General features: G+C 40.2%; 12 protein-coding genes across 17 annotated transcripts; 4 read left to right on the top strand and 8 right to left on the bottom strand.

Moving 5' to 3' along the window:
- Positions 1–16,809: 16,809 nt before the first annotated feature.
- Positions 16,810–18,983, top strand: msx1a (muscle segment homeobox 1a). Its single transcript, XM_044023209.1, has 2 exons — positions 16,810–17,468; positions 17,797–18,983. The coding sequence occupies exons 1-2, from the start codon at positions 17,027–17,029 to the stop codon at positions 18,213–18,215; spliced, it is 861 nt and encodes a 286-aa protein (XP_043879144.1). The 5' UTR covers positions 16,810–17,026; the 3' UTR covers positions 18,216–18,983.
- Positions 18,984–27,881: 8,898 nt separating this feature from the next.
- LOC122768396 (cytokine-like protein 1) lies at positions 27,882–30,980 on the bottom strand. The gene is made up of 4 exons (XM_044024377.1): positions 30,789–30,980; positions 30,664–30,708; positions 29,125–29,271; positions 27,882–29,027 (listed from the first exon to the last, which is right to left on the bottom strand). Exons 1-4 carry the CDS (start codon positions 30,933–30,935, stop codon positions 28,926–28,928), a joined length of 441 nt encoding a protein of 146 aa, XP_043880312.1. The 5' UTR covers positions 30,936–30,980; the 3' UTR covers positions 27,882–28,925.
- A 1,798-nt stretch (positions 30,981–32,778) lies between these two features.
- Positions 32,779–51,308, bottom strand: LOC122768626 (limbin-like). The gene is made up of 23 exons (XM_044024737.1): positions 50,816–51,308; positions 50,619–50,679; positions 49,668–49,870; positions 49,524–49,580; positions 49,226–49,412; positions 48,133–48,233; positions 47,938–48,003; positions 47,723–47,857; positions 47,189–47,328; positions 46,466–46,790; positions 45,407–45,646; positions 45,125–45,300; positions 43,802–43,961; positions 43,536–43,712; positions 42,448–42,765; positions 40,764–40,934; positions 39,734–39,877; positions 38,752–38,979; positions 37,023–37,252; positions 36,836–36,923; positions 36,502–36,677; positions 33,928–34,029; positions 32,779–33,730 (listed from the first exon to the last, which is right to left on the bottom strand). The coding sequence occupies exons 1-23, from the start codon at positions 51,041–51,043 to the stop codon at positions 33,319–33,321; spliced, it is 4,125 nt and encodes a 1,374-aa protein (XP_043880672.1). The 5' UTR covers positions 51,044–51,308; the 3' UTR covers positions 32,779–33,318.
- Positions 51,309–51,622: 314 nt separating this feature from the next.
- LOC122767986 (ellis-van Creveld syndrome protein) lies at positions 51,623–60,676 on the top strand. Its single transcript, XM_044023582.1, has 21 exons — positions 51,623–52,065; positions 52,796–52,909; positions 54,017–54,103; positions 54,646–54,869; positions 54,972–55,056; positions 55,170–55,268; positions 55,430–55,558; positions 55,647–55,808; positions 55,912–56,128; positions 56,266–56,414; positions 56,596–56,694; positions 57,024–57,236; positions 57,356–57,465; positions 57,588–57,789; positions 58,773–58,997; positions 59,078–59,213; positions 59,528–59,630; positions 59,715–59,841; positions 59,934–60,031; positions 60,229–60,336; positions 60,556–60,676. Exons 1-19 carry the CDS (start codon positions 51,886–51,888, stop codon positions 60,006–60,008), a joined length of 2,736 nt encoding a protein of 911 aa, XP_043879517.1. The 5' UTR covers positions 51,623–51,885; the 3' UTR covers positions 60,009–60,031; positions 60,229–60,336; positions 60,556–60,676.
- A 774-nt stretch (positions 60,677–61,450) lies between these two features.
- Positions 61,451–62,140, bottom strand: LOC122767988 (charged multivesicular body protein 3-like). The gene has a single exon (XM_044023585.1). The coding sequence runs from the start codon at positions 62,108–62,110 to the stop codon at positions 61,451–61,453; it is 660 nt and encodes a 219-aa protein (XP_043879520.1). The 5' UTR covers positions 62,111–62,140.
- Positions 62,141–64,188: 2,048 nt separating this feature from the next.
- Positions 64,189–78,012, top strand: grm6b (glutamate receptor, metabotropic 6b). Its single transcript, XM_044023581.1, has 11 exons — positions 64,189–64,502; positions 66,178–66,767; positions 70,642–70,858; positions 71,592–71,727; positions 71,842–71,996; positions 72,118–72,258; positions 72,328–72,528; positions 73,109–73,248; positions 73,689–74,312; positions 74,381–74,692; positions 76,782–78,012. The coding sequence occupies exons 1-11, from the start codon at positions 64,493–64,495 to the stop codon at positions 77,019–77,021; spliced, it is 2,766 nt and encodes a 921-aa protein (XP_043879516.1). The 5' UTR covers positions 64,189–64,492; the 3' UTR covers positions 77,022–78,012.
- Positions 78,013–78,133: 121 nt separating this feature from the next.
- LOC122767987 (TRAF-interacting protein) lies at positions 78,134–86,250 on the bottom strand. The gene is made up of 16 exons (XM_044023584.1): positions 86,078–86,250; positions 85,777–85,895; positions 85,642–85,699; positions 85,467–85,550; positions 85,299–85,338; positions 84,710–84,837; positions 84,522–84,616; positions 83,933–84,046; positions 81,584–81,671; positions 81,410–81,499; positions 81,239–81,327; positions 79,797–79,952; positions 79,588–79,633; positions 79,396–79,500; positions 79,259–79,309; positions 78,134–78,640 (listed from the first exon to the last, which is right to left on the bottom strand). The coding sequence occupies exons 2-16, from the start codon at positions 85,872–85,874 to the stop codon at positions 78,533–78,535; spliced, it is 1,350 nt and encodes a 449-aa protein (XP_043879519.1). The 5' UTR covers positions 85,875–85,895; positions 86,078–86,250; the 3' UTR covers positions 78,134–78,532.
- A 4,669-nt stretch (positions 86,251–90,919) lies between these two features.
- Positions 90,920–106,849, bottom strand: ccdc120b (coiled-coil domain containing 120b). The gene is made up of 11 exons (XM_044023081.1): positions 106,588–106,849; positions 99,869–99,974; positions 99,688–99,787; positions 97,554–97,684; positions 96,063–96,164; positions 95,854–95,974; positions 95,683–95,742; positions 95,221–95,374; positions 95,009–95,110; positions 92,019–93,047; positions 90,920–91,832 (listed from the first exon to the last, which is right to left on the bottom strand). Exons 3-11 carry the CDS (start codon positions 99,734–99,736, stop codon positions 91,736–91,738), a joined length of 1,845 nt encoding a protein of 614 aa, XP_043879016.1. The 5' UTR covers positions 99,737–99,787; positions 99,869–99,974; positions 106,588–106,849; the 3' UTR covers positions 90,920–91,735.
- Positions 106,850–107,244: 395 nt separating this feature from the next.
- On the bottom strand, positions 107,245–119,883 carry mbd1b (methyl-CpG binding domain protein 1b). 5 transcript variants are annotated; one of them, XM_044024618.1, is made up of 17 exons: positions 119,775–119,883; positions 118,999–119,411; positions 118,439–118,579; positions 117,112–117,253; positions 115,968–116,269; positions 115,791–115,873; positions 115,467–115,510; positions 114,761–114,901; positions 114,580–114,663; positions 114,293–114,313; positions 114,110–114,202; positions 112,669–112,830; positions 112,395–112,574; positions 112,220–112,297; positions 112,062–112,145; positions 110,173–110,256; positions 107,245–108,530 (listed from the first exon to the last, which is right to left on the bottom strand). In XM_044024618.1, the coding sequence occupies exons 2-17, from the start codon at positions 119,310–119,312 to the stop codon at positions 108,057–108,059; spliced, it is 2,427 nt and encodes an 808-aa protein (XP_043880553.1). In that variant the 5' UTR covers positions 119,313–119,411; positions 119,775–119,883; the 3' UTR covers positions 107,245–108,056. The 5 variants fall into 5 exon arrangements, with proteins under 5 accessions (XP_043880553.1, XP_043880554.1, XP_043880552.1 ...); XM_044024619.1 differs by having other exon boundaries at positions 118,999–119,393; XM_044024617.1 differs by having other exon boundaries at positions 118,999–119,883.
- A 1,743-nt stretch (positions 119,884–121,626) lies between these two features.
- cxxc1b (CXXC finger protein 1b) lies at positions 121,627–128,348 on the bottom strand. The gene is made up of 14 exons (XM_044024886.1): positions 128,187–128,348; positions 127,226–127,341; positions 127,021–127,121; positions 126,772–126,908; positions 126,493–126,648; positions 125,176–125,319; positions 124,955–125,062; positions 124,667–124,845; positions 124,015–124,222; positions 123,723–123,833; positions 123,584–123,633; positions 123,405–123,501; positions 122,768–122,920; positions 121,627–122,503 (listed from the first exon to the last, which is right to left on the bottom strand). The coding sequence occupies exons 1-14, from the start codon at positions 128,187–128,189 to the stop codon at positions 122,357–122,359; spliced, it is 1,710 nt and encodes a 569-aa protein (XP_043880821.1). The 5' UTR covers positions 128,190–128,348; the 3' UTR covers positions 121,627–122,356.
- Positions 128,349–128,904: 556 nt separating this feature from the next.
- On the top strand, positions 128,905–131,583 carry si:dkey-245f22.3 (uncharacterized protein LOC492819 homolog). The gene is made up of 4 exons (XM_044024472.1): positions 128,905–128,971; positions 129,543–129,677; positions 130,249–130,482; positions 130,576–131,583. Exons 1-4 carry the CDS (start codon positions 128,932–128,934, stop codon positions 130,860–130,862), a joined length of 696 nt encoding a protein of 231 aa, XP_043880407.1. The 5' UTR covers positions 128,905–128,931; the 3' UTR covers positions 130,863–131,583.
- A 97-nt stretch (positions 131,584–131,680) lies between these two features.
- tfe3b (transcription factor binding to IGHM enhancer 3b) lies at positions 131,681–141,055 on the bottom strand. Of its 2 annotated transcripts, none has more exons than XM_044024915.1 (9): positions 140,856–141,055; positions 136,925–137,150; positions 136,358–136,597; positions 135,359–135,454; positions 134,590–134,701; positions 134,446–134,502; positions 134,260–134,335; positions 133,987–134,134; positions 131,681–132,611 (listed from the first exon to the last, which is right to left on the bottom strand). In XM_044024915.1, exons 1-9 carry the CDS (start codon positions 140,882–140,884, stop codon positions 132,171–132,173), a joined length of 1,425 nt encoding a protein of 474 aa, XP_043880850.1. In that variant the 5' UTR covers positions 140,885–141,055; the 3' UTR covers positions 131,681–132,170. The 2 variants fall into 2 exon arrangements, with proteins under 2 accessions (XP_043880850.1, XP_043880851.1); XM_044024916.1 differs by having other exon boundaries at positions 136,373–136,597; positions 140,856–141,054.
- Between the last annotated feature and the right edge of the window lie 1,565 nt (positions 141,056–142,620).

Raw genomic sequence — 142,620 nt, 5'->3', positions numbered from 1 at the left:
TTCAGAGAACGGGCCGTGCTTCTTCGCCTGGAAGGGGAGAGCCCGAGTCTTCAGACTGCAAAGTGAAACTGACACCACCCACAATCATGTCACTTCGCATGGTGTCCCCTTTAATCCTGTTACGCTAGAATTAAGACATGACTGCGTCTCCCACTCTGTGGCCTTACATTACTTATTTACAGGCCTTGTTTTGCTTTTGTTTACGTTTAGTTTATTCATCGTTGTTGAAAGAGCACGAAAATAAAAGCAGGCAGTTTTTCACCCCTACATTATATGCATCAACCATGTCTGAACTGTGATGCCACAGACATGCTGAAAAGAAAATAAGCTGGGAGAAGAAAACAATAAAACAATATGGCAAGAATATGATAACATTATGGTGGTTACAATGTTGCATCTTTCACTTCAGTCCTTCTTTAAATCAATCAGTGAGACGATCAAAGTAATGAAATAAATGATATTGAGTGCTGTCTTGAAATGAGCATGTTCACCCAGGTCACCCAGTGATGTCGATTGGATAAGATAAAAACTGAGCCTTGCAGAGTCATTTGATAAATGAACTCATTGCTGAGGAAAAAACAAAGATCACATGGGATTAAACCGTTTTTGTTTTTTTAATTGTGGGAATGACATAGATTTGAATGCACATCATGTAAAAGACCACCGTGGGTGCCAGTCCTGCCACTTCATCTGTACCTAATAAAGTGGCCAGTGAGTGTATGTGCCACTATGTTTATTTTGTGTTTTATTTATTTAAACAAAGCTAATTGGGGCTGCAAAATACATCATATCATGTTGTATCATATTTTTTGTGCTCAGCATTATTTATTCTTTATTGTAAGTGCAAATACGGTGCATTCAAGGTTAATCATCTCAGGTATGTGGAAGTCTGGCTGACAAAGAGAAGGATCTTTACTCTGGCAGACAATAACCCAGTTGCTAAATCACCTTCAAAGCATTGCTCTGAAGGTGTACTGCTGTCTTGTCTATTCCCCTGACTCTTGCTCTCTCTGTTCACTAACATATATGATATCTAACACAATGCACCATTGAAGATTCTGACAAATGAAGACTCAATCCCTTCTTGTCAGGTGACTGGAATACCTATGCCAGGAAAATGAGTGAATCCGTGAAAAAGTCCTCAATCACATCCTCAGTCATGTGGAAAGTGCCGCAGAGGCGCCTCGGTAGAGACAATCAAGTCTGTGGCTGCAGTGTGAGCAGAGACACAGAAGGATGTCCACAGGTTCCTGCAAACATGTTCTACTGTACATCACCAAGTCAAAAACATTATGGTACCAGGTACTATGCTAGTGGAGACGCAGCTTAACCGTGCTGTGCTGAGGCGAGGCGAGTATAGCCGGTGGAAACACGCCATAAATGATGTCTCATAAACCATCCATCCATCCAACATGGTCCACATGCACATGCTTCCTGTGGGTCAACACTGCCCAGTCCAGTTAATGGCATGCCCTGTTATAGGTCAATAAAGACAACAGAGAAGATAGCAACCATGGAAAGTGGACAAAAGTGTACGCATTGGTGTCACTCGGCTAAAAAGGGTGAAGTCACCTTGACCAAATCACATAGATCAAAATGCCTCTGCACGCAATTGGACAGACCTACAACCAGTGTACACCATAGTTACTCCTTGAGTCTGTAAAATGCTAGACTGGCACAGACCCTCATTTAGTATGAAGGCACAAAACGGGGAAAGTATGACCGGGCTCTTACTTTACATGGGTCCAGACTCACAACCAAGTGTGCCTTTGTAATCTAGTATATCCAGTCCATGACACCAATCCTGGTGTACCCAACAAATTGCTGCAATTAAAAGTAGATTGCTACACCCATAATGAGGCCAGTGGGCTCTCTGAGACCCATCAAGCCTCACGCAAACACAATCAGAACAAAAACAAACATCTGAAGCAGCAAACTCTCATTACACCATCATCCCCCCCTCAGACCCACACTTCAGTTTGTAACACTTGATGACTGAACAAACAAATCCCAACATTTTTAGTGTTTAGCTTTTGGGGGCAGATTAGTAATCATATCTCTGTCCTGTTATTCTATGTCTGAGCAGGGAAGGGGGGGGTGTGTGGAGATGAGGGAGGGAGAGGGGTTTGTGGGCTTTTGCTGAAAGCATAATTGGCATGACCCCGGTGACACTGTCCATCAGATTGTGCCGTGCCTCTCTCTGTGTGTACTTGCAGGCAGGGCCCCTGCAATGTTTCATTATACAAGGAGCTGGGGCCTCTGAGGAGATGTTTGTGCAGCCTCTGTGGCTCCACCACACAGTGAGGAGCGCGCTTCGCCATCCGAGCTTGACACAACAGTAATTAGCTATGCAACCCCTCATATACCTTTGCTCCAGTCTGGGTGTGTTTTTGATGGAATCCTACTACGTCCAAGCGATTTATGATCATATTTATTTCAGTAATACTCATTCATTGTATTTATATTTTATATATTTCACTTTTTGGTTTGTTTTATATATTTTTACTTTGCTTGGTGTTTATAATGTTTATAATTGCTGTACAAATTGTTCCAAATTGTTTCCAAAGTGTTCCATTCCCATGCTGGATTGTTGCTTTTACATGGACTATAAGATTCATAGGAAACATGCATGTAATCCAGTATTACTGTTTGTAAATGAATCACACTGAGACCTGTACCACATTTATGTGATATTTATGATAAATTAGGGTTTAAACATCCTCATCCACACGAAAACACCAAAGGTAAAGTCTCTTTAGCCAAGGTGAACAGCGTAACCCCAAACCCTCCCTTAGTTCTTAACCCTACCAAAATGTGATTTTATGTCACGCAAAAGGATTAAAAAACACACAAAATGTCCTGAAAGTGGCATCACGACTATGAAATCATGCCATTGGAACCCGTTCAACTGCATTATCTGCGTGTGATATTCAGACTTCATAGAAATAGAGAAATTCTATTTAGTACAATATCGGTCGTTTGCATGTATTTTAAACGACAGATTTTAGTCAGACTTTATCCAAACGGAAAGAGAAATTTCCTAATATGATCTTTTACTTTGTTGTTTTGAAAAACTTTTCCATAAACAGGGCATAATGCTGCTATAGAAAAAACAGGAGAGGAAGATGTTGAGCATGCGCATATGAAACGTGTGCTATGTATAAACTTATTTTTTTTAATATTACAATGTATGTACTCACAGAAACAGAGGCAGAATGACAGCATAAGGAAATAAAATAAAAGTTAGCATGAACATACTGTGTCAGAGGTCGTAAGAGTTCACAATAAGAGTGGACAACCACCTGCTGGAAACCAAACCAATGACACAACTGTTACACTGTGACACAGAAATCCATTTGTGCATAAAAGGACAGAGGCTGGTGGTTATGGCTCGCAACTTCAACAAAGATATTCATCTGAGATACTGAATAAGGGGGATGTGAAGATAATTCCATGCATGCAGGCCAGAGGAATCCACACTGCCTTATAAGGTCTGATGTGGTGAAATGAGGGCAAGGGAGTTTGTGAGGGCACAAAATGGTGGACGGAGCCAAGCAGCTCACCCACGGGGCAAACTCTCATTCATAGATGTGCACAGAACAAAAAAAACAATAGAGATTCCGCTGTGAGTAGATCACTGATATCCTGTTGTCTGGAATTAACATTCCGAGGCAAAGCCAAGGTTTTTTTTTTTGGTTTTTTTTTTAAATTCCACCTTTAAAAGAGTAGATTTCCTTTGCTCAGTTACCATTCATTCGTATTTTCCACAAAACCGTCCGCTGCAGTCAAACGGCCAGATCCAACACTAAATGGCACACTTGTACTCCTCACTATGCTCATATGTCCATCACGTGGAATTTAATAATCATATTTGTGTAACTCACCCACATGGAGCTAAATATAGGCCACTTCAGCTGGCTCCACACATCCAGTTGTGTCTGCTAACCATTAGTATATAAGGTTTGTGCGAGTCCATTGTTTGGACTGCCGGCCTCTCAAACAGATAATGAGACATAATCATTGAGTGACGCCGTAATTGCTGAGGTGTATGGTGACACGACCGTCGACATAATAACCCTACTTTGGACATTAATGCTCTCATTAAATGATGTCATGGAAACACGATGCGATATATTTATATATACGTATATGTATATATATATATATATATATATATATATATATATATATATATATATATATATATATATATATATATATATATATATATATATATATATATATACATATATATATATATATATATATATATATACATATATACACATATATACCCGGCCTGGCTTTGTTTTTTTTAAATCACATTCAGAGGAAAACAAACAAATTGTTTCTAGTTTATGAAAAAAATACGTTAATCATTTCTTCTTAGGTTATTAATATAGAGTGTGTTTAGATTATTAATATTAAAGGAACTGTGGCAAAACGTCCACTTATCTATGTGACGATTAAAAGTTGTTGGCATTCTTATTTGTTTTAAAATTAGGATTTTTGTGATCATAGAAACATTGTCATGCTTTCTTCATCTTCTTCTCAGGTATTTTGGGGCAGTTATCACCTGAAATGTCATATTTCATCCCCTTTGGTCACAGGACGTGCTATGCTCAAGCAGTTAATGGATTGGGCCTGTGCTCCAACAATCTGCCTCACTTCTTAATTCAACTCCGTGAACCTTCGGCCCATTTAATACTCTGCAATTTCTGTTTTCACTTAAACCTGGCTTAGAACTACATTTACAAGGTGCCCGTGCAAAGCATACAGACGTATGACTTTATTAAGTGTTAGAGGCTACCAGGGCTTTAGTCACCACTTCAAAAACATTTGCTGTAAAAATGTGTCAAGCAAATGACTTGTTATGGTTTTATTGTCACACCTCACACAAATCATCAGTCACTTTTTTCCTCCACTGAAACGAATGTGAGAGGCAGAACATAGAATGTAGACAATTTCTCATATGGTTTATTAACACACTACATTATTCCTATTGCACACACACACACACACACTCATAGCGCTCTCATTCACTCCCCTTCTTGAAATAGACTTGACTTTAACCTCTGTTTCTTCCACACACACACACACACAGCACTGACCATGGACCACTGACAAACACAACACAAGCAAAAGGCCATGGCCATAAATAAACACGAGAATTTGTAAGGCCGACTTTTGCAATTAGGACTGCAAGGGAAAATATATCTCTGAGAAACATTTTAATGAGCTTCAGCTAAGCCGCCCCGCTTTCTAAAAAGAGCACCCCAATAACGGTTCATCACTCAAAAACTGATGTCGGGGAAATTCTTAAGGGTGTGAGATATTTCACTGTGGCCAGTGATGGCTCACTAAAGCGCCCCAGGCGTCATAAAACCTGAAGGCAATTAAAAGTGGCTATTTTTCACCGTAGTATCTAAATTCTGTAGCAATTAATCTGCCCAATTTGATTATGAGCGGCACAAATTAAACAATAAAGACCTGTCTAATGAGGGATTAATTATGGGTAGCAGGAGGGGAGAGGGAGCGAGGCAGCAGCCATATGTCAGGCTCTCTCGCAGACACCAGAGAGCCATAAGGAAGACAAAGAGGCTCCTCATCCATGTGGTGCCTCACTGATAGGGCCACCCTCATCACAGATCAGTAGATCCACAGCCCATGGAGCCCATAAACGGCTCGGCCATAATTGAAAGTGCCAAAATCAATAGCGTTGACAGGCCTTAATTAAATTAAATATGTCTCCCACAGGAGAGGGAGGTGGGCACCAGTCAGTGCTGCTGCCCCAGTGAGCTCATTCACTCTGTGAGGACCTGTGATTACAGTAGCATCTCTGGTGTCAGTGCATTGTGGGTATTTGATGTAAGTGAGTTTGTTGGAAAAAGACAAGCTCATTTTAACGTTTCCTTAGATTCACCGGCTCTTTCCTTTGGGTCTGTTCTTACTGTGATGTTGTTTTTTCAGACGCTATATCCAGATTTAAATGTCATTTCAATTCTTGTTTATAAAATTGGTTGAAAACTAAATGAACAGGGCGCTTCAACTCATAATACTGTACATTACAACTGTATACATTTACAGCGCTGTGCTCATTCATTCATTCATTTACAGTACAGGTTGCACTTTATTACCCAAGACATTATACAGAAAGTGTACACATCCCCTGTATTCATTTATACCAAGGTTCTAGGGCAACATTCCTGGCACTCCCGGCAGCCCCCGGTACTGGGGGCAAAAAAACTCACTGCAACACACACAAAGCCACGTTTACCTTTGATCAACATTGACATGCTGCATACCTACAGAAAGCTCAGAAACTCGGCTAAAAAACATTCTTATGTTCATCAAACACAGACTAAACACCAAGTAATCTAACCAACATGAGCCGAAAACTCCATAACAGCGTAAACATTTAAAAGCAGCACTGGAGAATCAGCGTTGTCATGTTGAAAAACCAATAACGTCTGCTCGATAGCAGAGACTTCACAGATTGCAACGGTACCATTTATATCACTCTACGACCAAAAGTCACGGACCCAGCCGCAAAATAAGAGCAAAACAACAACTCACTTTCAAGAAATACAACCAGAAATGTTGTCTTACCTTTGTTGTTCAGCAAAACAAGTTGTTTTTACCGCAACAAAACCGCTTCTAACTGAGAACTAAACTTCCCAGCATGCTTTGGGGCCTCTTCCTGGTCTGATTGGTCATTCCAGGCGGCCATTAGATTGTTTTGATTGGAGAAGGGCGAATGTCCGTCAAACTAGTCATATGCAGGGAGTTGTGTCATTAAAACGAGCTGTCAATCACCCAGATTGGCCAATCACAGCCGGAGCTATGGTCCTGAACAGGCTGACGCTCCAGAGTAAAATGACCCGAATATATTGATTTTTTTTTTTTATTCAAAACTATTTTTATTAGAACAATAGTGACATGTAAATAACATTAAATGGGTTTAATACATTTTTACCCATAGTTATCTTAAATGACATAGATAGTGTTATAGATAGAGTCGCCTAGGCATCTCTTTACTAAAACCTCTGTAATTTTACTCTGCTTCACTTCAGCATCATCATACTTTGCACAGCTAATGTCCACATGTTGTTACATGACTTCCATGAGATTTTAAGCTCCTAATGCACATTTTTAAAGATGATATTTATTTTAAAATGCAATATTTCTCTGGACTTCATTTATTGTTGGTCCCATCTGCATTTACTCTGGCACAGTGGTATCTGCAGTGAAACTTACACTCTAGTGGAATCTCACAAGTGTTAACTTTATTTTGATAATTCACATAGAGCTTGTAATTGCAGCGATATACTCTATTTAGTTTGGGCATGTCATTTTGGAGGAGGGTTAGGGGGGAAGAGGAAGCAAAGAAAAATGGATTTAATCATTCAAAAATATTGTATTTTAGTGTTTGAAAATGCAGTTTTTTTGTTTGTGGGCGGGTCTTAGGAAGCTGCCTGCTGATTGGCTATTGTGTTTTGGGGTGACAGCTCAATGGACCGGAAGTTGCCACAGGCTTGGAGTCTCTCTCACCTCACCTTTCCATTTCAAGTGTGTTGGAGAATTTGTGCAGCTTCCATGTTTACATTGTCTATTGTTGTCTGTTGTCGAAACATGGTGGAGACACACATTTGGAGAGGCTGCCATTTTGGCTAACTTCAGAATCTCCTAGAACAAATTAGAGGCGGGGCTTAACGTAATGACGACAGAGAAGTGACATCGAGCAGCTTTTGTACACATCCAACATGGAGGCCAGCGAAGAGCAACTGTCTTTGGATTCGGCCGCTGCTTCCATTTTAAGTGACTTGATCCAAAAAATTTGCTATACCAGAAAACTACAACAAGCAAGTTTGTTTGTACGTTTTCTATCGCAGAGCGACTGGTCTGATTGGTCGTAGGTCTATCCAGTTGCATGCAAAGGTATTTTGATCTACGCCTTTTGGTCAAACCTCTTGAAGGTGGGAAGTGACTCCACTCTTTCCAGACTGAAAGAGTCCAATGAATATAATTTCAGCCACATTTTACACCCTGGACCTTTAATGACTATTCCCAAACATGTTTATTGACTCGTCAAATGTCTCTGTGGCCTCTTTGATCGCAGGGTTTCTCACAGTTTCTTACAGTTGTGACCTGCGTGGATGAATCTCACACAAATCCTCCTGCATTCCTGCTGCAAACATGCTCAGAGTGGTGTTTTCTGCCTGTGCCCATTACAACCAGAGGATCTGTGGCGTCTTAATGCTGATCCTGCTGGAAACACAGGAACACGGAGAGGTAAAAGGACATCACCTGCATAGAAAACACAGCTCCTCATCATTTCAGGCTTTACCCAAATTTAAAGGATTAGGCAGCCCGAGTCAGCAAAGGGTCACAAAGAGAGTGTTCCGCTGCATGGGCGGAGGCAGGGGGTTAGATTGAGTGGTGATGGGGGCTACGAGAGGCTGAACCCCCTCTGGATAAACTTGAGTTGCAGACTTGTGAGATTAGGATGGAGCCAAGTCTGCTTCAGAGTGATCTGAGGGACAGGGACACGCAACAGCTTCACTGTCCACACACAGGATGTTTTTAAAATGGCTAACCCACACATGCTACTTTTAAAATGTCATATTTCCTCAAAATGTGATTTAATATTATTGTTGCAATAATAATAGATTAATAACAACATGAAGAACTCACTTTTTTGTTACAGTGCTTAACCTTTTGTCTTCCGTTCTGCAAACGTTTATGTTTTTAAATAAATTCATTAGAATGAATTAATGATTGTACAGCAATTTGTAGCAGTGTTTTGAAAAGTGGTATAAAAGCAGTAGTAATAAGAAGAAGAAGAAGAGTAATGATGATAATAATAAATTGTATCAATTATTCCCAGAAGCAAAATAAAACAGAGCACATTTTGAGTTTTTTTATTCCTGCAATTTGCTGTAACTAAGCCCTGGTAAATATGATGCTCATCATCATCATCATCATCATCATTTACTCTACATCATCATTTTTTAATCATTCTTACACACGCGATAATAGAAATGATTTGTTGTTGGAAACTATTGCTTGTTGAGCGCTTATTACACAATTTAAATCAATTTAGGAAATCTATTTAGAGTCTAATCAGCGCGCGCGCAGTGTTTGAATATGACACACAACCCAAATGATCGACTTATCGACAATAAATAAATTCCGTGATTTGTCACGACGTAATCAGTCCGTGTGAATGCTCTGTATCATATTATACACACCAGTGATTTGCAGATGTGTGTTTTTTCCCTGTTTAATGGCGCGAAAGAAATAAAGGGGCGATAATTCAATTTCACACCAATATACCCGCGGGTAATTGAGATGTCTTTGATTGAACGATGGAATGTAGTCCATTTAAAAAGCCGCAGTTTTATCTAAGTTCCGCAGCGGAGTGAGACGCTGATAACCGTGCACGTGATGCCGGAATTATTTTGATTTTAAAGTCACGCAGAGGTCACGACGGTGTGGGACTGATGCTATCTGTGCGCGCGCGTGTAAATCACAGGGGAGAGAGGGGTTCCGTGCATAAGGTATTATTATTATTATTATCATTATTATTATTATTATTATTGTTATTATTATTATTATTATTATTATTATCATTATTATTATTATTATTATTGTTATTATTATTATTATTATTATTATTATTATTATTATTATTATTATTATTATTATCATTATTATTATTATTATTATTACCATTGTTATTATTGCCATTGTTGTCATTATTATTAGTAGTAGTATTATTGTTGTTATTATTATTATTATTATTATTATATAAACGTAGTATGTCTTATATAAATGTACATTTATTTCAGAACCAGAGTAGGACAAATAATGAAGATTAGCTTTGTTTCAAAAAATTTAATTTCTTGTTTAATTCAAATACTGATAATTCATGACATAACATCTCATAAGTCATTCTTTCATGTTCAACTAAATTAAACGAATAAGTTATAGTGACGTATTGCTCAATGTATATAAATTTTATTGAACAAGAACCAGTAAAACCCTTAATTTAAGCCATTTCTCACCAATGCATTGTGTGTGAGTGTGTGTGTAAATACATTGTTTATTGGTTTATTGATAAACCAATAAATAAATATACATATAAATATAAAAATATATAATATGTGTATATATATATATAGTTATCTTTCTATGATAATAATATTCATCAGCACCATTATTAATGATATATTAATTATAAGGTATATTCGTTGAAAGTATTTCATTTCAAATACCAAGTATAGGTCACGAGGAGGTTCACCGCAGAGACCGGAAGTGCTGCTGCAGTCACAGGTGAGTGTGTGCTTTGAAGGTAACACAGCCAATCAGGAAACAGCTATGTTAAAAAAGAGAAGAGGCATTGAAAATTGTTTTCTTTTTCTTTTTTCTTCTTCTTTTTTTCTTTTTTACACACTCAGGCGTCTGCGTTAGATCCGAGGCAGGACATGGAGTTCATGATGCATCATCATTCCAGTCATGTGGTGATAAACACATGGTTTCTTCTTTACAATTTACGGATCTCCCGTTGAGTTGGCGACAAATGAGCTGAGGAGCTTCTTCTTCTGAATCATCACCGTGAGACACATTCATCCTCGTGTGTCAGCGCGCGCGGGAGAGATGAAGGGGAGGAAGAAAGTCCACAAAGCAAGTGCTGCAGTCTGAAAAACATCCATGTCTTCTTTTTCTCCTCCTCCTCCTCCTCCTCCTCCTCCTCTTTTTCAGTCCGAGCAGCGAGTCGTTTAAGTCCTGAAGTGTCTATGTATTTATCGTCGTCAGACGCGGCGCGTGCACGTGCACGTGCTGCTGCTGCGTCTGCGTCTGTCTGAATCTGGAGAGGTTTCATTTACTAAACTTGTTCTGAAACCCATCGTTAAAATGTGACTTTATCAGTGATGTGTATTTTTGAATTCGGCCCTTTTACATTGACTCGTGTTGCAAATCAGCTGCTAAATTATGGCAAGTTGACCAAATGTGAGAAAATGTCCAGGGATGCATTACAATAATTTAAAAAAAAAAAAAATGGTACAGAATACGGGATGTACGGTTAATCCAGAGTTAGAGATCCAGTGTGTTCAATTTTGGGAATATTTTGTATTTGGCAGAATTTGTCCTTTTTTAAGGATACAATCACCTGATTTAATTAGCCTTTAATATGGGTCAGCTCTACCAAGGTGGCCATGTTGGACCACCATGGATGAACTACACATCTTTTGAGATGTGATGATAAGAGAAGGCTCCATGGGTTCTTCAGCACACGAGGAAGAGAGGCGTGAGGTGAGGGAAACTTCACACACTACACCTTTAACTTAAGACTGACATTTTACTGTTGCTTTGCTAGACTTTTACTGTGTGTGTGTGTGTGTTACATGTATCGCATCATATTGGAACAGTGCAACGCAATGTGTCTGTGTTTCCTAAACAATAATAATAATAATAATAATAATAATACGATTAAACGTGTTAATTTAACACTGTGTTAATGTTCATCTTGAAACATTTCCTCCACATTTTGATTACTAAAAGTATCTTTTAAAATGGGCCTTTATCTGGTCAGAGGGCAAAGGGACAGGGGGTTGAGCATCATCTGTGCACATCCATGATCATGTCACAGTCTATGAATGATGTTATCTTGAGTAAAAAAGAAAAAAGGAAAAAAGCGCGGTGATCGTGGTACAGCCGCATAATAATTGTGAATGGACAAAATCTTTCATGTGCGCTGCCACGAGGGGGACAAAAGGGGAGCGCGCATCTCTCCACTCATTCTAGGAACTCTAGCTTTATAATAATCTTGTGTTTCAGAATGTTGTTTTTCCAGACCTTTTAAAACACTTTTTAAATCATTACCGTCATTAGTGTTTTTGTAACATTAATAAAGAAGAACAAACATGAAACTGAGGACACGTCCACCTGTGAGCTGCGTCCGCTGCAGGCGGTGTCAGGGCCTAGAGAGTGAAAGGCATGTTGAAGCTTAAATAACCCACGAGCCATTGTTGTGAGTGAGTGGCAGCAAAGTGATCCCTATCCGCCCGATTGCGCTAATTGCGCTGAAACTGGATACATTATGTGTAATTAAGCAGAGCCGCCGTTGGACGGTGTTTGTCATCGCGATCATAAACAAAAAACAACTAAAACGCTGCTGCTCCGTCTTAACTTCACTCGATGTTGTGACCCGTAATGCAAATATTGGAGTGTCTTTATGTTGTCCGCGCTGCCTCTTTCATGTCTTTACACTCTATAATGGACAGAGCTCGCATGAACGGGGTTAAGACAACTCTGAGAAGAGGTAACAATGAACCTTTGTGTGGAGTCCCTGCCTCCTGACTGCGAATCAAAGGGAGTTTATAAAGTTAAATAAAGCCTTACAGTTGTTTTGTATCTCATTTGTTGGCCCTCGGGGATTTAAATAAAACGCTCTGATAATCGTCTTCTCCACGGCATAGTGGTGTTTACTAAAGGGACAGTGTTTGGGATGCTAATTGTGTCCCTGTGTTTTCACCAGGCAAACAGACGTGGAGCCAAACCGAGGCTCACATTCAGGTTTAAATGCAGTCTCACGTGTGCTCCAGTCCACGGTCATGGTATATGAGAGGCGCGAGGCAATGCAGAGCATCATTCATTTTTCACTCACAGTCATTTAAAAGATGGACTTTTTATCACCAAGTTCAACTTTCAGGTGAACATTCATTTCTACAGTGTCTTACAGAGCTGCACACATGTGATTTAAAGAGAATTTGAGCGTGCTATGAGTGTTGGTGTTAGTATTTCACGCAACAACTCTGCGGTTTACAGAGAGTGGAGACATTTATGTCTTTATTCGAATGTCTTGTTGATGTCATGAGGTCGGATGAAAGTGGTTTGACGTGATTAAAGAAAGGCAACAGTAACGAGCTTCTTATAAGCAGGCCGTTTCTGAAACAGATGGTCTGCTTGATAAACAACTATTAAATGTTCCTTTTCTTATAGGCAATATTTAACAGATTATGCTCTAATTAATTAATATTATATATATATATATATATATACAGTATGTATATATATATATATACAGTATATATATATATATATATATATATATATATATATATATATATATATATATATATATATATATACATATACATTTAGAGAGAGAGAGAGAGAGACATTAAAATAAACCTCTGGTGTGTACAGACGCAATGACAGTAATCACAGCGCTGCAGTGTTTGAGTTAAACCTCAGTCTGATTTATGACTTTGTCACAAAACGAGCTGCTCTGCTGAGAGTGGAGCTGCTCCGCTCTGTCGTCTGCTCTCCGCCGCAGAGAGAGCGCCACGCACCCTGCGCACTGGCTGCCGAATGCGTGTTGTCTCGTGTGTGTCCGCGCTCGTGTTTACGCATGCGAGCACGCACGCTCGTTAAACGATCGGTGTTGGAGAGACGGGTTAAGTGTTTGAGCCCCCGGGCGGAGACGGACTTCAGACGGACGTGGGAGCCCCGGAGACTCCCGGTGACTTCAAAGCTTGCGGAGCAATGCCACTGGTTCCAGGTTAGAGACTTTAAGTGTTTCCAAACTCGCTGCAGCTGCGCGCATACATGCAGGGAGAATGATTTACCTGCACACACACACACACACACACACACACACGCACGCACACTTCTCGTCTCAGGACACTGCATTGACTTCCATTCATTTGGATCATCCCTTAACTTAACATCACCACAATTCAAATATAAGCCCTCCATTTTAACAGCTCCACGAGGACTATACTGCTCCTGACAAGGCCAGTGTTTATGCCAGAGCATTTCCTAAAGAGGCAACAAATACACCAACACGCACAAACGCACGCGCGCGCGCGCACACACATACTCAGTTTCAGAGGAAATGATAAATTAAGGCTTGCGTTAGAGAGCGTTGTGGATTAACCAGGTTTTCTGGTTATCTGGTTATGTGGGTGACTGGCTCACATTTGAATACGAGTGTCAACCGGAAATCACAAGTTTGTTCAAACCTATGTTTAATGAAGTGGTTCATATTGAGTTCCATGCTCAATAATACTAATTATGGAGTTCATTTATTTTAATTATACACTGACCTCTTCATTGTTTCAGTGCCTTCCCTATAGAAATATATATTTAAATAACAATAGATAAATAAATGAATACAGTTTAGCCTGTGAATTTACTCATGCATGTAATACAGTCATGTCCTTGTCACCTTGAATATTAATCACAGTACTAACATTTCAATCAATCAACTATCAATCAAATCAATTCACAAGCACATGGCTCTAAATGAACACTGTGACAACACTGTGGTCCCTGCGTGGAATATCTTTAATATGACTTTTATCAGCCAAAAGCCCCTTTATTATTGGATTATTTGAGTAGTGTAAAAAGTAAAAGTAGTTTATAATGTAATGGTAAATTTGATTATTATGTCATTTTATATAGATTTTTTTTTCTTTGTCTAGATTTTCTAGGAGGACTTGATTTTAACCTCTGTTGAATAAAGTTCATACATGTGGTCCAAAATGTGTGGTGTGTTGGAATGAATCATAAACATAAACACCATTGTATTGATGTAAGAATTCAAAAAAGACAGTAATCTACAAACTCTTTACCCTAACCCAATTAAGATTGTGTATGATTATAATTTACTATATGGAGGCAATTTGCAGTGTTATATATACTAGTGAGAATGCATTTGAAGCACTGGGGAACACAAAATATAGAGACATTTTACTATGATTAAAAAACAACATTGTACACAGCATGTTTTCAGAGTATATACAACATGGGTGTGTGTTTGTCTTTAGCTATCATGAGAGATAGATGTGGTCCATGTACACTATACTGTGATCATTTCAATGGAAGATTGTGGACACTTGCAGTCACATGTACAACACACATGTTTGTGCAGCATTCTTTGTGAGGCAACAAATGATATATATATAAATACAGTATATATACTATAGCCCCTTACCCTATAACCTTAACCATCACAAGTAAAAGCCTAACCCTAAACTTTAACCTAACCCTAAGAGCAGCCGTTTTACGCAGTGACGGAAACTGTCCTCACTTTCATTAAATGTCCTCTTTTTTTTTTTGTTTATGTTTGGTCATCACAAATATGTATACACACACACACACACACTGATCACGTGTCTCGTGTGTATCTGGGGGAATCACTTGCACCAAAGGAGACGTATTCTCAGTGCAGGACTCTCTGAAGGTAAAGTAGCGGGCGCTGACCTTTTCCTCTGACTATAGCGCTCATTTGAATAGATGGAAATGCCGTGCGATCGTCGGAGAAAAGGCTAATTTTTCAGGCTGAATGGCTCAGTGTCCCTGGGCTAGGGCGGGTATTGAGGAGGAGGAGGCGGCGCTGCTGCTGCTGCTGCTGCTGCTTCAATAGTCTCCCCGAAAAAAAGTGGAGCGCTTTGATCGGGCCGCGGCTGGCGCCTAAAAACAACATCACTTGTCTGGCCATTAAAGAGGGACTGACAAATCTTGACAGATTGTTTACGCTTGACAATTAGCGACGCGGACTCTTGTCTGTGAGAACTGACTGCACCGCGAGAGAAGAGAAGAGAACAGAGAAATACAAGGGCGACCTCATTTCACGTACTTTTAAGAATCCTTAAGTCATCTCTGAAATCTAAAGATTTATGACCGTGTGCTTTTTGTCCGATATGTCTGTCTTTTAGCGGCATAACTCAAAACGTTAATGATACATGTAGATGACGTTTCTGGGGATACACTTTTCAGGATTCAGGATTTGTTTTTTGTTTTTTTTTGTTTTTTTTTCTATTTCAGGGATTTCAAAGATTTGGTGGATGTTTGCACTTCTTATTTATTTAACCTTGATATCACTCGGAGGTCACATTAAGCAACAGTCTGCATGTGTTGTGGGAGGAAGCTGGAGAACCAGGAGACAATCCCCAACTCCAAACAGATAGAAAACTTCGATTTAGTGGTTAATGTAATAATGACACTGACAGTCCCGGGTTAAACCCCTCCCTGACTCCACGCTGTCTCCTCCCACTTTGCCATCACTGGCTGCACATAATTGTGACATTAATGGATGTCAGTCAAAGAGGGCTGTAAAGGGGAAAAAAAATCCTTGTGCGCCCCTAAGCCCAATAATTACCCTCTAAATGACTCCTGAGGCCTGAGTGTTTCAATCTGATTCGAGCCCTGCAGCCACCAATAAACATGTGTTCATCTCACGTCGTTAACTGTTGTGCAATGTTCACAGCTTCACTGCACAGGAGTCATCAGGTGCGCGGTGCGGCTAAAGAAGGCTTAGTCCAGGTGTTTGGCACAGAAAAGTGATCAGGTTTATTTGTGTTTATTTGAAGTTTATTTGTGTCATAGAATCAGTGCGTGTCATCCACATCACTGAAAGGTTACAAATGCTTTTCGCTATAGTTGGTGCAGGACGTGGACCAAGGGCAAGGAATTGTGTACCTTATCACAACATTTATATCACAGCAGAGATCTGTGTCTCAAAGATTATAAGTGCACTAGTATTCCCCAAATGTTCCTGTTTTTGAGTGTGTAAAGCAATCCAATCACATCAACACCTGACATATAAATGATATATAGAGAAAACAATAACTAGTTAGTCTGGTTTTATGGCTCTTAGTCACATAGCAATAATTAATGCGAGTAAAAGATTATTCCATATGTACTTCGTTGTGTTGATGGTCTTCTGAAGTTGCTTGTGTTTAGACGGAGTTAGAATTGTTAACTTTCCCACTTTGTTTTTCTTTTTTCTTTTTTTTACTTGCGTCTCACATGGACACGCCCCCTCGCTCCCGATTGGCTGCCTCCGCCTCCACGCCTGCCTTATTACAGCCCTTCGCTCCAATTTGGTCACATAAACATGAGGATACCGTCATCTTAGGACATTACGCCGCACTTAGGTTTTTCCAAACTCTTCGCACGATACCCGCCCGCGAAAGAGTCCGCTTCACCACCCACCAGTGCCAGTGGGACCTGTATGGCCCCATCGACCGCCATGTCAGCTTTGACCGCTGCTTTAAAAACTGAAGAGCTTCCGTCCCGCTCCTCGGCTCTCCTCAGCAGAGGCGAGATGCAGACCAGCCTGAGTCCCGCGGAGGAGACCGGGAAGCCCAAAGTGGCGATCCTGCCCTTCAGCGTCGAGGCGCTGATGGCTGACAGGAAGCCCAGCAGGGAGGTGCCATCCCCGGACTCACTGCAGTCCCTGGCCGGGACGTCCCATGTGCTGCACGGGAAGAGCGCACGGATGAGCTCGTTCGGGAGTCTGGATACTTCACTTCCTGCTTTACCCATGAGCTCCTCGTATTCAATGGGTGAGATCATGAACATGCCCGAAGACGTGATGATTAAACCCGAGAGTCCGGACAGTAAAGAGAGAAGTGCGTGGATACAGAATCCTCGGTTTTCTCCCACACCTACAAGTAAGTTGAACAGTGATGTCAGTGCATGCGTTTAGGATTAACCCATAAAATCCAAATAGTTCCTTAATTATGTGCTAGAATTGATGGAGAAATGATTCAGCTATATTTATTATGTGTTATAAAACAATGTTTTGAATAAAAGCGTTGCGTCTTCTCACAGAAAGATCTATTTCTCTGTGGAGAATTGGTTTAGTTTTTACACTCACTCAGGTTTAAACAGGATTATTTCTATTGCATGGATTTGTCATGACGCGCCACATTACGCGCTGTAGTCCATGTTTTTTTTTTTCTTTCACATACTGAGCGGAATCGTTTTGTCTTCCCTCAGGAAGAATGAGTCCTCCCGCGTGCCCTCTGCGAAAACACAAGACCAACAGAAAACCCCGGACCCCGTTCACTACGTCCCAGCTGCTGGCGCTGGAGAGGAAGTTCCGTCAGAAGCAGTACCTCTCCATCGCAGAGCGCGCAGAGTTCTCCAGCTCCCTAAACCTGACGGAGACCCAGGTTAAGATCTGGTTTCAGAACAGACGAGCCAAAGCCAAGCGGCTGCAGGAGGCAGAGCTTGAGAAACTGAAAATGGCAGCAAAGCCGATGCTGCCGCCAGCTTTCGGGATTTCCTTTCCCCTCGGTGCGCACGTCCCCGCGTCCTACGCAGGGTCGCACCCGTTCCAGAGGCACTCGCTGCCGGTTTCCCCAGTAGGACTGTACGCCGCGCACGTCGGATACAGCATGTACCACCTGGCCTGATATGGACGCAGGACACGAAGACTGTACGCTCTGGTTGGACAGGTGAGATGACACACGCGTGGCCGTGGACTCAGTGTGGTCACCAGGAAACCTCCACGCCCTTCTGAGGACCTTGAAGTTTTATCCACTTCTTGTGACCTCGCCAGTAAGTTCACACTCTGCATTTAAAAAAAAATAATAATAATAATTTAAAAAAATCCAGCTTTAGCAGTCATTTATTCTTACATTTAAAGAGATGTTTTTGTAAAAAGAGGAGTTTTGGAATACATTTTAGTGAAAAAGACGAGAATAAATGACTTTAAGGTGGATATTTTTGCGGTGCAGAGGTGGAAAAACAAACTTATATGATGTGATGTGTCATGGACAGTGAAGTATGGATAGCGGGCTGTGAGCTGTCAAAAAAGGCCACTCCTCGCCTCTGTTGCTGCTTACAGTCAGGTAAAGGGCTATTTCACCAACTGTTTGCACCAACACCAAACAGCAAGTGCAAAAAGCATACTTTTCTACATGATTCGGTGCATTCATATCAGCGCGTGTCTGAATCCATTGTCTCATGAATGCTCTTTGTGAATCTGGAGAACCACAGCATTTGTTTTATTTGTTTTTTTGTTTTGTTTTTTAAATAACAGCACTGTCTGTTGTCATAATGATTCCCTTTGGAAGGGATATGTGTACTGTAAAATAATGTATATTTGAAGAATATCCTCATTTATATTATGAATATATTTGTGACATAACTTAATAAATTGTTTATTCTTTTTTCATGAAGCAGTTGTTCTCCGTGACTATTTCATACATAAGTCTACAACAATATATTTTCTATTTTTTTATTACAACAAAAATAGAACATTATTCAGCCTTTCATGATTTATGGAGTTTATGTCCATTGTCATAAAAAAAACATCAGGTCTGTAAAAAAATGAATGAGTTATTCAGCTTTATTATATATTATTGTTATTTGTATTATTATTATTATCATTATTATTATTATTATTATTATTATTATTATTATTATTATTATCATTATTATTATTATTACAACAAGGGGCTCACGTCACTCACCATCACAACTCTGCGTCACTTTGTCGCAGCATTTTTTTTTTAATCTGCACCTTTCGCAACAATTTTCACTCTTGCAAAATGTTAAGTCACACTCGTGACATGTCGTGATTGCGGTGGAATGTGTTGCCACAGCTGTTGCCCATTGCTGTCAAACAACTAACCTAGATTTTGTTGGCGCCAGAAGACTTTTCTTCTTCTTCTTCTTCTTCTTTTTGTTTTTGGGTGAGGAGGGAGGAAGGGAGGGAGAGAAGGGGGGTTGATTGTGACAACCAGTTGTGCTGACTTGGAGAACATATACTGATAAATAGTGGTGATTTCTTCTCAGGACTAAAATGGCTTGTAAACAATCCAAACAAGTATCATTATGGGGGCGTGTTTTTTTTTAGAGCCAGGTGACACCCTGCCATCACAGGGTGCTGGGACCCACGTGTCCAATCCACATTTAAACATAGTGTATACATTATTGGAGCACATATATGGATAAATGACAAAGCAGGGGTCAGGTACGTAAGGTGGTTGGATTATACAGGCCGGTTTAAAAAAAAACAAAAAAAAAAAAACAAAGGCGTTCTCTTAACTTCGCTGACATTCAGGCAGGGGTTAAATTGGAGTAAAATAATTGCTGTAATGAGCGAAGGCAATCTGCCGCAGACTGAAGTCGGCTCCAGCGAGGCTATAGCTCCAGGCAAGGCGGAACTTTTATCATTCCTAAAATGTCAACGGGGGACTGGGACGGGCAACATCTCCTCTCTCTCTCTCTCTCTCTCTCTCTCTCTCCGCGCTGAGATTTCCTCCTCGCTCCACACACACACACACACACACATTGCACACACACACACACACACAACAAGATTTATGCAGTCATTTTATTTTTCCCCCTACACACACACACACATATATACATATATATATATATATATATATATATATATATATATACACGTGTGTGTATGATGGGTGTATGACAATTCGTTGAAATCACACGGATGAACGCTTCATCTGAAGAGAAAGAAAGAAATAGAAACCTGACACAAAAGAGCCAAAGGGGATCCCGTCCTTTCTTTAAAAAAAAAAAAAAAACTGTCATTGTTCTTCACCCCACACCCATCTATCCCTGTGCGCGCTCTATCTTTCTTGCCTGAGTTGCCAGGAGTCAGGCAGAAAACAAAAGTCACTTGTTTATATCATCCAAAAAAAGATCACAGGAGGCCAGTTTGACTCTTTGGCTTCAAACGGCCTTTGATCTTCAGGACAAAGCTTACTTGAGACGTTTGCTTTATAGAGAAATAATTATTGACAACGATTTGAACAATTTAACAATCAATCTGGGGGTTTTCTTGCGTTATTGGACTTTATATATAATTAAGAATTCATTTAAAAAAATAGTGAATGAGTAAAGTTGAGAACGTGACATTAATCACATTAAAAGTGTGTTTGGTGAATGAACAGAATTGATTTATTTTCTGTTTTATAAGCGCAGGAGAAAAGTTCCCCCAAAAAACATCAATTATTTTTGAATGGATTATTCCATCCATCCATGGGTCTACCGTTTTATCTTCTAAATTAATTTGACGCACTGATTTTAAAAATGAAAAAAAAAAAAGTTCTATAAAGACTCTATAAACGCCTGCTCATCTTGTTTTTATTAGACTTTTATTGTACATTTTATTGTAAAGGCACTAAATGAATAAGCTGATATATAAGTGATATAAAATAATGTTAGACACTAAATATAATCCATTTGAAAGGAAAACACATACATTTTGGTTTATGTAACCGACGGAGAGCTCATCAAACACCACACCACCACCTTCTGTTCACAGTCGGTGTAACAGTGACTAAAGTCAGCACTTGAGGTCAAATCAGTGAGTTTTTGTCTCATCTTATCTTAAACTATAATAATTGTTAAATCATTTGTGTAAAAGAACGCATTTTTTTCAGCGCTATACTCGGGGGAAAGTTTCCATTGAAATATACTTGTGTCATCTGATTTCCAGGGCATGATCACTTTTGAGTTCACGAGCCTCGATACAAGAGCGAAATGTGCGCTGCTGTGAATGAAGTTCACGTCAAACCTGAACGCACCACCGTGTCCTCGCTGTGAGTCCAGCCAGCCACGAGCATGTGGTGTGAATATTATGAATAACGCAGCGTGGACGTAGTCGCAGCAGTGATAGACATCAACACCAATTTACCGCGGCCGCCTTTGGCAAAACTAAAAACTATAACGCTGCAGGAAAGCGTGTGTTCATATCTGCGTGATTTAAACAAAGGCCACGTGTGAGGAAATTAAATGCAATAAACACACGAGGGAAAAGAGTACAAGTGTCGGTGTTGTGTTGTAATAAAGTACAAATACAAACACTTTGTTACTGTACTTATGTACACCATTTTTTACTTTGTTATTTATATTTGCAGTAACTTTTACTTTTACTCCACTCGTTATAAAATCTGAAGAAGGGCTGGTATTATGGTCTGTATTTATGGAGAGCTTTTCTAGGCTTGATGAGCTGCTTTACGCTACAGTTTTCACCCATTCACGCACTCACGCAACAAGGGGTTAGAGCCAGGAATTGAACCGATAACCTTCTAGTTGAAAGACAACTCGCCCTACCACTGAGCAACCATTGTAACTCATCACTTTACTTTTAATTCTAAAACTTAAGTACATTATATATCAGAAAATGGCTTTTGATACTTAAGTACAGTAAAGGTCATAAACTTAAAGACTTTAACTTAAGTAATTTTATAAAAAAGTGACTTCAACTTCTACCAAAGTCATTTTCCGGTAAGATACTTGTACTTTTACTCAAGTATCCCTTTTAGGTATACTTTATAGAAGACTGCACAGTGTACATTTTATTGTTACTAAAGTTTTTTTTCCCAAAAAAAGAACAATAATAATAAAGATTAAACACAAAGAGGGAGAAAGGGTTTAGTGATGTATTACTGACAGCAGGGGTGTCCAGATTTGATAATGTGAAGATCTCCAGGGGCCAATTTTCACTTCCGACCTTTGACATTTACATACAAATGCACTGTTTTATAAAAAATGTAATTATCATTGTCACAATTATCAATTTTAAATGGAAATGTAACCAAATATACGCTACGTACGGAGAGAAAAAAATGCCTTTCTTTCACATCTGGAGTCAAATAACATAATATGAGTGCATATAGCTGTCTGTCACAGGTGGCTTTCAAACCCGAGACTCCTCTGGTGTCAAGTCGGTGTCCAAGTCTCTATCTGGCAATGCTTATACATTATAAAACCTCAGCGAGGGCCGCGATTGGCCGGTGGGCCGGACTTTGGACATGCCTGATTTACAGTATAGACTACAATGAAAAGACTTCACAGCCAGGTTCACTCTGTGCCAACGGTCTATTGTAAAATTAGGAGGAAAACGTTTTCTCATGTGAACTAATGAGGCAACGTTTCTTTTAAAGGTGCAATAAAAGTGATGGGAAATGGCCTGAAACCATCGTAAAACAAAACAAACATAAAATACATCAGGGAAAATTGTATTAAAAATAGGTCTCTGATAAGTCTTTTACAAGCAGAGCAGAGACTGATTACTATCACCCTCAGGCTTAATCGTTGCAGCATTTCGAGTTTTCACTGTGATGTCACAGATCATAAAAAGTGCCTATAGTTGCCCGCCGGCGTATGCAGCTACAATGATCTGTTGTGGTTTTTAGCTTAATGATGATGATAGGGAGGATTCTGCAGCTCTTTAATGACGATCAATACATCTTACAAGAAGTGCACTGTGGGTTCAACCTCTTAACAAGACACAACGCACATTAACTCACATGTTTCTGTAGCCTGAGTTTTAATCATGGCAGTGAAGCATACAACAAAGTGGATTCTAAATTCCTGTTGCAACAGATACATTGTGTGTTAAGTTTCTCAAAGTATGGATTAGGACACAATGAAAGGGCCATCAAAGATTAACTTGGGGGTCCACCATACGATTTATGTGTTTATGTTTTAAGTAGCATGCATATTTACCAAACATCTTGTAGAAATGATTCAAAATGATATGAAGTGTTATGCAAATGGCTTTAATTGGTCGCTACATTAATTACATTATTCATATTGTGCTTTAGGTCACAATAGTTTGCTATCTTTAGAAGAAATATAGAAAGTATGGGAAACACTTAAGGTGTAGTACAGGAGCCTGGGGGCCAATGAGTGTCTAGTCGGGTCAAGAGGGGGCCGGTCTACAGGAAAGTTCAGGAACTTAAAATAATAACATAATATTCCATCAGGATGTCACAATTAAAAATATTCATGGTGATATTTCACAGAATTTCAAATTAAAAGCACTTGTTTGGATATGGAATGATGTATACGTCTCAATAAAACCAAAATAAACCCTATTTTTAAATAAATCTCAAATTAAGTTAATAGTAACATGGACAACTTTAATTAAAACACTAAACAAGCTTATGTATGTAATTTAATGTTGACTGTAATACATTTAATAATTGGATAATTACAACCCAAAAGTATTATTATTATTACTATTATAAAAATTGCTAGCAAACCTACTTGTATATAATATTTAGCCACACGCGCTGTGTTTAAAGGTAGAGGACCATGTTTTCATAACAACATGATATTAAGTGGTGGGCCACATGTCATCAATTGGGGGGCCACAGGTGGCCCACGGGCCGCCAGTTTGACACCTCTGGTATAGTGCATACAATTAAGCGACATATCCCTCAACTCACTTGTCTCTTACAATTGTGCTGGCATGTGTAGCATTAACTTTACCTCAAAACTCTAAACAAAATAATTTCACCTAAAATTTTACACACTGGACCATCAAATCCTAAATGTATGAAGTCAGACAAGTGTCTACAAAACAACTGTCAGCTGTGTCACAGAGGTCACAGCTCACATGCAATTTTTTTCACAATGCTCCTCGAGAGTCGATGTAAGGGGCCACTTAACAAATAACTAATATCTAAACATAAAAAAACTAAAAAATGACCTATTTAATGGGCAAAGAGGGATTGGTTAAGCACCACCTGCAGGAGTCTTTGTGTGCATAGCCATGATGGATACGTAACTGTAGATATAGCACAGTGGTTTTTGGTTGTTGTTTTGTTTTTATTTATAACGTAAATGCGACTTTGCCCAACTACACTGACTCTTGTCTCTTGACATGTTTCTTCAATTTTCTTCCACATCAAAATAAAACAGGTTCAGTATGTAGCGACATACGATTAAATGTCTCTCTGTTTAAAAAAAGTTTAAAAAACCACAATGGATTGGTTTCTTCAAACTTCACAAACTAAATCTTTCATTTTATCCCAAATAATTATCAATATCAATTGATTTATCATAACAACATTATTGGCTACAGAGAGTGAGACAATATGACGTGTTTGACATCAATATGTCGCTGCTTAAATATGAATCAGACCTACAAAGAATATGACTGTGGTTTTCCATTCCTCTGTGTACGTCGGCATCAAGAAATAACAACATTTACAACAGGGACAACTAAACTGAACAAACACATTTAACAATAGCACACAGAGAGGTCATTGCATAGTGGAGTGGGAGTATAGGTGAGGTAGGACAGTTGAAACCTGTGGGGTCACACACTCTATAACGTGTTGAGTAAAAGAAGCCAGGGCCGGAACACATGCTCGTTATGGAAGCTTTTAATCTGTGCCAGAAAGTTGCAGGAAACAAGAGAAACACCATGTGGAACCTGTAAACAAATGAAATAATATAAATGAGTTTACACATGACAGGAGAATGTAATAAAATACATAAACAAGCAAAGCTGCAGTGCAAAACCTGAGGGATGAAAAGGACGAGGTAACGCAGCAGACACAGGGACAGTAGAAAGAGTCTGATGTCACCATTAGATTTGTTGTTTGAGCAATGCTATCATGACCATACAGTATAATTATCTTTCAATCACTTCTTTAGAACACATCCAAAAAAATACAGGAAACCTATATGGCGTTTTAAAATAATACATTTAAGGAAAAAACTGCTTGTACAGGTTAAAGGTTAAGAACCCTAATAATGTGACTGGTAAAAACCTGTGTTTGTCCCACTGTTTTATTTTATTACACCAGGTTTATTCATGACATGCTTGAGCGTTACCACACACACTGTATGAGTTCAACTCAGCGACTTTAAGTCACATCATTCCAATCCAAATGCCAAGGATCACAGAATTTGACAGACATAAAAAAAACAAAGCTGGTGCTGCCCTAAGACACAGTAGTGTAGTTTATGGTGTTTCATGGTATGTATGATAATAATGTATTTCAAACATTCAGTGATGATTTGAAATCAATAAAAGACTGAACATTTTTTATTTTATTTTACTAAAAGTAGAAATAAAATATTCCTTATTAGTCATTTGCAAAACAAATATCATGTGACGATGGGAACACTATCTTTATCTGATGTGGTGATGAGGAGCAACGAGAACCAGCACCACCCTGTGGTGGATCAAGGTTCGTGCTCTTCATGCTGCACATTTAAAGTGCTGCCACAAAAACACTTAAAAGGTGAGTGAAAGCACTTCAGAGGAGGACAGCGATGCAGTCTGCAGACGCCTGCACAGCAGAGACTGGACACACCTGGACCTAGAGATCCGTCCTGCAGCGCAGGAGGACCAGAGACAGACTAAGGAGGAGAAAAGCTGACAATGTGGAAACATGGTAGAGCAGAGGTGTCACATGTGGCCCACCACTTAATATCATGTTACAATGAAAACATATTTGGTTGTAATGATCACATCATTAAATGTATTACGTTCAAAGTTAAATTAAATGTATAGAAACTTGTTTGTTGTTTTAATTACCGTTGTCCACATTATTATTCACAAAATCTAAGGTTTATGTCTGTCCGTTTTTGATGTTAATAAATTTATTCTGCATCATAAATACATATTTATTGTGAAGTATACAAATCGTTCCATATGAAAACAAGCACTTTTACTTTGAAATTCTATGAAATATCATCATAAACGGTCTTTATTGCAATCTCATGATGGAATATTAGTACATATATATACATATATATATATACACACATATATATGTTATAATACTACTGAAGTTGTTTTCTACTTTTTTCCCTCTACACCGGCCCCCTCTTGACCAGACTAGATACTCATTGGCCCCCCAGGTCATGGTAGAGCAATCATTCATATTTCCAGTTGATATAACAGTCACAAAAAAAAATACAATATATTTTTTTGTTGAGGTAAAAGTGTCCTCTATTACTTTAAGTGTCTTGCCCAGGGACACATTGACATGTAGACTTGCTGAGCCAGGAATCAAACTCTCAACCTTAAAGTTGACGGACAACGCACTCTACCGTTGATCCACTGTCCCCCCCAAACTATTCTATCCAATCCAACTTTTTTTATAAAGCACTTTAAAAAACAACAACAGCTGAAACAAAGTGCTGTACATCAGAGATAAATAGGCCAAATAAAATATAACAATGACATCATAGACCTAACAACAAACAATAAAACATACAATAAAATACTGTACATCAGAGATAAATAGGCCAAATAAAATATAACAATGACATCATAGACCTAACAACAAACAATAAAACATACAATAAAATACTGTAGAAAGTATAAATACAACACAAATGAACAAGTCATACAATAAAACTATATAAAAAAGATAAAAACCAATGTCTCTTACTGGGTCGAAAGCCAAAGAGTAAAAATGGGTTTTAAGATGTGTTTTAAAAGTGGACAGTGAAGGGGCGTGTCTAACATGCTGTGGAAGTTAGTTCCATAATCTCAGTGCAGTGTATCTGCAGGAGACCAGGCAGGAGTGGATGAAGCAGCATTAGTAGCTTATACATCTCCACTTCAAAATAATAAGAATAAAAAAACTACTGTGGAATTGGATGTGCAAGTTACTTGTGTAGACACAAAAACCCGGTACGGAGGGGGAGTAAAACTCACTGCAACACACACTTATCAAAGGCACGTTTACCTTTTTTACCAATATTGACATGGTGCATACCGACAGAAAGCTCAGAAACTCGGCTAAAAGCTCATAAAAAACCATTCTTATGTTCACCAAACACAGACTAAACGCCAAGTGAGCGAACCAACACAAGCTGAAAACAGTGTAAACATTTAAAAGGCACCGGAGAATCAGCGCCGTCATGTTGAAAAAAACCCAACATGTCTGCTCGACAGTAGAGACTTCACAGATTACAACGGTACCATTTGTATCACTCTACGACCAAAACTCACGGACCCAGCAGCAAAATAAGAGCAAAACAACAACTCACTTTCAATTAATACAACCAGAAATGTTGTCTTACCTTTGTTGTTGAGCTAAACAAGCTGTTTTCACCGCAACATAAGCACTTGACTTCCCAGCATGCTTTGGGGCCTGTTCCTGGTCTGATTGGTCATTCCATATATAATGTCCATAACTACTTCTGTACATAATGCACATAGACTATACCTTTTCTTTAATCCCTTGTTTGTTTAGTGTTGACATGTCACATGAAATGTTTCAGTACGAGTAAAAACTGTATCCACCAGCAGAAATCAGAAGAAAATAAAACAGATAAATCAGTTATTCTCTGACATGATTAAGGTTTATTAAGCAACTGTTATTCCCCAGCGTGCAGGTTACACCGTCTGACCACAAGAGAGCAGCAGAGGCCATGATCAACAAGGAGGCAATTATGGACTGTATTTGGCCTCCATTGGGTCAGTGGAAAAGAACATGGACAACATGATTGATGTAAAATCACATTGTTCATCATAGTTATAACCACCAGTTTATTTTTCATTTGTTGAGAGAAAATGTTTTTTTTTTTAAATAACTGATAACTCTGCATTCATGTCCAGGACTGAGAAATAAAGAGACAATGTAAACATAACTTCAGAGATAAAACAAAAAAATGTATATCAATGAGTTTTATTGAGTGATACTGTATGGAGATGTACAAAGAACAGCCCTAACTTTCTAATGTGTCCATGACACTGAGTTTATTCTCCTCAAAAACCATTAGTCGTTCAGGATTCAGTTACTTCATTCTTTAAGAAGAACAGAGTTTCAAGACACTAGTGACATTCTGTGGCAAATTCAAGTTAGTAATTGTCGTACATGATTGAATAGTTTAGATAATAAGAAAAAAGGTTAGTTTTGCCTGATGGAGAAGTGATGTTTTGTCCTGGTATTCAGTTGCTTAGAAACATATAACGTAAGGGTGCCTATTTCCTCATGTAAGACTTAAAAACATGATGTTCAACTCCACTAAATGTCAGGCCAAGGGTAAATGCAACACAACACATTTCTCTTAATGACGCATGGACCTTTGCTCAGCTCTGCTGAGTAAGCAGTGGTTAAAGGACCCACAAGCGTCTCTTATTAGTTTATTATTTCAAGGTTTTCATAGGTACGGTTGGCATTCGGCAAGTTTCCTGTGGAAAGTTCAGCACTCCTTGCTGGAATGTAATCACACATGTCCTCTAACATGAGCTCCAGCGCAGCGTGTCCTGCCAAAGTCAAAGACACTTTAAATCAGGGCAGCGGTGTGTGTAGGAGCATTGTACGTATTGTTGTTGTTGTTGATATGTGTTTTATATGAGTGTAACAGAGTGGTGTCTGTGCTGCTCATCTCTCCTCTTGCAAAAGCTGAAGCCTGTCCTCTGCGTAGTAAGGGCTGCTGTGGCCAGTGTCGATGGCTTCGCAGTCATCTGTGAAAAACACCAGGTCCTGCCAACGAGAAACAAAGACACGCGGTCACATTCTCTCAGGCTAGAAAAGAACAACAGTTGTGTCGAGAGCAGGAACACAGACGGTTACTTCTCACCCGATAACACATTCTGGTGATGATGGTGTGCAGGTTCTGGACTTTACGCTTGAGCAGCACCATCCTGGGACGCTCCCTGCAGTACTGGCTGGGATGGTTCAGCAGCACGTAGAGAAGGTCACGCAGCTTCGTGGTGACGCACGAGTTCTACAAAACCATAATAGTGTTTTTTAAACAGAACGTCTGTGCACCACTTACATTGTTCGTAAATCTTTTGAAATATCATCGTCGTCGTCGTCCTAGAATCATCATCACAAACATCAGAGAAGAGTTTGTCATGAGGGGGAAAAAACCAAACCAAACAAAGCGCTGGTCTGATTCAATTACAAAGGAATTGGTTTCATGTGTGTTGTGAAATGAAAAGCTACAGCCCCTCTCTCACTGGGACCATTGTCTTTGTCGACTGTGTCACAACTTCAACTCTTCATACTTCTATACATAACTGGACATGAGACAGTGCTTATGAATGACTACGTTAACATGGACACCAATAATCTGACTACTGAACTTATTCAGAATGATGATGTTTACACGTGTTGCTGATGAATTATCCCATTAACACATAACAGAACATGGCCTGACTATGGCTCACATCTTAATCTGATTATTGTATTTTTGGGGGGATTATGGAAATCATATTGTTTTGGGTCTTATCAACATGAAACTATGCAATCAGTAAATTGCAAAGGCTGCAACCAAATGTAAAATGTAGCACACGCAGAACACGTTATAAAAAATGTCCTTGAGTCGTTGCTTGAGAGTTCATATTTTGATAGCATCTCATGTGCTAATGCTCCCTCACACTGGGATTTAACCAATCATACATGTTACAAATCAAACTGATGTAAACAAACAAACTTGTTCAGATCACACACAGGATTTTTCCAATGCTATATGTACACATATATAAATATACACGTTATTTAAAACATGCACAGGTTGCAGCATGGGCAAAGCAAGTGACAAAAGTCCAGTATCGTGAAGCCAATAAAGCTATACCTAAATATTAGAAATGTGCATAGGTAAATTGATGTTTACAAAATAAGTTGTTGTTTTTTTTTCTTTTATAATACACAGTGATATATGAATGTAAAAGCTGGATTTTCTATGTGAAAAGATCAATAAAAAATACTTTGGCACCTGAGGAAATGATTTCCATACAAATACTGTATGTGTGTAGGGAAGAGTTGTAGAAAGATTGAAACAGGAAACTGCTTTTAATGTTATCCCTGTGTGTGGGCCCGTGTATATGGAGGAGGATTGAGGCCACGTGTGAATTTATTTTGAGAAAAACTTTTTAAAAACGTTCTTGCGTGGAGGATAACGCGGTAAAAAAAAAAATGGATGGATGATTCTAAATTAGCATGGATTCTGAGATTAAAGTCAGAATTCTGAGAATTTTGTATACTTTTTTTTCAGAATTCACGCTGACTTATTTTTATACTTCCTTTAAAAAAACAAAAACAAATACATGTAGCCCTAATCCTCTTCCGTAGAATTAGGTCTTCCAAAAAAAATCATCAATGTCTCCAAACTTACATGCACATCAATGAAGATCGCGGGCAGGACTTCAGCGCATGTTTTCTGCAAAAACAAACAGCATCTTTAGAACACAGTTGAACTGAACCGCCGCTGTTGAAGTGGACGGATTGTCAGCGTCTCACCGTGCGCTGGTAGGTGTGGATCTTCTCCAGCAGAGCCATGACTTCTTTGCTCAGACTGAGCGCCCTGGAGTAGCAGGTCGGAGGCGCGCACTCCGTCATCCACACGGCGGCGAGCAGACACAGCGGAGCGGCCACTCTCAGCGTCATGGTCGCGGTCTGGCTCCAGCTGCACAGGACTATCAAAACTATTAATCAGCAGGAGGGTTTTTAAAAAACCATGGAGGGGATGGACGATGACGTGGAAGCGCCGCAGCAACAGTTGGGGGGGGGTTGGGGGTCTGCTGTGTTTTGGACTAAACCAGACCGATGATGAGAAATGGTCCCGAGCATTTTACCTCTGACAAATCCGTGCTAGATTTGAGGTGAATACATAATATAACATAATATAATAAACACTATATACACAATATAATATTCCGAAGTAAGTAAATGCATGAAATGCTTCTGTTTAACAAGCATTTGTTGTTTCCGGTCTATAAAAAACTATTAAAACCTCAATGGGCCCTTTAATAACAGCAGCCAAGTCACAGGTCAGGTCACCATAGGAAACGAAGAGGTGTAAATAATTACATTCATTCAGGATTCAAGATGTTTATTTGCCATTTGTGCATGCAAAGACTGGACACAGGAATTCCTGTACAACATTTCCAGAGTAAGAAATTAGAAAGGCAGAGAAAAGAAGAACATTCCATTTAGCTTGCTCACTTTCAGGGTGAATGCTGGTTTATGGTGTATTCTAACGGTGATAACAACACACTACACAAACAACAAAGCACCACATCTATGGTTACTAATTCAACTATTGTCACTTTTCCACTACACGGTCCCAGCACGGCGCGATTATTTTTGCTTTTCCATCAGCGATAGTACCTGGTACCTGGAGTGGGTTCCAAGCGAGCTGAGCTGACACTATATGTGACATCGTCACGCTGCCGGCCACTGATTGCTGTTGCAGGAAGAGTCATGAGCTCGATGTACCAACACAAGAATCAACCGAACAATGCCGAGCTGTAGATCAGTTAAAAAAGACTTAATCACAAAGACATTTAGCAAAGGAAATGTGTAAAATCTCAGTATTTAACAGAGGAGTCTGGTGTATTTAGCGACAGCACTGCTGAAGTCAACATCTTGGAATCCTGAGATTGCGCCAACTAATTGAAATCCTTATTTTACACAATGGTCGGCGAGCCTAGTTGCTAAGCTGCTTTGACTGGTATTGTTTACAATGGCTAACACGTTTGCACTGGCTGTCGTCACATCATAAGTGTCACACTGTCTTGATTTATAGGAAGTGTAAGAAAGCCATAGCGAATGTGGCTATAATTATCTACATGGACTGATTTGAAACCTTTTATTATCTTAACTCCCCCCAGCTCTATTTAAAGTATGTCAATCCCAAACCTGAGATATATAACATATATAACCTGTTAATTTTACTACTCTTTTATTACTCTATTTTCCCATGTTTTCACTTCTGACCAATAACTCAAGTGATCACCACTCACCTTGCTCTGAGCTTCCTTTTGTGCATGTGTATATAAAACATGTTATGTAATATGTATTTCCATGTTGCAGCAATGACTTTGCACACAGTGAAATGTGTGTCAGAATTCTCCCCTAATCCCAAGGGCTTAAACAAGGACAAACAATGGAGGGTTAAGGCTAAACAAAAAAAGGCAGGCAGAATTCTCTAACTAGAACTAGAGTCACTCCAAAATAAACTGTCAGCATCATTTCCAACACTTGTACACATACCTTCAGAGGCCGAAGATATACATATATATATATATATATATATATACACATTTATACATATATATATATACTGTATGTGGAATTTTTGTTATATTACAGTTGAAAAATGACAACTTGACAAACCTCCACCAGTCTGCTTTTGCAGGATTAACAATTGTTTTAAAATAATCCCGTATCCAGATTCGTAACTGGATGACATTTTTCGTCCTTGGCCATGACTTACATCACCAGTAAATCTCATCAAAATCCGTCTTTTATTTTGTTCATGCTGCATGCAACAGTCAAACAAAACTTGATTTTAATCACACAGCACTAGATTCAAGGATTCAAAATAACTTAACCACTGTACACTGCAGCGGGGTGAGATTACACATCATACATGTGTGCATCTGAAGTTTGGAAAGGGACCAAATTGGCATTCACCTTTAAAGGGTTAAATGGTTTTTTTCGAGGTCTTACTCCAATAAATTGAGAGGCAGCCTTGTGAGCCCAAGGCTCTGTGCACTTTTCCAAAATATCACAGATGAAGAAATAATAACCCGAGAATCATCTGCAAATCATCTGCATCTGCAAATCAACCTGTTTATAAACAACAGTAATGAGAAAAAGCAAATGACTGGAAACAGTGAAGTCAGCTGTCTTTACTTAAAAAAGAGGCTACAGAGCAAAATTACAGAATGATTTTGTATGTAAGCATCAACATAAAATACAATTGTGATATACACATATATATTGTGTATAAACATATATATATGTAAAACCACAACTGTACATCTCATCCTACATTTGTCGGGGCCACTGAGCCTTTCTTCAGATTGAGAAAGTTTCTTCTTTTCCCCTTTCTCTTGGGGACGTCCACACAGTCATGTGATTCAGGAGGAGCCCGAAACACAAACAGCCTTTCTCCTGCAGAGGAGCTGCTCGGTGCAGAGCTGGCAGAGGCTGAATTCACGTATTCACCTGCTGAGCCGTGTAATGTTTCGCTCACACTGGGTCCAGCTCTCTCTTTGGCTGGCTCACTCTGCTGCTGTGTAACTGTATTTTCAGTCAGGTTTGATCTATTAACAGGCCGTCGTGCTCCGGGGCAACCGTCCTCCTTCTCCCTCTCTGCCTCAGCATCTCTTGGAAGCAGAGGACATGACTTGGGGAGCAGTTTTTCCATGAGGCTTTGCCTCTTTTCCTGGAGTCTGTGAGATTTGGAGGACAAAGAGGCTGTTGTTAGTGTTCAAGTGCTTACCTCATGTATGTGGTCAGCGCAGCTCAGCCATGAAACTCCTCTGATGAAAAGCCCATTTCACTCCAATAAAAGGATTAGTATGTGGTGTTACTGACCACTGAACTACAAATGAGTCTTAAAATGACAGCAGAACTATGTCACACTCACCTCCCTCTCTCCTCAGTGCAGCTCTGCATAGTTAGCATATTTCTATTCACCACATCTTTTCTCAGTTTGGCGGAGAGAAGTCGATCGGAATCCCCAACACACCTGGTCAGAAAGGCATCAACGTTATGATTGTGATACAGTAACAAAGTGCAGAACACTAGCTTTGATTTAGAAAGAGTCGGTGAAAACCATCACGGCATAAGGAAAATAAAGACATTTTAATATGTTACTATCGTGTGTTAGTAGATTACTGCAAGTTAAGGCAGTCAATTCATTCAAGTTATTACTTTTCAGTACCTGTAAGAAACTGAATCAATCTATATAAATCTACGTTTATGCAAAAGTTATGCATTAGATTTACATGCAATTAATATGCTACTTCTGGGCACATGTTCCTACACATTTAAGAACATGCTTTAACCATAAATGGATCAAAGAAACATGTGATATACAGGATATTCTTTGAGAAAGTTCTTTAAAAGTGTCTTAAAGATAAATGCCGTTATTGAAAAGCACAAACAAACAGCAGTTAAAAATAACATGAACATGTGAATACATGAAATACAATATGAATATTGTTCCAAACTGAGCTCTTTCATTCCCCTGTCATTTGTCCAGACGGCACAGGACTTAACACGCGAGACATTATTCACCTCTAAACTCAGCAGGAGCCCAACACGACAAGGGGAATGAAGTGTTGAGTCCAATCCTTTATCCCTCCATCTCTGGCTGAGGGGAAATGGCCCGTGTGGAACCGCATGCAGCCAGTGTTTGTTACTTCAAATGAAGACAATGCTGCATTTCAGCCAGCTGTTGTGCAAACACTGTCTTTATTTAATCAGTGGCTATATCACATACACAATTCATTTGTTTAAAAAAAACCAATAATTTGTTTTTTTTACACAATATTAATATAATTTATTTTCAATAAAAGAGGGGGGAGGGGATATGCATGAAGTAGAGGGCTGTATGATAATATTAAATAATCTCTCTCTCTCTCAACAGAGACAGAATGGACCGAGCCAGAGGAAAGAAAGGGAAATAATGTCTGTTTGTTCACACGTGTGTTTTATGCCATTTCTGTGTACATATTTAGCAACTTTACAGACTTTTCTTCATCAAAAAAAGCAACTAGAGACAAATCTAGAGACTTTCTCTCATAAACCTAAATCATGTCTGAGAAGGAAAAGCACAATTCAGCTGCACGAGTGAGATCCATCTAACTGTACTTACTGCAGGTAGAGAGTCGGACGGACACACACACACGTTTATATAGCACTCATAGTGAGGACATTCATTGACATAATGCATTCCCTATCCCCTTACCCTAACCTTAACCATCACAACTTAGTGCCTAACGCTAACCTGAACCTAATTATAATCCTAATATCAGGTCTTAACCCTGAAAATTTAATTTTTAGGGGTGTCAGAAAGTGAGGACCAGCCAAAATGTCCTCACTTCCTTAGGTATACAAGTTTTTCGGTATGTACAACAGCACACATTGCCCTGATAGCCTTTAGTTTCAGGGGGCTCAAACTCAAATGACCTGGGGGCCAGCGAGCATCTAGTCTGGTCAAGTGAAAGGAAAAAACAAAAGTAATTGTTTAGTTAAACAAAATCTGTATTCACAGAATTTCAAAATCAAACTGTTTTCACAATAGTTCACAATAAGAACGTAATGATGATGTAAAACAAATCCATTATATAAAAAAATACAGAGATTTCCATAGATTATTTTTGGGGTTTTTAAATACAGACTACTGCCATCTGCTGGTAAGAAAAGTACTTTCTACTCCCCTACCAATGATTGACGCTATAACGCATGTCTACACAAAGTGAAGTAACAAGGACCAGGATTACAGACAAGCTAGTCCTGATATGGCTGGACTGAGTCTGTCAACAACTGGCCAAAATTAGTCTTTTTTCACCTTTTCCTCGTGTGATGTTTATTAAACACTGTTATTATCGACATTTCATGCAAAAATCCCATCTGTTAGTTATTACTCAGCATGTTGAGGTTTAGGGCCCACAGGAGGAGTGAGGTTAGGGTTAAGGGCCAGGAAGTAAGTTACATACAATGACATAAACATTTTTAGCATGGTATTGTGTGTAACAGTCTAACCACAACAAAGTACAAAGCTAACCACTAAGCGAACTGCCAGTGGAAACCTCATGAAAAGCTACTTGATGACGACATACCCAAGGTACCAGATTGCTGTAATTTATACGACCACCTGGGGGCGCCTATTTTAACAAACTTACCTATGGGTTGTAATTCCTGCATAGTTAGGTTTAGTGGAAGAAGACTGTCTCAAAAACTCTTGCAGTCATAATACATGCACCACAAATTAGTAAGTAATTGAAGAACAGAAACATTTTTTTTATCAATTCAATCATTGATAAAACTGTTTATTTTATATATTTTTAAGATAGTCACTTATCGACTTCTTCTCAACCAAAGACTGTATTTGTGTAGTGCTTTTCTACACACACACACACACACACACTACCAGCACAGCGTGCCGATCCCTAATGAGACATTTACAAGAATGCTGACTTGCGTTGGTTCTTACCCTATGTGTTCTGGCTCTGTCGACACTGAACCCGGGTGTTGTTTAGGGCAGAGGGCGTAGGTGATGGAAAGGAGTTCACTTTCAGGCAGGGTGGGGAGGAGGAGACGCAGCGTTTCGAGGAGAACCTCAACAGACAGCTGACTCTGCTTCACCAGTTGAGACGCAAACTCCAGATCCTGAAAAGAAAAGCGAAGGGCCACAGTAATTGTACATTTCCTTTTCTCCCACTGGCACACACACACACACACACACAAGTGAGGATTATCAATTCATATTTCTATGGCCATCAACATGTTTTCATATTACTGGGAAACTTTCTTCACTAAAGCCCCACCTGGTCGCAGTTACCATAAAGTCTCTTGAGCTCCATTTGTTCTTTTAAATCCTCCATGGCTTGATTGTTGGCAGTTCTTTCCTGTGAGCTGAAAACAACAGTCTTTCAACACTGGAGAATTTAATGGCCTGTGTCAACCCACAGAATTCCTCATTACTTCTGAGATAATGCTGACAAGGCAGCTCACCTCTCAGCCAACAGAGCGATGACCTGACCACACTTGAAGAGCGCCTCCTGGAGGATGGATGACATCCTGCAGTCCTGCTGCAGCTGAAACATTCCTTCTTTGTCCTCCTCCGACGACTCATCGAAGTCTTCAGTGTGTGTTCTATTCAGCTCAATTCTGCCCTGAGAAATCTCCAGGCCGCACAACTCTGTCTTATCCTTCTGAAGCTGTTGCTCTGCTTCCTCTAGGCCCTGTAGGAGAACACAAATCATCCCTTTTAATATAAGAAAGAAGGTGAATGTCTCAAAGAAAAGGGTGGTTTACTTTTTTAAAACCTAAATCTGAACCTTATTGCATGGTATGTCTCAGAGAGCACCCCCTATTTTTCAAAAAGTAGTCAAAGAGAATTCATGGAGTGTCAAGCTGAAGTAGGTCAGCGAGGTGGGAGCACGTCCATTAAGACACTTACAATAATCCAGTCGAGTAGTCATGATGGCATGCAGAAGTTTTTCAAGGTGGCATAATTGATTTAACCATGACTATTTGCCTCAATTGAAAAATAAACACAGTTGATCTGCTTGTTAGGGATGCACCGAAATGAAAATTGTTGGCCAAAACCGAAAATCAGGAAACACTTTCCCAATTTTCAATGTTTTCACTCCGTGGTCTGTCTCAACCTCTTTGTGTAGAAGACACTTTAGTGTTGCAGTTAAGGGAATATGTGGCTACCACAGATGCAACAATGTCGCGGGGCGTTCATAATCTGCGCTGTATTGAGCCAAGTTCCGCTTTTGCACAAAGAGACTTTCCAGCATTTAGTTTGAACTGTTTTATCTGTGTTCCAAACTGATCTTGGACAGACTCTAAGCGGTGCTGCGAAAATGTGGCCATTTTCAGCCGATATGTTTCAGTGCATCTCTATTGCTTATCAAACGTAAAGTCAGAGTCCAATATCACCCCCAGGTTTTTAACCATGGGTTTGTTGTAAAGAGTCAAAGGACCAAGATCTACAGGGGGTCGTCGTAGACTTGCCGCCAGTGCCAAATAGTATAACTTCAAGTTTTTTTTTGTTTTTTTTTTAATTAAAACTTTTAAATTTTAAGCCATCAATGCTGTGGTGTCTTTGAGGCAAGTCAACAGAGAATGCACTGTTACCCTTCAGGGGTAAATACATTTGAAAATTGTCTGCATAAAAATGGAACGGCATGCCATTTTTCCAAAAATAGAGCCCAGGGGAAGCAGATACAAAGAGAACAGGAGGGGCCCAAGGATTGAACCCTGCTGCACTCCACAGGGGAGTGGCGCCATAGAGGACTTAGAGTCACCAATCTTACCGCAGAAGCCTCGATCAGCCAAATAAGAATGAAACCATTCCAAGGTGGCCCCTTTAATGCTCACCCAAAGGTCCAGACGAGAGAGGAGGATAGAAGGACTGACTGTATAAGACACAGCAGTCAGGTCTAAGAGCACTAAAATGACAACATGACCAGAGTCAGTGGCCAGGAGAATACCATTAAACACCTTTAAAAGAGCAGATTCAGATTCTAATTACCACCTGGGTTTTCATCACCATCCATTTTGTATTTATTTCTCCTTAGCACACACTTTCTCATATGTTCTGTGCTGCACTCACTCACAGTGCTGCTGTCTCTTTTGTAGAAAATACTTCCATATCATATTTCAGTCTAGAAAACATTTTCTTGGAGCCCTATTCAACATAGGGATTAATACTGAGCAAAGCATTACCTACCAAGCAGTGGCACTGTATACTCTGAGCCATGTCTTGCCTGTCCAGGCTCTTTCTCTCTCTGAGCTGCTGAATGAGCAGACTGTGAAGGGTGAGCATGGATCTAGACGTCTCCAAGACTTTGGTCCTCCTCTCAGCCTTCTGGTAGTGGATGGTCGCCATCTGAATCGCCAGGTTGTCCGCGTGCGAGTGCAGAGCATCTTCCCTCTCCCTTTGCATCTCCTCTAACACCTGCCAATATTACAACAGTATCAGTGTCAAACTGAAACACTGACAGCGTTAAAATCACTAAATTAATCTGCTATTTTGATAATCGATTAATCGGTTCAAAACTTTTTTCATGAATAAAAAAGCTTCTTAAATGTGAGTATTTTCTTCATTTCTTTGCCATGGATAACAAGGAAATCATTAAAAGTGAATCATTTTGGTTTGTGGACAAAACAAGACATTTGAGAACATCATCATTTCCATTTTTCCATGTTTAGTTCTTTATTTACTGGAGCACTTTTCTGCACTTTTCTGTCAAGCAATGATGTTAATTCTTCAATGTTCTGTGCATGCCAAGTTGTGAAATGTTGTTCTTTTTATTTGAGCACACACCAATTGGTGACCTCTGCATTCAAACTATTTATTTTTTTTTTTTTTAAAAACAAACCAGTAGTGAACACACACAAAGCAGGTCCAGGAGCAGAACTTATTTGCAGCCCTTGACCTGTGCTGGGATTTAATCCGGCGGTTACAATTCCCTCTCACTCCCGATAAAGCTTTGCTACTAATACTCATGACAGAGGCTGCGACCTTGCATCGCCAAGCAGCCTGAACGGACATGCAAAGGCCAGTGTCGTTCCCTGACTCGCTTGCAAAAAGGGGGTGATTAACCCAGTTCTGTGTTTGTTTTGATCTGCAGTCTCACCGTAAGATGTCACTTATTCTTACACAATTAAACCGATGGTAACAAAAACAGCCCAAGTGTCCTCTCTTTCACCTTGTTCATGATACCGCTCTCCATCTCCTTCTCCTTCTCAAACAGCTGGATCCTATCCTCGAGCCTTTTCTGGAAAAGCAGCAGGTTGGACGTGTCTGTGTTTTGTCTGGCTTTGCTGGTTTTCCCCTTGGACTGCACATTTATCTGCAAGGAAACACCACAATATCCATAAGGTGGTTGTGAAGTGACTCCAACCACACTGCTCTGATGTGATTAGAAATGAAACTACTCTGAGGAGCCATTTATTATTTCATAATAACAATGCATTCTCGTCCAGCAACCACACAACTGAGGCTGAGCACAGTGTGGGTTGGAGCGGTGGCCATTTTCCATCTCTTATTCTTAGGAGAAAACATTAAATGCACCATTACTATTGCTGTGTTTTAAATCACACAGGTTCCTCTGGTTAGATTACCTCCAGAATCCTATCATGAGGAGATCTAAATCAAAAATATCTTGATGCTAACTAAGTAGAAGGATGAACAATGTTTTGAGAGGAGATTCAAAGAAGAAAAAAAAGATTCGGACTCTAATGAAAAATTTCAGTGCAAAGTACAGAGACATTTTCCTCTACCATGCTCAATGTGAATGACGTATGATTTGATAAACGCCTCCCATTCCAAACACTGCGTACAAGTTGAACAGCAAAAAATAAGAAGCTTAACTTCTTAACACTCTGAAACAGGAATCTTGAATATTTTACCCAAACAAGTGTGGACCAGTTGGCTTTTATATTTGTTTTTGATTTATACGTAAAAAAAGATGTCTAGAAATTCTAAAATATTGGAAGCTGGATGCTTAATGCTCATATTCCTTTCAATAAATTGGGAAAATTTCCAATACATTTTAATTTAAATCTAGCTAAAATATGAAATAATGTGTCTTTATAAATGACTGAGTGGATCCAGCTTTTACATTTTTATTCTAGATCATTTATTTAGTGTTTTGGGCAGTTTTACCCTACTGGTTTGCTTGTGTTAAACACAATATATTTAAATTTAAAATAACTGAATAAAAAGAATGTGTTCACCATCTGTTTCTCACTGTCCTTTCTCCACGCTGCCAGGTATGCGTGGAGTTTGCTTCTGGAGACGGCGTGAGGCAGCACCAGGCAGCGGTCCATCACAGACAGACACTTCTGGAACTCCAGCTTCATCCTCAGCCGGTCGTCTTCAGACAACGCCAGCTGGGACGAACACACCTAAGGGATAAAAGGGAAAAAGACAAATGACATATTATAGACACGGCAGAGTTAGCTCTTGAAAAGTCAGTAATAATTTTTAAAGGACTTTGAAAGTTCAATTAGTAAGACCTGTGTATAATCATGAAATTCATTTCATATATATTTGTACAATTTCACTGCAGTTTGTTAAAAGACCGGCACTGACGCCTAAATGTCCTCAGCAAGAGGTCACAGTGTCAAACTGCAAAAAAAATGCATAAATATCCATATGAAATGAATCTAATGGTTTCATAAAATAACATCTAATTCATAAGGAGAACTTTACATTAAATTGCATTAACACTTTATGTCAACTCCGTCCAATTTTTTTCCAATAACTCCAATAACCGGCAAATAATAGTCAGCTATAAATTTGTATAAGTGCGGTCACAGCTTTAATGTGTCAACACCGTCTTCCAATTATGATCCATCTTTGTTAAGAACTGTTGAATAAATGTTGGTATTTTTAGTGAAGGTTATACTGACGAATAGTTTCTGAGGAAAATCTAAATGGACATTGGAAAAGCACTTAATTTTTGTCAACTCCATCAGGTTTTATGTCTAATGGTGTTGACGTTTAGCTGAAGGAGTTGAAAAGTGCTGCCAAAATCTGAAATCTGGAAAGGAAATGACAAAGGTGAAAGGACAAGTTCTAAATAAAAAAATAAAAGTCAGCAAGGGAACAGAGACGTCGGAGAAAGTAGTGGAGAAATGCTCAGGAAAGATCCAGAAAGTCCAGGCATATGCAGAATCAAGTCATCAATGGATGTTAGCTTTATGTGGCACAGTTCTAAAGAAATATCGGCTTATTCATCAAATCCTTCAGTTTGGTGTGAGTTACTGCACCAAAGAAAACAAACAACACAGAAAAAGCTAACATTTTTACATGGTACCCGCCAGACTGTTCAGAAGATCTGTCTTAACAACTGATTAAACCCACTGGTCACTACTGTGCACTTTTAGTCTGATGGCCCCAAGCAGTATATTTGATGCCAGTTGTCTTCTTTTCATAAAGATCCGATGACCGGGCGCCTCACCCACTGCCCTTGAGGGTTCTAAGCCTTAAATAAGTTAAAGGTTTAAAATATTTGTAATCAGTTTCCTTTTTTAATATTTCTAAAATAAGATAACTAGTATTTCTCACTCTCACCATAGGCATGATTAGACACAAGCATATCCATGGGATAGCTCTGAGCTCAGGTTAAAAGGTCTGCAGGTAAAGTAAGAGAGGCAAGGTTGAGATGGTTTAGTCACAAGCAGAGGAGGGAGAGTGATTATAATGGACAAAGGATGTTGGAAATGGAGTTGCTGGGCAGGAGGAAAAGGGGAAAACCACAGAGACGCGTCACCGGTATTGTTAAGGAGGACATGAGGACAGCTGGTGTAACAGTAGAGGACACAAGGAATAGGGCAAGATGGAGGCAGATGATCCGCTGTGGTGACCCCTACAGGGAGAGGCCAAAGAAGAAGAAGAAGAATTTCTTGCTACCACTGACCTGAAGAAAGCTCTGCAGTTTTCTCTTATCTTCTTCTGCTCCTGCAGCTCTCTGTCCATGGCTTCCTGCAGAGCCTCCCTGGTGCAGCTCAGTGTGCGTAAGGCTGCCTTGCCCTCCTGGTGCAGCCTTTCCTGACCCTGCAGGAGACCACTCACTCCCTGCCCTGGGGCCTGCCCTGCTGCTCCTTGCTCTGATTCCACCTGCTGCAGGGACAGATGTGTCCCTGACGGCAAGGAAGTTAGCAGTGCTTGGGCTGTTGACGGCAGGATGGACTTGACCTCTGCTATGGCTCCTTGAATCACACGCATGATCACCTATAGTATAAGTAGAGGATCAAGACTGGGAGTTAAAGTCAATTAAGTGCTATATTCGTGCTGATTTTAAAGGTTTTAAGATTTTGAAGGGTGCATTCACAACTACGTCTGTTTTGAGTTTTTTAATTTTTCTGCTTGTTCGGTTCAAGTCTCAAAGGTAGATGTCAAATGCATTATGAATTGTAAATAAAAGTCATGTGATCAGAAAACATACTCAGTTATTGGTCAGACATGTTCAATAACTTTATATGAACTCTTGTTGGTTTTGAACAGGTATTTATTTTCTTTAATTTTTCAGGAAAACTGTAGAACCTGCCTCGGTTGTGTGTGGTGTGAGTGGTAATCCTCACTTTCCCAGAGAGTAAATTCTACAATTAACGTTAGTAGTTACTGGTTCCATGTTTGTTCTGTTTTACGTAATTCAAAACATTTAAATTAATGGATTTTAGAGTTTTTAAGACCTGTGGATGCCGTGCTGCTCTGGTGATGAGCAGCTCTCATTAGGCTGGCATGTGGCTGGTGGCGTAGCTACGGCATCTATGGTGAGCTGAGAGAACCGGGAGGAGAACCACTGATGGTCGGAACACAGTTAGAGGACTTAGAGGCCCCAACTCTTCCTCCTAGCTTCCTTTCCTAGTAAGAAAGTGAATTTAACTGAGCTTCATGTCTCATCTATCTCTCACTGTACTATGAGGGTAAATGAACCAGGGTTTGATTCAACTGTACTAAACAAGACTGGAGCAAACGCAAACTACATCATTAATGAGCACCTTGCGTATGTCAGCAGTAGCTTCCTCATCCAGATTGTTGATGAGCTCAGCTAGCTCTAGGTTGTGAGCAGTTAGTAAGTTCTGCCAGCAGTGCAGGTTCTGAGCGACCACCATCCTTCCCTCCAGACCTCCAGACAGGCACGAGAGATCCTTCTGTCTCTGTTTGTGGACCCTCAGCTGGAGACAGTAGGGACAGGATCATGGTGGTGAAATACATTCATGTGTTTTGTTCTGTCATAAAACTTTAAAACTATAAATCCTGTCACCATGTCAGAGATGAGCTCCCTTCTTTTCTTAATCAGGCCGCAGCGCATGGCTCTTTTCTCTTGGCTCAGTGCCTCATCCAGTCTCTGCCGAACCATCACCAGCTCATTTTGGGCCTTCTCCTGCAGCTGGTCTACCTGCTCTACAGGCAGAGTGCTCTCTCTAGTGGAGAAGAAAAGCATGCCAGGTTAAAACATGTCTCTAAATTACCAGTGAGAATAAATCAAACTGTTATCAGTGTTGGTATCTTTACACTGTAAAATACAGCACCTTTATTTCAGTCTATTTTTTATTAACAAATATTAGAATTTATTTTATTATTTGCACACACACTAATTAGGGATGGTGAATTTGACCTGTGCTATCTTTTATCACACACCAGGAGTAGAAGCAGGAGCAGTGGGCAGCACTTATGGGGAATGTGGTGCATTGCTTCGGGCACCCCCAGCCCTTGACCTGTCCAGGGATTTAAACCGGCGATCCTCTAGTTACAAGCCCAATTCCTCTCTTCCTGACCCCATATAAATATTGTCATTCAACTAGAAGGTTGTGGGTTTGATTCCCTGCTCCACTAGTCCACATGCTAAGGCACTTAATCCCACATTGGTCCTGACAGCTGGGCCGGCAACATGTGAATGAAAGACGTATGACAGAAAAAGGCGCTGTATGAAAGTGTGAGTGAATGGGTGTCAAATGGGTGAAAGGCAAAACTGTAGTGTAAAGCAGCTCTGAGTGGTCATCAAGACTAGAAAGCACTATATAAAAGCAGACCATTAACCATTTATGTTTTCAGTAACATTAGGTGACAAAGAATATGCGTGTGTTACGCTAAAAATGAACGCACTCAATTTTGCGCGTCAGAGTCAATACCGTGCCCATTTCCTTGCTGTAACGTGTTGCGTTCGTGGCTACTGATCTAATCATGCCACTGTGAATTTCTCTGTGAGATGAATAAAGTATCTATCTATCAAACCGAGCGAGGAACGACAACAAACGCACGCAACGAAGTATCACATCGTATTTACCGCCACACATGACATTTCTCACGCTGAAAAGTGATAAAACTTGCTGTACCTTCCATGAATGCTGAATCACTTCAATGATATAACCTAATTTAAGATAATAGCTGCTTATTAAAGTGTAAGTTTGAAGTTTAAAGAGTATACATTCACCGTTTTGAATATTATCTTCAAACCCTAACACCCCCCCTCCCCAAGAGCAGTGTGTTATGCTAAAATAAAATAAAATAAAATAAAATCCTGGTTAGAAGCCTGTGGTTTATCAGCTTTAGAAAGTAAAAGGTTGGGGAAAAACTATGCCCCTACCTCCTGATGTTAGTGAACCATTGGTGCAAGTTGCTGGAGGAGCTGGAGAAGGTGTCAGAAATCAGGCTGTTGAGGCTGTGGAGACTGTGAAGCAGGAACTTCCTCTGTGCATGGCGTTCGGCCAGAACATATCGCTGATTGGCAAGGACCACATCCAGAACCTCTTCGAGCTGATCCTAGACCAAAAAAAAGTTTGTACATGTTCATTTGTTTTACCACAAATGAAAACTACTGAGAAGTACAACAGTATCAACAGACTGCATGTCAATTTTGGTTGCTCACCTGACAGGTAAAATAATCGTGTTGAAGACTCTTGGCTGTGCCCTTCTCCAACTCGCCCATCCTGGTGGCCTCGTCCAGCTCCTCCGAGAAGATCTTGTGCAGCTCCACCCGGCGCCACTCAATGATCTGCCTCTGCACCTTCGCTGAGGCTTCTTCATGTCGGACCAACAGGATGCGCTGGAGCTGACTCTGGCTCAGTTTGTGCAGCTTCTCCAGCACTGCACTGCACTGGAGGAGTTCCTACAAACAACATGTACACAAGATGTAGACTTTAATGGAAGCAATAAACACAAATTACTAGGGCTGCAACTAATGGTTTTTTCTTCATGGATTAATCTGTCGATTACTTCCTCCATTAGTACTTTATTGGTCCAAAAAATGTCAGATCAGCGTTTCTCAAACCTGGAAATGATGATGTAATCAAATGTCTTGTTTTGTCCATAAACCAAAATGATTCAGTTTGAATGATTTCTTTTTATATGGAGCATAGAAACCAGAAAATATTTCCATTTAGGAAGCTGAAAAATCACAAAGCTTGTTTTAATTATTGAAAAAAACACTAAAACTGGTTCATCAATTATCAAAATAGCAGAGGTTTCATTTAGTCATCGATAAATAATCAAATAATCGTTGCAGCCCTGCACATCACTCAGTACCACCGGAAAGACTGTAAGGACATTTCACTTAAATTCATAAAAACAATGTCAATGTTCTTCTTTCAACTTCTCCCTTTAGGGGTCGCCACAGCGGATCACCTGCCTCCATCTTGCCCCATCCCTTACATCCTCTCTGTTACACCAGCTGTCCTCCTTCACAACATCCTTGAACCTTACCTGTGGTCTTCCGCTTTACCTCCTGCCCGGTTGTTCCATCTTCAACATCCTTTGTCCAATATAGTCACTCTCCCTCCTCTGCACGTGACCAAACCATCTCAACATTGACTCTCTCACTTTATTTCTAAAGAGACCTTCCCTTTCACTGCTATTCTTCTGTCACTCACCATCCCTGTCTCCATCAACGCCACCACAAACATGTCAACAAATGACTCTTTACTGTTACCTGTTGATCTGCATGTTGACACAACAGCTCAGCCTGAGCTTTTTCAGCCGCTTCCCTGCGGTGCTCCGCTTCCATTTCTTCCCGAGTCTCCAGGTTACACTGACCAGCCAGGGCAGCCATGCGAGACCCACGCACCTCCTTCAGCCGCCCCTCCATGCCCAGCAGCTGTCCATGAAGCACACTGAGAAGCCTCTGCTGAGCCTGGACTGTGGTCTGGCCCCGGGACCTCAGGTCGTCCAGCAGCGACGATATCACATCCTTGTAGATCTGAATGCGGGTTGCCTCCAGGTTGTTGGTGGCACGCAGCAGCGTAGACATTTCAAGGCTTATGTGGACGGAATGTGGAGAGAAAAATGCAGAATTCTAAATGTTTTCTCAATTAAAGGACATCATTTAAAAGATAATAACCTTATTTCTTACTGACTTAATCTTGATTGTTTTAAGCATTATAATTTAAGTTCACAAGAAACTGTATTATTGGTAGTAGAAACAGTATACAACGTATGTCTTAATCATTGTATTTAAAAGGTTATGGATAGTGTAACATATAAAGAAAACCTCTATTGGTGTTTTGTATCTGGGCAGATTTAGTCATAGAAGGCTCTAATGCTGATTTTTTACCTCTCTCTCTTTTGCTGACTAAATTTTTCCAGGACCACTTACAAAAGGGATAGAGCGTCAACCTCAGGCTTCATTCAGTGGAAATCTACAGCATTTACTCACTTTTCCAAAGCCTGATACATGTTCTGTGGATCCTCCAACACCATGATGTCCACCATCTTGTCTTCAAATGTTGCCTCGTCTTTTATTGTCTCACTCATGTTGCAGTTTGCATACTCCGGGTCTGAGTCCCCTCTTTTTCTCTGAGACATAGAAAATATAGCATGTCAACCAATACCAACATGAAGTTAGCAAAATAATAGTTTGACAAAGCACATAGCTCTGTCAAGGCTGAACAATACTACACATGATTTGATCTTATGTAGAAATAATCATGAATCTTATCCCAATTAATGTTTTTCTTCAAGATCTGTGCATTACTGAATGAAAATAAACTTAATAAAAGGCCTTGATCTGCCCCCTCAATTCTCATCCGCACCAACATTTACTGGGTCTTTCCAGGGCCCAGACCTCATCTCTCCACCAAGTCCATTATGAATTGATTTAGCAGTTTTTGCATAATCCTACACAGGAATAAGTCAAGAACCAAAATCAAACAAAAACATAAACTCAGTTGAGGAAAGCAGTGTGTTATACCTTTTGTTGCAGAAGGTGCAGTCTGGTTCTAAGGCCTATCAGGTTCATGACCAGAAATCCCAGCGACAGCAGCACCAACGTGACAAAGAACCCAGCAACAAATCCAGCAAAATGGACACTGTGGTTGGGATGGATCTAAAATGGTGAGCAGAAACATCAGACTTCTGTGAACATGAAGTCTCAAACAGAGAAAAAAGTGAGTGCCCCCAACTCACCCTGTCAGTGGAGTTCACCCTCAGTGTTAGATTAGCTGTTAATGGACCAAACATACTGACATCGTTCTGTGGTGGCAAGAACACAACAGGAACAAACAGAGAATTATGCTAATAATCAAATCAAAAGAATAAATGTTATTTCATTTTCAAAAAGTTGTAAATCTGGGAAGGTCTGGTGGCGGGAGGTGTCTATACCTGTGAGGCATTAGAAAAGGTGAGAAAAGCTGGAAGGTCCAGGACCTCACTCTTGTGACTCAGTATTAGAGCAGTGTAATTGACAACGATCTGAGAGCCAGCTGAGGAAGGGAAACAAAAGCAATGAAATAGTTCAATCCAGACTAACAAGTGAATTAACGAATGTTTCGGGTAAAATTACGGCTGCAATGATTGATTAACAAATTGTCTGTGAAATATTTAGATATTTCATCAGTTTCCATGTTTGATAGATAAATACAAGTTCTATGATTACAGATTCCTAAAAGTGAATTGTTTTTTCCAACTCCTCAATCAACTCATGTTTTGAAATCTGAATCGCAATTTGAAACATTCCAATTGGGAAATTACAAAGGCTCCAATTTAGGACATGATATGGAGGATATGTAACCCACTGGTTATTCATATCTCTATTAGGGATGGGCATGAGTATTTGATTAGTCTATTATCCACTTGATTTTAAAAAGTTGATTAGTTACTGTGACTATTCATAATATATTAAAAAACATGATTGCATCAAACAAATCTTTCTTCTCCATTGACTACCTAATATGCAACAACAGCAAGCATCTCATTTGTGGGATTCATGTGTTTGCAGAAGTGATACAATTTACCAGGGTCTTTGGATGCATCTCGTTAGTTGCTCCCATTAGCTGAACACACTGTGAACCCTGCACTACGTTCACTAGCTCTCATGCGCTGGAGTTCAGAATGTTTAAAGAATTCAGGAATAATACCGTTGAATATTCAAATAGCATTTTTGCTAGAAATGCCAATCCCGAATTTCTATTGACGTGATGGGAGTAGTAGTTAATATTTTGATAGTAAATCATGTGGTAATGCTCCATCACATTTCAAAAATCCTACTCAGTGAATACTGAACTGGAGCTTGACTTACTTGGCAAATAAAAATGCAATATCTGAAATAATTCACCATTACTCGAGATATTTTCCCCAAATTGTTCCGGCCTACCTCTACGACAGTCGACCTGAATATCTTTCCTTTATGAAAATAAGTGTTGGTTGCAGCCTCAGTTAAAATCATACATTACAAGATTCTGATATTCAGCCATACCAGAGAGTGAATCGATGGCAAATGTCTGGTAGCCTCTTTCAACCACCCTGCCTTCAGTTTTCAGGGGAACTATTCCAGAGAGAGAGTCCCGCACAGCCACCTGAGACAGATTGGTACCACCGGCTGGGCCCATGTTGTGAATCAGCAGGAAGAATGTCAGCTGAGGAGGATCAGTGTCACGCATCACCTGGGGACCATGTGATAAAGGAGAAGAGTTTAAATCTTGATGTTCATTTACAGATTAAAATGTGGTTGAGCAGAATTTAATGCACATTAGTGAAACAATACTTTGTTGTACCTGTACACACTTGTTAAATCTAACCCTGAACGCAGATGGGTGTGCCACAGTCTGAACCTGTGGAAACACAAATATATTCGTCATGATAACCCTTTATTAAACCTTTATTCTCATATTGGTTCCGAAATAAAGAAAAAAACCCACCAAAGGCAGAGTGCGGCCCAGGTTGTATCTGGTGAGCGTGCTCCTGCGGACCCGGAGGTGCAAGATGTTTGACATGTAGGCGAATGATGAGTAAATTGAATGTCCCCATGGACCAGCAGGAGCTGAAGAAGAGAGGGGCCCCTCTGAAGAAAACTCCATGGGCCTTTTCGCTTCCATCGCACCTGGCAAGTCAAGTTTACTGCCTGCAGAAAGTACAATTATGAGACTGAAACTGGCATAAAATACAGAGCATCTCAAGATCAGCTGTACATTCATTTCAAACTTGTATAACCAGACAGTGCACTAAGCCAAATTTAACTAAATCGATTGTGAAAATGTTGATCAGTGTTTCCCAAACCTAGAAATGATGTTCTCAAATGTCTTGTTTTGTCCACGAACCAAAAGATATTCTTAATGGTATATTTTTTATATGGAGCAAAGAAATATCCAAATTCAAGAGGCTGTAAATAAACGATTAATCAATAGCTGACGATTCATTTGGTAATCGATTAAAAATTGATTAGTCGTTGCACCTCTACATCAGCAAAAACGTAAAAAGTTTTGGGGTTTTTTTCAACCAAAGGTTTATTTGCTTTATCTGCTTTTCATGTGTTTAATATTTATATTTAATATAAACACATGGCAGTGGAGCTTGGGATGACAGACCATTAGTGCTTTTCAATAACTGTCTATAACCAGTTTTGCGTATAATTTATTATTATCAGAGACACACAAACAAGGTCAGTAAAAAGATACTAAAGGCACTGAATGTTCCTAGAGATGAGATACAGTTGGAAGCATAGATCCCTAGTTTAAAGTTCAGTACAGAACAGTGGCTGAAGTGGCAGAAAGAGGAAGCTATCAATGCCTTCTACCAGAGCACACACACACTCCTCATGCAGTGGTTCTTAAGATATTTTCCTAGTAAAATAATGAGAGAAAAGCACAAACCATCCATCTTGAGCTGTGCTGCTCTCACATCATATTGCATTAAATGGATCCAGGAGACAGTCTGACAATAAAAAAAAGGGACAAATGAACGAAAATGATGATGATCAACACACACACACACATATGTATATGTATATACATATATGTGTGTGTGTACAGTAGGTTATGACACATGACACCGGTTTAGGCACGCTTACCTCCGGGCTGTCCCACTGAGGGGATGGTGCTGGTGATGAGGTTGAACACCATGATGTGCATTCAGAGCCGAGCTGATGACGTCCAGCACTCTCCTCCAGCTCATGAACGTTTGCACCGTGAATACAACATTGATGTAAAGGAGGTTGGAACAAACATGACACGTGAACGGTCAATAATAATGACAGTATGGAGGCCCCCGCCGCGGTCCCGTGTACCCGAATAAGCATTCGCTAAGTCGTTGTTGTGCCGCCGCAGCTCTCACCAAGCAGAGCCGCTAGCTAGCCGTCTGTACTGAGAGTGGAATGTTGTGGATGACTAGAGAAAAAAAACATTTTCGTGGCGTTTTGTAGAGAAACCCCAGCTTCCTTAACAACAACAACATCTTAATATCCGTGCGCTAACGTTTCAGTCGCATTATAGAGGTTTAAACGCGCGCACGAGATCACCGCGGATGTCCCACTTTGGAAATAGTTTCCAAAACTTTGGAACAACGGGCAGTTCCTCTGGAAATTTTAAGTTCACGAAAGTAAACGCATTCACTTCCGGTCTTTGCTTTCAAAATAATAGGGCAGATTCGAGGCTCTGGTATAACCAATCCTTGAAGTTGGCATTACGTAATGTTTTAAAAATGTTATGTAATGTGTTATATATATTATATATATACATAAACATGTATAAAAACATGTATTCTTCTTCTTATTATTGCCTGGCCGCGTTACAAAATGCAATTTTTTCATTACTGTGCATTTATACTGAAGGAAAAATAAATCTGTGTTTTTCTAACGTTAGTTGGTTTTGCAGACTCCTTGAATCTCTGCGCATCCATTGGCTAAAATGTACACAAATTTGTCCTTTAGCGGAAAGTTCTGACATAAATCGAGATTGTTTGCAAGCGATTTTTTTGTATGTTAGAGAGGAAAAGCGAAGGCTAAGTTAAAAAAACTTCAGCGCGGTGAACAGACAGGAGTTTGGTGACTTTCCATTGTTATTAACATTAGTTAGAAGACGTTTGCTAGCTAACTCACACAATTTTACTTCAGTGTAATGGCGAATAAGAATTAGTTGTGAAATGTCAGGAGAGGAAGCGATAGCGGGATGCGAGGCTGATGTGACGGTGTTTTTTGCCGAGTCGTTGTATGTGAATACTGAAGTGTTGAGTGTGGCTACAGTGAGTGGAGCACTGTCCGCAGTGTTAGCTGCTGCTCTGCTTTACGTCTTCTGTGTGAAGCCCCTGCTCCTAACTAGACAAGTAAGCATCAAGTCTCCACACACGTCTACATTGTGTTTTTGAACCTGGTCTAATACAAATGAAAAGATAATCTGATACGTTATTACTTCAAAGTTGATTTATAGATTTCAGAAATTGCGAATCTGAACACAAAGCCTGTGTGGTTCATAGTAAGGATGTCCAGTCAGTGGAGTGACTCTTATAAACATCTGGGCACAGTGTTCGATCAACAGCTGAAATGTAATGCCAACTCTCAGTAATAGGTGTAAAGAGTTATTTATTTCAAGCTTTATTACAAGCTGCAATCTCAAAGCTATGAATAACTTGTGCAATGTCTTATGGAAAAAGAAGGTTTTTATATGTTAATAAAGCAGTAGTAAGCAATAACAGATTTTTAACAATAGGTTTATCTATTGTCTACCACCGCTTTACTTTATTTACATTTCATTTTTCTCAGTGAAGTTAGGAAGTGAACATTTTTTTACTGTTATTGATGTTGTTTAATACATGTTGTTTAATACATTATTATGAGACTGACCTAGAACATGAAGTCGGTTCAACTTTATGTAGCTTCTGATCTAGTAAGCTACTTTGCCATGTTTCTCTCAAGGGTGGTAGCTTCTGTGTAGTAAAGCTTCATTTACAGTGTTTTCAGTACTAAATTTCAACTTTCCAATTGCTTACAATCAATGCATCATAGTCAGTCTTTGAATTTGAATTTGAAATTTACATGCAATCACTGTCTCATCAGGGCTACAATGCAAGGAGGCTGCTTGACCCTGATGATGGGGATTTGGACAACAACCACAGTGACTGTGTTAGCAACAGCAGAAAAGAGGCTCCAAGTGGTACCACAAATGAAAAGGTAATGATATTGCTAACATCTGGTAGCTTTAGACCCATACATATGTGATGTTAAAGTGCTCAAAATGGTCTATTTAGTTACCTTCAGTTAACTGTGTTGTCCATGAAACTGTAATTGTCCATGTGGAAAAAAAATCTAATAATTTCTTCCTTGGGTCATAACCTACATTCCCCCATCAAAATCTGTCATTACATTTTGACTTACGCTGCATATAAACAGAAAAACGTGGTCAAAAATATAACCATTTTGGTGTCAATAATTTCATATAGAAAGAAAGATAATCCTTGAAACAAAAAATCACAACTTAACTTGAGAAAGCACTCAGAAAGTGCAAACATCTACCAAGGCCGCTCAGTTTCCCACAATGTCAATACACTCAAAAGGTGATTCATTTACATATCACTACAAAAATCGCTTCCCCAGGATGTCATTGATACAGATCATTTTTGAGTGATGAGACAAACAGACAAATGCCAGTAAAAACCTTATTGGATATCCTTACTGGAAATCATAATTTGTATCATGGCTGAAATCTCTGACAACAGGAGGAAGCTCCAACAGCTGTAAACTAAAATAACTACTTTATAAGTCACTAGTCACTAGTTTGTGTGTGTCACGTATAAAAAGAAATCATGGCAGTTTCATTACTACCAATTTAAAATTAGAAGTAGTAGTAGAAGAGTTGGTAATGGTCTGTATTTATAAGAGCTTTAATAGTCTTGATGAGCTGCTTTATACTATAGATTTGCCATTCACAAACAAGTGTTTTGATATTTACTGATAATTTACTTTTGACACTTAAGTACAATAAATGTCATTGAATTTTACTTAAGTAACAAGTTACTTCTACCAAAGTAAATTTCTGGTAAGATACTTGTACTTTTACTCAAATATCCCTTTTAGGTAATTTATACAAGACTGGATTTTATAAGCAGTGTCCCCACCAGTCTTGTAACCAGACCTAGGCCCTTGGTGACAGCCCTTGTTTCAAACCACATATCTCACATAGCTTCATTTGTGGTATGTGTGGTCTGATATATTTTGCATTAATATGCTCCCTTATTAACTTCCCACTAAACCATTTAAGTGTGTTTACTCATTGACCAGGAGAAGAAGCAGCCACCCATGAACAATGACATCACTGCATTTGCATCCAGAGCAAAGGTGGTCTATCCCATCAACCAAAAATACAGAGTAAGTCCATGTACATATATGTATATATATATATATATATTTATATATAATGGTTTTGACAACATACATGTAATTACGATGGAGGGCCATGAGAATTCAATTATTTGTTTGAAGTCGATCAGTTACTCTGACTGTGACTATTGTTCTATGCGATAGGTTCAAAAGATGATGAATAATGATAATGAATGATGGCATTCATAAAAACAAGTCTTGCTACCATAATGACTACGTAATTTGTGGTGCATCTATTATCACAAGGTGGCAGCAGCAGCAATAATTCAGTTATTCAGTATTTCATGTGTGTTTGCAGAAGTGGTAAAGTGTCAGAGATTCCTTGAATGCATCTCATTAGCTGCTCCCGTTAGCACAACACGCAGTGAACACTGCATTACTTCCACTAGCTCTCATGTACTTGAGAATATATTCAAGAAATAATACCTTTGAATCAAATATTCGATTATTGCTTTTGCTCTAAATGCCAATTTAATAAAATGATGACATGCACCTGCATCTGTACCTGTACCTGTACCTGTACCTGTCAGCCTTTAGCAGATGGAGCATCCAACCCATCACTACATGAGCATACCAAGATGCCAGCAATGCCTAACGAGGAGTCATCGTCCTCCACGGACGGAGACTCTATGAGCCAAGACCAAGACAATGATGACAGCAGTCAGTTTATTTCTTACTCGCTGGTCCCCAAAAGTCTGCAGAACCAGAGTTTCACTCGGGTGTCTCACTACCCCCACACACTGACACAAACAGGGTCCGTAACATGAGCCATAACCCTTTACCCTAATCTGCAGCAAGTGTGTACAAACCAGCATTTGCTAAAAAAAAAGTGATACGACTCTCGTTACTCCCGCAGATTTGAAGGCAGGATTAGTCTTTACTGTTTGGCCCTGCAGGACATACAACACCTTTGCTCTCACCTTCAGGAAGAAAAATTTCTGGTCAGTAAATGTCATTCGTTTTATTCAATTCATGTTACTCGTGTAGTTTTATAAGACACATATGGGCATACGTGTGCAATGTTCTAAATGCTTTTGTGTGTTGTTTTGTGTAGATTTTTCTTCAAATGGTGAAAATGATATTTAGCCGCCGGTTCCCAAAAGACAAAAATGATGCAGACTTCAGCAAGAATATTCTACAAATGCAGGAAAAGGTAAAACAAAAACGCACATTCAAAATAGTTTTTTTTTTTCAGTTACACTTACATGCATAATGCTTTCTTTTTGTTCAGATTTTGAATTGAACGATCAAAATTTGTATGTCAACCCACAGGAAAGTAAACTGTATGAAGTATGTTGCCATCTGTCATTTTAGGAAATAAACGAGCTGAAGAAACTGTTGTCGTCAGACCAGATTGTTGTTGAGAAAAACGACAATGCTCCCTGTACTTTGGAGGAGATTGAGAGAGCTCAGAAAGATCACCTTGAACGCAGCCTTCAAATGGTCAGAAAAAAACCGAACAGAACGAAAATGATATTAGAGTCGTATAAATACTGTGAGTTCAAGTGAGGAAACAAATCTCTCTCTGCAGTCCAAAGGTTTCAGCAAACAGGTGGAGGACCTGTTTCAGCATCTGCTGAGCAAGACCAGCATTTTCTCTCGGGATGAAGCTCAGGATGTGATTATGTCTCTCATTCAAACTCTCTTGTTAGTAGAGAACCACCTGGTGAACACTCAAGAGGCTGAGCTCAAAGTAAGAAATACAAGCCATTCGTTTGCATACCACTGATCTCTCATGCCATGTGAGGAACTGGATGGACTAAATAAGAAAGGATGAACATGTCTCATGCTTCTAGAGAATCCAGCAGAAGCTGCTGTGGTGGGAGGAGCTGACGGGGCTTCTTCAGTCCCAACCTGCCGCGCTTAAGTGGGAAATGTCTCTGATGCAGGGTTTGATAGCCACAGCGCTGGAGCAGCTGACCAGTGATGATGTCTTAACCTTTAACCACATGGAAAAGATCCTCTCAGAAGTTCAGGCCACTCTGATGAAGGGCCTTCAGCAATGCACCGAGGGTAAGACACCCACGATGAAGAACAGAAGATCATGTTGTTTGTCTCCATATGTCCACTATTTACACCAGTAATAACAAGATGTCACTGTAACAGTCAGTGGTCACTCATACTGCACATGTTTCCATCTCATGTTGCAGAGTGGACACAGAAGACAAAAGAGCTGGTGAATGACAAGTGCAGTAAAATAGTGTCCAAGCGGAAAAAACTTCAGAGGAGTCAGACCAAGGGAAAGGCCGTTGCTCTGGAACTGACGCAGACTCACGGAGACCTCCAGCAGCTCGCCAAGGTCACAAAATGTCGTCTCCTTTACGTTAACATATATTGATCAGAATGCACTGTGACATAATAAACAGTTTAAGATGTTATGCAGTGATGACCACTCTTCGCTTCACTGTTCGTGGCCACAAAGTGAATAAAGACAGACGAGATGAGAAAAAATCTAATGTGAACTGTAACCTTTCCTGCAGGAGCACCAGGAGCTGCTGGTCAAACACAGGCAACAGACGTCCGATCTGGACCTGCAGCACGAGAACAGAGTGGCTGAAGCTCTCACTGAACTTTGGAGGGTAAAAAAAAAAATCTTGCATACGTCCAGGACAATATTATGGAGTCAGTTGTGTTTCTATTTGACTAGTTCAAAAGCTGCTTATCCTCTAGGATTTTCATCCACAATCATCTCTAGGATTTACAGAAAATATGCCTTATTAAAAGAGACAGCAAAGGCAGTAACTCACAACAGTAACCACTTGTTATATCTGAGTTAAACAGACCGTCTCTGAACACCTTGATGCAGATGGGCTGCAGCAATAGAAATCCACCTTGCCTTGTGTACCTAATAAAGTGGTTGGTGATCATGTCTTTTTTACTTCTTATATGTAAAATCCTGTATCTTTAGAAACTCCGTATCTCCTGGTCAAAGAAACTTGGCGAGCTAGGCAAAAATGTCTTTCTTGCCTTGGTCTCTGCCAAGTCTCAACTGTCTGCTGAGTGCTGTGAGAAGCTGTGGTTGGATCTGGAGCAGAAGCTGGTCGCACAGCTGCAGCAGGTAGAGAACACTGTCAAGCTGCAACTGGAGGACATGAAGGCTGAAGTGGATAAGGATGGACAGGTACACGCCCATGCCTTGGATCAGATACACTTTTTAAACATAGTTCCATGTTGTTTAAAAAAAAAAATAAAAATAGAAGATTCCTTTTGTGTTTAACTGGGCGTCTTATTCTTCTGAAGGTGTGGAGTGAGGAGATGTCTCTGGCACAGGCGTGTCTCAAACATCTCACTGAACAACAGATGAAGATTCTCAAAGACATGGTGGCGAGACAGAGCTACGCACTCAACAGGTAAGATGGAAGGACCTGCCCTGTCCTGTGTTTATGTGGTGTGTTTAGGTCGTGAATGACAGGACAGCTCCAGGTCATTCATTTATATTCCAAATGAATTGTTATGTGGTTGCTCGAAAAAGTGGAGTGGGACTGCTGATGGAGAGGAAACATGAGCACATGTTGGCGGCGGCGCAGAGGAGCTTTGTGGTCAGGCACTTCTGTCTGCACATGCTGAAGGAGATGAAGCTGTCAAAGCTGAAGACCCTCTCTCAGACTGACTTCAGAACTGTGCTGATGGACGACCCCGGTAAAAGCCAGTCCTGTGTCGGTGCAACTTTCAAGGTGGGAAACATTTACGTCATGTTAGAATACACAGCCCTGTAAAGCCTTGTTTGTAGTGGCAAACATGAGTGCAGATGTGCACAGATGCTGTGAGCCCCATGGTCGGCGTGCGACATGGTTGACACTAACCACTTTGTACTGGAAACCAGATTTGTACTGTGCAATATGCAAGGTATGAAACAAAGTTCAGGGATTTAAAATAAAAGAATGTCATATCATGGTTTTAGTAGTTATTCTTATAAATTAATAAAAAAAAAATTTCCTTTTTTCAATTTAGTAGTAACTAAAATACAAAAACACACATGTTTGTTATAGTAGTTATTATTTAATAGAATATTCGTATAAGACAAATACACATTTTTATGTTATAATTTGTTTTATTGGTTTAAATGTTCACCTAAGAAAATAACACCACATTCTTTCAACCTGGCTGTCAACATAATAGCCACTGATATTGGCTCTTTACTACTTTCTGTCTAAACATTTTGCTGTCATGCTTGTTGAAACAAATAGCTTACAGTCCTGCATAATAAAATACACAGTTTTATCTTTCATTCTGTTGGTTAACGCTGTAAAATAAAATACACATTTTTATGCTGTAAAACATTAGGTTGGTAACAGGTAGTGGAACAAATTGGGTTTCCAGTAACAGATCAGGCACAGATAGTGCTTCATAATCTGAACCGCAAGCTGGCATAAAAGGATAAACAGGAAGTTAAGGAGATAATGTCTGCTGATGCAGTTTGAACATGAAAATGAAATATTCATACACATAATATTTCAGAGGTGCATGACACAGCGCCATTAGAACAGCATTACAACAGATACACTGCAACAATAAATGAACACTGAGTCCAAGGTTTCATCACAGAATGTCGCTCTTTAGTGATGATTTGATTCTCAGGAATCCTCACACTCACACTGAGGATGCTGCTGCTCATTTGGTCTGGGTTCAAACGCTCTTGACTCTTTACTAATCACAGAACAGCCGTGCCAGCCTAGCAGAGAGGCATCTGGGTCCAGAGAGCCAGCTGGTGGGCCACAACTTCCAGCAGGAGTTCCTGTCTGAACTGGAAACAGGGATGGAGCTGCTTCAGTGCCACGCACAGCTGGTGGTTGGCAATGCCCTCAGCCAAGCCGTCCAGCAGACGATGGAGACCCTGCCCGTGGAGTCCTTGGCTTCTCCAAAACAGGATGATAGCTTAAAGGTATCAAACTGCTGTTTTTATCAAATGACTTGTGTGTAAGTTTGCCATGTAACCCTCTTGGGTGTTTTTCCTTTCCTTAGCACCACCTGATGGAAACTGCATCAGAGAGCGTATACATGACCAAAAACTCTCTCTGTGCACTCGTCCAACGCTACTACTCACATCTACAGGATGTTACCAGAAAGATACCACAGGAGCAGCCAAACATGAACCAGGGTGAGATCATCACAACACGACCATGTTAAAGATTAGCGTACACAGTGCCATTTTAAGGAATACTTCAAATTGAGGTTGGGAAGCACAATTTTTCAAAAATACTACCTCTATTCTAGTAATACAAAGCTAAATGCTAATCGGTGAAGTATTTCTTTAAGTGGACAACAGCCTAATAGCAGAGATTCATACATACGTGCCATTTTATACGTACAGAAAAAAAAATCATTGAACACATTGTGCACACACACTACATACCACTGCAAGTGACAAATAATTCCATGTGTTTACATTGGTCTTGTGATCTTTTCTATCAGAGGTGACTGAGCAGCAAGAGCGCAACAGTCAGCTGAACACAGCGTTACAGAGGGAGCTGGTGAACTGGGGCAAAAAACCCACCTCGGTCGAGTTTCAACAGAGGTACAAAAAAAACCCAAAAAACAGCAGAATGGATTATTTCACATTAAATTAGCATAATTTTGTCTTTGTTTTAATTTGTGTCAGGGTGGAACTCCACAAAAGGAGGGTGTTGGAACAGTGTTACCTCCAACAGGAGATGATCTATGAGGAACTAAAGCAGAGGAAAGTGGCCCAAGATCAAACCATGGAAAGTCTCAAAAAGCAGCTACTGGTCAGTCGCCTTCACACTGACTGTCTTTCTCAACGTCATACTTTGACGTGAACAATTCATTTCTATAAGCTCTTCTTTGCTGTCTTAAAAAGGAGGCTGAAGAAGGCTTCATGAATGATGTGGCAGACCTGGCCCAGGTTTCTCCTCACGTGCACTCCAGAGATTAGTGAAGAAGAGGACAATGCTGGTGGTAAATGCATTTTATTAACTCTATTAACATCTGCCAAGCATAGACCAGAAATATGTCAACTTTAGGTGGGCAACAACTAACAATGATTTTTCTCACTGGTTTCTGAATCTGCCATTTTTAAGCCATGAACATTTTGATTCAGCCTGCACATGTCTTTTCTTGTCTTGTCTTGTCTTCATCAATTTATCTGGGTCCAGGTTTTGAGGACAGTCGCTCTCAGCTCATCCCTGACCACTAACTCCTGCAGAAAGATAAGGAGGCATTCTCAAGCAAGCCAAGGATACCAACAACAAAATGGCTTTGAATTAAAGTTAGTTTTTATTAATCCCCTTAGGGAAAGTATTCCTCTGCATTTTGACCCATCCTAGAATTAGGAGCAGTGGGCTGCCACACTGAGTGGCACCCGGGGAGCATTGGGGGTTGGGTACCTTGCTCAGGGGTACCCCAGCCGGCCGGGTGGGGATTTGAACCGGCGACCCTCCAGTTACAAGTCAAGTTCCCTTTCCCCTTGGCCACAGGCTGCCTTATGGACTTTCATGGTTGTATATGACTCTCCTATAGGAATGGTGTGGACGTGTTGTTGTACCGGATTTTTGTATGATTTTATATCTGAAACTTGGTTAATAAATATATATATATATAAAACAAGTGAAAAAGAAGTGGTTTCTACTGCTAAACATGAACCTGGATGTTCAGTAGGGCTGCACAATAGCATTTTAACAATCTTTAACAATCATAAGTTAATTACTAATCAAAAGTTACTTCCTGGAGTCTGGACAAGTAACTAGAGCTAAAACGATTAATCGATTACTAAATTAATCGACAACTATTTTGATAATCGAATAATCGGTTTCAAGCTTTTTTCATGGTTAAAACAAGATTTCCGATTGTTTAAGCTTCTTAAATGTGAATATTTTCTTAATTTCTTTGCTCTGGATAACAAGACATTTGAGACATCATCATTTTCAGGTGTGACGAACACCGATCCACATTTTTTAAGGTTTTCTGATATTCTGAACACCAAACGATTAATCAATTATGAAAATAATCGTTAGTTGCAGCTCTACAAGTAACATTACTCACATAAAAGCACCATTTGCAACGCCTGCTGAAATATGAGGCAGCTCCTTCTGGTCAGTGGCTACTAAGGGGAAACTTGGTCTTTTTAAGGTAATGTTAGTGGCATTACCTTAAAACATTTAAATTGTCTGCATCTTTGAAAACCAGGGAGTGACCATGCATTTAGTCAGACGGACATTGTTTTTGTAATTACTCAGAATTGTTCAAGGCGGTGATAAAAGTTACGCATTTGCACTTTAATCCAAGTTATTTATGCAGCCTAACACATTTAATCTGCAGCACACATGACGCTCAGCACTGTAAATCCTCCTGCACCAGAACTCTCAGTAGCAGTTCATCTTAGCTCCTCAGAGCTGCCAGTCTCGAATGCATCGCTTCAATGTTTTCAGTTTCATCATCTAAGGCTGTGGAGGCTCCACCTGGCTCCACACTGGGCAGCGAATCAGTGACTTTGTTTGGAGCCGTTCCGAGTGCACCTGCTGTGACCTGGAAGAGGATGTTTTCAACTTCCTCATCTGCTGCTTCCTCCATGTCCTCTTCGTCTTCCATTCTCTCAAATGAGTCTTGCAGTATGTCCTCAATCATACCGGCCTTCATCATCTCCTTCGATAGCTCCCTCATGGTGGCCTGGATCTTGGGGACTTTCACGAGGAGCTGCATGGCTTCCATGACCTCTGTGCTCTGCTGTACGGCCCCAGCTATACGCTGCACACTCAGCTGATTCTTCATACTGAGTATCACAGAGTTCATGTGTGCTTTGGAAGCATGGAGTTTTTGAATAGCTCGCTTTGACTGAATCACCCCCTTGGCAAGGATCACACACGCATCCTTTTGACCCTTTTTAGCCGCATCTTTAATGGATCGTGTAACTCTTTCTTGTTCCCTCTGAACGTGTCGAATCTCTTTGTCAATCCCTCTCATTTCCTTCCTGATTTTCTGAGACCAAATATTGATCAGTTCTGTGGGTGGTCTTTCTGGTGGTCTGCCAAACAGTTTCATTTTGACTACTGAGTTAAATGTAATCCAGACTGTGATTCTTGGTTTTTGGTATTAGTTACTCAGTTAGTGGTGGTTGTTTGTTTTTTTACATTTGATATGTGTTAATATTTGTGACCTTCACTTAAATAGCTGTTCATCTCATCTCTGTAGACATGTATTTTAAATGCCTGTAAATCAATGGTTACATGGATGAGAACAAAAGTCAAGGTTGATCTAATTATTTCTGGCAAGCTGTAGACTGAGAGGTTCAGTACTGCCATCCGCAGTTCTATACAGCCAAAGAAGTCACATCAAAGGAAATAGCATCAAAGCAAAGATGGATTATGACACGCTGAACTGCACTGACAAACTTCAGACTGTTGAGGAACTGTGTATTAGACTGTTGTCGAATAACATTAGATGTCGAGGAATATTAATGTTGTGTTTTCTACACATTGTTGTTGTTACTGTTGTGTTTGACCACCTTTTTGAGACAGAGAGCTACCTGAAGGGTAGAGAATAATATGGAGGGCTACTATATTAACATTTTATACAATTTACCATTTAAATGATGAATATTAAGCATTTAAATGCATACACATTAATTCCAGTGCTTACTCCTAATGATTATCACAGTTTTTTATCAAGGACATTTTACTCAGTGATCATATGGATACAAGTGAGGTGAAGTGAAACACTAAATGTCTTCAACTCAACTCAAGCAAGTCCAGTCGTCCACAGCTAAATACTGAAGAAGATGTGAAGCATTAATGAATTATTAACAATGAGTAGAGGCACTGCTCACCAACGGGTAAGGCAGGCAAATGCTTGAGTGCTGACCAACTTTACAACGCTACAGCATTGACAATGTGGAGAGTTTGCAATGACAGTGGTGAAAAAAGAGGAAGAGGTGAGAAGAAAGCAAGACAATTCATGTTTTTATTGCGCTTCAGAATTCTATTCTTAAGTTGCACATTGTAAATGTTTATATTCTTATTTTGAGACGATACCAATGTGCACTTTTCAAATAAAAACAATGTTTACATTTCACATTTTTTGTGTCAGATAATTTATCATATAAGGGTGAACACTGGTTGGAGGGGCCCTCCTGTGAATTTTTTGCCTAGGGGCCCCCAAGAGACTCTAGAATCCCAATGAGTGATCACTGACATCATTCCGTATCTTCTAACTCTGCTCAGCGGCTCCAAAAGTGCAGTACAAAAGAACGCCACTAGAGGAGACCCTTGCAGCGTGAGTTCTGCAGACACAAGGAATGGACCATGGACGTAGGAGATGACAAAGGTTCTAGTTTTATGTTTTCATGTGTGAAATAATCTGTTTTGTTGCTTTCCAGAGGCTGCATTCTTGATTCAGTCAAACCCAACTACTGTTCTTCAGCTAGGAACCTACTATGTTTGTACATGAATATAAGGTGAGTGACTGAATGAATAAAAAGTACTTCTACTACTAAAACCTATCACAAAATACGTGCATCCCAGCCGACGTGTCTCCAAAATAGCTCAAAATGGAAAGAAGCATGGGGATTACATTTTGTGTTCTGTGCCTTATTTTTCATATCACCAAATTATGGAATGTGATGCAGTCCTTGCTGGTGATAGTGATGCTACTCTGGAGCTCATAACTGAGAGATTGATCCCGGGGCAGCTTTTCACAGAAATCATTAACAAGTTCAATCCAATCCATATGCATTCTGTGGTGCACCAACCTTTTTTGTTATCTGATATTCTCCACCATCTAACCCATGGTGACAGGTGTGTGAGACAGCTAGTGAATGTGAAGCATCATTGGTGTGTGTGTGTGTGTGCATGTGCGCGTCTGTGTGCATCAAATAGCTGTTCATCTAATCTCTCAAAGTGAGAGTTCCATCATACTGGCGGGGGCTCTGCCTTTGGCTCTTCTATTAAAATAAAAAGGCGTAGTCCATGTAGTGCTTCCTTCACAGATGCCTGCATGATAATCCCAATCTGTGTCCATAAATGCACTGAGAGAAAAAGCGAGGAGGGGATTCAACAGGGAGAAAGAGAGAATGAGAGGGGGTGAGAGAGAGAGAGAGAGAGAGAGAGGGGGGGGAGAGCATGAACAGAGATGCACACAGAGGAAAAAGAATGAGAGAGAGCTTTTAAGGGATTTGGCAGTGATCTGTAGAGTCTCACTGCTATAATGTCATGTTTTTTTCTTCACTTTCCCTGACTCTGCCACTTCACTTCACCCTAAAGCCTCAAAAGTCAGTCAAATCAGAACTGTTTCCTTTCAGACAGTTGTTTTTGGTGTGTTGTGGTTATTTATTGAGAGGCTGTTTGAGATGATAGAGGATTTACTCCTGGCGATGGACGACGGCCTGTGGAGAGGAGCTCATGTGATGGATAAATTCAAGACTCGTCGATGAAGAATGGTAAGGTAAGAAGTGCCTTCATATGAATGGATTCCTCTATGTGCAGTTGTGGATTTATGGAATGAATGTATTTCTGTATATGTACATTACGATTGTACAGATTTCGAGATGATTTTCTACAAATTATTCTGAATTAAATGCTAATGATCCAGTGGAGAAAATCATACATCTGAGTTAAGGTTGGAATACAGTAACCTTAACTCAGAACACAATTATAAATGTGTTAGTATGTTAGACACAGAATAGAATATGAGCCAAAGCCGGCAGTTATTCATTTAAATAAAAATGTAAAACACATCACAAAACAGGAGAAGGATAAAAATAGTACAATCAAACAAAAAAGTGAATACCATTTCATCCCAAAATGCTAGAAAAAAACATTATTAATATTTTTTATAAGGCCAATAAGAGAATAATGCTAAAATGACTTTGGGTTGAGGGCTGACATTTTCAGTGCAGTCATTTTAAAAAGTTTCTGTCACTTGATTACTGTGGATTGTGTCAGTGATCCTCATGTAGATAGTTGTTGGGGCATGTATTTAGTCTTGATGACCACTCAAAGCTGCTTTACACTACAGATTCACCCATTCACTCACGCATTCATACAGCATATGTGCAGCATCGACATCTTTCATTCCCGCTCACCAGGAGTACCGTCAGGTTTCTCATACATCTCAAACATCAGTGTCTCGCACAAGCACACATCCTTGCACTAGCAGAGCCGGGAATTGAACCTTCAAGTTGAAAGACAATTTTTTTCTACCACTGAGTGACCGTCACTTAGAGGGCTCAGATAATGCATTATGTTTTGCATCACCGGCTGCCAGCTTCCATATGATCACCCCCGGGCCACCATACGATCATAAAATCTGTTTTTCAGTCACAGCTTTTTAAGCGTATCCTCTATTTTGTGTTTTCTTGTTTTTTTTAGTTCTGATGTAATTCCACAAAAGGGGATGTCAGAATACAGATGTCAGAATACAGATGTCAGAATACAGGTGCAGTTTAACAAACAAAAAGGTCTAATTGCTTCAGCTCACTGTGTTGCCTCAGGAAATAATATTTAGCTTTGACATCATCAGTGGCAGAGCTATAGTTACACTATCAGGTTATACATTGACACAAGGGTCAAACCAATTAAGCCGCTGTATGCCCAAAAATCAGTTAAAGAGAATCCAAACGCTATTTTTTGCAAAAAAAAAACTAATCTCAAAACACCACCCTTGCATATATTGGTGTATATAAACAATTATGCTACTTTGGGAAAATAATAATGATAAAAAAATGATGACCTCTCTCTTGTCCTTCTTCCTCTTCTTGTGTTTGGAGATTGTTTAGTCATTTGCTTTATGATAACGTTTCTTTTCTTTGGTTCATTCTGTCTCTGTTTTTTTGTGATCGTATACCTCTTTAAGAATGAGAACAAAAAAGATGTTATAGGGAAAGTTCTGTTTCTGTCTGAATAAGACAGACTTTCTTTCTTCATCTTTGAAATAATCCAAATATATACAAAGCCTTCATGTTTAAAGTTACTTAATTGTCAAGTATCTTCAGACCAAAGAAGTAAAGTAAGTGAAGAAGGAAGAATCCAGAATAGCAACATGGATGTGTTCTTGGTGAAAAACTGAATCAATTGTGATCAATAGACCCTGAAAGCCACTCTGACTGTCCTCAGGTGTCAAGGGTAGAGGGAGTGGCCCGGTGCTGTCGGTACCTCTGCTGCTCATCATGACATCAGAGGCGTGCTTGTCCCATCAGTGCTCTTGGGTCATTTCACTGTCTGGATCCAGGACCTGGTCTGGACTGCTGTGGGTGCTGCTCTTGGGTATCAGCCCAAGATCATGGGCGCAACAAGGCACCCAGCCCCAGTCCATCAAAATCGAGGGTGACGTCACTCTGGGCGGGCTTTTCCCGGTGCACTCTCGAGGGCCTGCCGGGGTTCCCTGCGGTGAAGTTAAAAGAGAGAAGGGGATCCACCGCCTGGAGGCCATGCTGTACGCACTGGACCAGATCAACAGTGACCCAGACCTGCTGCCTAACATCACTCTGGGGGCCCGAATCCTGGACACCTGCTCCAGAGATACATATGCCCTAGAGCAGTCCCTCACATTTGTCCAAGCCCTCATCCAGAAAGACACCTCTGACGTCCGCTGCTCAAACGGAGAACCTCCCATCATCCCCAAACCAGAGAGGGTGCTCGGAGTGATCGGGGCGTCTGGCAGCTCAGTGTCCATCATGGTGGCCAATGTGCTCCGACTGTTTGCAGTGAGTTATGTTTCACCAACTTTCCTCATTAAACATTGGCAGGGCAGCATGTTGGGTTTCATGATTTTATTTTGTTGAAAAGTCAGTATTAAGTTGAGCAATATTTTTCAAATCCTTTCAGAGACTTAAGGATATCACTGAGGTCAGAGGTCACATGTGGTCCTTTGTTTTTGACATTTACAGATTCATTTTGCATCATAATAACTCTGTTTCCTGTTGTGAGTCATATAACGTTACACATCAAAACAAAAACCTTTCATTTGAAATTGTGTAAAATGAATTGCTGTTGCTGTATCACGATTGTAATATTGTGATATAGTCTTAAGATAATATCGTCCACTCCTACTTTTCCCTCTTGAAGCTCATGTGGCCCCCAGGTCATTTTGCCTTTGAGACCCCTGCATTAAGGGATACATTAGAAGTACCCTAAAATGTTTAATGTCATAAACATGAGGTAAGATCTTGTCGGTTAGCAGCTAAAAACATGTGTCCACACACAGCACACAACATCTGACTACCTTAACGTCTCTATATTTAGGATTGATGACCACTGAAAGTGCTACTAGGTTACCTTTTGTTAATGTGGTAGTTAACGATTACTGTGCTTACTATACAAATGAATATCAGTGTCATTACTGTTTATGTGTGTTATGTCCTTGCCTTTCTCGCTCTCTCTCTCCCACTCCTCCGTCTTTCCTCCCTCCTGTCTGTCCACTCCCCATCCCCCCTGTCCGGTCTGGTTACCCACATCAAATAGTCATCAAATAAATAAATACATGAATAAAAAATAAATAAATGAATGAATAAATAAATGAATGAATAAATAAATAAATAAATAAATAAATAAATAAATAAATAAATAAATAAATAAATAAATAAATAAATAAATAAGAATAAAAATAATCAACTACAGGCTGAGTATCACAGACTCTTCCTGTGCACATGCAGTCAATCACACTACATGTCCTGGGTAGTGGACAGAACAGGTTAAAAAAAGAATCTTCAGGCCATTTATTCATACAGCACATAAAGGTAGAGTATTTTCTACTAAATACAATGCTGTCAACATGGCTGCCAGGAGCTGTTTGAAATGAAGTGCCTTGCTCGTGGGCTATATCAGCATGTAGAGTAGAGGAGCCTTGAATTCAAACTCCAACTCTTTGATGGATGGATCCTCATTCAGTTCCGGGAAGTAACGTGAACCTGGGACCTTTTGTTGTTTATTGTCATTTGGACAGCCTCACATTAATCTAACAAACACAACCAACAGTAAAGAGTAAAGTTGATTAGGAGCAGTGGGCTATTGGCCAGTGTTTATGCCAGAAAAGGTTATAAACACTTGGTAAAATAATAATTTGATAACTTCACTTAACTCTATCATGAATCCAGGTGCATCTGCATCATAATCCATTAAATGTTTAATGTAGTGTGTAATTGTTTCTAGAACAGACGACTGACCTTTGGTCATTGATGACACTGAGTCTGTGTAAATCCCATATTATGTCATGTTCCCATTGACTTACTAACACAGTCTGCCAGCACTACAGATAATATATCTTAAAATCAGCACGTATCGGAGTCCTGTTGGCGAGATTAACTTTACATTTAAATGTATTTCTGCTCGCCAGGGAAATCTTTGTTGTTGCATTCTTTATGAAAGGACGCTGAAAGCCAAGGAGGGGAAGCTTGCACTCAAGGCAGATGTTACCTACAGAATTATAGATCCCGACCTCTGCTAAGCCCCTCTCAACAGCTCAGGACCCCGGGCTGTAAATAGAGCATCAGCAGGATGGTGGATGACATTGGTTCTAGCAACTTGTGGCCACTGTGGGGCAGATTTAGCTAAATGCTGCATTTCCTCGCACTGTCCAGACTTCCAGCGTCTACACTCACAGAAACATCTGCTCTTAACCACAGCGGGGTGTGTTTCACTGTATCTATCAGTGACATTGTTATTACTACACACACACACACACTAAGTGAACACGAGCTCTGGATTATTTCATGCATGGAGTTTATATGTTTTACATTTCAGCTGGTTTAATTCGAGGAATCGTTCCGATTATTGTCACTGCAATATTTAACGGGTGAATCAACCCACCGACAAAGTGTTCATTTAGCTTCTAAAGTCAGATGTTCGGCTGCTTTTGTCATTTTTTACTGCTGTTCAATGAAATTCCATGACATTTTTGTCCTCTTTGTTGAAATGAACGGCCTTCAACCAATTCAGATCATTGATGGAAAAGAGAAATTGATTGAAATTTGTAGTTACAACTTAAACTCATTATAATTCAATATATCAATTTACTTTTCAAATACACAACAATACAATGACACAACTTAGAAAATAATAAAATACTTAAATAATGTTAATTTAACCTTCCTGAACATCTTGATATTTCACTATTATTATTAGTAGTAGTAGTGTTATTTTTATTAGTAGTATTAGTAGTAGTAGTAATGTTATTATTATTATTATTTTTGTTAGTAGTAGTAGTAGTTGTTGTAGTAATATTATTATTATTATTAGTAGTAGTAGTAGTAGTAGTAGTAGTTGTTAGTAATATTATTATTATTATTGTTATTATTAGTAGTAGTAATATTATTATTAGTAATAGTAGTAGTAGTTGTTGTTAGTAATATTATTATTATTGTTATTATTAGTAGTAGTAGTAATATTAGTAGTAGTAGTAATATTATTACTATCATCACTGTTTCACCATTGATATTTCCCTAATTCTATCTTGCTGATTACTATTAAAAAAAACACATGCATCTGAAAACAGAGCTTGTGTTCAGTGATGACATGTAAAGTTTAATTACAACATAATTGATCATTAGAATCACATTTCCATGGCTCTGCTCCACGACTTGCTCTCAGAGTAAGTGACAGTAAATGAAGATGGGACTGGACAGGAACAGGATACTTCCTGCATTACTGATACGTCTCATTGATTGCAGAGAGTGAGTCAGTGCCGATGCCTGTGTGGTATTAATTGAGAGAGGATTACTTGTCGTCTCGGCTAAGGCAAAATTTATATGCAAACGTTTGAATCCCTTTCCTGTCAAATACTCTCGTGGTCACTGAAGAAGAGTTCTGCTGTGGAGAAACTTCAGCCCTGGTTAAAGGTGTGCTCTGTAACTTGTGTAGTAAATGTAACATTTAATATTATAATAGATGTAATATTATACACACACAGAAGCAAATTTAAGCAGCATGTGGCAATCAGAATCAAATATATTGTATGGCTTTCATCTTAGAAACGCTGACCTTTTTCTACTCTCCTGATCTCTGTCTCTCCCTCTGTGCTTAACATAATTTGACTAAAACCCTCTAATCCTTCCAGATAATCTGTGAAATGGTTCTCTCACTCCTCTCTCCTTCTCCCTTTACTACCCCTTGTGTCTACCTTTTCCTCTGCATACCCTCCAGGGGGGCTAACATTAAGCCATGCAGAGGGAATGGCATTAACAGGGTCAGGGTTAAAACTGTCCACATAAACTGTGTCATTAAAGAAGTAGCACAGCAGTAAATTAATCTTCTCATTCATTTTCCCCCCAAACAAATGCCTTTTGCACTTCCTACCATCTGTATTTCACTGTGCTGTGGCTTGTAGTCTGAGCAGACAGCACCGTGGTGATCACTCTGTACTGAGAATCACTGATAACACAGGCTGTTAAGAGATCATCTCCCCTATGATAGTCCAATTGTGGGATTTGAATGCACTCTGACTTGTTAAGAGTTGCAGGACAGGCATCCATGTAGACATTGTTCTGTGAATCATCTTTTGACAAGGTTTTCATTCATTTGTCTTTTCTTTTTTCTTTACTATGGATTTGTTATTGGTCTAATAATCAACATTGACCTGCACAGATCCCCCAGATCAGCTACGCCTCCACTGCTCCAGAGCTGAGTGATAATAGTCGCTACGAATTCTTCTCCCGTGTGGTGCCTCCTGACTCCTACCAAGCCCAAGCCATGGTTGACATCGTCAAAGCCATGGGCTGGAACTACGTGTCCACGCTGGCCTCCGAGGGCAATTATGGGGAGAGCGGCGTCGACGCCTTCCTCCAGATATCCAGAGAAGCAGGTTGGGCGTCCAAATCTATGTTTGTGATTACACAGTTCAGACAAGAAGGACTGTTTCAGTCATCAAGACTGCAACAGACAACACGTCGTTTAATACACAAGGACTAACAGGACAAAAGAGAAATCAATAGGTTTAAAAGCTCAAATGATGTTATAAGGTCTCACATTTCAAAAATTCCATAACATATTGTATACTGCACATCAATAGCTTACAAAGAGGAGTTCATAAAACCAGCATCTTATCTGTAATCACGTTATATCATTGTTTTCAGGCTGAAATATTCCAGTAAAAACTAGATAGCAAATCTTCATGGTCCACAGCGAATAAATCCTCACTTTACGTAGAGACAAACATCTGTTGTTTTGAGTAAAATGGCACAACAACAACAACGAATCGCATACAACAAAATAAGATTCAGAAACAGACGACGGACTCAGACTTCAAACTTGTGTTTCATTCTGTGACACAATCAAAATTCCAATGTATCTATTGGAATGAGCATTTAGCTCCACCACAGAATAACCTCTGTTATATAAAGCTGCAAACATGGCAGGGGGACCCATTCAATGAGACATGAATAGCATGTGTTTGAATCAGTGGATTTTGGTTCAGTAGGCCTACGGTAGATTTTGCAATTATTTGCATTTCCACTGTCAAACATTGAGAAATAGGCTTAAAATGTTGAGGGTATTTGTACATCAATGTCATCAGATTTCTAATGTGTCTGCGACAGGAGGGTTATGTATCGCACAGTCCATAAAGATTCCCAGAGAGCCCAGACCAGGCGAGTTTGAAAAGATCATCAAGAGACTCATGGAAACGTCCAACGCTCGCGGCGTCATAATCTTTGCCAATGAGGATGACATCAAGTGAGTGAATCTCTGCTCCGTGCCACATTAGACGATCATCACGTCTTCTGTTTGGTCATCACACATGAATCTAAGACAGAGTGTCTGTGTAAAGTATGTTCTGTCCTCTTCCAGGCGAGTATTGCAGGCTGCCAAAAAGGCCAACCTGACAGGACACTTCCTGTTTGTGGGCTCCGACAGTTGGGGGGCCAAAAACTCCCCGATTCAAGATCAGGAGGAGGTGGCGGAGGGCGCTGTCACCATCCTTCCAAAAAGAGCCTCTATTGATGGTAGGGCAACTTGTTGTTGTGTCTGATAGTGATAGTTCCAGGTCTGGCCAAGTCATAGCCATATTTAATGTGTTTGACATGTTGATTAAATAACAATAAAGAGGTTTGTGAAACAATTTAGGGTTTGACCAGTACTTCACGTCGAGATCTCTAGAAAACAACAGGAGAAACATCTGGTTTGCAGAGTTCTGGGAGGATGACTTCAAGTGCAAACTGACCCGTCCTGGTATAAAGTATGAGTCGGACAGAAGAAAATGTACAGGTACGATACAAAGAATTAAAAGGAACATTTAAATGTTTGCCTTGTGTGACACTTTGGGTCGTTTGCCAGGCAAAGAAAGAATCAGTCGAGACTCGCAGTATGAACAGGAGGGCAAGGTGCAGTTTGTGATCGATGCTGTGTATGCCATGGCCCACGCCGTACACAACATGCACCTGGACCTCTGCCCCGGCTCCATGGGTGTGTGTGAGAAGATGGACCCTGTAGAAGGTCGGATGCTCTTGCAATATATCCGTGCAGTCAACTTCAATGGTGAGCATTGAACATTTTGTCTGTGATTATTTCATTTTTAATAAAAAAAAAAAAATGCATTTCAATTAAACTAAATACGAAATCATGAGTTTAAAATGTATGTTGGCTGAACCTTCACTTTGCCACTGCTGCTCTATGTCAGTGCAGATGGTAGAGAAGAATAGGACAGGTCAACTTGAAAACGAAGGTCTTCCTGCTAATGTACCTCGCTTCTTCAGAGCATATATCCTCCCTAGGGCGGCTTCCTTTTACCACCTACTCTTATTTTACCCACTCCTTTCATAAAAAAAAAAAACTATGAAAGCATCATACTTACTGGTCTCCTCTTGCTGTATGGCCTTGGCTTGTATAGAAGATTTTGTGATAGAGTGCCTGCAGGGACCTGAGAGGGAGATTGCATCTTGTTAGGGCAGCAGAGCAGAATGCACTGAATGCAGAGGCTTCATAAAAGAGCACCAGCTTTTAGAAAAGTGAGTTGGGGGTGGTTCATATTTTCATGTTAGATAATGCAGATCTCCTCTGACTCACTTGATTGCTTTTGACAGGGAACAGGTCATTTAACTTTGTCTTCCACAAACAGGCAGTGCAGGGACTGGAGTCATGTTCAATGAGAACGGAGATGCTCCGGGACGATATGACATCTTTCAGTACCAACTGTCCAACGTCAGCAATCCAGGCTACAAGATTATTGGTCAATGGACAAACCACCTCCGACTCAATGTAAATATATTTAATTCCGTTTGAGCACAACCCAGTTTCGCTCACAAATGTATTTACTGTATTGCACATTGTTTAATAATGAAACACTGATGCTGAGTAGCTGATTATCTAGCTACAGCCAGCAGCCTGTTATTGCATATTAAACCCACAAGTCACATTGTGGTTGTAAGGATTATGGATGTATTATATGTGATTTGACCCAGGAGAGGATCTTTATGGAATGAGCAAGAGCCTGGGGAACATTTTTCTCATTTATAATATTCAAACTAAGTTCTTAGTGTGATATTTATCACTTAAGCTAAAACATAAAGGTATAAGTGTTATCATTCTTTTCAGATAACAAGAAAACGTGTTTTCCTAATGTGAAAAATGTGCTTCACTTCAAGGGAATGCTGAAGGAAATGCTTGTGTGTGTGTGTGTTTGTACATCCACCCTACAGCCAGAGGAGATGCAGTGGTCAGGTGGTGACCAGAAGATCCCAGAGTCGGTGTGCAGTTTTCCCTGCGAGTCTGGTGAGAGGAAGAAGATGGTGAAGGGTGTTCCCTGCTGCTGGCACTGTGAGCTCTGCGATGGCTATCAGTATCTCCTGGATGAGTTCTCCTGTGACATGTGTCCCTTTAACATGAGGCCCTTGAAGAACCGCACAGGCTGCCGGCCCACACCCATCATCAAGCTAGAGTGGAGCTCTCCCTGGGCCATCATTCCGGTCTTCCTGGCCATCCTGGGCATCCTGGCCACTACCGGAGTCATCGCCACCTTCATCCGCTTCAATGACACACCCATTGTTCGGGCCTCTGGCAGAGAGCTTAGCTATGTGTTGCTAACGGGCATCTTCCTCATCTACCTCATCACCTTCCTCATGATAGCTGAGCCCAGTGTGGCCGTGTGTGCCTTCCGCCGGCTGCTGTTGGGGCTGGGCATGTGCATCAGCTACTCTGCCATGCTTACCAAGACCAACCGGATCTACCGCATCTTTGAACAGGGGAAGAAGTCGGTCACGCCCCCAAAATTCATCAGCCCTACCTCTCAGCTTATTATCACCTTTATACTCATCTCTGTACAGGTCAGTGGGCTTTTTTGTTCCTCCAACCTGAAATGTTGTTGCACACTTACATACTCTTCTCTTCACAGTTACTTGGGGTGTTTATCTGGTTTGGTGTAATGCCCCCCCACACCATCATCGACTACGAGGAGCAGAAACCTCCAAACCCAGAGTTTGCCCGTGGAGTCCTCAAGTGTGACATGTCTGACCTGTCCCTCATCTTATGTCTGAGCTACAGTATTGTTCTGATGATTACTTGCACGGTGTATGCCATCAAGAGTAGAGGAGTTCCTGAGACCTTCAATGAGGCTAAGCCCATTGGCTTCACCATGTACACAACCTGCATCATCTGGCTGGCTTTCGTACCCATCTTTTTTGGCACGGCCCAGTCGACTGAGAAGGTGGGAAATTCAACATCTCTTCATGGTTTACTGGTTTCTTCTTCTAGAACTCTGAGCCTAGCCCCCGTTCTAGAGCCTACAAAACTGAATTATAGAAATTTCACTTCCATTAAAATTAAAGCGATACTTCACTGATTAGCATTTAGCTTTGTATTACTGGAACAGGGGCAGTATTTTTGAAAAATTGTGCTTCCCAACCTCAGTTTCCCCCGAGTCGAGAAATATCATCCTTCTTTCCTTTGTTACGTGCCCGGCAGTGACACTTGGTCCAAGCTCGTTGAGGATTTCTCGCAGGGCTGTGGTGCCGGAAGTGACTTACTGAGGGCCGGCTGCCAATGAAAAGCCGGCACCGGTAACTGTTCCCCAAGCTAGAAGTCCCAAGGTTTTCTCTACAATAGAGGAGTTTGAGAGAAATCTCAGAAAAGTGGAAGAAGAGACGGCTTCTAAGTATATAACGTACAAGAAACAACTCAATTTATTTCGGGGGAAAAGAGCACACAGGGGTTTAGGGTTAGGCATGGAGAAGAAGTGAAGTCAGGGTTAGGTCCAAGATGACCTGGTAAGGCCATATAACAAGTAAAAAAATGTCACTGTAAAGGCTATATTTCGTAGGTGTCGACGGCTACATTATTCAGCTAAGTCCTTGGGCCTGCGCACTACTATCCTCAACCGTCAGAGCCTTGGTCCGAGGCTTGAAACTGCAAAGCTAATTCCACACTTCTTAGACCCACTTGTAGGGGGACAGGACCTCATTCCCACTACGTAAACAGTGTCCGCAATCTTTGCTAACAGCTACGCTAACAGGACCAAGACTGGTGGACATGTAGAAAAGAAAAGAACGAAGATATTTCTCGACTCAGGGGAAACTGAAGTTATAAAGCATAATTTTTCAAAAATACTACCCCTGTGCTAGTAATACAAAGCTAAATGCTAATCAGTGAAGTATTCCTTTAAGCAAACTTGACTTGCTGATGAATAAGATTTACTAATAGTATGACAATCTTTCAGACCACTCAGTTATCTATGTTGTGCCAAGACAAAGTACAAGAACGTTGGTGCAAGTTTTTTAAAAAAGAAAGAAAGATATACACTCTGAACGAATGAAGGGGTATTGTGAATGAGCCCGAGGTGCTTTCAAAGTGTTTTCACCTCCTTCAAATGGAAATGACGGCGATACGGAAATGGAAAGGAGGTCAGATGAACTAAGGGACAAGAGGGAGAACATCTATAGACTTAGCCATCCCATTCAGTTAATTGTTGCTTGGAAAAAGAGATAAAAATAGACTATTACCTTTGTCTGGATCATAATGGCTGCTGTAATGCTCCCATCACATGTCAGCTTTTAGATAGGCGCACGTAACCTATACGTGCGCAACATACACTGACTCTGAGCCAGTGTTTCCGCTCACCGCAGGCAAAGCATAAAACACCTTTAAATCATCGAAGCCCCTTTTATGTGGAAATGAAGAGGTCACTGAGATAAACACAACAAAATAAAGCTTAATGAACCGAGATCAAACGTGTCCAAATTAAATAATTACATGGTGTCCAGACTGTTTTCTTGTGCGTGTGGACACACTCGTGTGTTATTTCATGCGACTGTGAGATACCATGATGTGCTGTTGCTCAGGATAGTGTACAAATAATGACTTATTCATGGTACAAATATATCTTATTTATGACACACATGGCTTCATTTATTTATGACCTCTACAGTCTGCCTGAATAATAAGTTCATAATTTATCAGAGGCAGATCTCAGGAGAAGCCACTTCTCATTATCACAGTTGAATTTTCACTAGAAGGAACAGCGGGAAGTAGACATGGTCAGAGCCCATAAATAGAGCCTCCTTCCCTGACTACATATGCCAGGTTATACATTATTAATCGGGGAAAACCACAGCCTCCTGTGCTTAGAGATATATATAAAAAACACTGCCTTGTGACAGCCTATGGTGTTTTACTTGAACTGCATTATGATGAAAATCAATTAACTTGATGCTGATGGATGTGTTTGCCTTGATGAACTGATAGTTGGTGCCACAGTTTTAACCACATGAGAGTGTAAAGAACTACTGTCTCTGCTGCAGATGTTCATTCAGACCACCACCCTGACGGTGTCCATGAGCCTGAGTGCCACTGTGTCCCTGGGCATGCTCTACATTCCCAAAGTGTATGTCATCATCTTCCACCCGGAGCAGAACGTCCAGAAGAGGAAGCGCAGCTTCAAAGCTGTGGCGCAGGCAGCTACCGCGTCCACACATCTGTCCCAAAAGTCCAACGACAAACAAAACGGAGAGTCCAAGATCGTGCCGGACAGATCGCAGTAAATCCTGCACAAAGCAAGATCCTGTTTTTCATCATGACAAAAAGATAGCATTTATTCCTGTTGGCAGGATTTGCAGTATTTTTTCCTTGTCCTTAACTATGGATTGAAACACCAGCAGAAAACACTTCAGATTTCTCAGTGCTAACACATGAAATGAAGCACAAACAGAACAGATTCTCACCTTTAAGATGTTTTTAGTTGCTTACACAGAGACTGAAAGGGTGTTACATTTTTCTTATGTTGTATTCACTTATACCCATCTGATATTTCTTTTAACTCTCCTTGGGAAACCCTGGACAGGGGGAAAAAACAAAGAAAGTTGAACCTAAACGTGACCTTTGCCCTACAGAAGATGTATATGTATGTGGAGTCCCTCTAGGTCAATGAAAGGTTGCTTACCATTGAAAGGCACTGCATGGATTATATGTTTTGTCTGTACATAAATGTTTTGAACGATTGTATGTGATATGACTTCCTTCTGACTGCGCTAGAATGAAGTAGCTTTTAATAAGCGCTACCACTTCCTGTTATTTCTGATCGACTCCTGTGGGTATTGAATGGATGACTGAATTAGAACCACTCCACCTCCAACATGACCCAGGGCTTTACTGAAACGGTGACACCGATTTTGCACTGTTGAACCGTAAATACGTCAAGGAAATTACATTTTCACAACGCAGTGAATAAAAACTGGAAACATTTCTGTACCACAATGGAAAAACAAGGTTTTTGCAATTCCCCATATTGTTTCTCAATTGATTCGTTAAATCAATAGCGTATTAATGAAGTCTGCCAAGGCAGCAACATGTCAACATCAGATAAGCATCTGCATCTCCCAACATTCTTATTCCTGCTACCACCATCACTCATTAAGCAGGAGAAAACACTGTCATATTTCACAAAATAAAAGGTTTTACCAAAGGCGTTCTAATTGTATAAGAGGACTTCCTGTTCTGGTGCAACCGTTTCAATAAAATTCGATCGACATACGATTGGCTTACTTTGCCAATTGCAGGACTGAGAAAGCACAGCTCACACTGCCCTCTGCAGGACAGCACACCTCAGTGAAACATTTCTGAATAAAAATCCAAAAGGAATGGTTTGTAACACATGTTCATAAAAAATAAAAATGTTTATTACATGCATTGTTAAGACATTTGACAGAACGAAAGGTTTTAAAACAGCTACCTTACTTCCACATAATGGCAGACAGAGTGCAGAGAAAAAGAAAAGATCATTTCTGACTGAAGGCAGTTACTTTTATGATCCGTCAAATAAATTGATTCGTCTGTTTGAGGGAACACTAACACACACATTTAATTACTAGAAAGGACAACAAAAAAGTCCGGGCAAATCACAGCATTCAAATAAAATGCATATTAATCTACATGCAAAAACAATATATGCTTGTATTGCTAAACGGTCATTTATTTCATTTAAATAATATTCCGTCAGGAAGTAAAACCACTGCCAGGTCAGGTCAGCGCTTTACTGCAGCATCCGCTTCCAAGTTCACTCGAGGAAGCTGTCCAGAGTCAGGCAAGTTTCAATCTTGGGTGGAGGCCTGGTCACCTTTTTCCTCTTCACTTTTATCAACGGGCGAATCTGTGCTAAAGGAGACTGGAGTGTTTGGTTAAGGAACGAGGCCGTTTGGTTTTTTTTATATTTTTGGAATATCCTTTGGAACCCAAAAATATACAACACTAGTATGACACAAATGCAATTTAGTCACTTGAATCTATATGTGACAAAAAAAAAACACTCTATCCTAAAGCAGGAAATGTCACTTCTCCAACTGTGAAATGACAGTTTTTTTCCCCCAAAAATGTGAAAAAAGTGATCCAGTGTTTTCTCTTTGCTTTGCTCTTGTTTGGGACATTTCTGGAAGACAACGTTTCTATCCTCCATCCAGTAACCATCAGGTTACAGGTATCAGAAGCCACAGTAATGGCAGAGCTGAGTGTGGCCAAATGAGTAAATCTGGGGCTGACGAGCAACTAAGGAACGTTTAGACTGTGTCTGCTACTGACATTTCCTGCGTTAGTCCCAACACTGTCAAGATAAGTATTTATATGTACATTTAATAGCAATGGTTAAATGAATGATGAAGTAACTAGATCATACTCATGGAATATACATCTGGCAAAACTTGGAAAAACCTGATCAGATCATTTCCAAAACCCCCGGGTGGAGTTAATAAAGAAATGCAAACATTCCTCATGACAGAAACCAGGATACAGGTTGAATGAATTTGGTTCTGCCTCCTAGCCCATCATAACCAGTTCTCACCTGAAAAGAGAAATGGTGCCTTTCATCAAAAGCAGGAAAAAGGAAAAAGACATGTTCAAACATGAATGTGAGCACATCGAACATACAGCTCCGGGCTTCCTCTGCGGCTCCAACATACTGCCAAAGGTCTTTTTGCGGAAAAGGAGGGAGTTCCTGAAAAACGGATCCATAGATCCATCCTCTTGTTGAACCTAAGGTTAAAAAAAAACAAAAAACACACACATTTAATGACACACGCACATTTTTTTTAAAATTGAAATGTACCTTTAAAAAGCTACCTTAGTCAAAGATGAACTTTTTTCATTGTGTTTTGACATGGACATCCTGAAAAGTATGGCATTTTAAAAAAGGACAACAATCAGTAACTCACAAATAAAAAGTGTTCAAAACACAAATTTGTGCTGTAAATGTCATTTTGAACAAAAACAAAAACAAAAACAGAACAAAGGCTTTCCATTTTCCTCTTATACTGTAGGACACAACTTACGAGTGAGGGTCAAGACGCATCTTCTTAGATGGGACCTTCGTTGACTTCTTGGCAGTGTCATCTGGTGTAGTGACGTCGTAAGTCATGTTGAGGTCGACGTCCTCACTATCGCTGGCTTGGTGGAAGCGCGGCTGCTTCAGCTCCAGAGGGGCGGGGCTGACGGAAACAGACCATCCTTATCAGACGGTGGCCCTTTTTCAACCTGACTAGATCACCATAGCAACTTACACCGAACATAACTTGGTCTGGACCAGGTTATTTTCAGTTTCAGCTTGTTGTCCACGACAAAAAGTGGTGCACTTCACTACTCGGCCTCTTTGGATGTGGTCTCTCCATTCTTGAGAGATCCAGGAGCATGAAACACCATCCGAGATTCAAAAATGTGCAGTTCAACCACCTTGCCTGTTCATTCCATTTCTCCCTCGTGGCACAGACATATCATCTTTTTTCATGTGCCTCAGTGTTACATTAATTCTCTTAAACGTGACCTCCCTACTTTGTACTTTAGCAAGGCTCCTAAGTCTCACGCGTTGGGCGTGAAAGACACGCATTTCAACCAGTTCACACGCTCACACCTTTTTCTCACGCAGATTAATAACTAGGACGACTCCCACCAAGGCGGACCGCGTTTTTTAACTGAGGACAAAGTGGCATCAAGCGGGTTTCCCGCAGAGTTCAGAAGAAGCTTGCCACGCACCAGCCAATCAAATAAGAAATGTAACAGTCAAAAAATAGCATTTTTGTATCCGGATAAAATACCACTTCAAAGACATATTGGATGAGTGGCCTACAGTACAGGAAGTCATCTCATCATTTGATTTTGTATTTCCTGAACAAAATTACTACTTGCATCACAAAAATAATGACAGTTGATGTTGGGGAATATTGTGTCCAGTTAATAATGTTTTGACTTGTCAGTGACCACTAAAGTAGCTTCACTAGTGCAAAGCTATTCGATGTAGAAAACGCACAGAACAATACATACAAAACTGGACATAATAACCTCTTAACATTTGAAATGAAGTAACTTGAAAGATATATAGGAAGGGGGTGTGGCTTATTCTGTTATCGTCATTTCTTGTCCTTACACTAGTGTAGTCATATTTCCATCATCTGTTTGTGTTGTTGTTGTTCCTTTTCTTTTTGAAATAACAGTTTGCACCCCCTGTCCTGAAGGCCTCAAAATCTGCCACCAACACCTACAACACACATCCTAAATGGACATGGTTCCATCTACTCAAATGCTTTTCACTAGATTGTTGATAGAAGTTGATAACAGTCGTTATACTTGTTACCTCTGACTGAGGCTTCAGGTTTTGTCAAACAAGGTCACTCAGGGAAAGCTTGGCTCTGTTGTATATGCTTCATAATACAGACCTGTTCACATCACCGCCCATGAACACGTCACAAGTGTGAGGCTTCAGTTCAGTGGTGACACAAACCTTTCAAAGATGAGCCGATTAATGGTTTCATTTGTCCGTGTCGGCGTTCTCAGCGTCTTCTGAAGGAACTCTACTTTCTTCTTCAGACTCTGTGGAGAAAAAGAAAAAACACATCAGCACAACAGATTTCTACAGAACAAAACAAAAGAAACATTTGGTGGATTCACTTACTGAGATCTCTTTGTAAGCATTTGCCTGATCGTTCTGCAGTGACTTCATCTCCTCCTTGGTCTGATTCACCTCCACTGAAGCTTTTTGTAACTAAAACGAAACAAACACAAATGCACACAAACAAATTAAAAAGGCTCCTCTGGATGCTGAGTGATCATTTATTTAAAAAGGTACCTTGTTGGTGGAGGAGAGCAATTCTTTCTTCAGCTTCTCACACATGTCATGTGAAGACTTCAGGCCTCCTTTCAGGTTATCGTACTCTCTGAAGAGGAAGAGGTGCAGATAAACACATATATAAAAACATGGAAAATGCAATAGGTTTCCCATAAGGTTAAAGAGATTGTTTGCATTTTTGAACATTAAGTTGTATAACACAGAACCCAGAAGTAGAGCGGATGCAACGTTGTTAAATCATTTAACGAGGCTCCAGTTCAGAGAAAAGTAGTTCTGGGAGAGTTTGGAACACATAACTAACAGGATTCGAACCACAAACATACATGCATGTGTTATTTTAACAAGTGTGAACAATAAAAACACCATTTTCTGGCAGGTTCAGCTGTTTTAGTCACAGAGAGTGAGGGAAATTGAACACACACAATGAGTGTGTACACACACAAGGAACTTTACCAGAGAGAGAAGCGACGCACTGAAGCCACATATGGTCTGTTTGTTTACTTTTTGTGCCGTTTCCATGTGCATATTTAGCGACTTTACAGTTGTATTTTTCAAAAAGCGAATGGTTACAAATCTATGTAACTTGTGATAGCCATGTGACATACTGATCCGCAGCGGTTTTATTGTTCAGACTTTATAATATAACACATGCATGCATGTTTGTGGTTTAAAACCCGTTAGTTATGTGTCCCAAACTCTCTCCCAGAATTACTTCTCTCAGCTCCGAACTGTGGAACCGAGGCATCGTTAAATCTGTGGTATTTATTTACACCATTTCTCATTCACAGACCTCCCCAAAGCCAACATCAATGTATCATTATTTAAACCATCAACTCTGTTAGATTCTTTGCATCCATCTCATCCATTTTCTACCGCATCATCCTCCACCATGAGGGTCGCGGGGTGCTGTGCCAATCTCGGCTGGGCGATAGTCAGACAGTTCACCAGTCCATCACAGGGACACACATAGAGACAAACAACCATTCACTCTCACACCAACTATCAGTTTAGAGTGTCTCATTTACCTAATCCCCATATTGCATGTATTTGGACTGTGGGTCATCCTGTCATTTAAGGATGTTTCTAATGTGTATTATGTTGTAAATAAAAATTGTAACCCTAACCCTAGACTGGACTATTACAGTGATCATGGTGTTCCAGTAAGTCTGTCACAAGTCTCCAGTTGATCCACAGTACTAGAACTAGAAAAAAAGACCATATACATTTAAATCCTGCTCCTGTTGTCACACTAACTGCAATATCATGGTTACATTATCTTATCATACCAGATGCAGTGTCAACCAATCTCTCTCATTGTACTCATATGGCATTATCACATGACATTAAAACAAACGTAAACCCCCTCTCCTGCAGCCAACTCCACCCAATGCCTGATTTTGAAAAATGTCAACAAGTAAGCTGAGAAGTGGGCGAGGGAGAGGGGAGTGGAGCAGTGAGGGGGCGTGCTCACGTCACGCTTCATGTAGTGGAGAGAGCAAATTTAAAAAGAAAGGGCAGTAAGTCTCACACTGATTAGACAAGTGAGTAATGAAAGAGTGGACCAGTGACAAACATGGACTGAAACAGCCATAGGCAAAATTTTAATGCAGTAGTTGGTAAACAAGTATTTTTTTTACATGCTGCACTATAGAGCTGCAACTAACCACTATTTTCATAATCGATGAATCTGTCGATTATTTTCATAATCGATGAATCTGTCGATTATTTTCTCGATTAATCATTTGATTCATTAAATGTCAGAAAACCTTAAAAAATGTTGATCAGTGTTCTTTAACTTGGAAATGAAGATGTTCTCAAATGTCTTGTCTTGTCCACAAACCAAAATGATTGACATTTAATGATTTCTTTGATATCCAGAGCAAAGACATTAAGAAAATATTCACATTTAAGAAGCTTAAACAATCGGAAATCTTGTTTTAATCATGAAAAAAAGATTAATTTAGTAATCGATTAATAGTCGATTCATATTAATCGTTTCAGCTCTACTGCACTTTAATTGACCTTTATTTTATTGCACTTATTTTTTTATTTGAGAACCTTCACATCATTGACAATCATTCTATTTTATTTTATAATAAATTGTTTTACTTTCTTTTTTTCTTTAAAAAACACGTTTTTGGCAATTAGCCACTGTGATCTAGCCCAGATCTGATACTATTATTATTGGTGTAGTAGTAATACTAATAATAATAATAATAATAATAATAATAATAATAATAATAATGTGTGAAAAGTAAACTCCAAGGAAGTCTTGAACCAATTCTCCAAACAATTTCCAAATGTGTGAAAATACCTTTGGCGCATAATTAAACAGGACTGAACTCTTACTTTTTGAGTGAGACGCAGTAGATGGAGAGCTGTTCCACTGCCGCATGGCCGACACCCATATCTCTGATCATGGACTCCACTTCTGCCCTGTGACCCTGTAACAGGGTATCCATGCTGACAGAAAAGAAGCAGTGTTAGGCCACCACACGCTCAGTCGTCATTTCTATCTCCTACCATCATGAAGGAGATTTAAAAGTACGAAATGCAATAAAAACAGCTTCAGCAGGAGCCGAACACCTTCAGCCATCTCCACCTTACACCAAAACAAAGCCATCTATGTAAGGTTTGTTATGTGTTTTTCTTTTGTGTCTGATCTTTTCATGTCCGATATATTTTTCTGCTGTAACTTTTGCAAAGTGAGACATGCAAATATACAGAAAATGTGAAAACAAGGGGACAATAAACTTACAACTAACTGACTTACTGTACAGAATGACTTTCCTTTAGTATAAAAACAAAACAAATAGTCAATTTTATAATATTGACATAGTCAAGATCATTCAAACAGTTTTCACATATGAAGCAAAGTCAGCTTTGTGACTAGTAAAAGTGGCCTTGTCAGCATGAATGATAATGTGATTGCAGATACCTTTCAAAAGTCTTCATTTTAGTTCTGAGTCTCTGGATCTCCTCCTTGGCAGCCTGACTGTCATTCTTTTGTGTCTCTAGATACATCATCTGCTTCTGTGAGAGGTTTATACAAATGAATAAGAATAACAGAGACAATGTGAGTCGGTGTAAAAAACGCTCTCAGACAAAGATAAACAGGCAACCTACTCTGAGAGCAGAGCACAACATCTCCTTTTCCATTATCTCCTTTCTTCCATTATCCAGATCTCTCCTCTGCTTATCCACCATCTCCTTCAAACTGTCCATCACTTTCTGTTTGTCCCACCATTCTTGCTCTAGATAAGGAGACAGAGTGTTTACTAAGGTTAGGCAAGAGTATATTAATATCAGTGGTATCTAAAAATACCCATAAGACAGCAACTCGGCTCTGCAGTATGCGTACATAAGGTGTCATTATATAACGTTGAATATACATGATATAATACCAAAATAAGAGAGTGTCTGTCCAACAAGTCAATAAAGGCAGGAATTGAAAGTGAGTCAGTGCACAAATCGGAGTGGAAGGACATGCAGTGGGGGCAACACCTCCCATATTAGGATGACTCCACTCTGGGTTAAACTTAACTTTTATTTCTTTAAACACTCCATCTGAGCGCTATGACATAGTGCCGGTAATGTTGCACACCATCTAAAAATATGGAGAAGGTTTTTGTGGTATTAGAAATGTGACTACCGCCTAACCCATCTGTTGACTCTCAAAAATCAAGGGCCATCATTAGATAATGTGGGTTCTTACCTTTAGAGCTTAGCCGAGCCTTCATTTGATCAAGCTCATTCTAAGGATAAAAGAATGAGTGACAGAAGAAGATGAGACAATGTAAAGGAATCCTTATGTATAGAATATGCTCTTTCCATCCTTTATCCAGAAAATGTTCTCTCTTTTTTTTACAGGTAATTTAAATACCTGCAAACTTTCCGGGTCCACCGTACCCTCCTCCTCTACACCAATGTCAAAGTACAGCTTGGTGATAATGTGTCTGGTGCTGACCTGCACACAGAGCACCACATATTCAAGACTTGTGCATTTCCTTCCTCTGACAGAGTGGGTCAGAGTATGATTGCATGATGAGTTACTCTACCTGTTTCCTGCACTGTGGACAGGTTTTACTGGGAGCTGTCTGAAACCACTGGAGCAGGCTGAGAGGAGACAACAGAGTAAGCAGCTGCTAAAACGTTTCAGAAATGTGAGCACAGTTTACACACATTTTACTCACCATTGATAGTGGAACGTGTGTCCGCAGTGTATGGCAGCGACATCTTTGGAGTGATCGAAGAAGTCAGAGCAAATTGTACAATATGCTCGGATAGGCATCTTAATATCACAAGGATCGTCCTGTAATAAGACAACGAGGCAATCATTTATCACCAATGCGTATTTGTCCTGACTATACATCCATCTTTGTGTCGTTAAATTAACTAAACCAAATGTGCTAAGCTACAGCTGTAACAATAACGTTACACAAATTAGCATTAGCTAAATAGCAGACAAACATTGGCCATTATCAGCTTACTTACCAAACAAAGACGTTCGTTTACAGCACAGAAACATTCCTAGTCACGTCCGTCTAATTCATGTCTTTTAACCTAGTTTAAAAAAAAAACTGCGGCAGTTCAGGCTGCTAATGCGCAGTAAAACAACACATTTCTCTGCGCCGTCCCCGCCATTCTGTTCAAACGTCCATCTTCTTCTTCTTCTTCATCATCTTCATCTTCTGCTTCTTCGAGCAAACAACGATTTGGTGCATTACCGCCACCATCTGGTGTGGAGTGTGGATTAAAATGAGCTATACTGTAAAATATATGTATTTTTAAAATGTATGTGTGTGTGTATATATACATATATGTATATATGTATATATATACTGTATATACATATATATGGCCCTTAAAGCCTTTCTATCTGCTCCCCGTTCCCTCTAACCATCTCATTATGTTCAATATTTTCTTACATTTGTCGATTAATTTCTGAATAAGTACCTTCCATGTGACTTTTTCATCAAACCATATCCCTGAGTATTTGACTCTCTCCAATTCCTGATTGTATAATTCCAGTTTTACTCCATCATTAATTATTTTATTTGTAAATATCATCGTCTTTGTCTTATTAACAATTATTAGAATTTAAGGCCCCATTTATATGCCCACCCTTCTATTTTCATAATAGCCCCTTGTACCTCTGCAAATGAATTCCATTATAAATATAATTTATCATGATAATCATGAACTTACTCTAACTTTATTTATTATTCTTTATCTCAAAAAGCATATTACTGGGTCCACAGTACATCTTCCTTTTCTAAACCCACTCTGGTATTTAGCTATATAGCCTTTACTTCCCATACAATAGGTTAGTCTTTCATTTATCATTTTCTCCATTATTTTAAAGATGTTGAATGTTAGGGCGATTGTGTTATTCTTTCCTGGGTTAGGACTTGGTAACAGTTTCTGCTTCAGCTATGTGGCATAATCTTGTCAGGTCGATGAAGAGGATGAAGATATGGAGTTTGGTGGCTGGACATCAGTTCCAGAGAGAGGGAGCTAAAACACAGTCAGGTAGTTGTTGAAACGGAAGTCTCCTGGCAGCTGCCATCAAATTACAGGCACTATCGGTGTCCAGAGTGGTTCATTTGCCACTTACTTTCCAGTCGTTGGCGATGTCTCAGCAATTAGTCTTGCATCTGTTTTTTTGACAGTCAAAGCAAAGGATCGCAACTTCCAGTCATTGTCAAAAAATTGTGTCGAGACACCCAGATAACTTTTGTTTTAGCGATGGTTCAGTCGCTCAGCTTCTTAAAATGAAACCTTCTGCCCAACAGTCCCTCACCTCTCTCTATCTTCAGCTACTGTCCTCGTGTCTCTGTAACGTCTGACTGACTGCAGGAAAGTGACTGCTTTGTGCAGATAATTCCCGGGTGTCAGGTCAGAGGTCAGTGCACACCAGAAGTAAACAAACATCGCGTTAATCACGGCTGTATTAATCACAACAAGGAACATGTTAACTTTGACAGCCCTAATATATGAACTCACTTAAATGTACCTCTCTTATTGAGTGTTTCACAAGAAATAAATGAATGAATGAAATGGTCCACCCTTCAGTTCACTTATCGGTAGTCCCTCCTTATTTCCTAGAATGTCATTATCATGCAATTTAATAAATGGTTGATTAATCAACTTCTTTCCTACCACTGTTTTACATTTCCATCCCAAGTTGCAGATTTGTTTGTTCACCACAGGCTATGAACTATGGTTGATTCCCTCAGGCAACGCAGGGATGGGGACTTTCATAGAGGGACAGACCTAAGCGCTGACTATGAACCCACAGACTGAGTCTGTGAGTGTAAACACAGAGTCACAGCCTTTTTTCTTCTTCCTTTTTTAACCCGGCTGTGAAAAGTCACAACATAAACATGGGACACATTCTGTGTAAATTTGAACATGACACTTTATTCAGTAGAATGAACACACACAATCTCATACAGTAAAGGACAGGTCTATTCAGCCTCACTTCATAGGCCTTGGTATAAAGAGGAGTGAAAAAGTAAACAGCTGCACTTAAATATCTTCTTTTTTTTTGTTATCAGAATAATCAAATATGAACACATCACACTGCTGAATGACATGGTTTTAACATACATTACCAATTCCTGCACTGGTGAGGGAGCGCTATAGTCGATGGCTACAAAATGTTATGTTAATAAATATAGTATTGTTGTATAGCTAAATTTATATCATTTATTTTAAACTTACAATAAACATACAGTACATTTTATGAAAAATATATGTACAACCCCCAGTGCACAGCAGTTTGGTCTTTGATTTTGGGTTTAAACCAGCAGGAAGAAGCTCTATGAAGCTGGAACGTGAGAGGATGTGAAAACATCAGGCAGCAGAAGAAATCAGGTATCATCGGTGTGCTACGGTTTGTAACAGTAGAAAACCTTAATGATGTCACAGAAACAAGGACATTCAAACCAGCCCAAAGATGTCAAAGGTCAAGTACATGAACTGGGCAAAGATATGTAATGTAACTCCAGCTGAAATATGTTTATTCTCAGTTTAACAGATTATTTCTCAATCTTGTTTATTTTTTTAGTTTTTGTGACACGACATTAAAACAAATACAAACATGACAACGCATGAAGCCTCATGAAGCCACTCACTGGTATGAGACCTGCTCATACAGTCATTCAATACTGCAACACATCTGTTCTCTTTACACCATCAACCACTGAAACAGGGCTCACTTGGGGGAGGAAAGACTGGGGAAGGTTACTGAGATTAAATAGCTTTTTTTTTGGTTAGTTTTAAAACAACGACAATGTTAGTATGGAAATAACTTATTGTCTTAAAACTCCTCAATCCACAATATCTACAGATTAGCACTCAGAATGACCTTCTACAGATGTTGACAAAACTCGCTTATAAACCCTGACTTACCTTCTCATTTCCTTTCACCTTGCAAGGTGACAATTTCATCGGGAATTAAGGCTTAAGAAGTTCATAAAGTGCTCTGTACGACACTCAAAACCTTCCACAGCTGAATGCAGAAAAATATCATTTGATACGATTTATTTGATTTATTATTTGCAAGTAAATAACCCTCATGCAGCCCTCAGGTTTGACCAAAAACTGCTCTAATTCTTCATGGAACGTCAGCACAGAGGAAGCTACAGTTCTCAGCCAGCACCAAGCTGAATGTAGAAAATAAAACAAAACAAAATCACTATATATATATGTATATATATATACATATATATACATATATATATATACATACATATACATATGTGTATATGTATATATTTAGAGACATCATGAACTGCTTTCAGTATTTGACTTGACTAAGCTCACAGAGGCTTGATGCTACCATTTCAGATGACCAGAAAGCGTGTTAAAGTTTTTAACCAAGGCTTCATTTTAATTTGAAAACATTTAGGCACTCCCATCCTGCTACACCACTACATTACAGTCGATGGCCCCTTTTCATTCATCGCATGTAAAAAATACAGATGGCTGTGAAGTTACAGCTGATAAGGACTGAAGCATGTTTTTTGCATTTTCTCTAGTTCACAAACACATTCACCGGCATGTATTAATAATACCTTCTTTTTTTTTTTTTACAGCACACAGGATTAATGAGAAATGACTTACCACTTTAATATAGCTGTTCTTTATATCTCAGAAGATACAAAATAGTAATTTCAATTTGTATATATTCTGTTTAAAAAAGTATATATCGGTAGATCTTTCGGGGTTATGAGGAAGGATTTCACTGCTCATGTTGGACCAGAAATATCATTAAAGGAAGCAAAAAAGCATAACCATATTGTTGGTAGATAATCTCCAAGTCAACACCAGTGCACGTCCACGTGTGCATTGGGTTTGGATTTTCATGCTGGTAGAATCAACACAGGAAACTTGCCAAGGCTTTTTCACACAGTACAGCTACTTGCCATGTTTTGCTTTGCGTAGTAGAGGTCACATTGTATCCATTTATCTGTGGAAGTGTGTAACTATAACCCCATTCACACCTGGTATTAACATCCATCCTGATCACAAACAGATCATTTGGAGGTGGTTTGACTAAAGGGCAGCTTAGAGACCGCCTCCTCAGCTGATGTCCTCTGACCTGCTGCAGTTTCCCATACATTGATTTATTTGCAGCCAACACCACAATATCGACACTGACCACTACCATATTTATTTTCTCTGATGGCTAAAACTTATTTCATGTCACAGTAGCTCAAATATAGCTTTGATTTACAAGAGGTGTATTGTCTCTCTCTGTCTCTCTCTCTCGTAACTTGCACAGACACACACCTCTGTACAGTCAGTAAGGCTGAAAGAGTATCACATTTGCAATTATTATGATAAAAACAAGATTTTTGGCCCTTTTCCACTATGGTCCCAGCTCGCCTCGCCTTGGCACGGCACAGGTTGCATCTCCACTACAAAAAGAGTACCTATTCAATGTGGGCGGAGTCATCACTGTACGGAACAGCGGCAACTTCGTTTTACACACGACACACACAAACGAGTGACTAGTGACTTGTAAAGCAGTTGTTTTCAGTGTAACTGAATCATTAGAATCAGTTAATTAAAAATATTTGTTCAGTACTTCCTCTGGTACTCCTCTGATATTTCCCTGGTAATTGTTGGAGATTAACCCACATTTTTAGGATTGTTAAGTCTTTTTAACTGATCTACAGTTCAGCATTGTTCGGCTTGATTCTTGTGTCGGACGTCTCCGGAGCAAAGACTCTGTCTGACAGTCACTGGACTGAAATACAGGTGCAGGGAATCTCGCCGGAGCAGGTACTGAAAAAAAAGTACCTGGTACCAGGTACTATGCTAGTGGAAACGTAACTTAACCGTGGCGAGGCGAGTATTTTCGGTGGAAACACGGCATTTGTAACCGCAGAGGCTGCGATTACACTTAACGTGACTTGCAAACGTGGGCAGAGCAGGTGGTTAAAGGAGGAGGGAGGAGGCGACGTGTTGTACAATGACCTCAGGCTCAACAGCACCTGGCATCACAGACACTTTAGTGTCAAAGAGGAACAATACATCGGTTGTGTGGAACTATTTCGACTTAAAAAAAGAAAAAAAAAGGATGCTGTGCAGCAGCAGGTACTCTGCAGAGCCGGCCCTGCTGCCAATGCTACCACACGGCCCGATCACATTACACTGTGTTTTTGTGCCTGAGGGAATATGAGTGTGTGTGTAATGTATGAATTACACAATATTTATTTCTATTCCTTACAGAAAATCCATTAAAAGATGAGAGGGTCGAGCCCGACAGGGCCGTGTGAGAATGTGGTGGTGGAAGGAGGATGCAGCATTGACTGAGGCACAGATGACGATCAAACTGTTGATTAACACACAAGATAAGATCAACTTTAAAAAAAAAAATGTCACACATTGAATCAAAATCACAACAATGGTAAATAATGAATTGCAATTAGATTTTTTTTTTTCTTAACTGTTCAGTCCTAACAATCAGAATAAGCCATGTCAATGGAGATGCATCAGAACACTAAGTGTGAACAGTTGTATTTAATACTGTCCACATGTGATCGGATCACGGAGGACAGATGTTAATACCAGCCGTGAAAAGGGCCTTAGTGAGTTAAGCTAGTGTCGTGTGTGTGTGTGTGTGTGTGTTCTGCTGCATCACACGAGGGTGCCAGGGTCTGCACTGGGTTCCTTTGGGGTCACCTCTTGCATCTGTGGATGAAGAGTCTCCTGATAGAGAGAGAACTCCATCGACCTGTTAAGAAGGCAACACAAATGAACACAGCCTTCAAACCCAGAGACATGCAGTGACATTGTATAAATATGACTCATGTTAAGAAGAGGGAGAGATTCTCTGGCTCAGGGAAGGGTGTCGACACCAAATCACCAGACTTGTTCTGAAAATGTACTCTTACAGAGTAAAAACATTAAAAGTACTGACCTTCCATGCAATGGGAGTCCGTGGAAGCTGGCTGACTGGGGCATCTGAGGCCTCTTGAGGTTGGCTGCTTCACCTTGAACAGATTGGGCCTGATGCACCAATGGGTGAGGGTGTGAGAGGCGAGAGACCCCTGCGTCGTGGCCCTTTGAGACGGCAGGTGGATAACCAAGGGCATTCCTCAGGTACCAGTCCCTCAGCCCCTCCAGGGCTAGGGCTTTATGCAGACTTCTAGTCGAGTCCTCTGGGGTTGGGAGAGAAAACTGTGGGGGTCTGTGACTGAAGGAGGGGCCAGACACCTCAGTCTGGTAAGGGTGCAGATTGGGGATGGAGGATGTGGTGCCAGAGGCAGGAAGGGGAGACTCATACGCTGAAAATAGGATTGCATCCTGGAGTTGTTGCTGCAAAGGTATAAAAGGTCCACAAGATTTGGTTCTGGTGACTTTGACTCTGCGCAGTTCGGCCTGGGACCCTCGCAGCACCATGGGGCTATACGGAGGTGCAGCGCTAGGGAGATGCACCTGGGAATGAGAAAATCCATTTGCCTGAGGAGCCACTGTGGAGGAGCGAGGAGAAGACATGTCCTGCCAGCTCCTGCCTGTAGACTGGTACAGTTGCTGCTGCACTTGCAAATTCTGGTGTTTTCCCCAGATATAGTCCATTAATAGCTCATTGTAGCCTCCACCTGCACCTCTGCCACCCATGGAGAGACGGATTTTGGCCTGTTCTGCATAGCTGTCCACATGTCTCTCAGGGCTGCCCAGATTAATGTGTCGCAGTTTTCCATCAGTGAGTGTCTCTGAGCTCTTGAAGGGCCCTCCTCTGGGGGGCATCCCGTTCCTGGGTGCCTGATCATCAGGGAGGTTTGATCTGTCCAGCAGGGCCTCTGAGCTGTTACTGCGTCTGGCACGGGAGCTGTATGGGCAGCTTCGGCGGTCAGAGGACGAGCCGTCCTGGGCCAGTGGAATTATATACGGCACATCCAGGCTGCCAGACCACTGCTTCAACCCGTTGCCCCCCGATGTATCTGACCTACAGATGAGAGCAACTGGTCATATTAGGAGAGGTTACAAAACCGGGTAACTGCAGTTTACAGGAAATCAATGTCAGTGTGCCGGATAGCCCAGTTGTTAGGGCAACCTGGGTTTGACCTTCCACCTGCAGTCATTCAATCTCCCCCATCATGCAATGGGTGTGATCACTACACTAACAAATTACCATAACCATTGCACAACCCTGCATTTTTGCCCATTCACTTCAACTTTGACCAACGGCCTAGATTTCTGCAAGGATAACAACTGTGACAGAGGCTGTTTCATCATTCATCATGATGAAACACTCAGCTGCCCTGTGTTACTTCAACGCCCGCAATGTATTCTCATTACGCTGTCAACGTTAACACGTTAAAATGAACACAGTTAACGTTGTTTGTTTACGTCTGGTGGCGACAGACCCAGAAGAGCAAATGTGTCAAAGACCTGGGGGCCAATGAGCATGTAGTCTGGTCAAGTGGGGGCCGACATAGAGGAAAAAAAGTGGAAAAAAAACATTTAGTAGCCGATGGGCAATATAAGATATTCATAATGAGATTAGACAGAATTGCAAAGTAAAAGTGCTTGTTTTGACATAAAATGATTCACAATAAAAACATATTTATGATGCACAAAAACGGAGAATTAAATTGAAAATTTGCAAATAATTGTGATTAAAACAGCTTAAATATATGTAATTTCATGTTGAGTGTAATACATTTAATAAAGCAATGATTACAACCAAATGTCTTATTATTATTATAAAAATATTGCTGGCAAATACATTTAGTCTTATATTCTGTCTCATGGGCTGCATGTAATTGATTGGAGGACCACATGTTTGACACACCAGTTTGACACGTGCAGTAGAGGATGAAGGGCTGAACAAAGTCAGTGGCGTTCCTCTTATAATCTACCCTCGAGAGGAACCATCGTGTCAAGAATACACACTCTGTATGAGGATGAGAGAGCAAGGCGGAGCAACGGAGGACATCGCTCTCACAGGAGACCACTGACTTCTGTCAACAACCACAACTACTTGGGCGTCACAGTGCATTTCCTTGATAAAGACTGGACCTTGCTGTCGTTTGCACTAACTGTGAGTAAAACATTGGAGCGACGCTATGCCGAGGCATGTGCTAACCATTGTTTGGATGTTGCAAACAAATGGAAAAGCAAGGAAAAATAAAGGTGGTTGCAGCCATGGAACTACTTCCATTTAAACAGCTGCCTTGCACGGCCCACTTAAAGGAATACTTCACTGATTTGCAGCCCTAATTCTCATACAAAGCTTGACGTTTTGTTGAGGAAAAACCTAGCCACAAACCCAGCAGAAAAAAGAGCTGCTGGATGAGTGGGTATTGTTTTTGGAGGCTCTGTGTGTGCGTGTGCTTCCGCACTTGCTTGCACTTGCCACTATGATATTATGATACTATACAACAGAAGGCGCCAGAGGCCTGTTGCATGAATGGGGTGAAGTCTGCCATCTCTGATTGCCTTGTTGTTTACTGTGTCGAGTTTAGTGATCGTTGGCGGCGCAGCAGTACAAACACTACGTGACCATCGTGCACAGCGCACACCCCAGCTACCAAGTAAAGGTACTGTTCTCAGTCAAAACACCAAACCGAACTGGAAACACGCCATAACACACAAGCTCAGTCAGGACTATTTAAATCCTTTTCACAATGAACATTAAATATATCAACATCATTTGAACTGGATGTACTTTCATGAAACTGAGACTGGAGGTGTAGTCGTAACCAAATTGCACATATGTACTATTATCATATAGTCTATTATTTTACACTATATGGAAAAACCTGTCTTGCGATTTCATATTGGGACATTTTTTGGTCACAACCATCACAAAAAAAACATTTAAAATAGTTTTAGGATGTAAGATTACTAAATGATGAGAGTGATGTGTTACACCAGCTTATTCAAAAACACTGCCACATTCACCTGACATGAACGCTGATTGGAGCAGTTCGCGCCAACAGAGGAGTCGCTGGAACACTTCTACCTTCAACATTGGATACACTTCTTGGCAAAGAGTGAGTTGGGCTGTGAGAGGCAACACAAGAGAGCACAGATGCATAACTCATATATAAAAATAATTATTAGCATGCATTCAGAAGAATACAGTATGTACACTCTCACACTGCACAAAGTACCTAACAGAGCTTGTGACGGAGTTTCGGCGCGTCCTCATCTCATAGTAAATCTCTACTGGAGACAGTTTCCTGCTGATTCTGTGGTCAGGGCTGCCCACAGTGAGCCGAGGCTGAGACAGAGAGCGCTGATCAGCAGCCACGCTGGGAGACGACTCTTTTGGGAGAAGAAAAACAAAGGAACAATCTTTGAATAAAGCACAACCAGGGATGACAAACGATCACTGTCTTTGCAGGCACAGCCTGACGAATGTGTTATGGTCGTGCAAATGAGACGCAACTACAAGTTCTGGTTTAACATCTTCACACATGAAGTAAAAAAAGACCCTCTCTTTTATTTCTCTCTCTTTGTGTGTATCCAGAAAACTATCTAACTAACTATCAAATATTTGCTGCTATTTTCACTGGTTGCCTCTTCTAAAAATATGGATGTACATCAGAGTGAGGTGCATATGTTTGACTCACCATTGTCATGGGATGTTGAGTCTGACATGGAGCTTGTACTCTCTGATATGACAGTGTCCTCTGAAAGACAAACATAATATCTGCTATCAGTGTAAACCGCAAACACAGGAAATATTACTGACAACGTAGCTTGTTTTTTTTATCCATTTACTGTTTATATGGTATTATTACCTGTGTGACAGCCCCGGTGAACTGTCCTCTTGCTATTTGGGACATTTCGGTCTGATTCCGCTTGTCTGTACAGACCACTCGTGAAGATGGCTTTAATCTGCTTCCTTTGGGCAGCTTCATCCTGCAGCCAGGGACAGGCGATCGTGTAAGTGTACACAGCCGGTACAACTGCTCCGTAAGCACAGCTGATATTAAACATGTTTACTTACCTCAGCGTTGGTGTTGGGCGTCAGGCCAGCTCTGCGCTGCACCAGTGGTGGTTTCACTCCTGTCTCCAGGGGGAAAGCATGTGGCAACTTCCCAGTCAGCTCCTGTAGAGGACATTTATTCACCTCCAATTACTAAAATCCCTCTTAAAAGCCTGTCAGGGGTCACTCAGGTCACAGAGGCTCAATCTCAGTGAAAACATGGCTGCTACCTACTTAATAAAACCACCTACATCACCAATATCTTATGCTTGCTGCTTTATCTCACAGCCTCTTTCCAGTTGAAACTGAAGCTTGTAAAGTGGTGGTGCAAGGGAGGGGAAAACAGTGCAGTTAGAGCATACTATGTGTCAGTGCCTATCATTCCATCATTATTTAGAGCAAAAAGAGAATATCACAGATGATTAGATGCACTGACAACAGCTGCATATTCATTCATATGCCACAATGTTGAGCATTCAATCCATCATCAGTTACACTGCATGCCTCAGTTGCTGGACAGGACAGGTAAAAAAAAGAAGATGAAGATAGAACCACAAATAAATGGGGTGAGGATGCTGCTGGGCTAAATGTGCTAGTTTGCCTGCAGAGGAGGAAGAGATGGGACCTGCCGGACTCGGAGGATGGATGTCTCATTCTCATTTCAATCTCTCAGCATATCCTCCTGGTTCACCCTTCTCACTGGTGGATGTAGATGAGAGCATTAATACTTGGCTTCCAGTGAAAGGCGTGGATAGTATTAACAACAGTAACGAGGCCACTCCAGAGGTGGAGACCACCTCTTTCAAGCGGACCAGAGTTTGGAGGTTTGGTCTCAAACTACAGTCACACCATAATGTACTAATGTGGCAAAGACACTGCATGAGGCTGGTGTGAATGCACCCAATGAGTGATGATGTTGTACTTGAATCACCTGGCATTAAAATGCATGTTCTGTGATCAGATAACGCCTGACCACTTGTAAGTACAGATGTAAATACACCCGAGCATGCCCAGTCTGCCCAGTGCAAGAAGTAGAAATAAATAAGTGCCAGCACTCCCCTTGTACTTATGAGCAACACTAAATTATACAAAAGTAAATAAAAGATCCTCTCTTTCTCTCTTGCCGCTACAAATGTAATATTCATTGTTGGCCAAATATGTGCCCTAACCCTAACCCATGTGCTAACCCAAACCCTCGGATGGATGTTTTGGTTGTGATGTTTACACATGTTCTTGTACAGGATGGTAGTCATGCATGTTGAGCCTTTATTTTAACATGACCTGGTCTCTTTGAAATCACATCATTCTGTGTTTAAGCAGAAAGAGACATTTAAACAATGGTGCCTGACACACACACTGTCTGATTACTCATTCATTTAGTCATTAGATGAAAAGCTAATTCTTAATTCTTTAATTTGTGTTTAATCTATGGACAGCCCTACAACAAACACATTCTAATGCCAGGTGTAAAGAGGGCCATTCTGTTTCAGTGGTGTAAGGAGAGCTGCTCACCGCTTCCTGTAGACAGACTTGTTTCAGCTCTCCCACTCTGGTGCTGAGCAGAGTCTCCAGGGCCTGTTTCCTTTCCTGTAGCACTGCAATCCTCTCAGCCTGCAGCTTGTTCTCCTGGCTGCCTTGAACATCTACACATCACACAGCATCATCACAGAGAATGGAAATAATCAATATTTTGAGCCACACAATTACACAGGTTGGTATCTTCAACTCAACATGAACGGTGTTTAATTTTGAGTCATTAATGGTCCCACTTATGGCCCTTTTCCACTATGGTCCCGGCTCGCCTCGGCACAACACGGCACGGTTTAGGTTGCATCTCCACTACAAAAGATACCTACTCAGCGTGGGCGGAGTCATCACTGCACGGCTGTGCAGGAGTGATTTGTAAAGCAGTAGTTCTCAGTGTAACTGAATCAAATCACTAGAATCAGTTCATTAAAAAAGATTTGTTCAGTACTTCCTCCGTGACCGGAGCACAGACTCCGACAGTCACTGGACTGAAATACAGAGGCAGGGTTTGTGATGCCGCTCGTGATCAGCAGTGCCGTGGTTAAATATACCAGACTCCTCTGTTAAATATTGAGATTTTTTACCTGGTAATTGTTGGAGATTAACCCACATTTTTAGGATTGTTAATATTTTTAACTGATCTACAGATTGGCATTGTTCGGCTTGATTCTTGTGTCGGATGTCTCTGCCTGTGATGGAACTCTGACCAATCAGGGGCTGGCACACGTAGCCAGAGCAGGTAGCTGGTACATAGTACTATGTTAGTGGAAACGCAACTTAACCGTGCCGTGCCGAGGCGAGGCAAGTGGAGCCGGTGGAAACATCACAGTCACAGAAGGAAAGGCACATACATAATTAAATGAATGATGGCTGAGTTCCATTTAGCTTCCTTCCTTCAGCCTATAGGATCACTCACTGTCACACTGTCCTGACTTCAAATCACTATCACGATCACTAAGACCTGCGTTGTGTCACGATCACGATTGTTAATCGAATATTGATCGCAATGACGTCACAATCTCGACCTTCGAAAGCAAAGCTGGATTTGGGGATTTAACCACGCCCCCAGTGTGACTTTCTGCGGGGCGTGCAAGGGTGGGAAAAACACAGTGTTGTGCCGTTATCAGTGCCATATCGCTCATGACACCGCATAGACAATTGAAATGGGAATAATAATGAAGTGAGACTAAACTAGAGTCTAAAAATGGCCGACCCCTCCGCACTTAAAGGAATACTTCACTGATTAGCATTTAGCTTTGTATTACTAGAATAGGGGTAGTATTTTTAAAAAATTGTGCTTCCCAACCTCAGTTTCCCCTGAGTTGAGAAATATCTTCATTCTTTTTTGTTACATGTCCACCAGTGACACTTGGTCCGAGCCTTGAAACTGCAATGCTAATTCTGCACTTTTTAGACCCACTCGTAGGTGGACGGGACCTCATTCCCAGAATGTAAACAGTGTCCGCCATCTTTGCTAACAGTTACGCTAACAGGACCAAGTGTTAACTGTCACGTAACAAACAAAAGAATGAAGATATTTCTCGACTCAGGGGAAACTGAGGTTGTGAAGCACAATTTTTTATAAATACTACCTCTGTTCTATTCCTTTAAAGGAGAGAAAAATCGTGACTTTAAATGTGACAGTTAAAATATAAAAAAAGGTCACTTTTTATTTTGAAAAATATTGAGCTTCTAAAAGAAAAGAGAAAAACAAGTTTTTGGAGTTACTAGTAAAAGAAAAGAAGCAGGAAATAATGAAACATTATGAATGACAACTGCCACCAAACGTTTTTGTTTTGTCATAGATTTCTTGTCAAATTAGTTGAAAAACAAAGGATTTCTCCACTTACAAATATATTCTAGGTCAAATCACTGAGTGGAACTGAGGCATTTGCTCATTAAAACTGTCTTTTTATGCTTCTTTCAAACAGCATGAGGTCTGGTGTTCTGATCAGATGAACTGACAACTGTGATAACAGCAGGTTTTTACACAGACAGCAGATTTTTCAGTCGGCTGTTCCCTTAGGAAAAATATGTCCCTGCTGCTGAAGTGTTAGAAAAACACTGCCATGCCGTTTCAGGCTTGTCCAGACATGAACGTGACATTTCTGACACTCACCAGGGGCCCCCAGACCCATTGATGTGATCAGATGTCCTTTGACCTCCATGTGATGTAATTGTGGGGACTTTACAGCTCACACTCTCAACCACACCCTCACCTGGTGAAGACATTTAAATAAACAACGTCAAATTCTTACTGAGACACATCATCTACAAACTGTGTGTGTTTCCTCCCTCACCTTGTACTTTCAGCCATGAGCTGTGTTGTTGGAGTCAGATGCATCTCATTCAGTTATGCCATCAGAAGGACAAAGTTGGCTCTGCTCAGGTAACTAGAGACAAATCCTGAAACAGGAAAAAAGGGAAGAAATGAATAGATGCCTCTGCCAACTGCTATTCTTTGTAAAACCCTTATTTGACTGTCAGTGTGAAACGATGCAAAATTGCTCACAGACACACTTAGCAACAAATTGATCTGCAAAGATAATGAAAAAAACAAGACAGGACAAGAATGGTGAGTGAAGTATGGAGATAAATGTATGGAGAAAACAGAAGACGTTGAGCATGTGCATATATGCTATTTTTTTTTATTAAATAAAGCTTTATTCAACATTGCAATGAATGCAATCACAGAGACAGAGACACAATGAAGAAAGCCAGGACGACTGCGGAAAGAAAATTAAAGTTATCATAAAGTTAACAGACCAAACAACCTCCAAACATAAGAGGATGACGATGACAACAAGCATGTCAGGGGTCCCAAAATGCTGTCGCCATGTGGATAAATGCCAAGCAGATTCACTGAGACCTGTTTTTGTGTGGACATCCCCTTAAAGCCAGAGTTTTACGTTTCTGCAGCTCAACACCAACACAGCAGGTCTCAGAGCCTGAGCCACACAACCACATGCAAGATGGTGGAATAAACAAGAGACGCAAAGGAACAAAAGCAATATTTATGGTTGATTCCAGTGGAGGATTCTGTTGCTATAAACTGAATATGAAGATAGATTATAACATGACACTATAAATACTTCAATAGAATACAACCCAGTAGAAACGTGATATCCACATCCACGACATACAGAATGAGGCTCAATGTGTGTGTGTGAGGGCATACATTAAATATAAAGTTTGTCTCCTGACCTAGAACTGACCGAGTAATTGCTGTGCTGTTTGCTCCTACATGAAAACACTTGACCTCAAATTGAAAGACAAGTAGGAGCCTTTTTAAGCACAAAAATAAGCACTTATGATTTCCACTCAGACAAAAGCTCATCACATGAATCCTGTTACACAAAATTCCAGCCCCTGGATATTTGATTTAGTTAATCTTATATACTGAAAAGTACGTTCACGTGTCCATACAGCGTCATCCCGCCAGTGCACTGGCAGCCACTAAAACACCGTTAAAAAGCGAACGCTGTTGTGAAACTGACTGCTGTATGTATCTACATAATACTACAGGACAACCCACAGCAGTAACCTTAGTGGTAAAACTAGACTTCTCATAATTCAAGGATATAATGAGTATTGTTGCATCATCATTTTCTTAGCTTGCGGCATTGAATGAGCCACCATTTAAAAAAACATCTGAGGTATTTACTTAATTTTGTTCTATTTATGGCAGAGATACAATCAGCATTATTCGGTTAGATTCTTGTGTCGGACGTCGCGCTCATTAATCTTCCAGAATCCAGTGCCGACGCTATGACCAATCCGTGGCTGGCAGTCTGTCGACATCACACACACCTCGTCAGAGCAGGTACTAAAAAAGTACCAGATACCAGGTACTATCGCGCATGGAAACGCAAAAACAACTCACACTGTGCTGGAACTGGGTAGTGGAAAAGTGCCAAGATACACTTCTGTCCCACTTCCTTGAGTTAGGAATACTTCACTGATTAGCATTTAGCTTTGTATTACTAGAATAGGGGTAGTATTTTTGAAAAATTGTGCTTCCCAACCTCAGTTTCCCCTGATTGGAGAAATATCTTCATTCTTTTCTTTGTTACGTGTCTACCAGTGACACTTGGTCCAAAGCTTGAAACTGCGACGCTATTTCCGCACTTTTTAGACTCACTCGTAGGGGGGCGGGACCTCATTCCCAGAATGTAAACAGTGTCCGCCATCTTTGCTAACAGTTAAGCTAACAAGTGTCCCTGGTGGGCAAGTAACAAAGAAAATAATGAAGGAAGCACAATTTTTCAAAAATACTACCTCTATTCTAGTAATACAAAGCTAAATGCTAATCAGTGAAGTATTCCTTTAACATAACCACTCTCCATAGAGCAGCACTTTCACACATGCTAACTACTGTCCCTGCCAGTATGCATTCAGTGTGTTATTGACAGCTGTTCATAACAACCAATGTGAGCTCCACTTAAAAACTATGTTTAACTGTATACTGTACTACACACATGTTTGCTTTACTGTGAAAACAAACCAGTTCATGAAAGCTTTTACATTTGCTACTTAGCTGTTAGCAATTCTTTTGGAATGAACACAATTAAGCAGATAATTACAGCTGCTGTACCTGTAAATAACTGAAACAGAAAGGATTCCACCAGTGAAAAGATAAAGTGCCCAGAAAATGCAACCACACAAAATAAAAGCAAAGACAAAAGTGAGCCACAACAAAATATGCCAGAACTGAAATACTATGACATTATCACAAAATACCACAAAAAAAATGCTTGTTTTATTTAGTTTGTATTTAGTTTTCATTTCATGTCCCTCCTCTCTCCTTCATTTTCTCCTTCACTCTCCCTCTAAAGTCTCAAGCACTGCTGTCACAAATGACAGGAGCATAAATTAAGAATGAGTGTCTACCACCTGAAAAAGTCGAACACATATAACACACTTGAAAGCATCTGTGGTCTCACTGGTTCACGTGGAGCCTCTCAAACATCTGGAGTGCAGGTAAAACAAATGCCTCACATTCCAGAGCACAGCCTGCAGAAGACAAGGCAGGACAGGAGGAATTGGATAAACAGAGTCTCCAAGAACAGCATCGGAGAAGACATGAAGACACACAATTATGACCCAATTATCAAACACATGTTGACATAGCATGTGTAGACAGCATGGAGCACTAGTAGTATAGCTATTGAGAGGGTGTGCTGAATAAACATGAGCGATGCGAGGAGAGCGAGCTGCTCCTGTGTGCAGCATCGTTACATGAATGCAAATCAGCGCGGAGTTTAATATTCAAGACCCACAGGCCAAACGCTTACACTTGTAAGGTAAACCAAAACCTACTGTGTCCACTGCTTTCTGAGCAAAAATACATCAACGATCAAAGACAACTGAGGATGAACTCTTTTATGGACATTCAGTCATCGAAAAACAGGTTCACTCTCTGTGCTGTCAGCTTTTATCTGGTGCAAGGGTCCCTGCTGTTATCACCAGCATTTACATTTCTCTGACGCTAATGAAAAGTTTCCTTTTGAGATGCTTCACAAATGACAGTGAGACAATACCCTGAACCCTCACCCTAAAAGTATTATTCACCCCTGCTCATACTCAAGCGACTCCAGGCACTGCACAGACCTCCACAGACAGCACATGCCCTAAGAGTAGCTTCAGATGCATATATGGTCAGTGTAGAAGATGTGTAAAAATGTGAATCCTTGTGCCAGACATCATGCTGCAGCTCGTACAAACCAAGCTTTTCACTTCTCAGGGCCCATATGTTCATTTATTTGCAGCCATCTCGATATTATTATAAGGCTGCAACTGACAATTATGTTCGTAATGGATTAATATGTCGATTATTGCCCCAGGGTTACAGGAAACCTTTGGCACCAAACTCATTTTCTGTTTCTCTGGTGCGGACCAAAAAAGCAAACTCTGGTTGGCCTGAAAACATGGATCCCGGTTTGCTTGCAAGTGAACGCTGGTGCAGTTTGTTTACAGTGGGAAAGGCACACGGACTATCAGTGAACCAAAGAGAGGAAGTGAGGATAGCTCGCTGCCTCTGCTCCTGCTCATACTGGGAAACTTCTTGTGAAAAACCAATTACCCAAGACTGCATACATTTGGTGTTGCTTCATTGTTTGTTTTTGTGGTGAACAAGTCAGCTGAAGAGGATGGATTTCTGTTTTCGGTCTTGGATGAGCCAGGTTTTCTTTTTCCTCATGCTTTTTCTCTTCCTGGTTTTTTACTGCGTGACGTTGTCCAGTCTGTTTGGTCTGCTTACAAAAGTGCAGTGTGAAAGTGAACCAAAACAAGACAAGGTGTGAAGTCTCCCGGACTACCCTGGTGTGAATGCTCACAATGGAAGCTTAGTATGTTTGCTCAGTGTTCCAACAGGCGGCACAGAACAGCTGAAATATCACTTCCAGCTCACGTGGACAGGTGAGGCCGTGAGCCCCTATGTTGACTTATATCATTGACACAGCTGCTGCTGGGAATTCACACATGGTAACCAGAGCAGTTACGACTGGTGTCACAACTGCTTCAATGACACTTTCAGTGGTTACTCCTGACGTAATTTGACCTCTTAACCTCACTTCCTTCTTCTACAAGACAAAAGCAATGCAAACTTTAGTAGGGATGGCTCCATATACCACAGTTTTCAGACTGGTATTACTACCTTGATTACTTTACATGCTTTAAACGACTTAGCTGTTAACAACACATTTGTGCTTTAACTGCTCATTTCAAAAACATAATGCTCCACTCCAGTAAAATGCTCTCCCATTAGCCTGTCTCTGTTTGTTTTGGCCTCCCCGGGCACATCTATCCACCATCTTCCAGCTGATTCAGCAAAGAGACTTTAGCACTGAACGACCTCCAACTGACCAACCCCACCAGAGGAAGTGTAGAAGGCTTATGGAAGGTCAGGTGACTCCACCTTCTACCATCTCTTCAGGTACATTATGTGTCAATAAAATACTCATCAGCACACAGTGGAGGAGCTAAGCCCAGACTGAGCGATCTTATGGCTCAACATTCCACCTCACTAGCCTTCACACTGACTTTGGTACATTTGACACAAGTGAAACAAAGCAGTCTTGGTGACTGCTATGATATCCACCTGGATTCTGCTAAGGTGAGGTCAGACATAGTAATAAAGAATGGAATGTGGCCACAACATCTGAAGGGATTAGAACTATATTTTTCCCATTGCTCTGTTAACACCTGGAGGGATTTGTGTATGTGGAAGACTTATTTTCATGTTCCACTGTGGCTGTAATCTGCTTTGTTGATTTTGGAGGGAGTTCAGAGCAGTGGTGTATGCACAAATGTTTTTTAGGAGCAGGGCCAGCAAAAAAGTGGGTGGACCATCTTGTTGCAGAAAAAGTAAAAGTAGAAGTAGCAAAAAGCCATAATTTGATATGCCGTTGTGACGTTAACACTGAAAAACCAACTACTAGCATGTCTGTGACCCAAAGCAACACTGTCATTTCAATGGTTCTGTTTTTAATATATTTATCTCTTTCTAACATCTAATTTTTGTACCTGATTTGTTTGTTTATCAGGTACATATATGCCCTACACCCAGATTGTTTTGTAAAGATTTAAACATATGTATTATGTATTATATTTGTTTTTATGATTTTTACTATTTTTGTTTTGTTTTGACTTTTTGTGTTGTATTTGCCCTACACTATGTTTGTTTTGTATTAGATTCAAACATATGTGTTTGATTGTTTTGTTTATTTTTATATTGTTTTGATTTTTCCTCTTTTTGTGTGTTGTATTTTCGTATTCAAATGTTTTTAGGTGTGGTTTTCATATAAGCCTTCACAGGTTTCTGCCGCACCCTCACATGTATTTTTATGTGTTATCATCTATGTGTTTTTTATATTGTTTATATGTGAAATAAACTAAACTAAACCTCAGTGCTTCAGGTGGTGGAGAGAGAAAGGCAAAATAGTCTGGGACAATGAGCCTCATGCTGATTAGACAAGAGATGATGAGAAGAGAAAAACACTGATGCCAGCATGGACAAAAGTTGGCAAAATCTGAATACTTACATAGATTAAACTGCGAGGATTTGCACCTGGATCAACAAATAACATCAGTAGACACTGGTTTTCACATGAAAAGTGGTTTGGGGTTTAAGTGCAAATGCAAATGTGTGTGTTTTATGTGAACAAGTGAACCAGATGCTCAAATCATGTCAGTCCATCACAAAAGCAGCAGCAGGGTCACCTTGACATGACAAGTGGGAAATTAATTCTCAATTATAGTGCTTGAGTGAATTGTGACACCAAAAGTGTGATGAGGAGCACCGTGCTCCTAATGGTGAACAGAAAGCACTGAACACGAACACCAGCCAGTAAATACATGAACCCTAAAATAGGAACAATCAACACTGTCAGAGAAGCTAAGAAGCAAAGAGGATAATCATGTGACAAGAGTGGTGTTTCTCTCACACACACACACACAGATCCAGACAGACATCTGTGTTCAGGAAGTTGTTAATAACAGGGGTTAAAACTGCTCCACGAAAATATGAGAATAGTGGAATGAATGAGGCCCAGCAGCAGCAGCTCTGACCAACTGCTGTTATTCTGTTCAAACCTCACGCATGCTTTTCTTATGCACAACAGCAGCAGCAACAAGGAGACGTTGCATTAACACAACAATAATAATAATAATAACAATAATCATGACGCTGATTTCACCGGTGCTCATGTTTGACGATCTGCGTAACCAACGCGCTGCCACATGATCGTGTTCTCGTTAACAGGCGCAGGAAAACCACACATTAATTAACGGTCTCCTGCCATACCAAAACACAGTTAACGCATGTGTTTCTGCAGCAGCATCCATTCTGCAACGGAACACAGCTCATTGATTCTAGGCCACACGTCGCTGCAGGTGTGTCACTGCTGTCACCGCCACAAACACGGCTCTCACGTTCAGGTGAAAAAAAAAAAAGACCTCTTATTCACAGACACAGATTTCTGCTTCATTCTCAAAGGGGAAAAGACTTGTTGTTGCTCACCAGAGAGTAGAATCGATGTCTTCCGTGATGTCCGCGCTCCTCTGAAGCAAAACCAAGCCCCGATAAATCATCGCTGCGTCGGAACCAGAGCACCGAGTCATCCGGAGAGAGAGAACACGGTTTCTCCTAAACCAAACGTGCGGTAGACGATGGTGGAGGAAAGCAGCCCGTGGTTCATGATGACTGCGTGCCTGCTTGGAATTCAGCAGCAGCAGCAGCAGCAGGAGTTACGAGCGCCGAGCTGCGTAAAAGCGCTGCGCAGCAGAGGAGCAGAGAATCACAGAATCACAGAATCCCTCCCCCCATTCAGGAACACACTCAATGACATTTGGCACAAGACAATTACAAGGGAACGTCGATCTAACTGAACACACCTAAAACATTCATGTAAACGCGTTTCAAGAGATTTAAGGGGCTCTACACCCCACCCACCCCACACACACACAAAACAACAACATAAAATCAAATAAATAAATAAATAAATAAATAAATACACACTTCACACATCTTGAAAACATTGAAATAGCATTCAAAATCAAATATGTATATATATATACTGTATATATATATATATATATATATATAGACATACATACATATGTTTGACTTTGTTAGTCAAACATAGAAGAGGGTCACATGTCCCACATTTGACAGGTGTGATGAAAAGGAACCACAAGAACAGTTTATTTGGACATTGCCCTCAAAAAGGCAACCATTGGGAAATAAAGCATTTATTTAAAATGTTAAATCACAAGTAAATAACATACTGTAAAAGAATAATAAACACTTTCCCAAACCCAAATATATAAACCTGATTTATGTTGAGAATGCAAAAAATCCTCAGGGATATTTAATCCAATTAGGGGGAGGAGTCATTACACAGTCAACAATCACCATCCATCATCATGATACTACACAAGAATATGTTTAATAGGCAATGCTATGCAGCAATTAAAACCTAAAAATGATTTCCATGAAGAGCATCTAAAAAAAAAAGTCTGTATTTCTGTTTACAATCAAGTGTGGTCTAAAAACAGCTTTAGAGATTTGAACATGTTTCTCAGCTTTATTGCACTATGAGCGACTTAAAAACATGGTCAGAATGAGATCATCTAAAATACAGTTTTTATGGAGCATAAAAGTCATCTTTGATTGACTTTGTGCTCTATTGTGTGAGTTAAGGAGTGCAATCCCTTTTTTAATCTGAAAACATTTGCATAAACAATAAGTTAGAGGAGTAAACACCATCTTATTAAACAGAAAGTGGTATCACATGGACAGAATTAACATCAAATAATATAAAATTAGAGAAAAAGAATAGAGACATGATACAGAGAGTGTATCATTTCCTACAAAAAGCTACGGGGACCTGGATGATTCCTGCAATCACTAAATCATGATATTACTGTTGAAACAAACTGAACAAATTTCACCTGTGAAACGTCATTCCCAGTTTGTTTGTGCCGACGTTAAAGTCCCTGCAGAACTCTGCACTTAGAACAGATGCTCACATTCTTATTCACCAAGAAATCACATGTGGATGCCCGTTCTAGTATGATTGGGTCTCTATTAGGCAGTGGATCTTTGGGGGACAGGCCGTGGCACACAACATATTTTTCCAGGTCCAACAGCAGAGTGACCACCTCATTCGCTGAGGTTAAGCAAGGAGGGTAGTTGTCATACAACGGGTGGGTTGGGAGCAAGGGCTGCTTTTGGACAGTGACCTGATAGAAGAAGCCCGGGTCAATCAGCACCATGGTGTCAGTCATGCTGGACTGTTTGGAACACTGGATGAGCTGCAGCTGTGGGCCTTCCACCATTATGGCATACCATAGGGTCGGCAGAGCGGAGGAGCGCAAAGAGTGGAGTAGTTTCATCAAGTCGTTTTCATTATCGGCATCATTCCCTGCTGTGGCATCATTCAAACTGAAGATCTGTGTGATCTGCAGAAAAAAACATAAACACAAAAGTGTTAGTATTAATTCAACGCTGCTTACAAGTGATATAAATAATGTGAAGAATAAATCCCAAATAAAGCCTGCTAGACTTGCTTTTGGGAGACCTGAAATGGTATTTTCAACGATTCTTAGATGCATCACCATTCAGATGTGGGCAATTCTGAATCCATTCACAAATGTCCAAACTCCAATTATTTAAATGTTAAATAACGTAAAATAGACGGTACAAAAAAAGGCAGAACTCGGAAGTGCAATGTGCCGTCATCCGGACACTTTATGGGGAGCACATAACACAGAAGCACGGTGCTGAGATACAGCGGCACTATTTCACTGACGCGGCCATCGCCACACTCGACAACCAAACCAAAACAGAGGTCACGGCCTCACGGGTGAAAGAGGGGAGGATAGAAATGACATATGATGCTTGGACATTTGTTGCCACCGTATCGTACGTCACTAATGTCACATGTGCTCCAAACAAGAGCAATAAATGAATGGATGGGAGCCACACAGGAGCTAATGATGCTGAGCTGTTAAACATATTGCACATAAAAGCATGATTAATTTAAAATTTGATATATATATATTCAAATATGTGAATTGTGATTTAAGATGTTACTTCGTTACAATGCTGTTGTAACTTTCCAGTTTACACATGGAAATTAATTTCAATCTTCTTTCTCATTACAAATGCACTGTTGTTAAAAATAGCAGTGGGTGAGTGGTCACACAGTGAGACAAAGACTTTCAAAGATTCAAAATTCAAGATGACCCTGGTATACTGTGGTGTCCTGTAGTATCCCACTTCATCATCGGGTGGTGGTACAAGTCTGAACTCAGGGTATAAGAACGCATTCCTACCAAAGATGATAAACACATGGATCCACATAAGCGGAGAGCTTCCATGGCAACGGAAGGACGGTAGTAGAAGAAGAGCTGTCGAGCGAACCAACCGATACATTCCACCAGACTACGCTGACAACATGAGAGTGAATAGAGATGTGCTGATGGGAGAGTGGCAACAGGTTGTGCTTGGTGACAACAGCCTCATGGATGCACAGCGAGTCGATTCAATGTTGGTGCGGGACAACCTGAACACCTTTCTCCAGATGCTGCACAGTGCGGTCCCGTGGCAGGATGCCGCTGACTTTTTTTTAGATTGCAAATATGTTGTTGCATATACAATTATCTGTGGGAGTACCATCAATGCGGTTCCAAAATACGCATTGATGGTGCAACTTGCACATTGGGTCAGTGTGCACTGTGTGCGGAAGTATACCAGGGCCTTGACACTCGTCAGGAGCAACATGGGGTTAAGTTTCTTGCCTAAGGACACATCTGCAGTAGATTAAAGGAGCCGGGAAGTTGGCAACACTGTTGTTTGGCCCGTTTGCTTTATGATGACTTTTATTCCCCTTCATTTCCCGTGACTTGGTTAATTTTGTCACCGTTTCTGTGGTTGTATATATTGTAATGTGTACAACATTATCTCCATTTATGGTGCAGCAGCTTTACAGCGCCACGTACGATGCCGTGGTTATGGGTAACTTTTTTAAAACGACAAAGAAAGAGATTGTTTCTGTTTTGCTCCTCTTACGTGTGGATTTGGCCTCAGAAGGACACTTACCATCGGTGCCTCCTCTTCCTCTTCAACATGCCTCTCACCATCTCTGCCAAAGTGTGACCTCTCGGCATCCCATCTTTCCTGGTCCTAGTTGACAAGGGTGACATTATGACTTTAACCTTCCACTGAACCTTTTGTCAGTTCTAACTCTAATTTGTGTATATTTCAAATAATAATAACAATAGAAGAAATGTGCTTTGATCCACACCATGAAATCTAATGTATCTATAATTTGTGTTAAAACATCGACATTAAAAACCTTCACTGAATTATCAAATTAACAAATAATAACTTCTAGTTTGCTTTGATAAAATTCATCAGCCTGTTTTTAGGCAAATTTTCCATATGCAAACTTTGAGTACATAAACAGATTAGATAGTTAGGTAGACTTTGGTGCCACCTACTGCTCATCTCAGTGAACCTACCACCACACCAGTATTTGCTTCCGAGCAATTGTTGGAAAAACATAAATGCACATTTTCTTTCACAGAATCGTTGAAAACTCTGTGTTACATTTAAATGAAAACCTCACTTATGACAGCATTGGCAACACATCTCAGATTATTCAACAGAGTTAAAGGCAAAACAAGTGAGCACAGTGTCAAAGGGAAGGACAGATGAGAAGTGATTGGGCTTTATCCATCCATCCACTTTCTACCACTTTATCCTCGCACAGGGGTTCAGTTTAACTTACGGTGAAATTTCAATTTACCATTTCAAACTTTTTCAAAAAACAAACTACAAATGACAAAGAAATTATTCAAAAACAGGTTTTGACATTATTTTGTTTTGATTTTCCATTCTGGGATTTGAACAAAATTGACCGCTTAAGTTGCAAAAAAAACAAAAAACCCACAAGCCTTGAAACAAGCTAAAAAAGATGATATCTTTGGATTCAAACTGTCCCAACTTTAAGAGTTCTTATGTCCCAATTGTGAAAATATACAATACTGTGCAAAAGGTTTTAGGCTATATAAACCACAAAGTTTAATATTTCTCAATCACTTCATTAGAAAACATCCAGAAAATATAGGAAACCTGTATGCAGTTTTAAATTAAAACACACGTATTTATTGTGACTTGTTCTTAACACTGGGCCTCTTAAACCTGAAGTGGAACTGAATTAATGTTACTGGTAAAACTTGTGGTCCTGAGAAATATCTGCTGTGCAATTGATCTTTTAAACCACATTTTTTAGAGACATACACACGCTTTGCTAATATACGGGTCCAACTCGGTCACAGTTTTGACAAACAACTGGTGCCCTCAGACTTTTGCACGATACTGTAAATTGTTCAGAACTTGGGGTCCAACAGTGAGGCCAGGTCATCTGTCGCAGGAGTTCATTTGTCACAGGGTTGCTGTATTTGTCGTCAAGGTATCACAGAATGTTTGTATTTATTGTTTTAGTGAGCTCAGTGTCTCCCTCCTTTGGTCTATTTCAGGAAACACAGACACGAGCATCCCCGGACAGGGGATGAGGTGGGCCTTCAAGTGGGCACAAAATACCAACCCTTATCGTCTAACCTGGTCTGTGGCCTTTTCCTTTTCCAGTATCAAAACTCATCCATGAAATCCTTCTGGTCAGGGGTAAGATAAGGTGGTAGTCCAAGTTCAGCTTATACTGGCCCAATTAATCGGGTCGAAATTTTCTTCTGTTCTTTGTCTTTTTTTTTTTTTAAACATCTTGCCTTTTTAAAAATATTTTTAAAATTATTTTACATCCTGCAAACAGGAAATACTCTTTCCTGTTTGCAGCCATGCAGTGTGCATGTATGGACCGGCGGGGGGAGGGAACAGCCCACTGTAAACTACGAGAGCCTGAGGGAAGCATCGATGGTGGAACTTAAAGAGAAAACCCATACAAAACAGAAGAAACAATATCAACTTACTTGCTGATCGGTTTTATGGTTGCCAATGTGGGGAACTCTGTCAAGATGTCCATTCCTCTGTCCCAATCTGGCATTATTCATTGGCTGAAAGACAAAGTTAACATTGTGTTTGGACTGAAGTTGTTTAGCTTCTATCAGATATCAACTTATTTACAAACCTGCGTAGGTGATTGGTGGTTTCTCGTGACCAGCTCATTGTGTTCACTGTTGCTGGCAGGCTCAGAGCTCCAACTCATCTACAGCCAGAAAGTCAAATGAACCTTTAATCAAACGTCTTGCCGGCAGGATTACAATTTCACTCATTATAAGCTAAGAGGAGCATTGTGTACGCACTGATTGGAAGTTACTGTCATCATCTTCATTGTCAGTGAGGTCCAAGCCAACTTGCGGTGCTTTGTTTTTCTTTAAATTTGATTTGCGACTGTATGTGTAGTGGGGTCTGGGCCTGCCTGGAAGACTTGGACCCTCTGGCTTACAGTCTCCTTGTCCTATCTGGAAGGGCAATAGGTGTCTCTGCCAAACATTGGCATAGAGATAATTAGATCTGACACAATGACATCATTCCTTCAAGGAACAAGTACGTCATATAAAAAGATTATGGTCTTACCATTGCCTGTCTCTGACACTGCCGTAGACGACACTTCTGTCTCTTTTTGTTGCTGCCTCCGAACTTTGGTTTGTCTACACAGAAATCACATGTGCCGCAGTCCTTCCTGCACATACAGGCTTTGCACTCTCCACACGAGCGTCGTTTCCGCTTCTTGTGCCACTGTAAATATGAAGAATCAAATGACTTTGCAACCGAAACAATTGTGTTGTTCATTGTTTTTAAAAAGATTTCCATTAACACAGCATCACTTCAGGAAATGTCTTCATCCACATGAGATGACCAACACAACTCTAAACGCTGTGCCAGGCCTGTATGTGGCACTGTAACGCTGCTACACCAAAAACAGGGATGTTGAGCATGTGCATAAAGCATGGTTGCTGTGTATTTATTTATTTTTAAATAAAGCTTTATTCAAACAAGTATAAATTACAATGTATACAATCACAGAAACAGAAATAACTGACCAAGCCAGGGCAACTAAGGAAATAAAACAATCTCCGAACACAAGAGGGCGACAAAAACGACAACGATAGCAACAGCTAATGCCAGAGCAAGACGTCGCTTTCCCAAAGTAGAACTTTGGTTACAAAAAAATGGCAAGAGACACATTCTGAAATGTTCCCACTCTGGCCTCCCTTTTCAAAAAGTATCTTTTTAGGGTTCCCAAATGCTGGTTCCCACGTGGCAAGAAACGTAAACCTTTTGTGTGTACGGCCCCTAAGTTAGAGAGTAATGCTGAACTTTGGGTCGATATAAAGTCAAAATCCTGCTTAGACAGTAATGTACTTGCTTACAGTAACAGCACGTCCAGCAAATATTATTCCCCAAACAGATTCAATCATTGTTACATTACATGTCTTTTTTTTTTCATTGTGTGTGTGGGTGTGTGTGTATTGGCTGTGTATTGGCATGAGTAATAAGAAAAGAGAAAATCTGATTATAATTAACAGTACATATATATAAAAAAATATACCTCAATGGAAAACAAATGTTTTGATAATAAATGAAATAATTTAACCTAACATTTTAGTGTTACAGGAGCTCATGATGCTGTCCATCACACTCAATCTGATGTATTTTACTTCCATCGGTCAGTCAATACTGATTCCATTAAGCCTGGTTCACACTGGATGCGTCATGTGTTGTGCTCAGATACACTTCAATTCAATTCAGTGTTATTTGTATAGTGCCAAACCACGACATACATTATCTCAAGGCACTGTATATAAGGCAAAAACCTTCATAATATTATAAAGAGGAGAAAAAGCATCTGCCTCGGCCAGTTGAGGTGAAACATGGGGGAACAGAGGAGAGGTGAGGTAGAGACAGAAAGAGACCAGGAGCAGTTCTGAATCAGTGATGACATGTTTATAGAACTACAATGTCATTTATATATGCAGCAGCAGAAGAGATGTCAGTTAAAAAGAAAAATACTCACATCATCGTCATCGTCCGTTGACATATCTTCATCATCTTCTACGTCAATATTGACAGAGAAATTCTCCGTGTCACTGCTTTTGAAACTTGGGTGCTGTGGCAATAACAACATGAGGGAGGCAGACAATAAGCTATAACACCAACTACTGTGAATTAATAATAATCATATTCCAAAAAATGTTACCTGTGCGTCTGCAAATTCACTCTGTAAAATAAAATAGTTGCCATTAGAACTTTATTTGACTTAATATTAATATTATATTTTTAAAGCTGTTTACAGTATATATTAAACGTGTACAACAAGTCTGATCTGATCCAAAAAACTTGGGTATGTACAGATTATTCTTGACCCAGAATTGGTGTATTTGAAAGACTTGTGCTGCTGTGACACTAACTAAACACACAGAACTCTACAACTATGACCATCCAACAGTAAATACATGAATTAGTTTGCATTGCCAATAAATCTACCTGAAGACTTAAACTCGTGTCATCAAAGTTGTCGGGGATGTCATGATCGGATGTCTGCTGCTGGTAGCCCCCGCTGCCAGGTCCCTGATGCGACATAGAGATACAAAAAGTAGGGTAGTGAAGGCAAGGTTAATATTAGGCAGCAACATACACAACTGCTGTTGTGTCTAATGTTGCTTACCTTGCGAATAGGACATATGCACTTGCGTTTTCGGCATATACGTTTGCGGGACTCGGGGCTCTGCAATCCATGTTTGCAATTCGCACACTGCCCACAATTGACAGTGTTGTGACATCCTACACACTGTCCACAAGGAATCCACTACAGTTAATAGGAGCGGAAAAAAAAGAAGTGGTTTCGTTTATACATTAGTGTTATAATGCAAATAAAGAGCATGAAACTTCAAATAACACCATTCATTAATAGATTTAGGGAAAAGTTGCTTCATGGAAGGAATGTCAGCATGAAATGATGATGAGGTGGGCCTTCATTATTGCACTTTGTCAGAATGGACTTTAAGATGTCCGTCAGACATTCGATTTGAGTAAGGTCTGGTTTGTCTTTTTTTATACAATTAGCATTGCTTTTCGTGAGACCATACATTTAATATCAATCTAGCAATGCTGCTATGTCTGGCTTTAATACTGGGAGAAATTACAGGAAAATTGTCCTCTCAGAACGAGAGGGCTTCAAAGTTTTCTTTGTGCTGTGCACATTTTCTTCCTGTCTGATGGGGAAGTTAATTTTCCCAAATAAATACAACATCCTCTTCTGAAAAAATATTTAAATATGGTCGAAAGTCATGACTATGACTATTACTTGGATCATTAAAGTGGACAAAATGTAGCTGCTAATGCACACATCACGCTCACAAACAATGAATTACCTTTCTGAAACGAATCATCGGATGCTCCTTTGTCTTTGAAGATGCTTTAATCAAAGAGACAAATGGGAGTAGGATGAGTACAGCTGTACGGAGGAGGAGGCATGTTCTAATATCTGATTGTTCCACATCAGTTTGGACAGAGTATTACTCGGACTATTAGGACTGCAGCATTTTCAATGAATCTGTCCCGCTTTAATGATTAATTTTTTATATGGAGAAAACAATCACAATAGTGACATTTAAGTAAAATCATTAAATATTGTAAATCAACATACAATAATTGTCGCAGCCCTAATTTACCCAATAGTACACTTGTGTACATACCCCAACAGGAGGGACAGCAAGGCCTCTTCCTCTGTTTGTCATACCATGTGCCAGTGAAGGAAATACCACACCTGGCACAGACCCTGCAGTGAAACATTTAGAACATGATGAGAGTCATAATGTACTTCAAACGATAATAATAATCATTAGGAATATCAGCAGAAGTCACAGACTCACAGAGTGCTCTCCTCTGACCCGAATTCTCCTTTAATGGACGGGAGCCGCAGTGGTTTGGATGATGAGGGGAAAGGAAGTCTAATTTTATCTTTTGAATCAGGAGTATCATCACTGCGCAAGAATTGTTTTGGTGTGCCCAGTGTATTGTTCAAGGAGAGGCCTGACTGAGAGGAAAACAAAGTTTTGGGCCCTGGGCTGGGTGTGGGTGTGGGTGTGGGTTTGTAGTAAGAGTCAGGTGTGTCTGCCCCCTCTCCTCTCTCCATGAAGCTGGACTCTGAGGAAGAACGCTCCCGCATCTTTTTCTAATGGATGACAAAGAGAGAGAAAATAACTTTAACATGGTCAGAGCAGACCACTAATGGTCACCTGTCCAAGAACAAAGTTTGGTTTGAAAGCTTTGATCAACACACATCCTCCTGAGACGCAGAAAAATAAACATGTTGCAATGTTCCATTAAATAACTGTCTTGGGTGAAAATAACATGCTGAACTTTTCTAAATTTCATGTCACACTTCTTCAGTCATATTATGAATAACACTGAAAGACGCACTTTTTCTTCCTAGTTACACAGAAATGTCACATTTGCTGCATCTCATCTTCTGAGAACTCTGGATCTTCTTAGTAAGATTCTAGACAGTTCTCCGTTTCGTTTAAGTCCACCACAGAGGACATTGGAAAAATGTGTTGTCTTCAGGAACTTAAAAATGACTGTATATTACCAAAACTATTGATTAAAAAGCAAAAGTTTATCTTTATAAAGCCAATATCTGGATACATTTAATTATTGACTTTTCTTATGCCCATAAAACATGCTGGTCAGCATGGAAATTTTGGAAAGAGAGATCTTGTGTTTCACTGGATACATCCAGAATGTCCTCTCCAGAGCAAAACTGGTTTTATTCTTGTAGACTGTTTTGTTTGTGAAATAAAGATGTGAACCCTTGCACGTTTCACGGGACAAAAACGCATTGCTGGGTCTCAGGAGGATCATGTGAATGATCTGAAAGTACGTAATTAACAGCTACCTAATTATGAGTTTGGTTATTGTGATAAACATTGGTGGTCAACTTGAACTTGATAACCATGATTAAACATAGATTAAGAAAATCAGGGCCTGATCTTCCATAGATAGGGAGGCAAATACCTTGACTCTGTTTCGAACCCTTGCCGGTGGTACCGCACCATCATAGAACTTCCCTGTCCTGTAATCAAAGGTTGATATGTCGACGTATCCATCCAGCACTGATACCAGTTCTACGCGGCTTCTCACTCGTCCACCTCTTGGGCTGTGAAGGAGAAAAGCAGTTACAACAGCACAACACAGCCAACTACAACAACATGCCTCTCTCCTTCTGTTGTACCCTGTTGGCACACATACGTTTTTTACTGCCTTTGTCCTCCCGCTAATAACGGTGTGTGTGATTTTTTTTAAACACTTCACATCATTTACTTACACAGTTGTGTTTAACGTGACAATAATCGTTCTGAGAGGAGAGTTGCTATTGCTTTTAAGCTAACTGCTAGGCTAGGAAAGGCACCGTGTGTGAATATATGCGTAACACAGTGAGTTCACCAGTCAACGAGTGTATGTCCAGCAGATTGAGAGCCACAGTAGTTCACACAGTGGATCAGTGATAGAGCGAGTCGTCTTTCTACTAGAAGGTTGTGGGTTTGATTTCCAGCTCTGCTAGTCTACATGCTGATGTGACTGTTTGAGGTGCTTTTGGTCATGACATTCTTGAATAAGAAAATGCTGTAAGCTGTAGCGTGTAACTTTTTCATATGAATAAAAGTCAGCTGGGGAAAATCACTGTCCCGTCTGCCTAGCTTCAAATGCCAAGTGCCCACAAAAATGTTCAGACATCCTCCGCCTTGGTGTCACAAAGCTGCAGGAGGCGTGCCTCGGTCATCCACCACAGAAGTTGCACCCAGCTCAGCTCATAAAGGTAGAGACACATAGTTTGTGGTCACAGCTATGCCATGGCTCCCAGTGGGGATGCCAAGAATTTTATCCAAATAACAAAAGGCTCACCAAATAAAATCTACACCCACTCTACGATATCCAAAGAATGTCCATTACAAGTTTGTAAACTGGTCACGCTCCTGCAATAAAGTCCATGGAAAAAATCAGCTATCAGTCACTTATCAAGGTTGAGACACTTGACCCCAAGTTCCTCCTGACAGCTGTGATGGCACTGCATGAATGGGTATGAAAGACTAGTGATGTGCTGATGAAAGTCTGAGTGAATGGGCGTGAATGACTGTAGTGTAAAGCAGCTTTGAGTGGTCATCAAGACTAGAAAAGCACCATATGAATACAAACCATTTACCATTTTCATTTATTTATGATCCCATACAAACCTGGTATCATCATTGATCTGAGTGATCTGATCACAAGTGGACAGCTCTAAGCCCATGTTGCCAAAAATGGAAGATGTCATCAACTTATGATAGGACGGGACAGTATTCACCTTAGATAATATACATCCTTCTGACCAACACTGCTCCCTGATCGCCGAATAACTTCTTTACGTTTCCAACCTTCTCCAAGTGCAGGCCATTCCTCCCATCCCTCATCAGGATGCGAGTGCTTTCGCCGAGGAGCATGAATCCTGAAAGAGATGTAAAAATCTTTGTATCACACAGGGAAAATAGATTGCACAGGAAGCCATCCAAATTTTTTTTGATATAAGCTATGTGGTCATGTCTTTGCTTTTACCTTTCAGAGTTCCAAAACATAAAGCTATCTCATGTGGGTTGTTGATAAACAATCTATTTCCACATGCTTTACTTGAATATGAATTGCATCATTTTGCTAACATACTTTAGATTTTAAATTGAATTGCAGGCTCTACATTGGTTAAGCGATGTGAATTGGAGATATTCTAATTGGCACAGCAGCATAAAGTCACAAAATAAAATAATGAAAGAAACAAATAGGATAAATACTACAACAAAGCTACAAGGCTGCGAAAATGACCACAGAATGAAGGATTACATTATTTTAGACTAGATTTACTTGTCAACCTACGGGTAAATCTTTTTGAAGGCCTTCTCGCTGCCTGCCACACTCTCACTCCTCTCACTCTCTCCTGCCAGGCTTTCTTCTTCTGCATCATCACCATCGTCGAAATCCTCAAGGGGCTCAAACCAGTCAGCAGGAGGCTCACCAGCCGTGGCCTTCGCATCTCCTTGAGACTCTTCTACGTCCGGTATAAGAAGGCTGTGTGACAGTACTGGAGCCATCTCTGAGCCGTGTGCTGCCTTGTTGATCATCATTTCCTCCTCATCCTCCTGCACAGGCGCTGAGCCTGGGATCAGCTTCACTGATGACTCCTCGGTCATTGATGCATCAGTTCGGGCGACAATCGGCCCACAGTGACTTCTTGAAGTCGAATACGATAAACTCTACAGTCGATCTTGTATCTGTATTAAAATAATTCGCTATGAACCCAGAAATGAGCAAGTGTGTTAATAAACAGAGGTGTCGCACGCCATACGTTTCCATAAATAGTCTTGCTACGGTAGCTTGAACGGACTCATTCGCTTTCTTTAAGTGGCAGTGATTTAAACAAATGTGTGGTATTCATATAAACTAGCACGAGACACTAGTCTAGTGTGGTTAGCGTTAGCTCGTTTCCATGATTGTGTAGCTAACGAAATATCAACAGAATAAGTGGCTAGCAGCAGATACTAGCGTCACTGACCCAGGCTAACGTGAATGCACTTATGGTTATTTCCCAACTAAATATGAAAAATACGTATTTCGAATTTTACTTCAAGCAGTGAGATATGAGAAACACCTACGTTAGACGGCTGGAGACATAAGTGATAACGGGAGTAGTATAGCTAGCCAACGTTAGCCGTTAATGGCGCCCGTGTGTGTGTGTGTGTGTGTGCTGAAGACTCCAAGTTGGGGGCGCTTCTTCTTCATCATCATCATCTTCTTCTTCTTCTTCTTCTTGGTGCATTATCGCCATCTACTGGACTGGAATGTGGATCTGCAGGGGAGATGGATGACCCTTGTTTCGCTGAAGTAATTGATTACAACGTTGTGAAGTTTCTCTGAATGGCATCTATTTGTTAATGCTGCTATGAGTTTAGTTCTTTATTGTATGTCTTTCTTGCAGTCTATCAGTACATGTTTGACAGTTTCTGGTTGAAGACACATTCTATTACATGGGGAGTAAAAGATGGGGAGGAAGCTCCTGTTCACTCCTGGTTCTATCAAGGTTTTAAGATTACTCTCCAGGACTGCTCTTATAAGTGGCTGATAAATCCATCATCTCCGCCTACACATTGTTGTATATAATTGACCTTTTTATATTTGGTTTTAGTAAATGGTAAATATGTTGACCCCAGGTCAGCATTCTGTTAATATTAACTCCAATTTAACTACTTTCATCCAGTATTTGTTCATATAATTTTTATTGCAGTTTGTATCTTCTTTTTTAAATACTCCTCTGATGCCAAGTGCCCCATACGTATATAACAACCTTCCTATGTCGTGCTCAATCTGGGTTAGGGTTAAATAGCAGGGGGCTGCACACTGTACCCAGGGGGGTTCCTTTCTGCATTCTGTGGAGTATTCTGTACCCACTTAAACCGCTACTTCTATTACTACCTCTTTATATTCCACATAATTTTGAAACGCTTGCTTCACATTATGAGATAAAGACTCAACTAAAGGTAGCTAACAGGTATCCAACACTGACAGAAACAATGTAGGAACAAAGATTGAATTGAATTGATTGAAATGGACACTCCCTTATGATTTAATTGCAATTATCAATTATCTAAATGCTCCTGGTTATAACACAATTTATTTGAACTAATAAAGAAGAATTTGTATTTGGAATTCAAAATACATCGTTTGGAAATATTAAAAATATTTTCTGATTTGAACATTGGTTTTGTGAAGACTTGCTACTGTAAAAAAAATCTTCAACGATTCAAGAATAGTTCAGTATAATTACTTCTCAATCACTTTATTGCATGTGTTAAACTCAAGGCTCGTGGACCAAATCACTGCCATGAGATTATACATGTGGTCTTTCCAACCCCTCCACTGACATATTTATCAAGTTGCATAAAACAAACGTAGTCCAATGTTGACATTTAGCCCTTCTGAGACTATTCCATGTGTAAATCAATTCATCTTATTTGATGGAAAAAAGTACCCCCTTCACTAGTGTATCTTCACAGACATACTGTATCTTTAATTTCAAATTTGGTCTCTGCTTTAATTTACTATACAAGCTTTTTACACGTTTTAAATTTCGGCCCCTTCTACATACATACATGTCATTTAGCAGACGCTTTTATCCAAAGCAACTTACAATGGAATCAAGTACAATTAGCCAGGGGTGGAATCGAACTTGCGACCATGATGTCTTTGGTACACAAGGCAGGGTCTTAACCACTGAGCCACTCCACCTCCACTTCTGTAATTAAGTTTGATTCCCCTGCTTCATTCAAACACATTTTTCAAGAAAAGAAAATAGAGCTTCTATAGATAACAGTAGTGTGATTTACCCTTACACTTGAACAATAGCATGGCCCTGGCTCTCTTAAACCTTGACTGGAACCATGATTAAGGATATTGGTAAAACCTGCATTTGTCCTACTATTTCATGTCAAACTTCTGCTTTGAAAAAGGTCTATGACACCAGGTTTATTTCAAAACATACACATGTGAGTTTAACTCACAAATTGACAGTTTGCTGATGTACAAGACCAACTTTCATTCCAATCCAACTGTCAATGATCATGGAAGTAGACGGACATGATGGTGCCCTGAGACTTTTGCACAGTACCATATATTGTCATACACACACAGTATTCAGTCCATGCAAGTCTCTCTTGTTTAACAGGATATACCTCAGATTCATATCCCAATGAAAATATTGTGAATAAAATGTGACTTCTCACATTCAATATTCAACATTCACAATTCAACAATCTCAGCTTGTGTTGGCCCACAGATAATACACATTTTTGAGATTAGCAAGGGGTGCAAATGATGATCAGTCGTCATTTAATTAATGTTAAGCAAAACATGATGATTAATGGTGTCAAATGTCTACAGAAGATATTCAGTGTAATGTCATTGAGGAAAAAAAGAAATACTCAAATCAGTTAACTGATTATCAGAACATTTGATGATTAATTGTTGCAGCCCTTAAATGAGTAAATAACAAGTACATTAATAACACAAAACATACATACAACTGAAGTCTAAGGTGTTTATGCAGAGTATTCATGACACAGTTTTTAAATCAGTAGTAGTTTATCAGTCAATAAAATAGAACCATTTACCAATTTAACATAGCAAGATTTTAAAATAGTAATCTAATTATATTATGTACAGTGCTCCACAGATCTTGTAGCTACCTATCCTTGTTGCAACGGAGATCCGTGGTCACGGGGTCGTGCTGAATAGTCTGATGCAACATTAGAGCGAGCAGACCGGCTCTGTTGGTCATAGCAGTCCTGACATTTCGCTCCTGTTCAAAGAGCTCATCTAACTTGTACCACTGTGGGAAACAGAAACACCAGTTAATGCTGAGGACGGGGGCACCAACAACTCACGGCTTTACTATACATGTACTGTATATGAATACTTCATTTGGAGCTCAACAAGGCAACACCTGAGCATACAAGCAGACAGAAAAGCAGGAAAACATTTCATTCATTGTGGGTGGAGGGGCTAAGAGGCATTTAAAACTGAAAATCTACATCATTTCAAATAAATAATGTAAACTTGTAAACCTAATGAACAGTCGTGAAGCAAAACTTACCACTCTGACTCGCTCCAGATCGACCTCTGCTCTTCTAAGCTTTTCCCAGTTGTAATGTCTGTTGCATTTCCGTTTGGCGACCCTGCAGTATTCTCCCGTAAGTTCAAACACATTCTTCACCAGAGGACATCCACACACCTCATCTACCGGGACCTGGAGGAAAAACACGACTTTATAATGGCTTTTCAAACCTTCATCTTTCAAAGAAACATTTTGGAAAAACACTACCAAAAATGTGTTTCTGATCAACTGGATTGATGAGATGAAGTAACTGTGTCTCTGTGCACATAATCATGATAATGTTTAGTGTCCTTTTACAGGTGATTCACACAAGTCAGTCGGTGGATCAGTGGCTAGCAATGTTGCCTTACAGTAAAAGGCAACAGAACGGGTTAGCGACCCGTTCTGACCGAGGGTCTTTTTATGTGGAGTTTGCATGTTCTCCAGGCTTCAGGCAGTGCATGTGTGCGTTTTGAGAGGAAAGAGGCTAGAAAATATGTCTATATGTGTCACAGTATGTCTTTCCAACCACACACCAACTTCTCACACCTACATTACTATCACAATGTAACAATAGTACTGCAATAAATACAGTAGAGTATAACATGGGAGCTTGAACCCACTGAGCTTCACTGACCTTGGGATCTCTGGAATGTTCTGGACACAAAACCTGGAGCCTCTTACAATATGTTTTGCTCTGGGGATTGTACACATCACAGAAGAGTCTGGTGGCCCTGTGAGGAAACAATAATAATAGATATGTTTATAAAGCAGGTGACCTGGAGGAAACTGCTCCATATCATTTTTCTTTCTTACCCTTCTATTCTTGTAGGGTACATGGAACCAAAGGAGGTCTGACTTTCATACTGTCAAGATGAATATAGATAACATCGTTACTAGTATTGCATATTGTTTCCATTGTTTACAAGATTCTTTAAAAACAATAAAAAATCACCTTTGCGTAACATCTCTCCATATGTTTCAGAGCCACTTTAGGATTAACGGGATGACTACACGACACACAGAATATCTGAAGATCTGTGTCCTCGCTATCCCCTTCGTTCACCTACAAATAGAAGAGATAGCCAATATCATTAAGTCAGTCAATGTGAATCTAACCACATTAAAAGTTCACACAAATATAAAAGGATTGTCAGAAACATTTACCTATTATTGAAAGTAAAACTACGCCCTGCAGAAAATAAAGCACAGGAGTGTAACATGCATACAGGCTATTGCCAATTCACCTCCTCATCCTGCTGAACCACTTGCTGTTTGGCCTTGGCGATGATGCCCTCCAGTTCGTGGAAGCGGCGCTCCATTTCGGTTAGGCGCAGCCGGGCGTTTTGCTGCTCACGGCGGATACGCTCCAGCTGCTTCTTACCATGCTCCTCAGCAATGCAGGGACTCTGCTGCCACTGCTGGATACGCTGGGGTAGGATCTCATAGATCCGGCTGTAGATTTATAAAAAAGTATTTAAATTAAAAGCAGTCTTTTGTGCTATACAATTCACCAAACTGCTAATACAATTAATATTTTGATTATTTTCTTTTAAAAGTTACAATGACAATGTTTTGTTTGTTGATACAACAATAAAGTTTATATGTGTCCAGCCATGGAGAAACCAGGAACAAGCACTCCTACATTCTGCCACAATTTAGCTCTTCTGCAATGCGTTTTTCCTGGTCTGTTATCATTCAATGATGAAAACAAAACACACGCAGCTTCTCGAAGCAGCAGTTACAGTAATGAGCCTCAACAGCAGTGGCTGCAGATGAAGTAGCCATCTATTTCCAAACAGACAATTTTTCTTTGTTTACCAAACTTGTGCTGGGCCCACTTGCTGGTTTTCTTGTGGCTGGTCACAAATGTTAAGGGAAGTGACAGTGAGTTCTTACTTGGCAGCTAATTTCATGCCACAGTCTTCAGAGCAGTATTTGGAGCTGGGTCTTGCTGCCTCCACACAGCTGGGTCCCAGACACTGACGCTGCCCTGCACTATCTCGCAGATCCCCCCTCTCACTGTGTCTGGTTCTGTCTTTGTGCTTCTGCTTCTGTTTGTGGCGGCGGGACTCCTTCTGGATAAATGAGAAAAGCACAGGCAGCAGACCAGATGTTACCAGACACATTACTAATATTCACATGGTTGAATATCTTGCAGTACTTCAAATAGTAAACAAGTCTTACTTTCTTGTCAAACTTCTTTTCTCGTCTCTTGACGTGCTTCACCTTTACTGCTTTCTTACGTATGACAGGGCTAAACTGCAGCTCATCATCGTCATCACTGGCCCACGCCTGAAACGAACGCAAAGAGTCACTCAACTCTGAGTCTCTGATCCATGTTTTAGTTGCATCTGAAATGAGCAGGTTTACAGTACAATGCAACAAAATCATGTTAGTTGTTCTACCACATTGTCGAGTCCTGCTGATTTGTACTGCTTGTACAGCTCGGCCTCACTGTCATAGTCATCAGAGTAGCGTCTCCGTCTGTGGTAGGAATTGTCTCTCCTTTCACGCAAAGACATTTCCTCCTCCTTTACGCGCAGCATTTTCTATCAAAACAACAACAACAAAACAAAAGTTTGTTAATTTTCTGACTTGACCCGAGGGGAAGGAATAAATACAAGCTTCATGTCATTCGGAAATGTATGTAAGAAAACTATTGAGGAAAATGCTTGCGAGTACAAGTGATGATGTGGAGCATTAGCAAGAAGAACTATGAAGAATGCAAAAAAGACAACATTTTGCAGGATTTAGGGGCCAGAAATCCCAAACAGAGAAATTTGGTCCAGTCCAGGATTCATTAACTATCAGAAAAAGGTTTTTCAAAATTCTTCTTTGTTATGAAAAAGAAAGTCATTGTGCCCGGTTTATCAATGATTGTCCTCTAGAGCGATTCTTCAAATTCCTGGGTGTGTGAATGGAAGAAAATTCCATAATGAAAACCTACGTGAAGGGCAGGTCAATATGACGATATTTGATCTATATTGCGACACAAGACAAGATATCGGCTTAGATTTTGTCATTTTTTGTCGTCGTCATATTGTGATAAGGTATCTGTGATGACTATTCCTGGTTTGAAAGGCTGTGGCATTGATAATCACCATATTTATTATATTGAATAAATTAGTGAAATACACTAAATATTATAAATTAAATATTAAACAGAATAAATATAAATGAGTGAAATACACTAAATATTATAAATTAAATATTAAACACAATAGATATAAAGCAGAATTTGACCTCATTTATAGGCAATTACAGTGTTTCTAACATGGTGGTGAGACAGCAGCAGAAGGAGTGGGAGATGGAACAGAAGAGTCGATATTATTACTCTCCTTCTGTTAGAAATAAGTGGTTTTCAATTAAGTTAAAGAGAAAGTACAGGGTTGTCCTAACTAGACTGAGATATGGGCATTGTGGATTAACAGCTATTTGAAAATAATAGTAAACAACCAGATGGTCTGTGCCAGTGTGGATATTCAGAGACAATTAAACATCTTTTATTTCATGTGATCAATTAAAAAAAGAATAACAACAGCTGGCAGACCTGGGGCGTTCATGTTTTCCCTGAAAAAGATAAATATTATTTTTACTATGCCTGTGGAGGGCAGCATTGGTGTACAGCCTGTCAGAAATGATTAGATGAAGGAGAAGAATGTTTGTGTCTCAATTGAAGAAATTAGCTCCTGATACTATAATGCAGAGCTAGAGTCACTTACCCTCGCTCGAACCTCACACTGCCTGAACCTGCACTTCTGTCTGATTTTGTTTGGACCTCCAAACTTCTTCATGTCCTTACAGAAGTCGCACTGGGCACAGTCCTCAGTCCGTCTGCAGGGCTCGCATTCACCACACATTCGAACTGAACGCTTCACCTGAAGCAGGGAAATACAATGAGACTGATTAATATGTTGTTCATATCAGGTCACCAAATGATGACATGAGGAGCAACAAAAAAAAAAAAACCTTTGAACATTTGGTCCAGAAAAACAACTTACTTTTGATCCTCGTCTCCTCTCACTCTTATAGTCTGGGGTACTTGGTGTGCTGTAATTTCTTTCACCTCTGTCAGATTCAGATTCCTTATCTCTGCTTTTCTTCAATCTGTACTTAATTTCCAGTGAGGGGTTTCCACCTGGCAATAGACACAATATGTTTATTCATCATTATAATAATTATTATTATCATTATTATTATTATTATTTATTTCATGGTAAGAAAGGAAAACTTAAATGAAAGTTACTCACCTCTGCACTTCATGCAGTACCATTCCCGGATTGCTTTGGCGGACTTCTCAGTGATGTTAATGCAGTGGCCATGGAACCATTCATTGCAGTTATCACAGCCACTGTCAGTGGAAGGAGCCAAAACAGAAAACAAGGAATGTGCATTTTAGCATTTAAAAGCAGTCATGAATTGCCTGAAACAACAGCAGTGATTTTGTGAACATACATCATGAAGCAGTTGATGTCTGGTTTGCGGCATATACAGTAAACAGGTGAATTCTCCCCCTCAACACTGCTGCTTCCAGGTCGTGGTACAGGCTCCATGTCAGACATGTCACTGTCCTGAAAAGCAGAACACATGTCACAAACCACAATACTGGACTGATAAGAGATTTACTTTGCAGAGGAAACAGAAGTCTGATCAGAGTGTTCTGTTCCAAACCACACATTTGAACATGAACGCATTTGTACATGAACTAGCACCACTTTTCTAACCTTAACAGCACCAGGTCCAGAAAATTCACACCAACTACATTGTGTACACTAATTAACAACATGACAACTCACAGCCAGTCGCATCAGTCAATGTCAATTGGTTACAATAACAGAGGAAGAATGTACATATACATATATATACATATATATATATATATATATACACACATATATATACATATTGATAAGAGGACTTTATTATAGTCCCTTTCAATGAGATTAAAAATATTTGACAATATTATCACTTTTCAGTTCATTGTTGACTACACAGACAACATTGTGATGATACAGTCCTTTGAATGAGGAAATTATCTCCTAGACCTCTCTGCATTTTACATGAATATTCTTAGAATAAAAACAGCTTGGTGTAATATTCTAAAACCTCCTGCTTTATTTACATGCACACTCAAGTCGTTAGCTTAGCAAAAGCAGTCTGTTAGCATCAGCCACTTTATTACTTTACAAATAACTTTCCTCAGTGTCGTAGGTTACTGTGCAAATTAAACACAAACGTGTCATATCAATCGTTTATTAACAATTCTGCTTTTGCAGGACTTAAACGATGTAATTAACATTAGATTAGACTACGTGCTGCTGTCGGATATTAATTCGGGGGCCCATGGAACCGACAAGTTTGTCCAAATTGACTTAGCTTCGTTTATAATTAGGTTTATTTGAAACCGAACACTTACCATTGTATGATATCACACAGTCCTTTGTCTGTGTACAAATACAGTGAAAAAACTGTGAGCAAATGCAGGCAACAAACGAGACTAAAAACAGAGAAAGCTCCACCGATAGCGTTAAGCTAACACTAACACCGGATGTAGCGTCGTTCGCTCGCAATCGGATGACGTCAGTCACTTCTTCTTCTTCTACTTCTTCTTCTGAAACCGTCTATCTTTACACTGTCGCCACCTGTTGGACTTGGTTGAAATTGCGTTACAGGGGAGAAATTCACAGGAAGCAACATATTTTTCATTTCACTGACGTCGAGCAGGGAACTGACACGTGTGTAGAAATATTAATGACGACAACAACAACAACAACAACAACAATAATAATAATGGTTAGAAACATATTTGTTGTTTTCTCACCATTTATTGAGAGGATGTGTTTTTCTGCTCTCCTGATGATAAACTTCAGGATGAATGGAGCGTTGTTTTGTTGCTCAATCAGGAGGAGGAGCACACAGGTTTTTCACCATGTGTAATGATTTGTTATATTACTATTATATTGTATTTGGACTGAATAAGAATGTTGTTTTGGTTTTGATTGAATTGAACTGTTTACATTTACGGAATCTAAGAAATAAATACTAAAAAAATAATTCTTTTTTTTTTTTTTAAATTGCTGCTTCAGCATATCAGAGAGAGAGGGGGGAGTAGGGGGGTTGTACCTCCAGTGCTGACACTTGAGTAAAAGGATGTGTCTGTGATGGAGGCTGCATCGTCTCCTCTGCACTATGCTAAGAAAGGTAAGTACAATATACTTTATATATATCTTAACCAACATCTAGACGTGAACAATGAGTACAGATGAAGAGATAAAGAGGCTTTGTGGATCCCTGTGTACGACACTCATTACACTTTACACTGTAGCCTTAAATTCCTTTATAAACACAATATTTAAGATTTTATAGTGGTGGACATGAAATTAAATTCAATCTTGTTTACATTCATTATACTATGCACAATTTTAAATATTATACTGTTTTACCTGCTCTTTAAAACTAACACAAATAAGGAAATGAATTATTAATGGCAGAGATATCTCATTCTCACATAGCTGTCAGGATGTCCGTGCGCTGCCTTTCATCTAAACATTATAAACGTTCCCAGAGTGGAGATTAATAATAGATTAACTTTTCTGTAACATCCATTATGTCCACTCATCCACAACAGCCACAAGAACCGCAGCCATACATGTGACTATGGCTCCGTGGTAATAAGCACACAGTGATTACACTTATTTCTTCTTACTTACACAACAGAACATCATTTTAAAGCGACACCAATTGTCATGTTTCTGTTTGTCTTGTCCTAAAGTAGATGATGCCAAAGTGAATTCTGCAGATATGAGTCAAAAGGTGGCTGTGGATGGGAGTGAAGAGAAAGCACACCTCCATGACTGTGACACCACTGATGTACAGGCACACCACACAGCTCAGGACATCCCTGCAGGTTGGTCATACTGTATAAGGCATCAGTGGAGAGAAAAAACTAGATGTGCCACGACCGGTTGGGGTGAAAGGAAAAATGGGGGACAGTGGAGAGTTGGGGGACAGAAAGGAGGGAGAGAAAGGACAAGAGGGAGATGAGAGACAGAATAAACAATAAACAATAAACAATGGGGCCAATGTCTCTGATCCATTTGTCTTTTTGTTATGAATGGCAAAAATAAAACAATTTATTTGCTTTAATGGAATGTGCAATGAAACAAATTAATCCCTCTGCTCATAAAGTAGTAAATGGTTTATTTGCTTTGGTTTTTTAAAAACGTCAGATTTGAATGTCAACTACAAAATACAACCAAATGACACAAGACAAACAATGCCTGGATATATAAAGTATCTAAAGTATCTAAAGATATCTAGATTCTTTTAATGTTAAAATGTTGTGGGCCCCAAGCAGACTCTTAGTTCACTTACAGTGTGCACTGGGCCAGCTATGCATGAAACAATACTCACAAAAACCTGATGGTTTTCACCACAGTGCAGACCTAATGATTTGTTCATTCTTATGTCTTCTGCAGAAAACCCTGTTGAGTCAAACCTGCATATGAACCCAGAAGACGGAGGAGTGTCCAGATCAGTATCCATCAGCAGCCCAAGCGATGTGGAGAAAGTCCAGCCACAGCCTCAGTGTGCACTGTTGCCACTTAACACGGAGTCTCACATCATTTACGAAGTCAATCAGTCGTTCACATCAAAAGGCAAGAGTCAAATAAGCCTGAAATCTACGAGTGTCCACACTGAAGCTGGCGAGGGTAAGAATGCCAGACTATTGTGTCTCCTCCTCTCTGATGAGCTTTTTCCTCTCTCTAACTTCTCGCTCCTTTCTCACGCTGTATGTGACACAGACTTGTGTGCCGCAATCCTCTTGGCATGTCTCTTCTGCCATCCACTGGACTGCCTGCTGGCCACCATGAGAGGATGTAATGACTGTGTGTGGTCGCTGTGCTCATACCTGTGTGGCTGCAAACCTGCCAGCCTTCAGCCTCTCCTCGACGCCACGCACTACTGTGATCTGTGCGGCTGTGTGGGCATCCGCTGCCTCCTGTGCGACTGTCCCCTCTGTGACATCTGCATCCAAGCCACAGAGTGTCTGGACCTGGCTATGGAGATCTCTCAAATGCTCTTCCACTAACACGGTCTGCTAATAAATGACCAAATCCAGACCAGAAGCATTGAGAATCATTTGATTCATTTATTTTTTGAAAATATTATGAAAGCCAACAAAAGTTAGGTTAATGGTTAACAGTCATGGCGCTGTACCAGGCTAAGACATGATTCATATCGTGGATATGGATTAAAAAGCTGACCACAGGTGACCGGGAACAACGCAGTCAGTGAAACAGAGCTCTGGAGACGAGCTGTTTATGGTTCAAAAATAAAAAAGTACCCTAACTTTGCGAGTGAACAGCAGAGGGCACCTAAATGTCAAAGCTCATAGAATAGTTTAACAGTGCCAATATCTTGAAGGTTAACATACATTACTTACTGTATGTGATAACTGCACACATGCAAGTTCATTTACTTTAATGAGTGAAGCATCGGACAAATTTAAGAGAATATAATTGCTTGCATTGCAGGATTTACACAACTAATAGTGATGAAAAAAACAGCCTAAACTGTCAGAATGACTCAGTGATCACGGACGTTAATAAAGAGAAAGTCACTGACAACAGAGAGAGTGAAAAAACTATGCTTCAGATAAGAAACTACTTCTGTTTAAAGATATTATTAAATTGTTCTGCATTGCTCAAACTGTGTTGCATTTCTATTTGACCAAGTGCATGTATTCAAAAATAGGATTTGTAATGAGCAGCTACTGTGGAGGAAGACGAGCTGCAGCTCTGGAGCTTTGTTCCAGATACATGTACACTGTGTGTCTATACACATACACATATATATATATATATATATATATATATATATATATATACATACACACACATATATATATATATATATATATATATATATACACACACAATATGCAGGAAATATTTCATAATGAGCCAATTCATTTGAAAAAGATCCCTTCTGTAGCTGCTGGTGAAAGAAGCATAGACCACACGTATGTGACTCCTATTAACAAACCCTGATTCCAGCCATTTAACAAAGTGTTAAACGGTGTCATGTCGTAGTTTTCTTCTCTAAAAACAAACAGGATGTGCTGTAATAAATTCAAGAAAACCTTATATCCCTGTTAAACATCTTTTAAAAATTATTCTATCGCAATGTATCATTTCTTAATGTTAACTTCATACCTCATTCTACATGTATATACAACATATAGCTTGAATAAGATTGCATTTAATAATAATAATAGTTTCTGTTTTGAAAAAAATAAAAAAAAATAAACCCAGAACATCCGTTCTCTTGGCTAGTTTTGTTCTAATGAGGAGCTCCTTTTGTCCTCACACAGTCTCTGATCACCACACAGGGCTCACTACAAGTCATCGTCCATGTCAAGGCTGCTCCTGGGACTGCTGCTTTTTGAGGCACCTGGTGACAGAGGGGAGAAAACAGCGTGGTCAGCCATCCTCTCTGGAGACAAGGTGCACCCGTCATCCATTAGAATGTCTCCTAAGCCCACGTCAGGGTAGAGCGCCGAGGCCGACGCGTCGTCGAGTTCTGCGAAGCTCAGGCTGCCCAAGTCCAGAGGGCTGCTGATGGTGACTGCAGCAGAGTCTGACGACGGAGGGGAAAGGAAGGAGGCAGGCAGAGGTCGTCCAAGTGCTCCAAGACTGAGGAGGTTCTGAGGGGAGGCCAGAGACTGACTGCTGTGAGAGAGCGCCTGCTGCTGGAGCAGCGAGGGATCAGAGCTCACACCAGATGAGTTGCTGGAGGAGTTGGAGAAGCCATGGAGCCGTGCCTGCATTTCCAGTTCCTGAGAGGAATAGAAGCAGAGTAAAAGATTATTCATGCATTCATGTTTTTTTTAATGGTCCCAATGAGATCTTCCTGTACCTCTGGCCTGTAGATCGAGTGGTGTAGGATTTTACTATTATGTATTTGGGCTGAAACTATTAATCAATTATTAATCGATTAATAAATCAATTGTCAACTCATTTTCTAATCAATAAATCGTAGGTAGAGTGGCATTAATGGACAGCGCTTTGGCACGAGGTGCAAGCCTTTGTACTGATGTACCGGTGACCACCTCTTAAGTTCATTTTACATTACGGTACATTACATTACATGTCATTTAGCAGACGCTTTTATCCAAAGCGACTTACAATGGAATTGAGTACAATCAGCCAGGGGTGGAGTCGAACTTGCGACCATGATGTCTTTCGCACACAGGGTACAGGTCTTGACCACTGAGCCACTCCACCCCCCTGATTTGATTTCATTTAAATGGGCCCTGTGACTTGAATGTGCATGGAAATTTACTGACTGTTTTGGCTGGAGTCCATGATGCTCCAAGATGCAACCCCCCCCATCATGATCTTTAAAAAGGTTCATTTTAGATTTGAAACATGATGAGAGTGATAAAAACTGCGCAGAGATTCACAAGTTTACTTCTAAAGTGAAAATCCAGTTTTGCCTCAATGTGATACACACCGAAACATTGTCAGCACTGACCAAATCTCAGGGATGGCTCAAAAGCACTTTTTAAATCTGATGCTCATAAATATACTGATACCAGTATCAGAACCTTGCGTATCTCAAAATACCAACATCAGGCCATTGCAATCCTTTTAAATCTTTAAATTCTAAGCTGTTAACAACACATTTGCGCTGTAGCATTACCACCATAACCAGCCTGCTCTCAAAGAAAGAACCACCTCACTGCATTATTCAGTTAAAATGCTGTTTCAGATTTGTATTTACATCTTAACCGCCCTTGCTCACTGAGGTATTTATACGGGTTAGGGTTAGACATTTAGCTCCCAGACACACATCCTAGTACACCTATTACACCTAGTATACCTGCCTGTCTGACACACAAACAACCACATCACAATCTTTCTTCCTCATTCTGATGCTCAATTAAAAGTTCAGCAGGTCATCTTGAACATGTCTAAATGCATGAAGTTGCTGAAAAATGCATGTAGAGGTCTTATTGTACATAAGATTTTATTATGTGAGCCTTCGGTCACGCGGCTAAATTCTGTATTCACGAGCATCCATGTCTTAAAGTGGTTCTCCATGCTGGCAGCAAACACTGGCTAACACCATTAGCAACATTAGCAAATCTACCTATGAAGTCTACCATGACAAATACTGCTGTGGTAACACAGCAGTGTGGTGACACTGACCTGGATGCGCAGCATGAGTGTGTGGTTTGCTTGCTCCAGTTTTTTCTGTCGCATCTCGACGTCCTTTGCTCTCTGTTGCTCTTTCTGTAACTTCCTGATGTAGTCGACAGAAGCTTTCAGAATGGTGCCTTTATTCCAACGCATTTCTCTGTCGTCATCGTCGTATTATGTCATGAATAAAGTAGAGAAGCAGAGAAGAAGAGAAACAACATCACTTTAAAAAGCGAAACAAACATAAAACTATCGAAGTGAAGAAAATCAGACAGCACTTACGGGTCACTTGACTTGGGAATGAGACCGCCCAGCTCCTTTATGCGGTCATTGATGTTGAACCTCCGCCTCCTTTCAACTGCAATTTAAAGAAAACAGTTCATTTAGAAGGTTCATCTGCTTTCTGCATGTTTTACTTGCTTATTATTGGATTCAGATTCATCAAAGTAAAGGTGAAGCTTGACTCACTGAGGTTATGGTTATCTTTCTTCTGCCTTTCTTTCATTAGCGCTTTAGCATCCACATCTGAAATAGACATCATTCTTAGAGTTCCATATCATGCAAAGAAATCAAACTTTCTTAAACATGAACATAATATGTATGCTACTGTACCCGTAATTTCCCTTTTAATATTTGGAAGATCAGCAGGGCACGAGTTGCTGATGGTCATTGTAGTTGTTGCCATTCCAGGGCTGTGGTACACATCCAACAGATTTCCTGGGAGCTAAAAAACAACACATGCTTAAGACATACAATCTATATAATCCTATATTTAACTGAGACGCACATATCCCATGTCTGTTCGGATGTTCAGAGTTACCAGTACAAAACAGAAACACAGCATCAAACACAGAGCAGCCGATACACAAAGAAAAGGCAGACACTGATGTTAGATTTAAATCTACTGAGATGCAATTAAAGGATGAAATTTCACATCAAATCATTTCACATTCAAATTCTATGGCTATGTTAGAAATCAGAGATAGTCTTTACCTCAATGTGCTTCTTTTTCTTTTCCTCCAACAACACCATAATCCTCATTTTTCACCACTAAATTACAGGAATGTCTGAGAAATGAGCTTTTAACCCGGCAGCCTTTTAATGCACTTTGTTTAATGAGCACAATCCACTTTGTGTGGCTTCTCCCTCTCTTGTAGCCTCTAGCTTCAACACGCCCAAGCAGCACTTGAGTGACGAATAGTATCCCAGTGCCAAAAGTGTATGTTTACTCCCACGACTTGAGAATTCCACACAGAAAAGATACATTCACACAAAGAAAAAGCACGTCGAGTATAAAAAGTTAATGCCTGAAATCCACAGTGTTATCACTGTCACTCTCACTGTCGCGAGAGAACCTGAAAGAAAACGTGGTTCTTCGTACCGTGCTGGGCAACTGAAGACCGGAGTCAATCAACGTTATGATGTCATCATTAAAACTGGATTCAAGACTTATGATGTCATCGATCACGTCGTCAATCTGGATAAAGACGAGAGAAAACAGCAGTTGTGAAAAGTCAGTGGAGCCCTCAGGGCTAAATGTGTGAAAATAAAGAAAACTCATTTTGGACAATAAAGAATTTCATTGTGTACTGAAATAAAAAGCACTCGGAACACGTTGGTTGTGGTGAACGTCCCATAATCAGGATAATCACGAATGGGAAGACTGATAATATTTCAGGTGCTGTCTATCCCACCAGCATACAGTCCCAGTGATTTATTACAACCTGATATTTTATAATGACCTTAATGAAGTGTCTTATTCTTTTGCTGCAAAATGTAAGGTTAAGAGATTTTAGCTGGGTTTTAGAGACATTTTTAGAGTTTTGTTTTTTTTTTTTACAATGATCACAATAATATTATATCTACAACACTACATTAACCTACATAAATAAATAAATAACAGATATGTGGTCAGGGTAACCACATATCTAAATGTTGGTATTGTTGCTCCCTGATCAAACACTGGAAGTTTACTTTTTGTTACCATAATTTGTTTTTTTGAAATGCTTTTTTGTTTCTTCCTTTCAGTTCTGCCAGTTCCTGATTAAAACTTTGCATCTATCACAATACCATGTCTAGAAAATAACTGATAATGAACACAGACATTTAACAAACCAATGGAACAGCTTCAATGATTTCCAAGGCACAGAAGTGTGGCACGGTTAAAAAGTGGGTGTAGTATTTCACATCTTATTGTGACAACAGGTCAACAAGAGTATGATAACAAAGGGCATGTATCATTACAGTGGGAACTTTGCTCATATCATTGAAGAACAAACTAAATATCATTAAACAAGAAGGAAGCAAATCTCTTTTTTAAAGGTTTTGATGAAAAGCAAAAAAAAACCAAAACAACACACAAGCAATGGAACTGCTGGACCTGATTTTCTCTTACTTCCTCCTTGTTGGAGCCGATGTTGAGCAGAGCCATGGGGCTGTTCGGGACACTGCTGGCGGCCGGGGTAGTTTCAGGGGCAGAACTGGACTGTGGTGCAGGAGACACACTCAAGGTCTGAGTAACCACCTTGTTGCCCAGTGTGGTGGAGAGGTACTGCTTCACCTGCTGCCTCTGTGCCTGCTGGATGTGGTACCTGGTGGGGTTCTCCAGATGAGTCTGCACCTAATCAATTCCAGTCGATAACAATAATAATTTATTGCTTATACATGTGGAAATTTGTCTTTGGCTATAATGGTTAATTTGTGGTTATGTTTATTCAAAATAGTTTTGGTGTAAATGGTGCTTATTAAGTGAATACAGCGTCCTGTAAATCGGTTCCATGTACATATATTAAAGATTAAAACAGTTTTAACAAGTCTCTAAAATATCACATAAGTCCTATTTCCTGATCAGGAGGGTTAAAGAGAGTTATTAAATATTTAAACTCCTGTCAGGCAGATGTTCTGATATATTCACTAAGTAAAGAACACAGGTGATGATCACGCTTACTTTCAGCACTTCCACAGGCACCTGTGCTGGCGGGGGACGAGCAGCATTTGGGGGAAGAGTGACAGAGATGGCAGGAGTGGAGTCCGAGGCCCGGAGCTGCGAGGCAGAAGCCTGCTGCTGGGCCTCACGTCGCTCCTGCTCCTGGGTTTGTTCTCGCATTAGCTGCTGCCGGAGCAGCACACGTGACGACATGACTGAGGACAGAGGTGCAGATGAAGGGACGGAGCTGAAAAATAAAACATGTATCACACATTCAGTAGGTACAAACAACTACTTTACTCCATCCTTATAATAATATGCTATAGAAAAAAACATTCAAAGTGAATCATTTTGGTTTGTGGACAAAACAAGAGATTAAAGAACATCATCATTTCCAGGTTTGACAAACACTGAACAGTTACTCAAAGATGCCAGCACTCTCACCCCCTCACAGAAGTCTCAGCTCACACTTCACCGCCCATAGATTCAGCGGGCGATTTGGGGCTTTGACAGTCGAGTGTAGTTTTAATATAAAGACAGAGTGCAGAGTCTTCTGTGCTTGTGTTGAGAGTTTGAGGAAATGGATCATCTGTCGGTGAAGCAGCACCTGACATGAATTAGTTTTCTCTCATCGCTTCCCATTGTTTTCATAAAACTCTACAGACCCAAGCACACAGGCTGACACTGAAGCAGTAAAGCATCAGACATGGTTTGTCTCCATAAAGACAGAGGATTTACAGGTGTATTCACACTGGTTTTGTTGTGTATACAAACCTGCAGATTGACAAAACACATGAAGCAACGCATAGACATTTCCCACCTTTTCTTTTATAGTGTACAACATACAGCAATGGTCAGTATCAGTGTGTACTGTGATGGATGGAGAGAGAGAGAGAGAGAGAGAAGTGGGTCTGATCACATTTTTGTTTATGCTACCTAATTCCACTGGATCTCATTAGAATGACAGAACCTTGTCCAATGAGGATGATTGTAAAGCTGAACACAAAAAAGTTACCATGGTGATTTAGCCAGGTTAATAGAAAGTGACCAAAATGAGAGCGAAGTCTGACTTTAAACAAAAATATACTGGCTTAACCACTGATATTGCTTTGTAGTACAGCCCTCTGTTAATATTTCAGGACGATGCCTACGTTATGTGGTGACAGTCACAATTTACCATGATTGTCAGAACCCACATTTATACTTTGATCTTATTATTTATAATGCAAAGTTTCACACACTTATGCAGCAGATCCACATGCCGCATATTTTCTATCACACAGCTTTCATAGTCAGGACTCAGGAGCAGTTCCAAGTTAACCAACTTGCCCAGGGACAAATCGGCATGATGTAGACTAGCAGAGTTGACCTCAACCACTGTCGCACCACCATCCTGCAATGCTCCTCTTTATAGAGACTCTAGAGATGACTGTTTGCTTAATTATCAATCATTGTGCTCAGTCTGTGGAGGTTTTTAAAATACCAAGGAAGCAATGAGTGAAAACTGCAGACCATTAGAAACTGATGTTCCACCAACTGTCCTCATGTCCTCCATCACAACATCCATGAACCTTCTCTGAGGTCTTCCTCTTTTTTGTCCTGCCCAGCAGCTCCATCTTAAACATTATTTTTTGTCCAATATAATCTCTATCCCTCCTCTGCACACGACCAAACCATCTCATCTCGACTCTCTTACTTTCTTTCCAAACTGTTCAACCTGAGCTGTCCCTGGAATATACTCATTTCAAATCCCATCCATCTTGGTCATTCCCAACGGAAATCTCAGCATCTTCAGCTCTGCCTCATGTCTTTTAAACAGATCCACTGTCTCCAAGCCATACATCATAGCAATTTGCAACTGTTGCTGTAAAAATGGTTTTGACTTGGAAAATTAATTTTACTTAAACCATTTGTCATTGTTCTGAGCTGATTGTGGCAAAATGTTGCATTCATCATTGAGCAAATTCAGTTAGTTAGTTCCTCATTTTTACTATTTTACTCTCTCAATCCAACATGCATTGATCTTCTCTAAAACAGTAGTACCCAAAGAGGGGTTCAGGATGCCTGGGGCTCTATGAACCATAGCCTGTGGGCCTGCAAAATAAGTAATAATAAACTATAAAATGATGTCTCATCAGGTGAGGAAATATTCACACTTCTGAAAGTTTTCATGACTGCAGCGAGAACGAGCTGCTAAAAATATTTATACAGAAAGTGTGGTGAAAACCATGGGCATAATTTTTAGCCGTCTTTCAGTAATCTTCAGCAGGCAGGCAGACTGAAGATTAGTGAAAGATTACATTCAGTAATCAGTAATTAGTCATCTTCAGGCTGACAGACTGAAGATTACTGCTACACAATGAAAGACACTCGCCTCCAAACACCATCTTCACTGTTTTGAACACAGCTGTGACTGCCTGAGTCAAAAACACTGCAGTCATGTTTGTTTGGATGACTTTGCAGAGAGATGATGCTGGACATAATAACATAAATCTGTATAAATCTATACATCTGTAATGTGATGGCTGTCTTATGGTAACACCACAACACAGAAAGAGGTCAGAGTTAACAAGAGTGCAAGGCCAAGTTTGTTTGTTTTGCCGTCATATTTTAGAATCAGTTAAATATAGGCTCTTTAATTTCAATCATATCATTTAATTACTCATTCTTATTCTAATTAATTCTCACCTCAGCCTTTCTTTCCAAGTGTGCTATGAAGCCTTCACTTCATTTTGGGCTGTTGTAAAAGCACAGTGGTCAAAATGATGGTCTTGATAAAGCTGACCTGGCTCTGGATAGAAATTTAAAAAAGGCTCATTCTGGGGTCATGAAAGACAACAATTCATACAATCATCAAACTACTAAGTATACTTATCTTTTATCTTTAATGTATGCCAAATTTATTGAACAGAATTTTACACACTAGGCTTTTGAATAGACTTCTTTGATCAGTGCCAGTCTTACTGCTGTTTATTCCCTGAATGCTCAGAAGACAAAAGTTACCAGCTGTCAAGACAACTAATGGTTTATTAGTAAACCACTACTAGTCAGCACTAAAAACTGAAACCTCTGCCTCTTTTTGGTTTGTGTCTGTGTGTTTTTTTTATCTTCATTTCTGCGAATGTATTTCCTCTTTTTCTGCTGTTTTTTTATGCATGGTATCTTGAGTTATTCATTTTATACTTTTTCGGCACACCGTTTTCCAATTTGTGTTTGGTTTATAGGGAAACAGACAGTATTACATCTGTCCAGGGACTAGATATGATAATAGCCTCTATGTCACATTTTCAGAAAAGTCTATGAATGTAAATTTAACAAAAATCCCTGAGTACATGTGTATATATATGTATACATGTATATATGTATACACATATATATACATATATATACTCTGCTACTGGGAGACATTTGTACCATAAGTATATTGAGTTGAGCCAGCCCGTTTACCTCTTTTCGTAATCGCTATTTTATGCTCGCTCTAATCAAGTGCCAGCGGAGTTTACTTGACAGCTCAGAGCAGAGCTGCTCATGCTGCTCATGGCCCACAAACACACACACAGCACAACTTAGGAAGTCATTTCCACTGTGTACGCTTTACAGTAAGTCCACGCCCTCTGTATAGCAGGGGGGGTTAGAAATGTAAAAACAAATGTCGAACCTCGGTGTTCCAGCAGAGCCAAACAACAACAACAACACAGACACACAACACAACTATAAATAGGAAGTTGCTTAGCTAACCGACTAGCACCCGGCTAGTTCCCCACAAGCTAATGCTACCTATAGCTACAGAAGCGAAGAATAAAGATAAACACATACTGTGGTTTTAGATTTGTTTAACGCAAACGCTTCCATAAATCATCAGAGACATCCGCTGTCTTCGCCATTTCCTCCTTAAATCCGTGGAAAAGGGATCTTGAAGAGTCGCTAGCCGCTGTGCGTTAGCCTTGTTTACCTTTGACCAACGGTGCTACTGCCAGTCATTCGTTTCCCCGAAGTCACACCAGCAGTCAACACATTTCCAGTGCTGCTGTATTGTAGACGTTACGGTGAGAACAGTGACATATCCAGTGCCCCTGTATTGTAGGCGTTACGGTGAAAGCAGCGACATTTCCAGTGCCCATGCATTGTAGGTGTTACGGTGAAAGCAGTGACATTGCCAATGTGCCTGTATTGTAGGCGTTACGGTGAAAGCAGCGTCATATTGTAGGCGTTATGGTGAAAGCAGTGCCATTTCCAGTGCCCCTGTACAGTAGGTGTTACAGTGGACGGCAGTCTGACAACTTCACGCATAGTATCGGCTCAGCTTGCTTGGACCCTTGCCTGAGCAGGTACTAAAAAACTATTGCTAATGGAAAAGCAAGATAACCATGCTGTGCCGAGTCGCACTAATGGAAAAGCACCATGTGTTGAATTCATCCATGCATACTACTTAGGGGGCTCAACTTAGTAGTAGTGGACAGTCATTGGATGAATAATAATGAATAGGTTTTTCTCATTGAGGTGCACTTGAGAGGTGATTGGACAAATGCGGAAAACACAACTTCCAGGGAAGCTCAGCTTCGCTTTCAATCAATGGAGCAGTTGGTGGGTGCGGACGCTGGGCTTCTGCATGATGATCAGAGGAACTGTCTGAAAGGCGGATCCAAACATATGACAGCGGGGCCTTTTCTGCCTCAGTCCTGTGTAGATTTTGTGAGTCTGTAGACAAATACCTGGTCTTTGTGTTATTTGCTCGGTGATATAGCCCATTTTCTTTTGTCCATATACACTCTAAATAAAAACAGTAATAAGTAAAATTGAAATGCTAGAATTCAATTATTGTGTTTCCTTGTTCTAGTTGTTCATTGCAGAATGTATGTAAGAATGTATAAATAACTGGGCCTGAAATTTACTTTCCCCGTTTCAAAGACCAGCAACCGCCACGGCTGGACCTTCAGTGACACACAATACCAAACTCACTGTTGTGCGGAAACCCATTATGTGGGTATCCTATTTCATGGACGTACACGGATGCCAACCACCACATCAATAAAATAAGCAGTGATAATACAGGAGTCACTGCTGGTTTTATGCAGCCAATGATACCAACTATATTTGGGTATAGAACTGACCGTTTCCTTCACAAAATGTACTTGTACACAACCAAAAATTCGCTCAATTCTCAGCATAAATTATGACTAACTGGATCTATTAATTAAGATATCCAAAAATATAAAACACAAACCCTAAGTGAGAAGTTTAATAAAACTTGTAATTGTGCTGAAAGCAAAACTTTCATTATTGTTTCAAGACCAGTGTACAGAAATATATGGTTAAGGTAAGCGGTTTGTATTTATATAGCTCTTTTCTAGTCTTGATGATGACTCAAAGCTGCTTTACACTACAGTTTTAACATTCACTCAATTTCAGAATGTCCTATACCATGATAAACAACATGGATAAATATAATAAGAAGTGGGGAATGTTCTTAAGATTGTATTCGTTACATGGTAGCTAAAATGTATGTGTACACTCTGATCATTGTGGCCTGTTCTTGGGGGGCTTTCAGAAAAGAGGGTGGAGGTGATTTGGGTGCTATGCAGGGGTCCGTTTACTGGACTACCTCAACCTCCCATTGGACAAAGAATGGACACAGAGCAGTAGTTTGGTAGTCTTCTGGAAAGCCTGCTCAACATGTCATGCACGGTCTAATTTTTTTGTCTTTTATCTTCTATGCG

This window comes from Solea senegalensis, linkage group LG4 (assembly GCF_019176455.1).
Source record: "Solea senegalensis isolate Sse05_10M linkage group LG4, IFAPA_SoseM_1, whole genome shotgun sequence".
Taxonomy (NCBI): Eukaryota; Metazoa; Chordata; class Actinopteri; order Pleuronectiformes; family Soleidae; genus Solea; species Solea senegalensis.
The sequence above is the reverse complement of the archived record's forward strand: the minus strand, read 5'-3'. Positions and strand labels throughout refer to the sequence as shown.

Coding starts and splice junctions, on each gene's coding strand:
- msx1a (XM_044023209.1), top strand. CDS start 17,027: ATGGCCCCATCGACCGCCATGTCAGCTTTGACCGCTGCTTTAAAAACT. Junction 17,469..17,796: donor GTTTTCTCCCACACCTACAA/GTAAGTTGAACA, acceptor GTCTTCCCTCAG/GAAGAATGAGTCCTCCCGCG.
- LOC122768396 (XM_044024377.1), bottom strand. CDS start 30,935: ATGACGCTGAGAGTGGCCGCTCCGCTGTGTCTGCTCGCCGCCGTGTGG. Junction 29,272..30,663: donor CGATCTTCATTGATGTGCAT/GTAAGTTTGGAG, acceptor ATGGTTTTGTAG/AACTCGTGCGTCACCACGAA. Junction 29,028..29,124: donor TCACCAGAATGTGTTATCGG/GTGAGAAGTAAC, acceptor TCTCGTTGGCAG/GACCTGGTGTTTTTCACAGA.
- LOC122768626 (XM_044024737.1), bottom strand. CDS start 51,043: ATGCTTATTCGGGTACACGGGACCGCGGCGGGGGCCTCCATACTGTCA. Junction 48,004..48,132: donor CCTTTTCTAATGCCTCACAG/GTATAGACACCT, acceptor TTGCCACCACAG/AACGATGTCAGTATGTTTGG. Junction 37,253..38,751: donor GTATACAGTGCCACTGCTTG/GTAGGTAATGCT, acceptor GTTCTCCTACAG/GGCCTAGAGGAAGCAGAGCA.
- LOC122767986 (XM_044023582.1), top strand. CDS start 51,886: ATGTCAGGAGAGGAAGCGATAGCGGGATGCGAGGCTGATGTGACGGTG. Junction 56,129..56,265: donor CCTTCAGCAATGCACCGAGG/GTAAGACACCCA, acceptor CTCATGTTGCAG/AGTGGACACAGAAGACAAAA. Junction 57,790..58,772: donor GTGTCGGTGCAACTTTCAAG/GTGGGAAACATT, acceptor TACTAATCACAG/AACAGCCGTGCCAGCCTAGC.
- LOC122767988 (XM_044023585.1), bottom strand. CDS start 62,110: ATGAAACTGTTTGGCAGACCACCAGAAAGACCACCCACAGAACTGATC.
- grm6b (XM_044023581.1), top strand. Junction 72,259..72,327: donor GGACAGAAGAAAATGTACAG/GTACGATACAAA, acceptor GTCGTTTGCCAG/GCAAAGAAAGAATCAGTCGA. Junction 73,249..73,688: donor CAAACCACCTCCGACTCAAT/GTAAATATATTT, acceptor TCCACCCTACAG/CCAGAGGAGATGCAGTGGTC.
- LOC122767987 (XM_044023584.1), bottom strand. CDS start 85,874: ATGCCTATCCGAGCATATTGTACAATTTGCTCTGACTTCTTCGATCAC. Junction 79,501..79,587: donor AAAGTTCATCTTTGACTAAG/GTAGCTTTTTAA, acceptor TTTTAACCTTAG/GTTCAACAAGAGGATGGATC. Junction 79,310..79,395: donor CGCAGAGGAAGCCCGGAGCT/GTATGTTCGATG, acceptor TTCTCTTTTCAG/GTGAGAACTGGTTATGATGG.
- ccdc120b (XM_044023081.1), bottom strand. CDS start 99,736: ATGGAGGTCAAAGGACATCTGATCACATCAATGGGTCTGGGGGCCCCT. Junction 96,165..97,553: donor AAGTCTGTCTACAGGAAGCG/GTGAGCAGCTCT, acceptor TGTCCTCTACAG/GAGCTGACTGGGAAGTTGCC. Junction 93,048..95,008: donor CCAATCAGCGTTCATGTCAG/GTGAATGTGGCA, acceptor TCTCATCTGTAG/GTCAGATACATCGGGGGGCA.
- mbd1b (XM_044024617.1), bottom strand. CDS start 119,312: ATGACCGAGGAGTCATCAGTGAAGCTGATCCCAGGCTCAGCGCCTGTG. Junction 114,902..115,466: donor CGATGATTCGTTTCAGAAAG/GTAATTCATTGT, acceptor TATTAACTGTAG/TGGATTCCTTGTGGACAGTG. Junction 108,531..110,172: donor AGGAAGAGGAGGCACCGATG/GTAAGTGTCCTT, acceptor TTTTTTCTGCAG/ATCACACAGATCTTCAGTTT.
- cxxc1b (XM_044024886.1), bottom strand. Junction 123,834..124,014: donor TGGTTCAGCAGGATGAGGAG/GTGAATTGGCAA, acceptor TTCTATTTGTAG/GTGAACGAAGGGGATAGCGA. Junction 122,921..123,404: donor AACATTCCAGAGATCCCAAG/GTCAGTGAAGCT, acceptor TTTTTCCTCCAG/GTCCCGGTAGATGAGGTGTG.
- si:dkey-245f22.3 (XM_044024472.1), top strand. CDS start 128,932: ATGGAGGCTGCATCGTCTCCTCTGCACTATGCTAAGAAAG. Junction 128,972..129,542: donor TCTGCACTATGCTAAGAAAG/GTAAGTACAATA, acceptor CTTGTCCTAAAG/TAGATGATGCCAAAGTGAAT. Junction 129,678..130,248: donor AGCTCAGGACATCCCTGCAG/GTTGGTCATACT, acceptor TGTCTTCTGCAG/AAAACCCTGTTGAGTCAAAC.
- tfe3b (XM_044024915.1), bottom strand. CDS start 140,884: ATGACTGGCAGTAGCACCGTTGGTCAAAG. Junction 136,598..136,924: donor TGCCTGTGGAAGTGCTGAAA/GTAAGCGTGATC, acceptor GGAATTGATTAG/GTGCAGACTCATCTGGAGAA. Junction 134,336..134,445: donor GAAAGATAACCATAACCTCA/GTGAGTCAAGCT, acceptor TTTAAATTGCAG/TTGAAAGGAGGCGGAGGTTC.